Source organism: Patagioenas fasciata, chromosome 1 (assembly GCF_037038585.1).
Source record: "Patagioenas fasciata isolate bPatFas1 chromosome 1, bPatFas1.hap1, whole genome shotgun sequence".
NCBI classification, from domain to species: Eukaryota; Metazoa; Chordata; class Aves; order Columbiformes; family Columbidae; genus Patagioenas; species Patagioenas fasciata.
Window position 1 is genome coordinate 175,621,737 of NC_092520.1, and position 144,179 is coordinate 175,765,915.

General features: G+C 45.9%; 1 protein-coding gene across 2 annotated transcripts; it reads right to left on the minus strand.

Moving 5' to 3' along the window:
- Positions 1-16,631: 16,631 nt before the first annotated feature.
- CACNA1I (calcium voltage-gated channel subunit alpha1 I) lies at positions 16,632-105,075 on the minus strand. 2 transcript variants are annotated; one of them, XM_071801651.1, is made up of 35 exons: positions 104,980-105,075; positions 103,821-103,954; positions 87,602-87,699; positions 71,050-71,209; positions 68,490-68,805; positions 67,728-67,820; positions 61,580-61,886; positions 59,810-60,213; positions 51,331-51,482; positions 50,520-50,705; positions 49,719-49,836; positions 49,087-49,242; positions 48,552-48,642; positions 45,957-46,156; positions 44,375-44,797; positions 43,348-43,448; positions 42,153-42,276; positions 41,297-41,365; positions 40,182-40,366; positions 39,719-39,845; positions 38,493-38,618; positions 37,922-38,011; positions 36,755-36,947; positions 35,525-35,676; positions 33,766-33,875; positions 33,031-33,164; positions 32,207-32,277; positions 28,428-28,506; positions 27,728-27,849; positions 26,443-26,781; positions 25,665-25,811; positions 21,322-21,438; positions 20,764-20,929; positions 19,706-19,902; positions 16,632-17,936 (listed from the first exon to the last, which is right to left on the minus strand). In XM_071801651.1, exons 1-35 carry the CDS (start codon positions 105,070-105,072, stop codon positions 17,235-17,237), a joined length of 6,282 nt encoding a protein of 2,093 aa, XP_071657752.1. In that variant the 5' UTR covers positions 105,073-105,075; the 3' UTR covers positions 16,632-17,234. The 2 variants fall into 2 exon arrangements, with proteins under 2 accessions (XP_071657752.1, XP_065693537.2); XM_065837465.2 differs by having other exon boundaries at positions 20,764-20,932.
- Between the last annotated feature and the right edge of the window lie 39,104 nt (positions 105,076-144,179).

A 144,179-nucleotide genomic window follows, 5' to 3' on the forward strand; every position in this document is an offset into this window, starting at 1 on the left:
GGCAGCAAGCTTGGAGAAGTCATGATTTCTTAGACAAAGATTTAGGCAGGCAAGCTATGCCCTCGGTATTAAAACTGCCAGGCCATTCAGCGTTTGATTTCAGCTGCCAAGAGAGAAGCTGCAGAAGACAATGGAGCTGCCGGCCAGAGTATGGGAGCTGGACACTGCTCCCTTCAGAGAGCCACGTCCCTGCTGGGCCCATCCACTCACCCTCCATCCCTCCCCTACAAGACGGAGCGTTCCCACCACAGCCTGTGTGTGGCACCAGCAGAGAGTAACTGTGCTGTGACACTGCAACACAACCCAGCGGTGTCTGCCCATCCTCACTAAGGACCCACTGCAGCTCTCAACCAAAGCCTGTCCCCCTGCCACCCCAGTAGGATAAGGACACAACACATCCCTGCTGGCCCAGGGCTGAGTCTGGGAGGAAACCTGGTGACCTGGCTCAACCTGGGAGCACAGGTATCTGATGGAAAGAAACATCACCACAACTCATGGCTTTTGAGAAAAACAAAAATGGCAATTTCCCCCCATCCCCCTATTCACTCTGCTCTGTGTCTGGTAACCTGCCTACAAACACTGCAGTTACATAGGATCCCAAAGCAGGTGGGCAATTCATCAGCCAGCTGCATCCCTCCCACACACCACCATTTCCTTCTGTCCTGCAATGAGGAGACTTTACCACCTCTCTCATTTCCTTGCCAAACACACAGGATCCTTGCAAGTCCATCCACAGGGCTCTTGGCTACCTGTTGTCTCTCAAGATGACATGCCTGTATTTGATGACAGTCTTGTGGACAGGACACAAGGTCTGCGATGGAGCTGCACTGCTCCATCAATGTATGAAGATGCAAAAGTCAGACTGTGGTGCCTTTTGACCCCATTGCCCACTCCTCCCTCTGAGAGACCAAAGCTGGGATGGCAGCCCCTCCACATGCCCACCTTGCATCCATCCAGCTACTCCTAGTCTGGTAGTAGTTCTGTCTTTAAGAACCTGATTAACTCAGTTGAGATTACAGTCACAGGCACAGCATAGTTTTGCTGCATCCCTGTCTATATGCTCTTTATGAAGCCTCGGCAACAGGATGAGGATGCAGCGCACGGAGGTGGCAGGGAGCTGGAGAGAGGGGAAGGATATTTGAGTGCTGACTGGGCTGTCCTCCTGATGAAGGGCAATGACAAGCCAGGATTCATCGTCCACAGCTGCTCCCTTTTAACTGCTTATGATTAATATTTACAGAAGAGAAGGGTGGAGAAATCATGAAATTATCTGTTATTTTTTGCAGCAGGTTTTCTTCCAGAGAAGAGGCCAGTCTGATGGCCACCCAGGCTTCCTCCAGCCTTCTCCTTATACCCAGCTGGCAGAGGCACTGTGAATTTGTATATACAGACACATCTCACCTGCCTCATTACTGACCTGCAGAAGGGTAAGGGAGGGGATCAGAGAAGTCAAAGGTTGATGAGTACACTGCTCAGTGCTGTATTGATTTTTCTGACTTGACACTAGCAGATCCAAACTGAAGCCCAAAGCTGTTAAACAGACCACTGCCGAATCTCAGCCTGGTGTTTATAGCTTGGTGTGCTGCTGACCTGGGATGGACCCACAGCATAACTGATGCTTAATGCCTTCCCTCTAAGGATTGCTACCATCCCACACTTCACTACTACCAGGCAACCTGCTGCATTAACCAGACTCCATGGGGGTTGTGCAATAAATCTGCCTTTACTTTGCATTTAACTTAATCCCAGGCACTGGCTGCAAGAGGGACCATAGCTGGCAAACCTCAGATCATAGATGAGATATGTCACAGCTGAAGCAGGACTCAGCTAGAAGAGATTCTCAGGAGAAAAACCCATTTCTTTTTCTACCTTGCTTCTTTACCCAACTCAGGAAAAGGAGGCAAAAATGTGAGAGAGCTTTTTCTGCTCCTTCTCTTCTGTCTGAGCAGCACATCTCTTTGTACATATCTTTATTCTTTCTTGCTTTTTCAGGTTTTGCACACAGAAGCATGTTCTTGATCTCCAGGCTGCATTTTGCCAACATTTTGAAACATTCCTCAAGGGGAAAGCTGGGCAGCCTCCTCTGCTGAGCCCTCTGCTTTAACAGCTGAGTTTACTCTGTTGAGCAGTCCCATGTAGGCAGCGGGGAGCAGGCTGCAGCTTTGCTCTGCCCTCAGCACCTGCCAGGATATTTGGGGTTTGGAAGTAAAACAGACTCCTGCTGGAGGAGCAGGTGAAGAAGCTGCTCTGTTATTTCAGTGCTCCCCAGCTTTTGAGATAGAAAAACCTTAGCCCCAAGGATATCTTCTTTCCCATGAGAGGATGGCAACAATTCTCCAACAGGCTGAAATACAGCTCCTTCAAGATCCCACCCTTACTTTACAACTGACAAGCAACTACCCCTGCTCTCTAATCACCACTGGGCATCACCCATCAGGTTTTTCCACCTTCTCCCCCAGCTGTGAAACCCTCTGTGAGCACAGGCATTTTGTGCAGCTACAGATGGATGCTGATGTTTTGTGGCGGATACACTCGACCAGCCCCCATGGTTGTGGGTAGGAGGGTGGTGGAGCATAAAGATGACCCTTTCTCAGAGGCTCAGTGGTTTGGAAGAGTTTTCCTCGAGGGGGGAGAGAGCGATACAAGCACAGGCTTGTCCCTGTCAGCCAGCTCATTCATCTTACCCCTGTCCAAGTGGGTGGGAAAGTGCTGTCTGCTTGCATTAAAGTGGTTGCACTGTTGATAAGCTGCAAGCAGGCGAAGAGTTCACTTGGGGGAAAACACAAAGCACGGCAGGGCAGGAGAGACTCTTTTAAAGCACTTTCGTCTTTTGATAATCACAGTAATAAGACCTCTAGTGGAAAATCTATACCTAATGAAAAGTTTAACAAGTCCAAGGAGATATTCAAGGCTACTGAGACCAATTGGTAAGAGCCTGAGACTTACTTACCAGCCTTCAATATGTTAATTCACGATGCACCTGAGAGAAGAACATGGCCCAAAGCTCCACAGAGTTACAAAAGCATTACTACTGACAAGATCAGGTGAAAATTTTTGAAGCTGGTGGTGGTAGCAGCCACTGTTTTTTTCAGGAGGAAAAGGAGAAAGAAACAGTTCAGCTATTTTGGAATAGGCAACTGCCAAAAAAAAAAAATCTGCCCAAATCAGCCTTGCAATCACCAAGACTGGTTAGCCTGAGTTTCCATGGAAAGCATTTCTACCAGTGGCTTAAAGCAAATGGTGAAGGCAGTTTTGATGGAAGGGTACAGAGAAAGGCAGGGGTAGCAGGACAGAATCCAGGGAAGCAACTCCTGCAAAACATAGAGCAAGCTAAAGGAGAGCTTCAGTGCAGAACACAGGCTAGGAGAGACACTTGGACTTTTGGGCAGCTGTGTTCATGGAAACAGGACCTTGTGTATGTTCCTTTACAATAAAAAGTGTTGCACCAAGGACGGGCTTTGTTCCATTATCACTTATCAATTTGTGCACTCCTGAGCTAGCCACTAAGGTCCAGAGGTGGCACCAGCTGCTGGAAGGATTTTGGGAGATGCTGCCTCTCCTCCTGCAGCAAGCATCATGAAACAAACCCCAGCAAGGGAGAAGGCTGGCAACATAATTCGGGGTACAAGGGAGATAGAGCTGCCCCTCATGCTCAGCACCTCCAGCTCTAGGTCTTGCTGAGGCCATTGGCACAGGGGTGCACACACGTTCCTCTCCCACCCTACTACAAAACATTCTCAGCACAGCAACCCCTTGGTCTGGTCACACACATGTACTGCTGTGGAAAACACCTCACTACCACTGCTTGAACACCCATGCCTGAGCTACTCAGAAAATACCATAGCCAGTGCAAGAGTGGTTTTCAGTCCCAATAACAGCAGGAGCCAGACGTAGCACCAGGAAAGGAGTCTGACAGACCCCCCCAGCCCCCACCACACAGGCAGATACATAAACTTACCTTTCACTCCTTCACTAACTGTTTTATCACCATAGCAACTATAATCCTAGGTCATGCAGCTAGAAAAAAAATAAAATACAGTGTAAATGAAGATACACACTATCGCCAAACACAGCCTCAGTGGCAGAATCTAATTTTCATTAGAGACATAACAGTGGTTTTGCATAATTATACATATATTAATGCCCAACATGTCCATCTTCAGCTAAAATTCATGAATTCAGTTCTAAATAAAAAGCATTGCTCATTACAGGTTATTTTTTTTTAAAGGAGAAAATATTTCTAAAAGCTCAAGACACACTTGCACAGCTTTTTGTTAATCCGAAGATTAACAGGGAAAGAAAAACATAAAGAGTAAGTCAGCTCTAAAGTAGAAACATGGTATAAAACATAACAAGAAACTTTGCTACTTCTACAGTATGAGGAGTGAGAGTGAGCAATAAAAAAATCAGCCAGATTCTGGAGCATACCTGGAATTGAGACCTAAAGGGAAGCATTTCACGGCTTTTCCCCTTGGCATTTGTGGTGAAAGCAACTCAGCAGCATTATACTGAGAAGCAACAAACTGCTGCAAGTGACTGAGCACAGGTTTGGCGGTACCAGAATTTACTACATAACTTGAAGTCAGTGCTTACATGAAGAGGTTTATTTACTCTGATGGCACAGATATGAGACTGCAGCACCAAAGGACAGCCCCAGCCAAAAAAGCCTTATAAAACAAAAAAAAACCATCTTCTCTGTCCTTCCTTTTTTATTTGCTCCTACCATCTTCATGTTCCTTCTTTACCCACTAAATGCAAATGACCTGAGCCTGGTACCCTATTCCCCTCTTCATTACCAAGTTTCCAGGTGGGCCTTGTCTGAGTGATGAGGAGCCTTTCCTGCTGGCCACACCTCACCTCCTCTGGCCTTACATATGGGACAATGCCTGGAGGGTGGTTATTGTCGCTTCAGGCAGCAGGGACCTGGATATGTAGTGGCTTTGGGATCTCACAGTGAGCTCTTGGGTTGCAAACAGCTTTAAGGATGTTTGCAAACCCCTGACCTGGTGCATGCTGGACTTGATATTAAAATAAATGTGGCTTCCTTAGGATGTGCCGCCTCTTTAATTGTATCAATATCTTAGCCAGGGAGTAAAGGGAAAAGCTACTACCTAGGTTTGTCTCCATGGAGTCTTATTTAATTCCTCATCTATGGACAAGGCAAGGTGGATTGTGACAAAAGGGAGAGGAGGATTGGTCCTGAGGGAAGGATTTGGAACTGGAGAAGGAGTGGAGGATGGAAAAAGAGAGAGATGGCAAAATGAATAGAAAGGAAGAAGAAGAGATGAAGAGAGGTCTGTTCTAACAACAATGGCAATCCCTACTGGCTGTCAATCTCCAGTTCCTCTCCTATCTGGTGCTGTCATTAGTACACAGCAGGATGAAAAGAGGCTGAGCACAAAGCTCAACCAGTAGGGGGTAGAAAACCTCCCGTTGCATCGTGTCTCTGGAGGAGGGAGAGGTAATTCACCACCTCTGTGCCTGAGCCCCTGGCCAGGGTGTTGCTCATCCTCTCCTCTGCAGCGGGGAGCCCTGGCTGACATAGACCTTCAGCAGGTGCACAGAGTCCAAATGTGTCGCCTTCACACCACTCCTTGAGTACCTCCTGCCCACATGCCTCAGCCCTGAAAGTCCACTTGTTCATGAGGAAAAGAGAAATAGCAGCTCACTTCTGGTGCTGATGGCTACAAACATATATATATATATATATATATATACACACATATGTATATATATATATACACATATGTGTATATATATATTTTTTTTTTTACCTCTGGCTCACTTTGTTCTCCCTTGTCAAGTGGTGGCCCAGACAAAAAAGTTGTTTTTTAGAAATGCCAGATAGGGCCTGATAGAGGGTCCTACTGTGCAGGAGCTGGGAGGAATATGGACAAAAAGCAAGCCAGCTCTTCCAGAACTGTGCTGTATAGCTGATCTGTGTACAGAAAGCAAAGCAGACCTGCCCAGACCATGCACACCAGCAAGGCGCAGGGTGTTGCATGGGTTGTTTGCCCAGGATTGCCCACTGCCTGAGAATGCGACCCAGTCTTCTGCCTGAACAGAGAGCAGTGGCGTTGCTAAAACCTCCAGAAAAACAGGGAGAGTCTTCATATGCCTCTGGGATAATATTTACTGGTGGTAACAGGACAGGTATTGAGATGTGGTGGCTCCACATGGAAGGAAAACCATTAGTCCTAGTGTTAGCTTTCCTAATCTGTAAAGAAGGTTCAAATCTTCTCTGAACTCGTAGAGGGAACAAAACCAGTTGCTCCTCTGATTTTTGTGTTCTCTGCAGTCACCGTTTCTGACTGCCACAAAAAGTGAGTGGAACACAAAAAAGGGGAAATTAGACATACTTCAGATGGAGGAATGGAGAGGCCCCAAGTAAGACAGATATGAAACGTGGCCATCAGCAGTAGAATTGCAGCAGGTGAGGTGAAACTACCCTGGCACAGACCTGTGTGGATCCCATGTCCCACATGCACTTGGGCACCTCATGCTGAAGTCTTCTTCTTCTGTCCCTTCACAAATGAGTGCCCAGAGCACCTATGTTGAAACAAGCTTGAGTTTGGGTCCACAGCCCCCTGTGGTCCACAGCCCTAGTGAGAGTAGTCAGAAAAGGAGTGTGAGTTTTTCTCCTGCCTTCCAGCACCTGTGATGTGGGATGGGGCTGTGAGGAGGCATGGGGCTCTTCCTGGGGGTGAGATGGGGGTGGGACCCTGAAGTGACTGCCGAGGTCCCGGAAGGGAGCATCCATCCGTACACCTGGAAGAGCATGTAGCCGAAGTGATGCTGAAAGCTGGGGGTGGGACTGGGGAAACTGGCTCAGCATAGACACTTGTCTCAGGCAAGGGGCATTAACATGGTGATGGTTTAAAAAAAGTGAGTCCTCACTCTGAGGGAGCCAAATGGCTCAGGGTGTGTAAGGACCTGCACTAACAGCCCCCATGTCAGACAGAAGGGACTTGTGACTGACCTCCCTTCACCATGTCACCCATGGAGGCAAATAAATGTGCTCAGTAGAGAAAGGGACAAAAGGAGGAGAGAGGTGTGTAGGAAGGAATTACGATGAACTCAAAGAGGAGCTGAAATTATGACTGACGAAGCTTGTCTCTGCCCCAGAAACGTCATCACCCCTCCCTCCCCCCACTTCCCTCCCACTGCCTCCTGCCGTTTTGGTATGGGCTGTCTCCCCCTTGGTGTTCCTTGTCCTGCAGACCCATCTACACCCAGACATCACTCGACAGGAGGCACAAGGCAGGGGAGCCCTTGTCCCCCTTTCTGCACTCCATCTCTTGTTGGGGGAGTCGCCCAAGTCACTTACTGGGTTCCTACGGTGGTGGGGCAGTGGCAGGGAGAGTTGTGGCTCTGCTGGGGACCCCAGCGGGATGGTCCCTTCCCTGCAAACATGGGCATTGAGCTGCACCGAGGGAAAGCAAAGCAGCAAGAATTGAAGTGACACAGCCCCTGTTCCCCTTTGGAGGGACATTTAAGCCTGCTGGAGAGGCAGAGGGGATCTGTGAGCATATCCAGAAGCACAAGCTTTATGATTTAGGCAAACAGTGTAAATGCTTAAGTACTTACACGCTAATGTCTTTCCTAGCGCTTTCACAAATGGACTCTCCTGCCCACCTGTGCAGAGCAGCCTCAGCTGCAGTCTCATAGCAGGGACCCATGTAATTACTTCCTTCTGCCTACAGGCACGCCTGGAAATTCTATCTGTGTGGTATGGCACCAGGTCCTCTCCCTCTGCCCTGCCTCCCCATCAGAGGGGACAGGCCAGTGATGCTCAGCCTGCTCTTAATCTGCTGGGGAACTCTGTGGTGCATGGCACCTTGGAGGGTGGTATGGAGGGGTAGGAACATGAAGCAGGGAGCAGGTGTTTTGTTTCAATATTTTGCTGAAGTTGTACAGCAATTTCTGATCCAGACAGAGAAGCAGAAGATGCAGCAAACCTGCAGTCCCCAGTCCAGTGCTGGGCTGGAGCCAATACAGTAGCATAGCGGAGTATGGGCTCTTCTGCCCCTCACAGGCCCAGATTTGCTCTCACGTGTTCCCACAGCAACAACGAAGCAATCGCATTCCTCCTTCTCTGCTGCGCACGCCGATTAAAATCACACTCGTCACAAGCGCCTTAACTTCAGCACCCAGCCCTTTAATTGCTGCAATGAAGGATATGAATGCAGGCGATTCTGAGGCCAGCAAAGCAGAAAATTAGCACTTAGCGTGAAAATGATACCACTGCATCATCACCCGGGCAGAGCAAAATACACAACCTGCCCGGCTGCCTCTTTCTCTCCCTACCTGCACTCTCAGACCCATAGGGTGCTGCAACAGCTTTCTGCATCCATGGGCCCTGCCCCGATGGGGCTGCCATCAGGGACCCCTGGCAGGCAGGACGGCTGTGAGCTGACATCTGCTTTCTGCCTCTGGACTTCTGATTAAGCAGATTTATACGCTCGCTTCTGAGATAATCCTCCTTCAAATGTCAAAAGTGCCACATTAGCCGCTGCATTGATTCCTGCAGTATTTACAGAGCAGAAAAATGCAGCAGCAGCGAGCATGAGACTGGAGGGAAGAAACACACGACCTTGGGGTGTCCCCCTGGGTGCATCATCCATGTCTCAAGTCGGGAGTCAGATCTTCATCTCCTCCAGACCCTAAACTAGCTTTCTCCATTATTAATGCACATTCCCTCAGGCCTTTTCACCTCTTTGTTACCTAGGCTGTATTTTTGCCTGGTTGGACACAAATAAACATTAAAATGCTGTGTCCACCCAACTGCAAAAGGAAAGGCTGTTTACCAGTCAGGATGGAGACAGCACTCCAAGCCCTAGTGGATCCCACCAAATCAGGGCACTGGAGTTAGCTGGGATGGAGGCGATGGCTCTGCTCCTGTGTTGGTCACCAAGCAGGAGTATGGACGAGCCATAGAGGGATCACTCTGGAACAGGATCCAGAGCCCCAGACTTGACTCCAGTCACAGAACCAGCAGCTGCACAGGCACTCCTGCTTTGTTGTGAGATTTTGGGCCATTCAACTGTGCCCACACCAGAGGTGACCAGGACTGAGAGCAAAATCCAAGTTACAGGTCAGACTTCAAACAGGCTCCAGGATTTTGGGGCATGGGGAGGGGCTCCCAGTTCCTGCTGGCTGTCAGAACTGCCTCAGTTTCATGTCCAAACCCAGGTAGGAGCAACGTTCAGGTGGATGATAAATAACCCTCCAAAATCCCGAGAAGCACAGGGGTGCGTCTGCCACACTTACCCACTCCAGTCAGGTCTCCGCATGCTGGTGGATTCTGCCACACAGAGAGCTGATGTTTCCCTGGCCTCCCTTGTGTGGGGTCCGTGCCCAAAAGGCAGAGTATTTTTTGGCACGAACTTGTGACCTCCCCGAGTTCCTGATGGAATCACTGATGCTGAGGGGGCCACCCAGCCTGTGCCACAGCTCAAGTCCAAGCCTGCAGATGGACTAGCGATTCACCAGTGCAAGGAGGGTCCTAGTGGTCCCCCACAGTGCAAGTACGTGCACATACACAAGCAGCGGCTCCAATGGCCCCAGGTCCCTGCAACCCTGACCATGCAGTCTGCTACAGCTCCCCACCAGCCCTGCTGCTCCTGTTTTCCTGCCCCACAGATGCCATCCCCACAAGCAGCAGCCATGGGCATGCCGTGATGTCTGACACAGGTTGCAGCTGTGAGCAGAGACCTCTGCAATTCATTGCAGACAGTGATGGAAGCACTGCCCGGGCACTGCCTGATCAGTGCTACAGGGACTACTGGTGAGCATCGTCCTGCGTCAGCAGTTTGGGCTGTTTATTGCTTTAATATACACTTGAAAAACAAAGACCAGTGGGAGATCTGGTTATAAAACAGAGCCACCCTGAAACAACTACATGCCTACGCCCACAGACACACACACGCACACAAAGCAGCAGTGACTACAGAAGCATAAGAATAAATATTGAGCAGACACCAAGGGATTTTCAGAGTAGTCTCTCTGTTTTTAGGGTTTTTTTATTCAATGCCATGTTGTTTGTTGTTGCTTTTTTTTTTTTTTTGTCTTTCTGATTTATTTCCTGGGCCTGGGCTTACTATAACAGCAGAAAGTAATCAGTAGCCAATGATGATTAACAGCCTCTCACATGTTATTAACTCTACATTCAATGAAAGGTCATTTTTAAAGACTGTGGCAAGAAATACAAATGTATGGGGAAGTTGCGGTTGTATGTATGTAGAGGGAATATACACACAAAAGCAGATCTTCTATCCACGCCACCCCATTCACATTGCACTCAACTCTTTCCTAGAAATATCTATTATTATCTAGAATGTGTGTAGTATTTCTGTGTGTAGATCGTATCTTGAAAAAACCCTTCATCTGGCTCAGATAAGGAGGTGGGAGAAGTGCGTAAATGGGAACATAAATTAACTGTGTGAAGTTGCAACTGAAAGGAAAAATGGGGTCATCTGCGTCTGTTGTTATCATTCCAGCGATTATTAGATGCAGCTAAAGGTGACAGTGGTAGTTTTAGAGGAAAGCTCACCTGGTACTTCAGGTCCAAAGCTGTGATAGCATAAAAGCAAAGCTTATATGAAGGACTTGCAGGATAATAAAAATGCCTGCCTGTGTGTGGACCATGTAACTTGGGTTATTGCATGATGCTTCTCCTGTGTGTGGGTGGGTAGCTCTCTCCTAAGAAGGCACTTCACTTTGCAATTTAAGAGCAAAAGCTTGGATTAAAGATGTTTCACTGAAAAAATATTTTCTCTTTGGATTGTCATCCACATGGCCTGTGATATCGGTCATGGTTTGTTTTGAAGCAGCATCTTAGCCCATATGGGTGTTTCTGACCAAAGGCAGGGCAGCCACCCTGCCTGCTTGTGCTGGGTGGTTGCCAGCCCCCTTTTAGGAGATGCTCTGCCAGGCTCTGTGAAGGGATGGTGCTATTCCCTTAGCAGCAGTCCTAAGAAAGGTAAGAAAACAAAGACAGTGGTGGCAGCAGGGCAGTGACAGTCATCGAATCCCACTGCACCATGCTCAGCACAAACTGGTAACTTACAGTGCAGAAATTTCAGCCAGGATGAAAAAACTGGAGGAAAGGGAGGGGAAGAGCTGTGGGAGGAGCTGCCGTAGTTTTGCACAGCGCACCCACCCTGCCCTGGCAACGTGAAACAACAAAAAAACCCAAGCCACAGCTTCTTTCAAAGTTTTCGAAAATAATACAGACAACTAAAACAGCATTAACCAGAGAAGCTATAGTGCTCTCGTCTCCAAGAAAACGTCCTTGGAACAACAGTGCCTCTCCCACTCCATCATTCTGCTCCATGGACCATGAGACAAAGAGAGAGCTGTATCTGCCGACTTCGGTGACTACAGACAAAACGAAGGAAAAATATCTGTATTCCTCTGTGCCCAGCAGCACTGCGCAGCAAAGGAGGAGCATGAGCGGGCGCCTGCTGTGGCTTACATGGCAACAGCCCAACTGCTAATGGGAGGGATGTGGTGAGGTGCCGAGTCCTCCCTGCTCCTACTAATGTCACGAACGTGAAAGATGCTCAGCAGCTCTGCTGATATGCAAAGCGATGCTGAGGACATACCCAGCCACAAGGTCCATCTGTGCAATCCCATCGCCAGCATAAAGGGAAGGGAAGAGCCCTTATTACTGTGACGGCTGTTGGAGCAAAAGCAGAGGCACGCTGCAAATCAGAGGCTGGGATGCCAGTTTTGGTGGGGGTGAGACCTCTCTACTTGTAAATTGAGCACATCTGCTCTAGAAGTGGCCAGGAGGCATAAATATTGAATATCACATTGCCAGCTCCTGCTCAAGGTGTGACAGGATCTTAGCACAAATCAGCAGGGGGCTTGGAAATGTGCAGGAGAAGGAAAAAGTGCTAAAGAAGAAACATATATGTCTAAATGAAATGGAAGAAATGGATGATAATTCAAAGACACTGAAATGCTGCGTTCCTACGGGAAGCCAGTCTGTAGCAAGGAACAAAAAACGACATGGAAAAAAATGAGAAAGCAGATGTTATAAAATAAAGAATTTGTGACGACAAGGGAAGGGAATATTTGGGAAGCCAGATCACATGCAGATAAACTGAATTAGGTTACATACATCCAGGGGCCTGACTTTGCAAAGTACCAGGCACTTCCTACAAAGTACACTATATGTTTTGCACAGTTAGTCAGAAACTCAACAGAGTTTTATTTTCCTCCTCTCTGTGAAATTCTTGTGATGAGAAAAAGCAAACCAAAGCCACTTACCTCCAGGTCTTCCAGGACAAATTCTGAGTTTTTAGACACGTTGGCTAAAATCAAATCTCTGCTCCTGAGCTGCTGCTACAAAGCCTTTTGCTTTCGTTGCACAACAGCTGTGCAGGGCACATGTCCTGCAGTGCTTTGAGGCCACCTCGCTGCCTGGGGACCCATCTCCAGTGCTCTAGGGGTGGTCAAGGGGCCTGGTGTCTCGAGGAGACAGTCACCGGCTGCCACCCAGGGCACACCACCTCTCTGTTGCCTTGTGTGGGCATTTCAGTGACAAGGGAGACATTTGGGCAGGAATCGTTTTGTTCTCAGCCAAGAGGAAAAGTAGAAAATTCCTTGAAGACACCTAAGGCTTCTGCTCGAAGTTTATTTTGTCTGAAAAGTTATTTCCTGCTCAATGACACGTTCAGTTTCCACCCCCCATCCTCCAGGTCTGCTCAGCTTGCATTAATTTCACAGAAAGCTGGTGGTGGTCAGTCCTTCACAGGACCTAATCTCATAAAAACAAACAAACAGAAAACCCAGAATCCCAAATGAAAAACACTGACTTAACATGAAAGAAAACAGTGGTCAAGCTGGCAATTGCTTTCCATATATCTAATTTCATAAGGAAACTTTTGGTAGCAGTAAGGAAAACAGATGAAGAGAAGCCACAAGAAGTAGTAAATCTAGCCGTAGACTTTGTTCATTTGGCAGTGCCGAGACAGGGTCTCTGGGCTCAGGAGAAATATCAAATACGGGTATGTTTTTCATGAGTGAGGATTTTGTGTGCAAGAGAAGGTAGAAAGCACTCGGGACAGGCTCTGCTCTGCAGCTGCAGTAAACCACATCGGGTGGGCCTGGAGGCCAAGGTGAGAGGTGAAGATGTACGGGGAGGGCTTGAAAAGAAAAAAAGACACCAACTAAAAAAAGAAGTTGAAAAGAGTTGGAGGAACCAGCTGGCAAGCCAAGATCATCATATAATCACAGAGTAGGTTGGAAGGGACCTTCAAAGGTCATCCAGTCCAACCCCCTGCAATGAGCAGGGACATCTTCAACTAGATCAGGTTGCTCCGAGCCCCGTCCAGCCTGGCCTTGAATGTCTCCAGGGATGGGGCATCTACCACCTCTCTGGACAACCTGTGCCAGTGTTTTACCACCCTCATGGTAAAAAATTTATTTTTCATGTCTAACCTGATTTTCCCCTCCTTTAGTTTAAAACCATTACCCCTTGTCCTATTCTAACAGGGCCTGCTAAAAAGTCTGTCCCCATCTTTCTTATAGGCCCCTTTTAAGTACTGAAAGGCCACGATAGTGTCCCCGGGCCGCAATAATGTCTCCAAGATGAAAAGAGCTCAGTACACCTAGCTTGGTGGAGCAGCGGCTGGAGCAAGACACAGTAGCAGTGTGTGAGTACATGGAGGATCTCAGCATCGAGCAGGGAGAGGGACCGGTTTCGGTGGGAGACGCGGGGGAGAGCCGGGCACAAGGGTCATGTGGCAGTGCAACATAATAGAGCAATCTCGGGTTGATGATGGCAAAGAGCCTCCTGGCAGGAGCTGCCTGCGATATAGTACCCCGTGGGAAGTGGGGAGTATGGGAGGCTGAAAAGATGCCTGGGCAAATCCTGGCTGCCCTCAGGTGTTGTCTGGGAGGTGGGTGGGTGATGACAGAGGTTCTTCTGGGTGCCAACAGACCAGTGTAGCTGGGAAAGGCAGCTCTTGCCAGGAGAAACCACAGAGCCTGGCCCACCACAGAAATCCCCAGCAAAAACATGAGGTGTTTGCTGGGCTTTAGTATTCTGCTTCCTTTTTGGGAAGGATGGATGTTTCCTCCTTCTTCTTTAAACAGTTAGTAAATAATTAAAAGAGAGAGACAAAATATTCTCTAAAGATAACCCAGTCTTCTGTTACCATGGCAACCTCCTTCCTAAGCCAGAAGCCTTTTGCTCGAGTCACACAGCGGAGGGCGAAAGTCCTTTTGCAGTGAGGCAGGAGCGGTGGCATGACCCTGCTGGGAGGAGAAGGGGAGACCTTTTGCAGAGCAAAAGGACTAACACGAACCCCAAATCACAACAGAAACAAAGGTTTTCCTTGCAAGTCAGCTCCAGGGACAAAAAAAGAAGAAGCTGAGACAACATCCATCCCAGGGGTTCTAAGTCACCCCATGAGGTCACCACTGCCATCTTTCCCAGCATCTTTTGACAATTCTCCCCTCTCAACTGTCCTAAGTGTAGGCCATACTTCTATCATGACAGAATATTGGGCTAGTCTCTAGCACTTGCACTGGTATCTGACCTTTCGCCCTTCCCTCAGCCAAAAAGTTTCACAGCCCACATGACTGCCAGGATGAGGAGAGCTCGGAGTCCCACCTCCAAGTCCACTTATGGCCACCTTCCAGGAAACACCTTGTGCATCAAATTGTCTGGGATTTGGACAGGTTTTAATGGTTTGGGTTTTTTGGTAAGCCCTACCTCTGCCTTCAAAGTAGCTCTAGGTTTGAGTCTAAGCCTTGTACAGCCCAAATTTGTTGTTCAGCCTTTTGGGGACTGACTGCCCTCCTTCCCTGAGGATGTGAAACCATGTGTCACGTCTCTCCTCTCTGGCCACAGGAGTGCAGGCAGGGACAACTCACCCAAAGAACAAATAGTGCAAAAAAAAAAAATAAAACATTTGCAGACCCTTATTATTGCTTTAATAAATTTGGATTAACATCCTTTCTGCAAGGACAGGGACCTGGGCTCTTCTGCCCTCTTCCTGCAGGCCTTACCTCCCTGCAGTCAGCATGCATGCCTGCAACAGAGCAAACATTCCTTCCAGCAAATAAATCAAGTCCGTGCAGTAATTATCCTTTTCCTGGCTGTTGGTCCCTTTTGACGCGCTTGTTGTTTACAGCCCTGGCTCATAAGATGCAGCAGCTGCTTAAAAATCACACAGGTCAAAATAAAATTGGAACACATGTTTTGTAATGCCCACTTCACAAGACTTCAAATGCCAGCTGGATGAACACTGGGAGGGCTGCAGGGACCCTCTTATCTGATAGAAAAATGGAACAGGAATCCCCAAGGGAGCCCTGCTCCTTGTCTGAGCAGTGCATCAGCCTCCAGACTCCTCTGTCTCTGCTGGGCTTCTATCTTCTCTGCACTGCCCTGTGTTCTCTGACACACCTTGGTGGGGCTTTCCTGGGGCAGTAGGTGACATCCCAAATTCTTTGTGCCCCTGGCTGGCTGGCCGGTCTTCCTACCCAGCTGCAAACCTGGGAAGGGTATGAAACCTTGGCACTGCTGCAGGAGGAGGTCCAGGAAGCAGACACGTGCAGTCACACTGCTGGAAAGGTGACAGGCGATGCAGCCTCTTGACGCCTTGCTGCAACCATGCTGGAAGAGGATCACATCTGCCATGTCAAATCCTGTATCCTGAGGCAAGTCATGGTTTGAGGAGTCGGTCTGCCCTCACCCTCCCGGGGTGAACGCACAACCCCCTGCAAGGCAGGGGCAAGGAGAGCTGCAGTTTTTCTCCCTCTCCCCCATCCCTCCAGCTGGTAAGCCAGTTAGCCCAGACACAAAGCACATAAACACCCTTACATTTCTGTGCACACACACACGTGTATTCCCTGCTCTCCATGTTGCAACTGAGCAGGACTCTGGTCCCAGCTACACTGATACAAATCAGGAAAATGCCAGAGGATGAAGGTGATGCTGGAGGCAGAGGCACCACCGAGCCAAGGATGCTCTTGTAGAGTCTTCCCACCAGGATTTGGAGTAGGGTTAGCCCTCAGCCAGGGGGCCACTGTGTTTTGTGTTGTTGAAGCCCCCTTTGCTTTTATTTGACTCTTTAAAAATTCTAGGTTTTGTCTTCATTTAAGATATATAGCTATAGATACAAAAATAACAGATAGGTTTCTCTACAGATGATTTTTGCACCTTTGGGCTTCTAAAATAAAGTATCACATTTACTGCAAATGAAAGGGAGAAAAGTTCAATTTCCTCTCCTTTTTTTACCTCCCCCCTACCCTTTTCCACCTGCCTCTCCCACTGTAAATTTCCCTGTGTCTTGTAATTTTTTTTTTTCCCTTAGCAGTTTGCTCTCTTTGGAAAATGAACAATATAAAGACAACAAAACAACAAAAATACGCCATGTAGCCTCTATCCCCTCCTCCCATGAGCATGCCCACTGTGTTCACACATTCTTTTCAAAGCAAAGCTTTTCACCTCAAAACGTTTCCCATGCTCCATGGCTATTTGCTTTTCCCTGCTGCTGGGGCCAGATTTTCACCTGCTGTAAATCAGCATGAATCCACCTCAAGCCAGAGCTCCGCTGTTTTACACCAACAGAAGTGCACAATCGCATTTTGCCAATTTATGCTCGACCTGAAGGTCTGGTCCGCAATTTTTAATGTTTGAAATGGAAGCATAAACAATAAGGAAGTTCCCAGAAACAGGCAAGGCAAACCCCAGATGATTTTCCCTTGCTGCTCACCCTGCTTCCCTTCTCTTTGCCCCCACCCTCCTTGTTTGGCGTAGCACCTCCTTCAGCCCCCATTTGCTTGTTCCGCTTTAGCACTTTCTGAAATTCATAATCTCTTGGTAAAAAAAATAAATAAATCGATCTCTCTCTGTATGTATATGTATATAACTAAACAGCTGCCACGCAGCAGTCACCTGGCTGGAGGGTCCTGTCCCTGCCAGCCCCACGGCCTTTTCTTGTCACTATAGTCTCTGCGGTGATGGTCCAGGTCGTGCCCTCAGGCAGGACTGTTCCTGTATTGCTTGCACTCTCCCATGCCTCTGAGGTACGGTACCAGAGTATTTATTCTATATATATATATTTATGTATATATATATATATATATATTTATAAATTTTTGTTTGCCTCGTTCTTTTTCTTGCAAATCCTTTGGAATTGCTGCTGTGGAGAAGCTAGTGAAACACGCTCCCCGTGCCAGTGGCATTATGCTCCCTCCCTGCACCCTATGGACCCTCATCTGTTCCTCTTGGTGACTCCATCACCCAGCTCCAGCTTGGATGGGAGCGGGGAGCCGTGGTCCCCTGTCCCCAGTCTGCCAGGGCTGTCCGGTTCCTCTCCTTCCCTGGGTAAGCGGGTGTCCTTGCAGAAGTCCGTCACCCACGAAGGCATGGAGAGGAAGCCCCGGGGATCAACGGTGTAGAAGGGCTTGGTGTGGTGGGCGGTGGGGCGGCGCGGTGAGGGGCTGGCATGGAGGCTGCTGGTGCTGCTGCACTTCTTCACCAGCGTCAGCCCTGGTGGTGGGGGCGAGAAAAGGGAGGTCAGCGAGAGGCTGCTGAGGGTCTCCGAGGGCTCGCTGTTGTTGCCGCCCCCCCGCAGGCTGCTGCCCACCCCTTCCTCATCCGAGGGGTCCATGGAGTCGTGGTGGGTGCAGCCGGGGCTGGTGCTCCCGCCGCTGCTGTGGCTGCGCTGGTGCCGACGGATGCTCTGCAGGCTGAAGAGCCCCCGGCCCCGCAGGCTCCGGCAGCGGGAGGCAGGTGAGAGGGGGGCTGCCAGGGGTCTTTGGGTGCCAGCAGCTGGCACAGGGCACAGAGCCACCGGGAGGTCCAGGGTGCACTGGGGAGAGTCACTGAGGTTCAGGCTGTCCTCCAGCGTGGTCTGCAGGCTGCCTGCCGAGCTGCTGCTCCGGCTGTCCAGCGAGGTATCGCTCTCAGGGGCCTGGGAAGCAGGAATGTGAAAACACAGTTCTCAGGAAAGAGGTGGGCAGGGAGCAACAGACTTTGCCCTTTTATTTATTTATTTATTTATTAAATATTTTATTACTTTGGGGTGTGCAAATAAACCACAATTACAGAAAAAGGGGGAAAACTCAAATTTTTCCCTCGCTCTGCTGAGGGCGGTGCAGCTATAAACTGTCAAGCAATGCTACAAAGCACCAGCCATGAAGCTTGCTCCCTTCTGGGAGAGGTGGAAAGGTTTCAATATTTTGAGCTCTGATTTCATTCTGCTCCACAATGAGTCTTCCCCTCCCACATGAGATGCTCCACCAAAAGGAAGGGGAGCTGGTCTGTAAGCTCTGCAGCCCCTGCCGCCAGGCTGTTCCTGCCCACTGGGCTCCAGGAGGCAGCAGAGCTGAGATTGCCTGTGGGTCCCCACTCTTGGCTTCCCTGTGAACCTGGCACACAGGCTGCGGACACATCAAAACCATCAGCTGGCCAGAAATCAAGGGACTTCTGTACTTAGACCTCAGGCTCTGTACACAGACCTCCTCTAACTGAAAAAAAAGCAATGTTTCCAGAGAGAAAAGAGGCCTCATAGTCCTTCTGACCAGGACTCATTGCAATGACAGTATTTAGGGTAGAAAAGTGGAGTCCCCTTCCAGCAGGAATGGGAAACAGCTTTAATTTCCTTGTATCAAGGCTCATTAATTTAAGTTGCATTTCCTAGGAAACTGGTCTGCACTGAGATCATCACTGGGACACAGCCCTGGGAATGATGCATGTAGGACTGGAAGCAGTCTCCTGAACCTTAGCTATTCAGTACAAGCTCCATCACATAATCAGAAGTTTACCGATTTCTCCTCTACAACAGCTCCGTACTTTTACCCCAGTGGTATGCCAGCTCCAGAGCTCTTCCTCTTCATGTCTAAGCTTATACCAGAAGTTTCAACACCGTAACAACTCAGCGGCCTCAGCTAGAGGCTAAATTTCTCCCTGGTGAATTTATACACATTTGTATCTTGCCCAGAGTGTCTGTCACATAGAACTAGATAACATGATTTTATTTTTGTTTTTTAGTTTGTCTGGAATAGAGTGTTCCTGTACTCCTCAAACAGGAATTGTTTGTGGAGTATCTTCTAAGAACAACAACAAGGATCCCTATTGGACTTTCATCTCTGCCTCCTCTGCTCTTCAGAGACACTTGATCTCCCCTCAACACTTTTGTTCTACTCTTTCATTAGTGAGAAACAGCTGCCTTTTCAGAAAGAGACAGCACCTTCCTGGGATGTAAGAGCTAAGTGGGCAGGAGAAAATGGCGAACTCAGGGACGTGGTGTGTGGATGTGCCAGGAAGGGCTGTGGAGGAGGTGGGTGAGGAGAAGCCTGTTACAACCAAGCAGGTGCGTGATCCAGAGTCGTGGCACTAAGAAGAGCCGAGGCGGCTGTGCGGCTGCTGTCTCCCTGGCTCACACTGTGGCTGCTGTGCATGCACGTGTCTGCAGGGGCCCGGGCATGAGCTAAAAGGTGATGTGATTTTGTCTTCATGTGGGGCTAGCTGCAGCAGAATAATATTTGATTTCATGGAGTGAGAGTGATACAACACCCCTTTGCTCTCTCCTCCCCATCCCTCCTGCACTCTGCAGTCCACTGCGCTCCTCCCTGACCACAAGTGGATCTCTCCTTCCTCTGCCCTCCCACCTGCTCAGCTCCCTCTGGGTGTGACGTGCAGGATCAGGCTTTCCTCACAGAAGGAAGCGGAGGTCCTCACCTGATGAAGAAGTGAACAGTTCACACTCGGCGATCTCAGTGATGCCCATGAGCCTTGCAGAGAGATCTTAGGAAGGTTGCGTGGACATGAGACTTTCTCAGGCCCTGTCTGGGTGGCAGAGATGGCTGGGTGGAAAAATTCTGCTGGTACAGGTAACAGAGGGCAAGATGCACCTGGAGAGAAGGGGCTGGGAAGGACTGACAAAGCACCAAAAGAAATGGGGAGGAGAAGAGAAACAGAAAAAAAAAATTGAAGAGTCCTCCAATCTGATTTGGTGCCTTTGCTGCTGTTACACCAAGGGTCCTGCAAGTCCAGTGTATGGAGGATATTTAGTAACATGCACTCCTGATCAAGAAGCCTCAGCCTTGTGTTCACACCGTGGGTCTCACTCTCTACACAAGGACCGAAACCTGCAACAGACTTGGAAGATCTGACACAGCTCAGAGCCACAAAGCAACAGCCCAGCTTGCCTCTCCCGTTGCTGCTCTCACAGAGGAATGCTGAGCTGTTCAATTCATGTATCACCATCAGAGGACTTCCATCCCAGATCTTGCAATGCACAGGGTGAAGGGAGATTAAAAAAATTGCGGTGTGGGAAACCTGGGGACCACGGGAGGACAGGGTGTGCTCAAGAGTAGAACTGCAGCACTTCCACAAAGGGCAGACATGTATTACCTGTTCCTTGAACCTGCACCTGAGGAGCTTGGTCGGGGGCAGCAACGCTTAACCGTGCTGTGTGGGCACAGGTCATCCACCTGGCATGGCAGGGGAGTCTGTCCCCACACATGTCTGACTGTGGGTGGGTAAACTGCTGTAAATGGGAATCATCTCTTTCACAACACTTCACATAGGCAAGTCTGAAGGAAGATATAAGCAAAAGAAGGAACTGCTTCTCATCCCATTCTTGAAGACTGACAAACTGAAAGCGAATTCTTGGGGAGTGTAACCCCACATCACATTAACTCCATTCCTGGCAGGGGGCAGGCAGGAGAAAGGCAGATGAGCTGAACCAACCCACACTTTCAGCAGATCTAGATGATGATGAGAGCGACACTTACCTTTGGTACTTTCATGTTTTAGCCAAGATTGGACGGAGTTGAAAGGAGTTTTCTCCATTTCACACAGGTAACTGTCTGGGTTTCTTGAGTCATCCTCACTGGATACTGGGAGCAGGCATTCCCCTAGATCACCTACTGCATTGGAGTCAGGGCTGTCCTGATGATCCTGCTGGAAAAAAATAAGTGAGGACAAAACCTTGTGAGATTTAATGACAGATGACAGAGAAGACTTGTCAAAGCCTCAAGAAGGGCTCATTCTGAAGATACCTTCATGCTAGCTAAGAGATGCTCAGGTTTCCAGCCAAAATCCCCTAAATTTAGGTTCATTCAGAGGAAGTTACTGACAATAGTGAAGAGAACTTTCAAAAACATACATCCCTTTTTCCTCCTCAAATCCTTCTTCATGATATGTCTCTACAAAGCAGCTCTTGAAAAGTGACCAGAATTTATATTCCTCAGCAGGTCTGATGAATTCTGGATGAATACAGAGCACTTCAAACCAGTAGGGGCAGAAATACAGTGCACAGTCCAACATGCCCATGACCACCTGGGGCTAACCTTGATCTCCTTAGGACTCAGCTGAGAAGTGCTGCGATTGTCTAACTCATCTCCCAGAAGTATGGAAGAGGACTTGTCTGAGTTGAGGGATAATGCTTCCATTTCAGCCAGCTGGACCTGCAGGAAGGGAAATAAGCTGTCACAGGTCATACTTGGCATCTACGTTTCAAGCAATCACACAGTATATGATGGATAAAGTAAGAGCCTGTAGACCCAAGATCAATTTTAGGTTATATTCCTTGGATACATCAGGTACTGCCTAACCCAGACCTGGGCTGGACAGGAGAATCCACTTTTAATGAAGGTTGAACATATGATCTACAAGCAGCCCACCGTCAGTCCATGCTCCTCTAGTGCCAGAATTTGAGGAAGGAGTCCTGAATCTGTCCCAGCAATACAGCTAGCACAAGCCCCTGCAAGTAAAGCCAAGCAGGGAGAGGGCTCCCTCAGGCCAGTGACAAGGCACTCTGTCCTGCTGAGGGATGAGGAGTGGACCCCTTTTTCTGAAGGCTCCATGGGCAGCCCTGCTTAAACATCAAGATGCTTTCATTCCAGGGATAGTCATGCCTCTTGCAGTGCATGCCAGTATCATGCTTTTCATATTCTCTTACCTTCAATCACTGAAACCCTGTTTCCCTTCAGCTTTCCTGTGCCTTCCCTTTCCTCTCACCTCTAACCCACCCAAGATCCCAGCTAACACTATCTCTCACCCTGTTCTCCATCCCTAAACTTACCCCTCCCACCCACTCATACTTGTGCTCTCCTGCTTGCTGAAGTGATGCCTGTCCACTGCATCTTTCTCATCCTTGAGCCTCAGCTCCACTCCAGCCCCATGCCTGACCTTGCTTCATCTTTCAGTCTGTTTCATTTTTGGCCTCTCTCCCATCCTCTTTCCTCCAAGCTTTTGATTCCCCTCTGCATGACATCTCTTTCCCACAATGCCTGAAAAACATCTGCTTTTTCTAGTAGCCTAAACAGCTGCTCTGTCCCTCCTGTGCTTGGCTTTCCATCACCAGTCTCTAGAGTCCCACCAGTTCCTGACTCAAGAGCTATATTCTGGGTTGTCTCAGTCAGGACAGCTTGCTTCCTGGCCATTTATTTTGTCCTTCCCTGTGTTTGTGTTTGCAGGAGGCAGGTACAGCTTTTGAGCTATTAATATAAGAGCAGGTAGAACATTTTGAGAGATGACTCCTTCGAGCTGGGAGTTTGGTGGCTTGTGCCAGTGCCAGAGGCTGGAAGAGGTCTCCATCTGAGGGACAATGCACTTTGAACAAACAGGATGGAAAACCAGAGGGCACAAATGACATCCTTATTTGGGATATTATTCTGACACAGGGACACAGTGCTGTTCAACCATGAAAAAAGCCCAAAACCAACAACTGCTAGTCAGAGCACGGACGGCCCAGAGAGCCCACAATTAAGTTCTGTCAAGTACGCTACACAGCCACCAGTCAGCAACTACCTGTGTAGAGAAACAGTCTTCATTCGGTCCCACTTAACATGCATACTCATCTGTTACTCGCCTAAGTGCTTGTTACACCAGAACAGATTTACAGCTGTGCTTGCAGAGACGTGAGCGTGAAACGTGATAACATCTGCGACTACCTTCTCCGTCCATAAAAAAAGGGCTTCAACACAAGCCAGAATAGTCTGTTCTTCACTGAACTGCTCACTCACAAATTCTGACCACCCTGGGATCTACACAAAAAATACAGATCAACAAAGTCATGAACAGATCAACTTCACGAGTGGCAAGATGGTTCACTGCTGCTCACTGGCAAGCTCCTGCCACTGGCTAAACACACTATCAGCCACCAAAACGCAGATGTCTGTCAAGCACCCCAGGAGTGAAAGGAAAGAGATGACAAGAGAAGAGGTTAGAGTATGAAAAAAATATGGTTTGTTCTTATAGCTTCCCTTACTACAGAATATTTAAAAATCTTCCCACTAAAGTTGAGGAATAGAAAAAAAAAATGGCAGTGAAGGGAGAAGGGGCTGTCCACTAAGAGCACCATCCATGAAAACTGCATCAACCTGAGACACTGAACCACACGCACGTAGAATATATCTAGCTGCAGAAAAACGTATCTTCAAAAACAGACCTGTGATTACAAAAATCCTTAATTGTACAAATAATTTGTTTAAAAATAAGAGGCCAACAGCCTAACTAGGAAAGACGCTGAGCACTTCTACTCAATGCAACAAAAAGCTTAATTAATTAATTAGTTAATGACTTTGAGCATATGTTTAAGTGTTTTATCTGTCCACTGTACTCAGCACCTTGACAGATTAAACTACAAATGAAATGCGAATGAACGTTATTGGCTAATATGTGATTTTTTTGTCAGAAGGGCTGAGTTAAGGGTGATTCACCAGGCAGCAAGCACACTATTTTGTTCAAAAGCAGATGTATTGAATAGGACTAGATTAAAAAAAAAAAAAAACAAACAACAAACTGATTTGCCTATATAACTTGCTGTCATTTGGTTCTCAGATAGCACAATTCTGTCTGTGTGTACAATGCACATTCAGATATGTTGATATACAAGAGTACACTCTAATTTAATGACAATGTGCATTGCTGGTGCTACTGCTGGGACAAGCTGTGACTGCATGTAGTGATTTCCTGTTGGACTTTCCTCAGTGTTTTGTATACTATGAAATATGGATATGAATCAACCATGACTTAAAATCCTGACTGTAGTTTTGATTTATATGATCAGAAATAAAATACCAACATTTTACTGCTGAAGTTATTCTTGCAGATATAATTTCTTTTCAATTCCACATTTCAAATGTATTGAAATATCAATTTTGAAAAATAACGTATGGCTCTATAACAGCCATCAGGAAATATGATCTAAGAATAATTCTTCGGCTGTGATTATTCTGTTAAACTCTTTGCTGCGGGTTGCAATTGAAGATTTTGCTGCCTAGTTACCTTGCTGGGAAGGTAAGAAAATCTGTTGGTCTTGTCTTCATTCCTAGGCAGGATACTGAAGGCTACCTGGAAAGTTTTCAGATGCAGCAAACTAGCTGCAAATGACTTTATTTTGGGGTAATCATTCTGGAATGCCTTAGAAGATCTGATTTTCTGAGAAGGGTGAGCACCAACTGCTGAATATAAAGACTTAAGTAAAGCAGTGGAAACTGCGGTTAATTGAAAACTAGTTATTTTCTGCATTAATGCAACATCCATTTGTGAAGTGTTGCAACGCTGATAAACTACAGCAATGTTTGCATTGTGATACTTTCAAAGGGAAGCTATGCGGACAAGCAGATAACTAAAAGGCTTGAAAAAATTACAGCATCAGAACTAGGCATCCAAAGCCAAACAAAATATTGTTTTCTTCTAACATGGATAGAGTAACCTGCCAATGAGAGCTCTCTTTCCAAGCTTCCTGGTTTCTTCATAAGCAATAGCAACATTTCAAGAAAATGAAGATTGCCACTGCTGCACTGATTTACTGTCAGATGAGCCACGCTACTGTCACAAGTCTGACCATAATCATAGCACTTATATACAATAAAATTATTTCAGAAACAAAATTAATTCTCCTACTCACCTAACTTCTCCCAGACTACTTTGCTCCTGAAGTTTTGCAAGCTGAAAAGACTAATTGCTTAGGAAGTAGTTTTCCAAAGCATCTGCTAACTTCTGAAGCACAAATCTAAGCCATTTGGTGTCCCGCTCTTAGCAACAACCCATTTGTCAGCTAACAGGTTCTACAGCAGAAAAGAGACTCTCAAACTTTCTCAGTGGACCCATTTTTATTTAGTTTTTGCTCAAACTAATTAACTGTTTTCACCACAAACCAATCCTTGCTCACAGATGGTGACTCTATTCAACAAGGCATTTAAGCATGTGCTTAATTGACTGACCTCAACAGGGAATTAGCAAGCACATACTTAAAATGAAGACGAAACACATGCTTATATCTCCCACTGAATTGCCCCTGAATGCTGTCATTGGGGTGAGATACTTTCAGTCCTCTGTACAACATAAGCTTGAACCTCTGCTTTTCTTGCAGAATTGAACACAACAAGAGCTGCCAGGATGCCTTCACAGTCATTTCTATAAAGCTCATTCAGGCCGTCCTGATCTATGGGCTGGCACATCTCACCTTTCCACCACCTCAGACATTCCCCCGTGGCTAAGGAGGGCAGGCCTGTACTAGAGCCAGCATCAGCAATTCGTGACAGATGACAAACACAGGTCAACAAGCTCTCTGTCTACACAATCTACAGCCAGGAGCACACATCGGATGACCTGCGGGCATGTGGGTGTAGGTGTGTGGGTCTTGGGGGGAGAGTTCCCTCACGCATCCTCGTACGCAGGTTACCTCTTGCTTGTCATGGTTACACTTCTCGCACATGGCCGGCGAGGAGTAATGATGGAAGACGGAGCCCGATAGGTTATCGATGATCATTAACTCCCCGTCGAAGGAGTCCTTAATAATTAAAGAGACACTGTCCAGCCATAAGTTCTCCTAGGGGACAAGAAAGGGGGGAGGATGGGAGAGATCATTTTAAGAATGCTGAGTTTTTTGCTTCAAAGTTTCATGTGAATTTGGGGCTGGGTTCTCCACCCTGACTCATCTGGAGCAGCACCTTGTTCTGCGGGTACCTGCACAGGGTCACTGGGGGAGCATTTGCTCCTTAGGGTGTGTAAAGGTGCCAGATATCAATGCAAAAAAAAAAAAAAATAAAAAGGAAGGAGGAATTGTCTTTACTCACTATCAGTGTACCACAGCGCTACTCACACCTCCCTTACAGCTCTGCTGGAGCGCCTCACTCTTGATCTGCCATTTCCCCTGCTCTCTTCTCCTGAGCTTCCTATCAGATTTGCTCCTAACAAACCTTTAGCTGATCTGCTCCATTTCTCCTCTGCTGGCCCCCAGGTTCCTACACCATGATGACAATGAACAGAACCCACTGCTGCACAGCCTTGTCCCCAAAATGATGCTATCAACTGAAAAAGCCTCCTGCTGAACGCAAATCTCTCACCCTAAGGTGGAGGCATCTATCTGCTACTGCTGAACCCTCAGTCATCTAGGCTGCCCAGCTTCTCCCCACAGCTACTTGCTGCAGTCTGGTTGGTAAGCTCAAAGGTGTACTTACCTGTGCTGGAGAGTAACATCTCATGCATAGGCGTCCTTCAGGATCTGTTCTCCCACCTCCTCCTTCTGTTCCTGTTCCTTTTCCCTGTCTTGAATTTGCAGATCCTGACTTGCGGGAGCACAGCCCATGTGCAAATTCCAGCTCAATCTCAGCATCCATCTCTGCATCCTCCAGAGCCTCCTTGTTACTGTCATCGAGATGTTTCATGAGCACAGCTACCACCACATTGATGAGGACAAACTGGGCTGTGAGCACAAAGCTGACAAAGTACAGTGGGGAGATGAACTGCAGGTTGCTGAGGCAGCTTCGGTCATCGTGGCTGCAGTCACGCAAGGTATCCTTGAGGGGAAGTTGGGTTTGAGAGGGAACGATGGAAGGAAGGAAGGAAGGAAGGAAGGAAGGAAGGAAGGAAGGAAGGAAGGAAGGAAGGAAGGAAGGAAGGAAGGAAGGAAGGAAGGAAGGAAGGAAGGAAGGAAGGAAGGAAGGAAGGAAGGAAGGAAGGAAGGAAGGAAGGAAGGAAGGAAGGAAGGAAGGAAGGAAGGAAGGAAGGAAGGAAGGAAGGAAGGAAGGAAGGAAGGAAGGAAGGACTAAAGTAAGAATACAGGCTTGGCTGCTCTTGCTGTCAAAAAACACTGACACCAATGGAAAGAGCAAGGCAAATACTTCTATCACCCCACACCCTCTGTGATCATAAGGTCCTCAAAGAATCTGGGATGCTATCTGATCATATGCTCTCTGCTGCAGAGCAAATATGTCGAAAGGTGTACAGAGGAAACTACTTCCAGATCATCATATGTTGCTGCCACTGTAACCCCACACATGTGAGCAAGAACGAAATAAGCAGTCTGGTACTGCCTTCTCCCATCCAGACTCAAAAGCACCATATGTGTTCAAAGACCTTTCATCTCTCCACGTCCTTTGAAAGAAGAAAGTATTTAGTTTGGATTGCCCTGGTAGCTCTGCAGATGGGTGCCATATCCAATGCACCTACATTCAGGTTTGCTAAGAGGTCTTACAACAGTGGATGTTCCCTCTTAGACTGGACAGTCTTCTTGTCCCTCCCTAGGACAAATTGCATTTTTCTCAGATGTCTGTAGGACTAGATGAGCCCAGAATCTGAGTTACCATGGCAGGGAGGGAGATTCTGACCTGAGTAGGGACCTTATCTAGCAACCCAGCTTCTGTGCCCATTCCCTTTTCTAGCCCAAGCACCGCTGAGCAGATCACACATAGAAATTTCTCCTTCCCCACCATAAGGACATCCACACCCCTGAAGCCCAGTTACCTTCATGATCCCATTCCAGTTGTCGCCTGTGGACACCTGGAAGAGTGTGAGGAAGGCCATCCCGAAGTTCTCAAAGGTGGCATGGCGGCTCATGCCCTCACAGGGGTTCTCATCATTGCATACTGAAAGGAAGGGGATCGCAGCTATCAGCTGAGGACACATTAACGGCCCTGAGGTCAACAGCAGGTACTGGGGGAGGGGACTTCAGGCTTTTCACAGCCTGGAGACCTCAGGTAATGGCAGCAGCACCCTGCCCAACAGTTGGCTGTTGCCCAGCAATACAGAAAAAACACTGATGTCCCAGCCCTGGGATATAAGGCAGTGTAACTCAGTTGCTCAGGGGTATCCTCCCAATCTGTCATTGTGCTGCCTTTCTTCTTCATCAATATTCCATGACAAGAGATGTAAATAAACTTTCCCTGAATTTTTCTTGTAATCTTGAAGGCAATATCAACATAGGCAGTGCAGAAAAAGCAAGAATTTAATAATTAAAGAGAAACCAGATGCTGCTTTTATTTTGTTAGGCTGTTAGGACAATAACAACTTAGTAGGAAATTCCTCTTACATCAGTTATGCATAAGGGAGAATGAAGGCCATCAAGTACTTCAGTCCCTTTATTAAATTAGTACTGATTCTGAGAAACCTCAGCTTCCCAGCAGATCTGTAGCTCACACTGGAGCATGGTCTGCTTGAGACTTACCCAGTTTTCCAAAGAGCTCCACTCCTAGAGCAGCGTAGATGAAAAAGAGTAGCATGAAAAGGAGTCCAAGGTTTCCCACCTGAAACCAAAGGGCATGGTCAGCAGACCCTAAAGCCTATTTCATCTGTACAGGCAACTGTTTCTGTCTTTCAAAGCCTGAAGAGAACAGCAGCAAATTCCCAGTGCACAAACGCAACCAATCAACTGCTCAACACCAGGGATATCACCAGTGGTGGCATCAGTTCCAACTGGACTTGAAGGGTGCTCTTTTCCTAGTTGCCTCCACTCCAGCACAAGGTCTAGCCAGGGCTGACTAAATTGTGCAGTTTCTGGGCCAGGTGAAGACAAGCACATTGGAGCAGGGGCACACAAGGTGAAGTCATTTTGGCTGGGTGAAGGACAAGCTATGGATTACAGCATACAGACATGTCCTGCAGTGCTACGTGCGCCACCAAACTGCCTAAATCCCTTGAAATCATGCTCATGTGAAGACTGCAACAGCAGTGCTCCAAAGACAGGGACACAGGTACACCAGCTCCTGCCATGAGCCAGGCAGAGCATGGCGGGGCAAAGCACCAGCTTCACGTGAAGGTTACAACATGGCTTGATGAAGGAGTAGGCAGGCGGAAGGGAAGAAAGATGAGGAGGCACTTTTGAAATGTGTGGAGAGGAGTAGAAGAAGAGAGAAAAAGAGACTATGAAGGCGCCAAGAGAGGAAGCAGGGCTTCCTTTGCATCTCATGAATAACAGGTCAAAGCCTGATTTCTGGGCCTCCGGCAGCTGCTGTTTGGAAAACCCCCATTGCAAAGATTGCTACTTCACAAAGGCAGCAGTGCCACATACAGGTACTGCTCCCAAGTCACCTCTCTCCCAAATCACTGCTTGTCTCTGAATCTCCTGCCTCCCAGCATGTGAGGCAGTCGGGTTACATGTGAGGAGCAGGAGGAGGTTTTGGAAGAGGCAGGATGAACAGTAACAGAATCGCCAGTAACAGTGAGCTCACTGTTGGTGGAGCAAGAGAAGTGGTATATGGGCGTTTTTGAAAAACTGAAAAGTGTCTGGTCTAAATGCATGTGGTCACTGGGCCTTTGCTAGGATCATCCATTTCAGGAGTCTAATTTAGTTATTGCAACTGCTGTACCATCCAAATTCAGGAGAGAAATAATATGATTCAGTCCACCCACTCCCCTGAGCAGCCAGACCCTGGCTCCCTGCGTGCTCAGTGGAAGGAATTATTTCTGATGACTAAATTGGATACCATAGTAAATGCTGCAAACACACACTTCTGGGTCTGTGTCTACAGGGCATTAAGAAAAAGAAGTTAATAAAACCTAGCTAAGGGCAACATTTCCAAAGGGCTCTTCAAAATTGAAGCTCTATTCGCTCTTAAGAATTGTTGCAGTGTAACAAAGACAGGAAGGGAATTGAAACAGGACAAGTGGAGACGCCTTCTATGCCATTAGCAAGCCAAAATCCCTGATGTGAGTCTGTGCTCTAGGAACAAAAAGAGAAAGGTCGAAAGGAGGAAAAAGTGCAAGGGAAAGGACAGCTTATTTTAAACTGCTTCTTTTGGCAAAGCCAATAAATCTTGAAGAATAATATTAGAGATAATTCAATTGTCCCCCAAAGACCCAGAGTATAAAATATGGAGACTAAATTCAATCTTTTAACAGTGAAACTGGGGGATTTTAGCCCTGCTTTAAGTGCAGATTTTTACACAGCTTTAACTATGGAGTGATTTTTGATCCCTCTGTTATATAAGTTTATTAAATGAAGCCAACCTGTTACAAAAGGAAGCAAAAGATAGTCAATAGGAGGCGGATTGATCATAGGCTTTGATGCTGGAAAGATTAAGCACTGCTTGTTACCACTTCCCAGGGAATATTTAGAAGACAGACCTTTAGACATCTGCTCATGAGGGTTCTGTGGCAGATATTAATGACCCCCAGAAGACCCAACCTATCATCTTGGTTAGCAAAGGAGCTGTACAGGAGACAGAAAAGTCAGAATTTATAAAGTATGGAAGAATATATTAATACTTGTGGTTTGTGGCTAGGATCAGAGCAGGGTTCAGAGGCTTCAACTGAGATCCCAACTGTGCTTTTTGCCACCCTGAGCAAAACATTTCACTGCCTGATGACTCAGTTTCTCCATCTAGATGACAGGGATATGAACATTTCCTCCTCTCTTATTAAGCCTCTATATTTTGGGGATAGAAGTCGACTCGCACCATTTAAGTGCAAATACACTGCAGAGTCCCCTTCCAAGAGCTTCTGTACGCTATTTCAGCCAGCTCTTAAGATCTGTGTGCATTTATCTGGGTTACAGAATAAACATGCCACAGACATGCAGATGCTGGATCTGGAGACCTGCTTCATTCCAGATCCTTGCTTGAGAAAAATCAGCTGTTGTGGCTCCTGGAATAGAAAAGAGCAAGGTGCAAAGAAGCTGTACTGAGCCAGCCTGGGGCAGCAGAGACAGAGCTAATAAATGTTACTGGCCCAAAGCTGCCTGCTATAGGAATATGCTTCATCTCCTGCTCCTTCCGTTGTCCAGTGTATCTCAGCCCTCAGCTAACCTGGATAACAATATTATTATATACTCTACATATTAATTGTATAATGATTATTATTAGACAAAACCAAAAATTATTATTGTTTAATAAAAAACATGGGGCATCAGGCAGAGCTCAGGATCCATAAAAGATCAGTGTTTCCCCCTTGCTTCTGTGCCATGAGATTTCTCTAATTCAGATTGACATTTATTGTCACCAACATCAGAACTAAACTCCTTGGGTAACTACTCATGCTGTTTTCAGATTGATTCTCAGCTCTGCATCACTCACCAAGACTGGCACATTAGCTGATAAATCAACTGACAAATGCCCGTGCATTTTGATATCATGCAATAGAACTGCCTGCTTAGGGCCTGTCACAGCAGCGGTTTGATGTATGATCAGTAGAGCTACTTGGTGCCATTACTCCTTGCTTAACAATTCTCTCTCTCGAGGATCCAAAAGGAAGGGGACCAGTCTCCCTGGCTGCTCATCCATCACAGAGGATCCTCGCAGTGGGCTCGAAGCCTGTGTAAAGTACCGTGTCAGCATCTCATCCGGGAACAGCTGCCGCTCACAGCTCATGAAATCCTTCTGCCTAGCTGTCTTGCAGTAGACACTTCACTGCCGGCTGCGTGAGCCACAACAGAGCGCGTCACTGCTTCTCATACACGAGAGGCTCAGAGACACAAAGGGGTCCAGGAGGAGAAAGGAAGAAAAGAAAGTAGGAAGAGGGCGGCACTAGCTAAGAAAAAGAGTGACAGGAGTGCAAATGAAAGAGAGGGGGGCAAAAAGGGGCACATGCAGGGAAGGGTGAGAAGGGCAGAGATGCAAAGACTTCCTTTCCTCCTGAAATGGCTGCCAGTTACTCTTCTTGTCTTACGGAGAGGGGAGAGAGGAGCTGGGGACTGGGACTAGCTGCAAGCAGTCAGAGACTAGCTAGAGGTGATGGGAAGAAGTTTGTCCTCATCCAGAAATCAAGCCGTGTTTCGTTCACCCATGGGAGAACAGAGGTGAGCTGTACCCCTGTGATTGACAGAATAACCTGGACAACACCTGTCTGAGGAGACCTCTGCCCCCATGAATGACATGAAAACTCAGACTCCACCTTCAGGCAGTTGCCTGCACAACACAGTAGACACCACTTCCAAGACTCCACAGGAATTAGCCCTTTGGAAAAAGGGTGCAGAAAAGACAAGTCGTTGAGGAAGCTGGGTTGTTTTACCTGTGGCAGGGCTTGAACAACTGTATCCAGCAGTGCTCGCATTCCTGTGGCCATCTTCAGTAGCTTCAGGACTGCCACAACAAACACAAGAGAAGTATCACTCAGACTGAGCTCAGAAAGTCCACCCTTTGTGTGATTTATTAATGCCAGTAGTGCAAGATGTCCTGTCTCCCCTTGCCCTAGAAAAACTGGATTTTCCCCCTTGACCCCCTCCTCCCTTTTCCCACTTCTTTTGACTGTACAACCCCAGTGTTCCTTCTCCTCCAGCCCATCTCTTTCTTACTGAATATTCTGTTTCTGTCACCCATGACTTGAGCTTCTTCTGCTTCACCCAGACAGTCTGGCCAAGAGCCCCCCTTTCTCCCAACAATGTGTTTCACAATTCTCCCTCTGGTTTGATTTTTCATTCCATCACTTTCTCTTCCTCCAGCCACTATCTGTTAAGGCAGCTTAGAACATCTTGGACACCACCAGGAAGATTCAGTCCCCTCCCTCTGCCAACTTCAACCTGCTTGTGGGCCCCTTCTCTAAACACCACTGCCATACTTGTCCCATAAAAGAATATCAGGGAAAGTTCAGTACTCGCATGACCTGCTTACCCTCCTGGCCCTTCACCCCCTGCTAAAACCACTGCATCTAAGGGCTAAAGGAAGCCAGAAAGCCTTAGTCTCTAGGCTGTCTTTTGTCACATCACCTGCCTCCCTCCTAGGGCCAGAGACAGGGCAAGCCCGTGACCCTACGGCCTCTGCTCAATGAGTTATGGCACCAAGTCCCACTCTACGGCCACCTACAACAGCCCTGCCTCTGGTCAGTGCCTCTCTCACCCCGGGCGATACGCAGCACCCTCATGATCCGAATGATAGTGGGGTTAATTGGGAGAGCAGCATTGATTTCAATCTCTTCCAACGTGATGCCCATGACAGACAGCAGCACAATGGCCAGATCTAGCTGGTTCCACCTTAAGAAGAAAAATTGAAGAGAATAAAGGACGATGGACTTTTTCCATTTCCCTGAAAAAGAAAGTGAATTGTCTCTACTTCAACCTAAATATTGCTTTATGTATGAGTCCAAGACCCCATTCTGAGTCAGCCTATATGGCCTTTTGCAGACAAACAGAGATTCACTTTGCATACACCCTAAGCAGCCAGAGGCAAGCCAGCCTGATCTGAAAGCATGGAGCTGTGTTACTATGGTGCTATGCTTTGACTAATGGGCTCAGCTTTTTGCGGCCTGACTACCTAGAATCAGCTTCGTTATACACATTCCGCTTCAGCATGCTTCCAGTTTGCCTCAAGGCCAGGAAAAAATGGCTCTTTCTAACCTCACCTCCTCTGCTTTCTAGCCTAATCAGCAGATACGAAAGCAATTTTTAGACAACTCTTACTATTACCTATGCATTATGGCTCACACAGGCTGAGGTTAGATCCATGCTGTGCAGAACTGGGAGGCAGTCAGGGAACTCTGCTACCACCTCAGACTCCAGGTAGGGATCCATACTCAAAACCTCCACCCCAAACCCAGTTGTCCCACAGCCACAGTTGACATAACCCTCTGCTTACCTGTCTTTGAAGAATCGCCGCAGACCAAATGCCACCAGCTTGAGAACAGCCTCCAACACAAAGACAGTGGTGAACAGGTAGTTGCAATATTTGAGGGCGGTCTCCAGGGACTGCCAGCAGAAAGAGAGGGTAAAGAATTGAGATAAAAGCAACAACAAGCACATAACCTGTGGGGGAACTCTCCTGAGTACCAGGAATTCACTGGGAGGTGGGGAAGCTGTCCCATGCCTCCTACCTACTTGAAGGTGGAAGCTGCCTACTAAGGGCAACCACCAGCTGGCCCCTCTGCCCCATGTTGTTCTCAGGATTGGTTACTGCTCCTTTCTGCTGTACAATGTAATGGGGAGCAGGAGGCTATTGCAAGGAGAATCCATCCAGTACCATCAGCCTTCTCTTTTGTCAGTAGCCCATGCCACCTGGATACCACCATGTTAATGGCACTGGCATGGCTATCAATCAGGAGGGAGACACGAAGGTTACTCCAGTTACGGATACATGTCATCTCTGATGGGAGGAAACCCCTCTGTGCCTTGATCTGGGGCAGGCACATATCATATCTCTTAGCTGTTGGGTTTCTGGTTCTTTTATGTGCTGCCCCTTCTCCATCACTGAGGACAAGTGTGAGCAGTAGGCGGCATTTGGTGGCACTTCATACTGGAAGGGTTCAAAGTGCTTTAGCAAGATTCTTTAGCAGAGTCTGACAGCAGGCTAGCATGGCTGGACCTGCATTCCAGGGGAAGGAGCTGAGGTGTAAGGAAGAAGAGTACCTTATTCAGGAGCAAAGGCCCAATGTGGGGATGACAACAGATAAAGGTTAAGAGTTTCTGCAGAGTAAAACTGGGCACCATCAAGGGCAAGATAAAAACTGGGCAGTTCTGCAAGAAATGGAGGAACCTGGCAGTGGATTTGAATGAGGACAGACAGGTTCAGTTCCTGATCAAAGCCTGAGCTACCTTGCACAGCATCTGCTCAGACACCAGTGCTGTCACCTAAATCAAGGGTATCCTAAACAGAAAACTGAAATGCCACCAGGCAAATGTCGTGATGAATGCTTTGTCTACATATGGAGGCAGAAAGTTCCTTTGATACGTGCAACATACTTTTTTTTCTATCAAAGGCACCAAGGACATTGCCAGGAACACTAAGAGGTAGATGGTCTTCCCCAAAGTATAAATTCGTTTGGCCTTCAAGGCCCTTTACCGGGAATGACCTCCTGCAGCTGCGAGAGGCTCTGCTCAGTGCTTTGGCCCTGCAGTTTCTCTGTTGGACACACAACCAGCCACCCTAGTCCTTTCAGCTCAGGCCCTACAGCCGCAGAACTGGACTGACATTTGGAAATACAAAGCAAAGCCTGAAGCTCCCAGAACAGTGCTGCTTCTACCACTTCTCCTGTTAGGATCCAGAGGACCAGACAAAGCAGACCAGGCAGTTAAATTTGGGTGATGCACATATTCACTAACTAATATAAAGCACAGAGACTTAATTGCACCTTGCTTTCTGGAGGCCTGACTCCTGCTTAGGTGCCTTCTCTTTATTGATTTTAATTGATAACAACTGTCTGAGTAGGGTCTATATTTCTGGATACATAGGAAACTTTTAACATAATTTTGCCTACTACATTAACTATTGCAACAATTGAAAAGTATTTTTTAGAGACACTCAAGTGTCCTGCCTATGCTGGTGGCCAGTGGTCACCAGAGGGCTGTATCAAAATAACATAATGACTAGAGGCAGGGCTTATCTCCATGATCTCACTCACCACAGGTTGGTTGTAGTGCTCCAAGGACATAGTGACCACGTTGAGGCAGATGATGAAAGTGATGAAGATGTCCAGATAGTGGCTGGTGCAGACCGAATGAATAAGGAGGCGTATGGGGCAGTAGGTAGCATAGTACGGCAAACGCTGCGCCTCTTCAGTGGAAAGAGGGAGATGGGCAGAGTTTGGAAGAAATTGAAAGAAAGAGAGAAATGGGTAAGAAACGCTGGGGAGGGAGCAGGCACAAGAGTGGTGTGGTGATACATGTTGAAAAAAAAGGGAATGAAGGTTGGGGAAGAAAGAACAGAAAAGGATAGGTAAAAGACAGGGGACATAAGAAGGACAGCGAAAAGTAAAAAGCAGAAGTGAGGAAAAAAATAAATAGAAAAAAGACAAGGAAAGGAATGCTAGAAAGAAAATCTGTTAGTCCATGTTTGTGGGAATGGTGCTAAATCAGCATTTCATGCCTCAACAAATTAAGATCACAAATGATAAAAGGGAGCAGATGGTTCCGGGAGAGGCCCCAGGGTGTCACAGGAGAGAGGGGGAGAACTGGAGCAGAGGAAGGGAAAGCATGCCCACAGGCTGTGAATGGAAGAAAACCATCAGCCTGGGGTAGTTGGGATGATTTCCAGGGGCAAGTATGCTTTTCCAGTTTTTGTCTAGAGGTAATACAGAAGAGGACAGAAACACCAGGAAGAGGATCTGGGACCCCAAGAAGTGACACTGCAACACCGATGGAAGGAGTCAGAAACAAAACACAGGGGTCTTCCTCTTTTTTTTTTTCCCCTCCCTCTTCTTTATATTTGGGTTTAAACACAAAGGATGGTCTGTCCAGGTCTTCCCCCAAACACCAGCTGGGTTGTAGGAATCCCAGGTGGGATCATCCCAAGCCCAGGAGGTGTACCAAGTTGTACACGTCCTGTATCAACGGTGCACGCCAGCAGGTGCTATGGGGTGTTTTTGGTACATGTTATCTCCAGAGGGGCAGGGTGCTAAAACCCCAGCAGCTTCCCCACAGTCTCAGCAGACCTCATCAGCCACCCCTCTCCCCCAAACTGTCCCAGTGAGTTGCGTAGCGACACGGCAGTGGCGCAGGGAGGAAGGCTGAGAGCGCAGCCACAAGCAATGCATTTCAGAGACCAGTCCATTGGGAAAGAAAAAGAAGAGGAGAAGGTTTTTCTCAGAAAACCTTGGCCTACGAACCGACCAAACACTTAGGCTGTGCCTTACTCCTTCGCTTCTTCTCCAGGCGGCGCAGGCGCTTCTCCTCCCGCCGGCGCGCCTCCTCAGCCTCCTGGTGCTGCCGGCACTTGTGGAAGTTCTCCACCACCACCCCCACAAACATGTTGAGCACAAAGAAGCTGACGATGAGGAGGAAGGAGATGAAGTAGAGGAGCATCCAGGGGTTGTTGTTGGTCACCGGCTGGAGGTAGGGATAGAACAGAAGCAGTGGATCAGCTGGATGGGCAGCAGTATGGAAATGATGAGGGTGGGACCTGCCCTGGTGACTGGCTGCAGGGAAGGTAGAGAGGGGTTATGGAAATCAGGGGAGTGGGCTGGGAAGAGCTGGGGCTACAGACAAGACAGTTGGTGGTTGGTGGACCGGATTTCGGCGTCACCTGGTGATTGATGGAGCAGATGGGAGTCAAGGTCTAGCGCCTGCTTGCACGGAGTCACCCACAATTCAGGCAGAACCCCAGCATGTGGTAAAATGGGTGGTCCAGGCACCAGGAACACATTTGGCTCAAGGGCAAGTAGAGACCGTATCTACGTGCCACCAAAATGGCAATGAGACTGGAATAGAAATGTTATTCAGGCCTGGAGAGAGAGGAGACCTTAACTTTGACTGGGTCTCCTGACAAAAAGCCAACAAAACCAACAGCGGTGCATCTTGTGCAGAGGTTTAGATGTAAATGGAGCATTATCCCTGAGATTCAAGTCTGTGGTACAGCAGCCCCTGGCAGGCACTTCCACTGGACACTATCAAGGTCACTGTTCAGTGATAGAGGAATAGGGACACAGTGGGCAACAGCATGATAGTCCCTGCTTCACAGGGTATTAAAATAACCATTTGTGGGCCACGAGGGAGCCAGCCTGCCCCAAAGGGCACATGGTACTGTTGCTGCATCATTACAAATAGGTAACTGCTGTGAGATCCAAATTGAGCAGAGGGTGAGAATTATGACAGACACCCACTGCACAGCCACAGCTGCACCCCCCTGCATGGACCAGGCACAACTCTCGACTTCTTGAAACTAGGTGAGCAAAGGATTCAGAAGAGCCCTGGAAGGGACTCTTGGTTTGAGGGAGGTGTGTGAAGCAGGACATTTAAACATGCTTCTGCCTTATTAGCCCGAGGAAAGTGATAAAGGTCCTTTTACAAGAAAATCTTCATACCTGCTGGTCAACAGCCACAGCATCCAGTCCATTATACATAATATTGACCCAGCCATCCTTGGAAGCCAGAACAAAGAGGGACATCAGAGCCTGCAACATATAAAGCAAAGCAGATGTGGAGCAGGTGCATCTGGCAGGCTGGGAAAAAAAAACAATAATGGGTTTATGCTCTAAAACATACAACATCGAAATACTCTTCCTGCCTGTGTCTCTACACGCATCAAAACCTGCTCCTTCCCCCGTGGGGGAGTGGGAGGGAGGGCAGGAAGCCATGTGCAGCCAGATCCACCAGAGGAAAGAGGTTGTGAAGAACATCTGCTTCACAGCAGGAGAAAAAAGAAAATCAAGCTCTCTGCTGCCACCACTTTTCTTTCCCCATCAACCTGTAAGCATCATCCTGATACCAACCCACTAGTGACACATCTTCTGCATGGATACCCATGCCAAACAACCACCCCTCCTAGCCCAAGGACCAGGCTTTCCAGGCATTGCATCTGTGCCCTGGGAGGGGTACATATAGGAGGACACAAACCCCATGCTGGGTTCCCATCAGAGACAGGGGCACACTCACTTGTCCCAGGTTATCGAAGTTATACTTGTGGTGCACCCACTTGTAGTTGGCAGCCATGCAGTCAGACCGGTTGGTGATGTTCCTGATGTCAACTCCCAGGCAGTGGTAGAACTTGCCCTTGAAGAGCTGCAGGAGGGGAATGAACCCATCAGCCCTTTTCCCTGCGGGGTTCCTCACGGTCCCTGGGATGTGCAGAAGCTCCCAAGACGGGGTGGGCTTCAGGGCTGCAAGCCAGGTGGAGCATGACAGGTAGGGAGGACCACCAATGCAATGTAGAGCACAGGCTCAAACATTGCTAAAGAGCCAGGGCTACCCTCTTAAACCCACATCTGGCTTTGCAGCCTGCTCCACTGTCCCAGGCCAGCAGTGACTGTAAGCCCTTACCATCTGACAGCCTATAGGGCTGCCGTTTTGGGTGCGATTAGAGCCACTGACCCAAAAGGTAAAAAAAAAAGATCTATTCAGACCCCAAGAGTAATCTCCCCTCCCTGCTTCCCAGTTACTGAGAGAGCTGATAGGAAAATATCTCATCTGAGGGTAAAGAGCCAGAAAAAACATCCCCTGCTTCTCAGATGCTTTTTTTCACAAAGCTGCACTGCACGGCTTTGGCTCTTCTGCCCAGGGCTCCTCTCCCCATATGGAAGGTACTGGTTTGTGCATTTGTACAGATGCATCAGAGCAGACTAAGTATAGCACATTCCCTGAGATGGAAGTAACGCCCACGTCCTTGCTCCTCTGCAATGCAACAGCCGAAAATAAAGAGGATTAAATAAAAAAATAAAAGAAGGTTGTGGGTGGATTTAGGACTCAGAGCGAGGAGGAGAAACAGAGCTGACTGGAGGCAGGGTTCATGCAAGCAGGCACTGAGCTGCTTGCTCTTGTGGTGTGGCATGGATGTGTCCAGCAAGCCCTGTGCTATGCCAGCCCTTGATTCTCCCTGTAACACTGACCCAAACCCTGATCAAGCTCCTGTCAGGTGCAAGCGTTAACTCCTGTCTTGCACATCCATTGGCATCTGCATTCACTGAGCACCTTGCTGTCTTTGCCAAAGGTTGCAGGGATATTATGGTGAGAAACAGCTCAGGGAAGAGGGCAGCTGCAGAAGGTTTCCTGACTTGCCTGTCCCTCCCGCTCTGCTCAGTTCCCTGTGCCTGTACCTGGGAATACAGATGCCCACAGTAGGGCTTGAGGCATGGGGGCTGTTTGATGGGCAGTAACAACTCTACCTGCACACCCAGGATGCCGAAGATGATGAAGAAAGCACAACAGATGAGGACAATGTTTCCTATGGGCTTGAGGGAAGAAATTAGTGTCTCCACCACCAGCTTCAGGCCAGGAGCTCGGCTGATGACTCTGGAAGGGAAGGAAGGGGAGGGGTGACAGAGGAACAGGGCAGGGATGTTTGCCCTAAGCTAAGCATTTTCAGCAGCAATGGACCTCCACTCTCCCTGTGCAGTGACCCATCAGTGGGGATCACTTCCCTGCAACCAAAACACCTCTTCTCTCCCATGGGTTGGTTGTCTGATGAGGTACCTCCAGGGCCAGAGCCGTATGGCTAAAGGGAACCTCCCTGTGGCTCATGGCTTGTCAGACCACACTTTGCCGGGCACAGCATGATCTGACTCTGGGACCCTTCCACAGGGAGGTGGTGGGAAGAGGGAGACCAGCAGGGTTCAGTGGGGTTCTGACCGGAGGGGACGTAAGGTGCGCAGCAGCCGGAGGACCCGCAGCACCCCCAGGATTTTGGCACCACCAGCAGAGGCCACCGAGACCACAATGTCAATAAGAGACACGAAGACCAAGAAGCCATCCAAGATGTTCCAGCTGCTGCGGAGATAAGCCTGATCCCCAAAATACAGGCCTAGAGAGACCACCTGCAAAAGAGGGGAGAAGAGAAGGGGTCAAATGGCTCCTCTCCATATTGCCTGGTAGAGGGCAGCTATGGAGAGAGGACAAGGATGGGGGACAATTATCAACTCCATGTGACACTGGCATGTCATCTCATCATCTTTTCCTTTTACGTGGAAGTCTATGATGGAAAATGTCTTTGGGGAAAGTGGTGGCACGTAACTCCAGAAATAACATGGCCATTGTGTCTTCTCACCATTCCTCTGCCTCCCTGAGCAACAGCACTGTAGGGACCACACAGAAAGCCTTTCCCTGCCATACTACTAGGGCAAGTCTCCCAGTCCAGAGGTCACCTGGGAAGTAAATCAGGCACTAAATCCCATACTTTGGCGCCTAAGAGGGTGGTTCTGTTCTCAGCAATTCTCAACACCAGCAGGTGCTACAGACATCAGTGGCCTTAGGGAGAGCAAATCATGGCCATAATTTGGGTATGAATTTTAGGGGGTTGAAACGCAGGCAGCCATCTCTGAGACTGTCTTCACCCAGTTTTGGAACTCTTTCCCAATCACAAGATTTTCCGATTGTCATAAAGTACTTAGCTATTAAATAACTATCTCAACTAAGAGCACATTATTGATGTTGCTGTTGTTTCCCCCATTCTTCCTCTAGGAGGAACAAAATGGACATTTGACATTACTACAAAATCCATACTTGGAGGCCAGCTGTTCCTGCCAGATGTTAAGATCCCTTCGGATTTAAAGCCTTGGATAAACACCCCCCCCAAGCATGACAAGAGGGGACTCAATCCCAGGCAGTATCTGCCTTTACCAAGGTAAGGGGAAGGAGTGGCACAATGAAAAGAGGGAGAGATTTTAGAAGGGTGATAAGCAAACATGAAGCATGTTGTTCCTGACAATGGAAAAGGCTCTGAGCTTTTCATCTCCACAGTAACTTACCTTCAGTGTCATCTCAGCTACAAAAATTGCTGTGAAAATGTAGTTGGACACAGTGAGAAAGATTCTCTCCTAGGAAAAAAAAAAAAAAAAAGAGTAGAAAAAGGCCTTAAATGTATATTGACTTCTTGACCTGAAAGCTGGGGAAATAAGAGAAGTGCCTTTGGCAAAGGTCAGTGCTGGGCAGCTTTTATCTCACACACCTTGGCTCAGCTCTGGGCCACAGCTGGGCCAGGATCCTCTGCAACTCTGCAAGAGCACAGTGGATGGGATTTGCCTTGCATTCTGCAAACCTGCTTTCAGGGTGCTTTCTACCCTGTTTTGCCCATGCTGGTCAGTCCTGACCTGCTGTGCTGACCTGGGACTCCTTTCCAAAGTGTTGCTGAGCACCAGGCACTAGATTGTGTGTAAGTGCAGTAGAGCCTGGAAGTTAGCTAAGGCAGACATGCAGATAAAGCCATTTCACTTGCCAGCTTGAGCCATCTCCAAGATAACTCAAAAGCAACATGCATGAGTGATGATATGCCATTTCTACAGAATGGAAGTTACTTCTATCTTTTAGTTCCCAGTCACTGTCCTTTTTGCCCATCATTTCTTAACTGCAGGTGCCTGGGGGACTCTCTTGCTCTTCAAGAGGGAAGGAATTAGGATCACTATTATAAAGTAGGTTGCCCCATTATGAGACTCTGCAGGGGAAGCACGCTCTGTGTGACTTACTAATACTTAGGCATTTGAATGGATGAGTGGAAGTTTGTGTTTGGTGCTCAAGTTCTTCCAGAGGACATACCCGTGCCAGGAACACTTACAAACCTCTGTCAGAGCTTGTGCCAAAAAGCAAACGGGAGGAAATGGTGCTCACCGTGCTTCTGTGTTCAATCTGTGGTCTCTCCAGAGCAATGGTGATGCAGTTCAGGAAGATGAAGGCCAGCACAACATAATCAAAGAGTTTGTGAGCAATGATGGTTTGGCAGAGGAGGCGAAACCTGCAAGAGAGTTCAATAGGTATCCATGCCTTGGGCAGAGCAAGGTTAAGAAGTATGAGGACAGAGAATTAAGAGGTCTGGCCAAAACTGAGCCCTGATGCAGCAGCTTTCCTATCACTGATACTGGCACCCCTTGCCATGGCGATATCCCAGGGTGGCCCATGGTCATGCAGGGAGCCTGGAACAGAGCAATGTCAGAACAACGAGCTGAAACTTCATCCATTGCCCCAGTGCCAGAGTGGTTTTCTAACCACTACAGCTCTGTGGTCCTCTCTTGCCCTATAGAGGAGACTGAATTTCAGTTTTCCTCTTAAACTCACACTTTGTGCTACCCCAACACAAAGAGGCCACATGCTAAAAGCTGACAGAGGCAGGTAGGTTGGCTGTCATGGTGACCACACTTCTATCAGCTCTGAAAGACACTGGGCCCACTAGCACAGGCGTCACACAGAGCAAAGAGTCCTCCCTCGTGACCTCTAACAAAACTCCCTTCTTTTCAAGCAGTAATGCACACAGGTGAGAATACTGTTGGCTGGGGTATATGAACATTTTCTCCTGATGGGAAGACCCCTCCAGCAAGAAGTATTTATCCTAAATTCATTTTTTTTTTCAGGCAAGAAGAATTCTAGCTATACCCTAAAAGGTGTGATATGACTGCTGATAAGTTGGTACTGGGACTGAAAATGAAATCGAGAGACTGTTCTGGTACCAGGGGAGGAAATATCAGTATTGTGGAGTCATTAATAATACAGTCCTCCTCCTTTTTGGGTTACTGTTAGTATTCCCTGCCTTGCTTTGCTATAAATATTTATGATTATACAAAAGAAAAACGGGATGCTCCAAAGGGAGGGAAAATCACAATAACTATTTACGATTCTCATCCTTCCTTTCACCTCCAGAATCAAGGAAGAGAAGTGTTGTTTGGCTGTAGAAGGGGAGAAGAAGACAAAACACATTCCCAGCTGGTAAGTTTAAAGTTGCAACCTAACATGCAGATCAGAGTATGTGGCTAGCACTGCAACAGAACCTGTCCCATTTTCTCAACCCTCTCCTGGCAAAAAACACACAAACCTGTTTTGTGGAGAGAAGAGATATATGGACCAGTCTTCCCGTAACTCACACCAGTCTGGTTTATAAACTTCCATCATCTTCCGGATGCGAAAGCACAGGCTCTGGAGGGATGGAGTAGAAGCAAATGCCACTGGTTACCTTCCCTGAGAGAGACACTCTTCCTGTCACATCTGACCCCAAAACGCCGCTACCTGAAGTTCCTCAGGTGCACTTACTTCTTTAAGCCTCTGAAAGAGGAAATGGACTCAAAAAGCAACAAGCCACTGTAAAGGAGGTAGGAGTTGCTTTGCTACAGCCTGTTTGACTCTTGGCTTCTTGTTTCCTCCCCAGATCATTACAAATAAAACTACTGGTCACCTTTCTAGGGTAAGATGTTGTCCATGATGCCTTCTCAGAGCTGTTGGAGTGGTTTTGTTACATAAGGACAGAATTTTCTCACTACCTCAGCTAAACAAGAGGCCAGGACAGAAAGACCTTCTGTTGGCACTTGGGCTCAGAGGTGATTTAATTTCATACAGCATGTATATCAGTTCACATTTCTATGGACCCTCTATCCACTTTTTCCACCCTTTGATCTGCTTATGGATTGTGCATTGCAGTCTCCCAGCCTGGCACTGCAAAACTCACTTGCCTTGTCTCTCGTGCCTGTGCCTCCTGCTCTCATCTGCTGATGTTCCTCATGCAAAGCTCTCAATGCTCACACAAGCTGACCTTACCTGGCCTGGAGAAATCGCAGGTTGTATTGCTCCAAAATAACAGCCCCTGAATGACTGTGCATGTGCCTCACATCTGCTTTCCACCCACCATCCACCTGTACAACTGCCTTGCAGGCAGCCTGACAATGTGGCTGGAGGCTTGTCTGGGCCTAGAAGGTCCCATCTGTGTTCAATGTTGTCCTTCAGCTGTACTTAAAGCACCTTTACAAGCTCTCCCAACCATGTGGCAGGGAGACTGAAACTTCAGGATGGATTTGGGGTTTCTCACAGCACTGCAGTATAGCCCCACATTCCTTCCCACAAGTACTCACATAATCTATCTCTTCATCATCCTCTCCCCGTTCCTTGCGGTTGTCCATCTTTGGGAAGATCTCCTTGGCAATACTGGGCATTTTGCCATTGCAGTCTTGATGCTCACTGGCCCCAGACGCTGCTCCCAGTTTATGGGCCACTCTGTGGCCAGATGGGACCGAGCCCAACTCCAGCAGGTCACAGGAGCCTTTGTTGTCCAGGGAGAGCGTCCGGCGGTGATGCAACACCCTTCCTGTCCCATCCGGCTCCCCATCTGCTGTCCCAGTCCCGTGCCTTTCTCCAGACAGGAGGGATTCATGCTCGGCGGAGGGAGGTTTGTGCTTGAGGCTGTGTCCCCGGGCCAGGCTGTTCCAGCTGGAGCGGCGGCTGCCCCAGGGCCCACTGCGGCCCCAGGCACCATAGTGGGAACTGCGGGAACTGGACTGTAAGAGAGCAGGACAGGGACTCAGGGCACAAGGAGGGAGGATGCGATCCAATTTCAGATCACAGGTTTCTCCCTTAGCCAGGAAGTTGTCATTTTTTTCAGCCATTGAGGAAGTTGCACGGTGGGAATTTAGCAGCAATCTCTGTAAATCTGACAATAAACTGATAATGAGTTAGCAATGGTGTTGGCTGCCATTACTTTATAGCACCATCTGTGTGCAAGGTACTTACAGAGAAGGTAAATAATAAAGCCAAAGGCCAGGTGCCTGATGTTACTTACACCATCACAGAGCAAGAATAAAGCTCTCCAAAAATCTGATTGGCAGCTTTTTATGCTACCCTGGGGTAAAGGATAACACAAGGTACAGGGTGATGGATAACCTGACACACAATCTTTGAGTACAGTCTTAGTAAAAGGAAGAAATGAGAGAAACAGGCTTGCTGGTTACAGTCTAGTCCAACCACATCAGCAACTTATCATGTAGTATGTGGCTGCCAGCTCTCCCTGTTCAGAAATTTCAGGGGCATGAACCCTTTGAGCACCAATTCACCCCCACCAAGCTGTGTGTGTCAGTGGATAGAAACCCCAGCAGCTGATGTTACAAGGTGGACAGGTCTGACATGAGTTGGCTGGAGAGCCAGCAGTGCTTGAAGAAGTGCTAAGGGGCAGGAGAACCTGCTATGGGGAGCTCCAAGTCAAGATTTCTCCATCATTACAAAAGCTTCCAGAAAACTCATCTGTTACGGAACTTGGCAGCTCTGGCATCAAGCAGATATTCCTATGCTCTTAACTCACTCCGGGCATTATTTTGGGTCCTGTGCTCTAGGAAAACAAGGAAAGAGCAAGGGGACAAAACATGGTTCACTCTAAGAGGGAGACTCTGTCTCCTTGGTGTCCCTACTCTCTCACGAGAAGCACACAGAAGAGCTGAATCCCACACTCAATTAACCCAGAAATAGACGTGAATAATCTGAAAATTTAGATAAATAGTGTGAATTGACCTGGCTTCCTAAAGACAGGCAATGCACTTGTCTTAGAAGCCTACAGCAGCAGTTCAATCCTCCACAGCAATCCCAAGATGATGGTAGAAAGACAACAGAGTGCTTGGACTTCAAAAGAAGGGGACAACACACAAGTCTGCTCACTGACTCACTCACCAACGACCGCTGGTCACAGGTCATTCTCCCCAGGGACATCACGCTGCTCTTCCGGGAACCAACAGCAACACGGATCTGGTCAGGCTGCAGGGAGTTGCGCGAAGAGTTTGTGACCCCCCCAGCAGCCACTGGTGGGGTGGAGGGCAAGGATGGGTCCAAGTGTCCATTAGGTGTCACAGGAATTGTGCAGAGCTTGGGATCTGATACAGGAAGCAGGAGAAAAGAGGAAGGTGGGTTCCTCACTATCCAGTGACTGTTGCAATGTCTAAGTTATTTAAGCATGTCAGCAGCAGCTAACAGAATATTAGCTGTTTAGAATCATAGATTGATTTAAGTTGGAAGAGACCCTTACTATCATCGAGTTCAACCATAACCTAAATCTACCACTAAGCCATGTCCCTAAGAACCTCATCTATGCACCTTTTAAACACCTCCAGGGATGGAGACTCCATCACTTCCCTGGGCAGCCTGTTACACTGCTTGACAACCCTCTCCATGAAGAACTTGTTCCTAATATCCAATCTGGACCTTCCCTGGTGCAACTTGAGACCATTTCCTCTCGTCCTATCACTTGCTACTTGGGAGAAGAGACCAACCCCCTCCATGCTACAACCTCCTTTCAGGTAGCTGTAGACAGCGACAAGGTCTCCCCTCAGCCTCCTTTTCTCCAGGCTGAACAGCCCCAGTTCCCTCATCAGACTTGTGATCCAGACCCCTCATCAGCTTCATTGCCCTTCTCTGCACTCCCTCTAGTACCTCGATGTCTTTCCTATAGTGAGGGGCCCAGAACTGAACACAGTATTCAAGGTGCAAATCAACATCTATTCGTCCTGGTTTAGGGTGTTGTGACAAAAGCAGTGCAAGCTGGGGAGACTTTGAAGTGTCCTCCTCAGTGCACAAAAGTGAGGGCAGCTCTCCTTGGGGCCAGACAGGTGAGCAGAGCAAGGAGACAAACCCTGGCAACAAGGGGAGGAGAGTGTGCTTCTGTATGCCAGGAACAAACACCTGTATTTTCAAGTCCAACCAAATACCATCAGCTGTGGTATTTAAAGCAGTTAGCCTGAGACACTGAAGAAGAGACTAAGATGTGGGGAAATCTGCAGCCACCCATGTATTGAAGTCACCTTTTAATTCCTGCAATCATACTCTTCATCCCAGCCTATCCTACTACACTGGGTCTCTTCAAATAACTGATCATTGACCTTGAAGATCCAGGGCACCTTTGAGGGCTATATTAGATGCTGTGGACGACCATCAGCATTTGTCAAGATGGATGGAGAGGATGGAGTACTGGATTTTGATGCCTGAAATGAATGGAACAATCAGGGTTTTTTGACCTATTGCATAATGAAGGTCACATATCTTCTCTTGCACGCAGCCTCACAGCCATGAGCACACCAACAGGCTCCATAACCTCTTCCCCATCTGCCTTCCAAGGGGTCTGGCTGCCTGCATTCAAGGTCAGCTCTGATATGGTGCAGTCCTGTAACCCAGGATCAGATTGCTTTGAAAACAGCTGAGTTGCAGGAAAGAGCTGTGGTAAGCCAACACTGGAGCCACTGCTCCTTGCTGTGAGAGCTGCATTTAAACTCAGACCTGTAGCCTGTGTCTGGATTACACTGTGAGTATCCTTGTGCCTGTCCATGCACCTTGCTGATCCTTATCTTGTGCTGACTGGACTTCTGGGCTTGACCTCAGACTTGTCTCACCACCGTGGACTTGCCTGGCCATCACTGAACCATTGGCTGACCCTGGCTCATGAGAGCAGACCTGTTCTGCTCGGCTTGTGCAAGTGCTGTGCTTTTGTTGATGTTGTCCCTGCCCTCCTGCCTGGCTGTCCCTTTCTCTCAGTTTTTCAGTTCACCATTCATTGTGGAGCAAGCTACTCCTGCTGCTCCCTGCCACCAAGTCCTGTCTGAAGTATAATACCTCTTGTAGAAAGACCTGAAGTCTTCAAGGAAAGACTTCGAGGGGTGAGGAGCTTACCTGGCAGTTTGTAGGCAGACTGTTGCAAGAGTTAATTATCTTTCCTTAAAAATATGTGGCTTTTTTCAGTCTGAATTTGTTTAGCTTTGGCTTCCAACCTGTATAATCTCATTATGCTTTTTTTCTGCTCAATTAAAGAGCCATCCACCATCAGAAATCTCTCCTTATGGTCAGCACTTACAGAGTGTGTGTTCAAGTCACTTCTCTGGTTTCTCTAAGCTTCATTAGCCTCTCACTATGAGGCAAGACTTCCAGATTTGTCCAAACACATTTTAATGTGTCGGTATCCTCTATCCAAATGCAGATCCCAGATTGGGACAAGGTGTTCCTGAAATGGAGCATCTGAAACTGAGCAGAGACAGTCTCACTTCTCACTCCTAGTTGCCATTCTGTAGGTCATTCAATAACTGCTCCCCATAGCTATCACATTCTTCAGGATGCTGACACAACTCTGTTTTTCCACAGATAACACCACAAATTAGCATGAAGTTTAAATGAAAACCACTAAGTTCTTGGAGATGGGAGTACATTTTCTGCAGAATTTGCTTTTAGATTTCTCACTAAACAGCAATGAGAGATAAGCAAATGAGGTTGTTTGAGTTATTGTACCTGAGCCTTCTTGGACATCTTGGAACTGATCCAACTCCTCCATGTTTGATGAACTCTGATCTTCATCTGAGTATGATCGATTGGCATCACCCTGGAACACACAAATTTAGAAGTTGGGAACCCATAAAAAGACCATTTGTTCTTGTCTTACATTGCTGGAACAACTCTAAAATCCTCCTTGGCGGCCAGGCATCACTGTGATCACTCAAGTCAGCCTTGTGTCACCTGGGATGGCTGTCATACTGAGTTCTTGCTTTCGGAGGGGCAAAGGACTCACCCTATTAGGGTAGGGTTTGTTGCACAGAATGGAAATCAGGAACTCCCTTCCAGAGGGTTTGTCTCTTTCCTTGCAAGGATTATCACTGCTGGTTTTTGGTTTGGGTTTGTTTGTTTATTTTAATGAAGCCCACCCTGAACTTGACAAGGAAAATGACAGATGTGTGATACTTTGGGAGCGCTCCATTCCAGTAACCTCAAAAGTCCACTTTTTAGCACTTCTATTCCTCCTCCTGATGAGGCCTCAGTGGTAACTCACCTCAGCCTGGAACCCCTCCACAAGAATGGCCACCAGCAGATTGAAGAGCACATAATTGCCGAATGTCATGAGAGCCACAAAGTAGAGGGATGCCCAAGGCGAAGTGGAAGCCATGCCATTATAGAGCACAACATTCCAGTCCTCCTGGGTTAGGATCTGCAACCAGAAGAAGAGGTCACATAAACATGAAGGAAGAAAATAAAGGTGATTCTCAGAAAAGAACAGCGAAAAGATACACATCAGGACCACATCAGGCCTCTTAACTTCCCCATAACCCACTGTCACTGTCCAGTTGTGGGAATGCCCCAGTAATGTTAGCTGGGCAAGACGAAACAAGAGCAACCATGAGGGCAGTCATGTGCTGAGGTGATGGCACTAAAGATGGGAGTTACCACGACAGGAGTGACTTTGGCAAACTGTCTCTTGGGAAGGAAGGAGTGCCCCTGTCTGAGATACACCAGTTGTTCAGTTACAACACACAATTGTTCTTCCTCCAAACATCACCTGCCAGAGCCTTTTGTGTGGCCTTTCGTGCTCTCAGGAGTGTATGCAATGCTCTGCCATGAGAAAAAGCATCTCCTGATCCTCTTCACATTGTCCTGGCCCACCCACAAAGAGCAAAGTCAGCTCACCTGGAAGACGGTGACAATGGCCCACAGCAGGGAGTCAAAATTCTTCCGGTCAGGAACTGTATCTCCTGTGTCTGTCCTGAGGCTGAACTTGCAACCAAAGATGTGCATTCCCAAGATGCTGTTGGGACAAGAAGTGCAGATGGTGTCAAGTATAAATATCTCTGCCACTACAATGAGCTCATCAGAGTCATTCTCTTTTCCTCCCAACAATCCAATGTAACACCATAGGACTGAGGGGTAGAACAACACAGCCAGACCACTAGGACCTATCTGTGAAGAAGGAGTTGTGTTTTGCACCTCTATAGCTTACAAAAAAAACCCTTGCTTTCCATCTGTACTGCCTCAGTGCTCACTTATTCCCTCCAACCTGTCCTTCAGATCTACTCTCTCCATCATTCTTGTTTGCTCTCATTTTTCATCGCCCTACCACTGCATCTGCAGGATGCACTTACAAACTTTCTTGGTTGCTTCCTGTAACCCTTCTGCCAGAGTCTGCCCTCAGAATGAACTGTTCCTGCAGCCAGTCTTGACTATCAAGAGTCTTCACCTATTCTCCAATGGGACATTATGCTCAACATTCACATTTGGTGGCAGTATTTCTCCACCCTGTCCAGGCCAAATGTTTGACTGCTTAACCCAGTTTAGGGCAGCAGTAACCCCAGTCCTTACGAACAAATAAACACTTGTCAGTGCTGCTTGAGCCTAGAGCAATTGGCAAGACAAGTCATGCAATCATGCTCTGAAGTTGCTGTCCATGTCAGCCATGCAGTGCCCCTATCAGACAACTGACAGCCTCCTCACCTGAATATAAAGATGAAAAGCATGAGAAGCATGCAGAAGGTGGCTACGTTGTCCATCGTCTTCATCAGCACCACAAGCTGGCGGCGCAGTGCGGGCATGAAACGCACCAGCTTCAGGACCCGCAGGAGACGGAAAGTCCTCAGCACGGAGAGGCCCCCATCCGACTGGCCGATGATCTCCCAGATGCTAAAGCCCAGAGACGCACAGGGAGTACAAGGGTCAAAATGAAATACAAGTGAACAAATTGAAGAGAAAGAGGAATAGCAATGCTAATCCAAGTTTTCACCTCTGCATCGGCAGCAAGTATAAAGGGGTCAGAGAGAAAATCTGTTTCAGCAAGATATAATTAGAACTATATATTATAGGCTTATACTTATGTGTAGAAAGCTGCATTTCTACCTCAAGAATGCTAACATGGCACTGCATGTTGCAGGAATGAGGAAAGAACTGCAGCATTAAATTCCAGCAGGACAAGTTTTTCTATCACCCAGTTAACTTTTGTAGCATCTTTAATTTGTGCAGTTTTAAAATATTTCACAGCTAATATTTGTTGTAGGCTTACAAGGCAACTGCAATTGCCTCCATTCTGCAGAAGAGAGAACTGAGGGTCAGAAATTCTGTGCAGCTTGCCTAGGGTCACCAAGTGTTGGGAAAAGACATTTTGGTCTCCCAGTCTTTGGCCTTATGCATCAGCTCAGCTCCTCCCAGTATGGCTGCTAAATCCTTTTTTAAAAGGCACATGAAAATGTGCAGGCTCTGTGGTACTGTTGTCTATGTGTATATTTCAGTTGCTCCCCACGGCCCTTGTCACCTGATGATGACGATGATACTGTCAAAGATGTTGTAGGGGTTGCGGAGGTAATCAAAGAGGCCAAAAGCAGCAAGTTTCAGGATCATCTCCAGGGCAAACATGCTTGTAAAGACAACATTGCTGATCTCCAAGATATTGGTCAATTCCTCTGGCTGGAGAGAAGGCAAATTCAGAGAGTCAGAACTGAAAGATCCCTGAAATTATGGGAAATAAAGTGCCATCATTCATAGAGGACAGGCTTTGCAGGGAGCTGCAAAGCTCCCATGGGTGAGATTAGAGTGGAACTGGATAGATTCACTGACATTCCAGTTCCTTTGCACATTTATTGACTTCATCATTGATTACGTCCCAAACAAATTATTTTACTAGAGGTGGTCAGGAGTCCCACAGCCATTCATGCAGCCAAGGCTGACTAAGTGTCTTCTACAACCCTCTCCATGCCCTGGTCCCCTGGTTAAAGGCTGTTTTACTTTGTGCAAAGAATTTGAGTATTTTTTGAAGTAGGGCAAAAGTGTGTGATCTGTAGTCAATCTCTTTCTTCAAGGATTTTTTCCTCTGAGGTTTCCACAGGTAGCTGGCACAATTTTTGCTTTAATTCTGAAACCATTTGAATCATGGGAAAACAGTTCCCCATCATGCTCTAAAGCTCACTGCACTTCTCTGCCCCATTCCCCTCTATTTTTTCCCTTCCTCATTTTTCTCTCCCCTGCTCCCCACCAAATCCTTGGTATGCATTAGTTTTCTGGTCTTGCTCCAGCAGTCTTTTGTCATGCCTCTGTCCTCAGAGTGGTCTCAATAATTACCCAAGAGAATATCAGACTGGATGAACAAGACAACAGTGAGGAGGGGGCACAGTGCTAACGGCTATCTGTATAGAAGAGAAAGAGCAGGACAAGGTGAGGAAAAGAGAAGAATGGACAGCAAGAGGACAAAGGCAAATGCACAAGGTGAAAACCTCCAGGGATGACACAAAATTACTGTGTTGAAAGGAAGGAAAAATAAAAAACGGCAACCTGACCCTGCTTCAGGCATTTATTTTCAGTTAAAGCTCTGACACATCTTTCAGCCCCTGTGATACAGCCTTCTCCAGCAGAGACCAATGTGTTTGTGCATATGACGAAACCTGTTTTAATGATTTCATCAGTGGAACAAGTCTGAGCAAATTAAATTACTCCTTGTTTTGTTTTCGGAATTAATGACTTTTTCTTCAGTGTGTGCAGCCTTGGAGACTTCTCTGACAAGGTCAGGAAAGGGTCTAGACCATTGCCTCAGGAAAGATGAAACGTTGCTTCACAGGGAGACAGAGGCTGCGTTGATGTCACTGATGAGGGATGCCAGGATCTTGCCATCCCCTGTGAAATAGAGGCATTCCCTGCACTGGATTTGGGATGGACTCGTCTGCTCAAAGGACCTCTCGCCCAGGGACTTGGACTGCACCAGGACAAACAGCAAGGCCTGAGGTCTTGAACAAGTCAGACGCCTGAGGGACAACACATGCACAAGCCTGCTCATGTTTGCACATACTCAGACACACACATACATAGCCCTAGGAGACTACCACGGCAACGGCAAAGCAAAAAATGTTCCCAAAGTGAGAGAAAAACTTCCTCCCAGTTTGGCCATCACCCTCAAGCAGTAACAGGTGGGAACCTGCTCCAGACGAAGGTGTGCCACCTTCCCAAGTGGAAGGATAAGGTATGGCAGCTCCAAAGGACTTGTTCAGGGCTCCTCTGGCCCAAAGTGCCATGTTTACCTCGGGACAGGTATGTCACACCTCAGACAAGGTTACATATTTGATGCTTAACCTTTTGCAGCACCACTGAGCCCCAGCTCCAAGCCTTCAAGGTGAGTGTGACCCAGGCTCTGTGGTAGCAGGCTGTACTGTTCTCATTATTTGGATAACCATGGCAAAAAGGTGGCTGAAGACTCCTCTCTTTCATCACACTAGTCTGAGCTATGCCTGGCCACCAGGCCACTCTCTTAAGCATCACATAAAATGGGTGGGAACAAGAAAACTGCAAAAGCTTGTTGTCTGGAGCAAGAGAGGACAAGCACTCCTGGCACTGCAGAAGCAAAAGTGAGTCCTTGCAGGTCAGAGTCAATATTTTTACCATGAACTCAGTATTAATGCCCACTAGGAAGGGGAGGCATGGTCTCTCCTTGAGGACTGCAAAATTGCTGTTTTTCTGAAGGGCAGACTTTGTGCTGGCTGAGCCTGTTACTTTTTCAGCTGGTGAAAGTAGAAGTGAGGGAGGAATGCACTTCTGGGTCCGATTCTCCCCCTGAAGCTGGGGACTGCTTTAACCCCTGCTCTGGGACCCCCAGGTGCCCAGATCCTCCCAGGTGAGCAAATGGGCTGGAAACTGCTCCTCACATCTGTGGTTTTCCACACAGTCTTTGCTAATTTCTTGCACTCCTCATTGCAGCTTTTTACTGAAATACTCCATGTCTTTAAAATCAAAAAAGAGGAGATGGCTCGATTTCCATCCATAATTACACTTGAATAACAAAACCACCCTGAAAATGAGGGTGAAAGGAGGGGAGATGAGAGCAAAGAGAGAGAAAGAACAAGCAAGTGTACATGGGAAGGGAGAGCTGAAGATCACAGAGAGCTGGGCAGTAATGACACTTGCCAGGAACATGAGGCCCATATGCTAAACAGAGATGCCACTTTCAGCCTGAAATAAATGATTATGTCAGCGAGAACAAGCAATGTAAAAAAAGCGACAGGCTATGATGGTGGATTATCCTCCTCTCTGCTGTCCACACGTTCTCTCTTCTGCTGTCGTAGAGAGCAATTGATGTTTGAAAAGCCATGCTAGCATCTCGCTTGTGGAAAAGGTCACCTGTTCCCTGTCTCTCCTTCCCTCCCTGACATCTGTTTCCCTACTCAAGCCTCCACCTGTTAATCTTTTTCTAATGGGCCATCAATCAGTCCCAGCAAAGCATGGTTCCTAGAGAGAAGGGCAAGAAAGGCTGAACAGAGAAAGGAAGGAGGGATAAGCAGAGAGAAAGGCAGAGAAAGAGGAATCAAAAAGCAAAGCTGAAAAAAACACCGTAAAATCAATTCACCAGCACCCACAAGAAGTAAAGAAGGAGAGATTTTAAAAAATGCAGTAGGAAAGAAGTAAAGGCTGGGGAAGGAAGAGCAACACAAAAGGACATTACTCGGGGGGGCGGAAAAAAGAAGAGGAGAAAAAGAGGAGTCAGCTGGAGAGGCAGACTCACTGGCTAAAGGCAGATCCTGCATTGCAGACACTTCTGGAGATACAGATAACTCAGAGTGCAAAGAGCCATCAGCTGGAAGCTGAGGCTGCAAGGTGGGGATGCCCATGCATCCCGGGCAGCGTGGCCATGAGTGATAGTGGACAAGGCCAGTGGCTGGGACATGGCTGGTGTGGGGGACTCTCTCTGGCCAGAGAAGTGTGAACTTGATGAAGGGGGTAAGTGAACAGGGAAAAACTGGTTCTCTCCTTTTTTCCCTACTGACACACAGGGTCCCCAACACAACAGATGTGTCACCTCACAGTTGTGAGAGCTCCCCAGGCTCCCACAGAGCACTCAGGCATTTATCACCAAAACCATTAGCAAGAATTCCTACTCCCAGGCCACCCAGGTTTAGCTAAAAACTGTAAATTGAAGTGTACACAAAGAAAGGCCTGAACTCAAGGCTATTTTAGTTCAAGCAAAACCAGAGAACACCAGAAATCTCCCCACAAGAAAAGTCTGTTCAGATTGCCAAGCCAGGACAGATCCACTACCACCAGACTTCAACAAAACTGTGGGAGCTGAGTATTGGGGTGAGGAGGGTGGCTTGAAGGGGAGAGAGATCCCAAAGGGCAGACTGAGCCCAGAGTCTCTGTTTTAATCAGACTGGTTCACCTGCTCTGGGTATGGATCTCTTTCCAAATCCACGAAACTACCTAATTCAGATCTTCATAGCAGTAAGTCCTTCATCTCTACCAGTGTAGATCAGATACTGAGAGTGAAGCGTATGATCCAGGTCTACTTCAGGGCTTATGCACAGTGATCAGAAACTAGACCCAGGGCAACAGAGGGCAGCTGCTCAGCTTTTTTTTTCCTTTTCAGTGCCTTACTAGCTAACATTGGAATTCTTATCTCACGTTAGACTGAAAACATAATTAGTCCAATATCTGACAGCAGCTAGAAACCCCTGCATTATAAGAAAGGTTAAGAATATGCAGATCACCATGAAGCCCCTGCAGGAGCAGTTACTCCTACCCAGAAGTAAATTGGCAACTGTCTAGAAATTAATTAATGAGATCTATGCAGATCAGGCCTACCAAACCATATCTGCACATCACTGCCTCTGAGAACATGAAAGAGAAATATTCCACACAGAGGTCTCTTCAAGCCTGCCCACTTTTACTCACCATTTCAAAGTCCCTTGACAATAATCAGAAGACTAACAGAAATCGGCCATACCAACTTAGCTTCTGCTTACTCTAATCACCACCCCATAACAAATGCAGGATTTTGTGATGTTTTGTTATACCCTAGTTTTGCAAGACTGAAGTAATGTGGTTTCATCTACCACCCCAGGGAGACTGTTCCATCATTTACTAAATGTCAGTCTGATGAGCTGGCTTGGACGTTTGCTGAATATTTCTGACAAGCAGCAAATACTAAAAAGAGAGGCAATAAATGTAAAATATGAACTTGTGGATGCAATAAATGCTGGTATAAAGGGAAATCACGCAGGCTAAAATATATGAAAGTACTGATCCACAGGGTGGGTCTAGCTAGGAAACAACGGATTGTCTCCTGATCCACACAAGACAAACCTCATAAAGGACTGATCCGATATACAAAGGAATATCATAAGTAGATACCGAAGATGATGAACCAATTTACTCAGCAATTGTTTCATTGGCTACTAATGGCAAACAAGCTTGAGTCCAACAGGCCATTCAAGAAGCATGAGAAAGGCAGCCTGGAACATTCAGCTGGGACCAGCCTTTCATCCTCATGCTGAATAAGGGAGAAAAGCAGGCAGCACCAGATCCTCTGTGAATATTAAAGAAAAAGTAAGCCTCTTTAAAAGATCCTCCTGGGCAGCTACGAGCATCTGATATCTTGATTTTCTAGACTGGATTTTAAAAATAGGCACTTCCAAGCAGATGCAATTCTGAAGGACTGCAAAAACTATTTCAAGCACGACAAAGCTTAAAATGATGGATTTTGGCTTGTGCAACGTCCCAGCAATATCTGAAGGCCTAATACTGAGGATATTACATGGTATAATGCACACTGATGGATTTGAATAAACTTATCTATTTACAAGTGATAACTTGTGATAAGCTTAAGGATTAAAAATGACGCATAGAAGTGCAGTTTGTCCCAAAACGAGTTGATTTCCCTCATAAAAAATGTATAAGGAGATGGGAAGCTGCATTGGTGACACAAACAGGACAGGACAAGGGACTGGATGGATAAGATAAACAAAGCCAAATTCCAAGGTGAGTTGGGTCTGAGTAAAGTGGTTTGAGTTGCTAAGGTTAAGTCTCCTGACAGAAAAATACTGTGAATATTAAACCCCTGAATTGCAGCAAACAGATAATTTTAATTCTTTTTTTTTCTGTGTGTTGGTCAAGGTTCAGGAATTGAAGATTTGCACATGGATTCTGTCCCCCAGGTTGCCGTGCTCCTGAACCTGAACCTTGTGCCTGGCTCTTGCAGTCTCTCTCAACCCTTAACCTGATGGTTGGTGGGTGCTTTGGTCAGTGAGGCAGTTCACCTGCAAACAAGTGGAGCAGCAAGGAGCTGACAGACATGCCATGAGCTGCTCCCAGGACTGCTCAAACCTGTGACACCTTCACACGTCCTCTTGTCCAGACAGATATGTCTTCAGAGCGTGGCTGGGGTTGTTATCTCCCATGCACCAGAAAAATAAAAGGTTGATAGGTCTCTATATGCATTAGCTCTCGGCCAGGAGACATTCAAATGATGAAGTAGCTGAAGCAACAGAAGCTACTTCAGTCATAGGATGGCATCACCCTGCAAATCACAGATCTCTATGGGCAGAGGGGTTTTGCTGGGTATCGTTCTGTGAAAATTTGTGTTTCTGGGATGATGAAGCACCAGTCTGAGATGTACTGATAGCATGGCTTGAGGAAAACTGAAAGAGAGCAAATGCCTGCGTGCTTTTGAGTTAACTACTGACTACAAAGGATCTGGAATTCATGGTATGGTCTGAATATTTTAATCCTCTTGTGCCAGAAAAACAGGATTCAGTATACCCATTTTAAATAAACAGGCTGCACCACATTTTTCAGTTATGATGAATTTGGCTGACATCTCTTTCTAGTAGAAACAGCAGGCAGGGTCATAAGCTTTTCCTAGCTACTTACAGATAAAACGTGATAGCATAACTTTAAGAATGTGTCATTAATAACCTGCTACTAGAAACCCCAAGGCTGTAGGCAGATCCCACTCTGCTGTGGGCTGTGCAAACACAGCAGAGGCAGCCTAGAAGGCCTTAAATCTGCACACACAATAGCCAGGACATGAGACTGAATTCTCTACCCCCAGCTCAAATGTTCTGTTAAACTCTTAATTCATGCTGTCTCCAATAAACCAAAATGAACAATGGCTCTCCCTGCTTGCTGCTCACATCTTTAAAACATCAGTGGGCAGTTTTCATATTGTCCTGGGTTTCAACCCTTAGTCATCTCTCTGCTACGTGATAAATACATCGTTCTCTTTTATCTATTTTCATGAGTCAACCCCTTCAGCCTCTTCTTCATTCTCCTCTCCACTGAGCTCCTGCATGTATTTTTCTGGTATGAAAGCATCCAGTGCAGTTTTGCATTCTGGGATCAAATAAAGGTTTCCCATCCTTGTATCAGAAACTAGCTGGGCTTTGAAAAATGGCCTGGTGCTTGGTACATGGGTGGGATCCAGATATCTGGGGTTTCAAATACTGGCTCTGACACTCTGTTGTCTCAAACAGGGAACTTAAGATACTCTGGGTCTCAAGGTACCTCCGTCCTGACACAGCACAGGACAAATCTGAGTGCCTTGCTTGAACCAGACTCACTGTCTGTCTCTGCTGCCTTAGACTGTGTTCAGGACTAGACTTCACCCCGGCTCCAAAGCTTCCATGCAGTCAGCATCTCAGTAGTGGAGCAATATCTCATTTTTTGATCTGGGCAGACACCTGCAGCAGAATCATGGTCACATTCAGACTGGGGGCATAGATCTGAGACGCCTGTGTGTGAAGGGGTTTCTTTAGAAGGAGATATGTTGTTGAATTTGTCAGGCCCAAAGGAATTTCAAGGCGACTTCGAGAAGCTGAGAACAGAATCTGCTGTGAGAAAGAGGGGCGTTTCTTCATTAACAGGGCCTCAGCATGGCATGAGTCATCGGACCTATCATCGGTGGGGCTCCAGCGTGTGGACTGCCCATGATACGCATTTAGCGAATCCATGCTTGGAGCGTGGATTCGTGATTAGAGAATAGTTGCGTATATAAGGAGACATGTTTCTGTAATAAATGGCTTTTGCGTGATTCACATTGAATCGGAGTGCTGAGTCCTTTATCGTTCCAACACCGGTGTACAGCACGGACTCCTTTAACGCAAAATGCAGCAGAGCTACCAGCCAGCAGTGCAGATGCAAGGCCATGGGTGTGCTTAACACCCTCTGAAGCTGGCTCTGCACATTACAAAGTAGACACAGCCTCTGTTTCCCAGCTATAAAATGAGAGCACAAAATCCTTCTCCATCTCACAAGCCTGTCATTAGGATGAAGTACACTGCTGACTCAGAGCTGCCTGCAAACTACTGGTGTGAAAGTGAAACCTGTGCCCACACCTGCTGTCTATGTCTGACCTATCACTTCTTGCTGTCAGGGCAAAGGAAAGGCTCAAGCCATCTGAGCCCCCAAAGTGACTGAGGGTGGGAGGTGATGCCTTTCCCAGCCTTCATATATAGACAGACTGTGCTCAGGCATCTCTTAATTAAGCTGGAAAGGCTACCAAGCTGATGGATTTGAATTGAGGTGCTGGTGAAGTGCCTGTGACATCCCCGGAGGGCACATTAAATTAACCAAATAGACTAAGGATTCGGTAAGCTAATGAAGAGAGAAACGAGAGATGAAGAAGATGGAAGAAATGAGGGTGAAGGAGAGAGAAGCAGATGGAAAGAGAAGACAGAGTAAAGAAGAAAAGCAGAGGCATAAAAGTGAAAAGGGAGGAGGAAAAGAGAAGGATTGAAAGGAGGTGAGAGTAAAATACATGGAGACAGTGAAAGTGATAAAGTGCAGGGATAGGAAGAAAAGACCCTGCAAGATCCTGAGGCTTTCTCCAAATCTGTGCTACGACCATCTGTGCTGTGGCCTGGGGTCCAGATTGCTCAGTCTCTGTCTCCACCAAATTGTGTCAGCTGCTTAGCAAGGCCATAACCCTGAGCAAGACTCACCAGTTCCCACTGTCTACCCTGTGCCCTGAGATGCCTTACCTGCTCATGGTGCTCGATCCCCATGCTGATAGTGTTCACCAGGATTGCGATCATGATCCCACGGTTGAAATACTTGCTGTCCACAATCCCTCGAAGCTTGACCCTCACTTCTCTCCACATGTCACTGCAGAGTTTCAGCCATCCATCTTCTTCCACCTCCTCCTCCTCCTTCTCCAGCGCTGAGACACCCTGGTCCTCTCTGCTGCCCTCTCCCTCCTCTTCACTGGCTCCTCCATCCTCCTGGTCTGAGTCAGCGCTATCCAGGACAGAGAGCCTTCGGGATGCTTCATGCTCGCCCCTATGGCATCGGGGGCAGTTGGTGGGATCAGAGGTTGCTGTCATAGCAATGGGCTGGACCAAGCCCTGAGAAGGGCAGTCAACAGAGTTGTGCTGCTGGCAAAGCCCTGGGGAGATAAATAATCACATTTAAAGGAGAAGGCTTTGAAAAAGACATCAAAACTGGACACCTGTTTGGCTTTTGGTCATTTAGAGAGGGTAACTGGGCTTTCTAGCTGTAAAGATGATTAAACACTGACACATCATCTCAAGGGCAGCAATAAAAGCCATTGCCATTGGGGGCTTTACACTGACTGTGTCACCAAAAGGCACAGTACTGTTCAGCTGCCAGTGATTACGCTCCATGGGGGTTCATGTCCATCAGAGGAAGAACTGTTTTGTATGATGAAGGAATCACAGTTTGAGACTCAGTAGCTTGTGTTAAGTAGGAACTGAGGGAAAAACGATCACAAGGGCTGCTTTTGGTCTGAACTGCTACAAGTGGGGTCCAAGAACCCACATGCTGAGCTGAACTCTCTAAATTAGGGAAGCTACATTAGCAAAGCATCTCAGGAAGCCAGAAAAGATAGTGCAAGAATACTTCTTCCCGATAGTCCGTGCGCTCTGAATTAGAACAGACCCCCTGACTTCAGCGAGAAAACTAAGTTCATGTTCCTCAATCCTCCAGCTGGGCCTGGAAGATCAAATGGGCACCGGGGGAATTAAGCAATTAATTCATTAACACAGTGCATGAAGCCTGCTTTTTTCCCAGCAAGTAAAGAAAATGAAAGACTGCATATGTAAGACCAGCTGAAGAAAAATCTGCCTTTTTACTTGTTAATGGGAACATAACTCAGGAAAGGCATGGTCAGACAGTTAACGCTAACTCTGTAAAGCCATTTTTACAGTACTTCCCAGGCCAGGAATCCAATTTAAATGGTATCTCATGTCTAATTTTACACAACAGCATGTGGCCTCATCAAGAGAAATTGTCTCCATTGCCCTTACATATCAAACTTCAGTATTGTTTCCTTGGTTCAGGAGACATCCTACTGCAATTCTACTCCCTTTGCCTCTCTTGAGGTCCCACAGCAACTCAGTTTTGGAGGAGAGCTCTGAGGCACCTGCTGTGTCACCAAGTCAAATCCTTAGCCCCACTCCATCATATCCCCCTGGTACTTCTCTCTCCCAAACTCCTGTACCAGAGCCTCTGAACAAACCTCAGCCAGTGCTTTTAATGTTATCCCATTATGGTCTCTGGGTTTCAGACCTGGGTTTCCCGTGTTTCCTTCTGTTCACCCCTGTTTCATTCCCATTCTTGCTGGTCATCCCCACCTGGCTGGCAGCCATGGGCCTATGCTCACTGGCCAATGTTAATTCTAATGGTGTGTTTTGCAGGCACAGGCCCTTCGGCAAGCTGGCACATGGAGATGCTCCCAGTTAGTCTCACATTTCCACTATCAGCCTTTCCAGCTTCACCCACACAATCCTTACTGTAGTGCCTCTGTTTTTTCCTGTTCGTGCCTAGCTTGGCATCACTTGGCTCCACGTGGCCCTGGCGCCGGCTCTGTATGCTGTTGTACAGCCCAAGGGTGCGGCGTTTGGCTTTGCGCACGATGTGGCAGATGTATTGGAAGATCTCCTCGTAGCAGTCTCCTGGCTCCATGTAGCTGGCGACAGTGCTGGAGGAGAGGTACCGGGCCCTCTGCTCCTGCATCAGCTGGTGCTCTCGCTGCTTGGTCTCAGAGAACTGCGTGGCGATGACCACCAGGCACAGGTTAATCATGAAGAAGGAGCCCACCTAGTAGCAAAGAAGAAGCAGGAACAACCAGTGTCAGCATGAGGAAGAACATGTGGGAGGGGGAATGAAAGAGAAGAATCAAAGAATCAAAGAATAGTTTGGGTTGGAAGGAGACCTTCAAAGCTCATCTAGTCCAACCAACCTGCAATGAGCAGGGGCATCTTCAACTAGATCAGGTTGCTCTGAGCCCTGTCCAGCCTGGCCTTGAATGTCTCCAGGGATGGGGCATCTACCACCTCTCTGGGCAACCTGTTCCAATATTTTACCAGGGAAAGTGACAGGAGGCAGACAGAGGAATGGGAACCAATCTGTGTATGGAGGTGGGACTTCAGAGCAAGCCAGGCCTGGCTCAGCTTTGTTTTGAGAACTTGTTCAATGTCATTTCCATGTAGAATTTAGAGCTCTGAACTGAAATTCAGGAAACACAAGCCCTACTTTTAGCTCTTTTGGCAGGCTTTGGGACCTTTAGCACGTCATTTAGAAATTGCTTGCAATGGTTTTGATGAAAAACGGACTTTTTCTTTCCATCTCCCTTGTGTTAAGCAGAAGGTGGGAGACAGACGACTTGTTTGGTAGTTTGGTTGCTTCCTCCTCTGCTTGCTTTTTTGCACTGTCATTTATGGTCTTCAGCTCTTGGAGGACGTGTCTGTATTTTCAGAGCATTTTATTTATTTCTACCATTTACACCTAAATTCACCATAGAGGGAGACGGCACTTTGCTGAAATGAATGGGCTCTTGAAATCAAAGCGGAGTTTACAAAAACTGATTACTTTGAGCAGGACACTAAATAGTCTGGCAAAACAGTGCTTTCCTGCTCATTTCTGTTCTTCTGATTCTTCTGATACTAGACATATTATCTTAGCTCTTATTTTACTTGTCCTCTAGTCTAGGTAGGATTTCCACTTTGAATACAAAAATAACCACAACTCACTCCCCCAAATTCTTAGAAACAAAATAAAACAAAACAAAACAAAGCGCTTCTCCATACAGAAGCCAAAAAGTCTACCAGCTTATTTCACACCTTTGTATGTTCCCTTTAAGCCTCCTTTGCCTCAGTTTTCCTATCTGTAAAACAGAGCAAATATTTCTTGGTGCTGAGAGATCTGGAGGTAAAAATCTCACTCTCAGTGTCAAATATTATGGAATTACAGATGAATCTCCACTAGGAGATCTATTCATTACACTTAGAATAAAAGCTGGGTTTCAACGTGATGAGCATTTCTTACGTTAAAGTGCTGGTAACTATATTCAAAATCCTTCTCAAAAGCTATGATGCCTTGATTGGCGCCTACTCCCCGTAGAACTGTAAGTGGTGATCCAGGCTTGATAAAATGCAGAGTCTGATCTCTGAAGAAGCACCACACATCTGCTCTGCTCTGAAACGGATCTTGCAGGGCAGCCCCAGGGAGCAGAGGAAGCACCAGCTCAAGATTTCTGCCTTCCCTGCACCAGGGAGCACCCCTGCTAAGGGATGTCCTTGCACCATCTTCCTCCTGTACAAAACCACACAGGACCCAGTCTCACTTCCCTGTCTCTTCTTTCCAAGCAAACAGCTCTGACACAGAGCTGGATCCAGTCCTGCCTTTATCTTCGTGCATGTGTCCTCCGCATACCCCTTCCAGCAAGCAAAGGTGGCAATAACCTGAGCCTAACCCTCATGTGTGGAAAAGGCGGAGGTTCTTTCAGCAAGTACCCCAGCTTGTTCTACTTATCCAAGCAGCCTTCCCCTCCGTGCACACCCCTTGCCACTCCTCCACCAGCTTGTCCCCTTGGTTGTCCCTTTCTCTTGCACACAGGTGCCCAACAGCTCTGTTTGGAGGCTCATTACAGTCCCTCTCAGTACTTCAAAGGAGAGATGTCTCTACTAGCACCTGAATAAGCCTTTGAAACATGACGCCCTTCCCAAACAGATTCTACATAAGGACAATAAACCATTGAAAAATAAAGGTGTTTTTTTTTTTTTTTTTTTTACTCCTCCTCTCAGCACCCTTCAAAGCTGCTCTAATTCTGTTTCCATTCATCACTGAACCCTTCTCTTCCTGCTCATATTTCATTCTATTTTCCATTTAGCTTCTGCATGTGGCCTTGAAAATTAAAACGATGCCCTGTATGGATTCCTTTGCCTTCCCCTAAGATTTTCACTAGTCCACGATGTCTTGCATGTTTTCACTGATGAAAGTATGACTGGGAATCCAAACTCTTCTCCGATGCACTCTCCTGCCCTCCTCCCCCTCAGCACCCCACACGACACTCACACAATCTTGCCCATTCTGTTATCTCTCTCAGTTTGCCCTGAGTGAGGCAGGGTTGGGAGCTGGACACCAGCTGTGCACTCATTTTTGGAATGCTAATTGTGACACTGCCCAGTACACTTTGCAACTTTCAACAACTCCACAAACAACAAGTGATTAAGACTTGCAACACCTTCTCTCTAGGCTACATACAAAGGAGCTGGGGGCAACACGCTGCCCTCAGCAGGGTGACACTGTAAGCCTGGGGTTGGATCTGGAGTGAGGTTGAGGTTCCACGTCACCAAGCCCTGTCCTCACAGGCATCGTTGTCTGTGATCTCCCACCAAATGACCAAAAAGGGGAGGAGTGAGAGGAGTGGATATGACAACTAATCCCCAATCCTTAAACCTCTTAGCTAGGAACATCAAACACAAAACAAATGAGCTTGTTTAATCCTTAAGACGACAGGCAAGTGCATAAACTCAAAGGCTCTGCCACGCTTGACAGTGCCTCCCAGCTAGCAGGACAGGAAGGGTCCCAGATGGCTTGTAATTGAGCGATCCATCTCAGCTAGCTGAGCAGGGAGACCAAAAGTGTCTGTCGTGGAGTCAAAGCAAGCATCCGGCAGAGGCAGAAGGAGACTATTGATTCAGAGCCCCAACACAGAAGTCCCATTCAGCCCTGAGGCTAAGCTGTAATTTAGTTAAGCAGATACTGGCCTCGTCCAGCCCAAGGTTCGATTCCTGTCTCTGCGACATCTAATAAAATCTGACTGGTGCTGGAGATGCTGACTTACTTGCCCATTATTTTTATTGCTTATGCCTGGATATCCAGCTTGTCTTCTGCAGCCCACAGGTGTAAGCACAGAGCACTTCGAGGAAGCCACTGAGTGCTGCAAGGTGGATACCAGCCTAGGAGTTCAGAAGGGCTTTCTCTAGTCCAGAAGCCACACCAGTGGCCAAGTAGCTAGAGAGGTGACAAAGAAATTACTGGACTTCAAGCAGGAAGACCTAAATGAAACACTGACCCAAGAGGTGAAAGCAGTCCTTCCTTGACATCACCTCCCTGATCTCTGGCAGAGGGGGCAGCTATTTACAATTTGCTGAATACATAAAATGCTTTTACCAGGTCATTCTGCAAGGCCACCCTGAGTGTGAGTCCCAGCCATGCTGGGAATATATCCAGGTGGTGGAGCATTCTTCCTGCCAGACGAGCAGTAGCAGGTAATGCCCTTATGTAGGTGTTTGAAGATATCTCTGTGAGAGAAGGAGTCATGCATGAAAGCACAGCTCTAAAGAAGAGGCTGCAAAGATCCAGCCCCAGAAAAGTAAGTTTGAGCCTAGGCAAGGACTTATGTGGAAAAGTAAAAAGTCAGGGCTTGAACTCGACTTTCAGAGCAACCCTGCTTAGAAACCTAGGCATTTCAAGCATGGAGAAGGAGGGAAGAATAAAGGCTTCAAGGATTTGCTTCATGAGACTTGAAGACAGATCATTATTTCCATAAGAAGACTCAGAGGGAAAATGAAAACAAGTGAAAGCAAGTTCACACTGTGGTGTTGCTATGTGCTGCAAAAGATGCATTAGACATGCAAAGAAGGTAACAGAAAGACTAAATGCTTTCTTGGTGTAACTCCACCAAAGGTAAAGGAAATACCCCATCTAGCATATGGCTCCTCTGTTCTGAGCAGTCCCTAGAAGTAAGCTGATGTTCATGTGTTCCCGTGTTTCATGGAAATCAACCTACAGGGCACCTGCAAATGAGGAGGGAGTGTCTAGTAATGTCAATGACACTCCACAGTAAAATCTCACATAGAGTGTTTAATTGAGGGTTTTCAGTGCCTGCAAATTCAGAGACAAAGTTTGAATCACCGGGAATCCACATGAGCTAAGCTAGGACTAGAAGGATGCTCCTGCTTAGAAATGAAAAATAAGCTGATAGAACTTAGGTAGTTTGGAGCAGGGGGTAAGGGGCAATTTTTGGAACTGGCCTGCAGGAGACGGGCATGATCACCCCAGTGGTAAAACATTGTCTCTGCACAGTCCTTCCCAGCTCTGGGAGAGATTATGTTTAAGAAAAGCAGTAAATTCTGTGCTGAACTGCACATTGCACAAATCTAGGGATCCTGGCCATGCTGCTCAAAGTGAAAATGCGTGGTGGGAGATCCAAACAAACTTTACGGGAAACAATTGTTTCCTGAACTTAAAAAGAAAACAAAAAAAGAGCAGTGGATGTTCAGTTTGCCTTTGGGAACAGAGCAGGGGGGAATTCCACACCCATCCTGTGCAACCACACCTCTGCACTGTCTCCCCTTGGGGGTCTCCAGCCTCAAAGTAAAAGCATCATTCTTTAAGGTGTATTTCACCTCTGCTGTCCTGGCTCATGCTTCAGCCCACAGGGAGTAGGTCATCTTTCTGGTTTTTCTCCTTGTTTTTCCATTGTGATGGTAGAAGGCCAGAAGGCAGGGAGAAATGAAGGATACCATGAAGCTTTTTCATAAATTCTCTGACCTGAATGGACTGGTAGAATTTTTTTTTTGTGCCATTCCCCATACATAGAGGCTGCAGAATTTCTCCCAGAAACTGGATTAAGGTTTGTTTGCTCTCAAGTCACTGCATGTCAATTTGAATTTAAACTAGATCCTGTGCCGGGTGAGTTTATTAATGTTATTGGGCGACTGTTTCTAGAGATCTTATTTCTAGGAGGGCATGGCCACATAGGACAAGTCGTAGGTGAAGAGCAGAATCTAAGTCACGTCCATTCAAAACCCCATCCAAATGCATGGAGGCCTTGAAAATACACACTGAGGTCCTTACTTGCAATGTGACTTAGAACTAAATTGCACCCATCATGTACAGATTTTATACTTCCCATAATCCATCTTGTGCCTTTCCCTTTCACTCTCGACTTTGGTCCCCATGTAGGAAAACTGCAAGAATCTTCATAAAAACAAAATCCTTCCTTGTTAGAAACAGAATTCCCTCCAAGAAAATGCATTTACGTGTGGCAGTAAGTTCGCAAGACAGACGCACTTCTCTCTTTCCATCCCCACTACCAGTGATCTCACACAGACAGTTTATGTTGGACCACTGACACTTTCAGAGCAGCAGCTCCTTTTTGTTCATGTTGAAGAAGCAATTCAGCATGACAGACTTTAATCCAACAAAATCTGAATCACCAAGACCCTGATTCTGAAAAATCCAGGTGCTTCCAAAAGCTGTTAAACATGGCTCAAGAATGACTCTAGAGCTTAAAATGTACAGAGACCAAGTAGGAGGGCAGATGCAGAAATGGTTTTCTGTAGTTGTGGGCCTACTGCTTTGGGAAATTTACTTTGAGAGAAGATCTGTGGATAAGAACATTATCCTACACTAGGTATATATATCTCTAGGAATCAATCCTGAGCGTATTTTTTGAGTGAAAGAAAATAACTTTGCTGACAACTATGTGATCCTGCCACTCTCAGTGCAAATCAACTTCCTGGGTTCCTGAGATTCCCAGAAGAAATCCAGGTAAAGTAGTTTGCTTCCCTGATATCTGTGTTGAACTAACACCTGTTTTTTGTAGGCTTTTAGCTTGCAATGCTGACAGTCACCAAGCCTTTTACTTACGATTATCAGCAAGATAAAGTAGATAAAATTGTAGAAGGAATGGGCGTCCATCACATAGTACATGATCTCTACCCACCCTTCCAGTGTGATCACCTGCAAAGACAAACAACAACAAGAGAAACAAGAGGGCAGTAAGCTTCTAGAGTTCACTCCTCGGTGTATATAGGCAGATACTGGCAGGGCTGTTGAAACCCAAGGAAGGTGAGAAACAACAGTTTATTTCAAGGAGGCCAAATTTCCACTCCAGGAAATCAGCATGGTACTGCTTGGTGACACTGGCATACTGTCAAAGCCTGTGAGATCATACTAGCCCACAGCAGGAATATTTCATTAAAATAGTTCATTTCCCTGGATCACAGCAGGGGAAAACCCGCAGCAGGTTTCTGTGCTGCTTGGACTGGACACTGTGCATGGCCGGCAGAAAAGAGAAAAGGTATGGGTTTAGCTCCCATCTGCAATGCATGCTGGGAATAAAAAAAATTAAAAATAATAATAATAAAAAAAGAAAGGCTCTTTTGCTATCGTGAAGAGCATAGCTCATTTCAGCAAGGACCTGGAACAGCTCTATGCCCCTCCCCACCTTCAGGAACACCCTTCACGGTGGGAACTCTTTCTCTCTTGCCAGAGTAGTTACAAGGCCTTTTTCTCTCTGCAGCTGCATCGCACCCTGCAGAAACCAGTATGGGAGCACAGAAAGATTCAATTGGAAAAAAAGGAAAACAGCTTCAGCTTAGCCTTGTTAGGAGGCTAACTCGGCCTTACCTGAAATATCACGATCCAGGCATACCCAATATTGTCAAAGTTGATGGCACCCTTGTGTGGGTTGGCGTTGCCTGTACGGCACACGTTGTAGTACTGGTTCCAGTTGACACACATGCCACTGATGTTGAACTCTTGACGGACCGAATTGTAGTAATAATAATCATCCTTGTCCAAACAACATTCATGGCCCCGCTCCTTCAGTGGGGGTATCTCATGGCAGCCCATAATTCCATTGTCTCCTGACAGCGAGCAGATAAAGGGCATCTCATCATCTTCCTCAGGCTGGTAATAAGGGGGCAAGACGATGTCACCTTGTCTGTAAGGATAGAAAACCATAGTCATAAAGTTCCTGTAACAGACAGTTTCCCATCAGCAGCACTGGTGGAGCTGGGAGCTCCCATCCTGACATCGGGACTGCACTGGGTAAGGGATTTCCAAGTTTATTGTCTCAGGAGAAGGGAAAACACGGCTCCTGGAAAACAGGAAATTTCCAGGGTGAATCTCCAGTTTTCAGAGCTTTGCTTGTCATCATATAGCCCCAAGCCAAATTACACAATCTGCTTGCAAGGAGACAAAGAAAAGATGGAATGCAGAGATTTCCATTCTGATCACTCTCTCCATTAGCATCAGAGCTAAATCAGATGCAGTGATATTAAGGAAGTTCATCAGGCTTTACTGTGATGTGCTCATGTATGTAACCGTTGATGGACATGTTTTATAACATTTGGCAGTGAACCTTCTGTACTTCTAAGAAAAAAAAAAAAAAACAGTTCATATATAATTAAGGTTGCACAGTTAAGCCTTAAAATCAGGAAATGCAAAGCTGAAATTGACTTAACCTTCAACTTGACTCCTCCGTGACAGCTGGCATTACGGGTGCAATGTTTCATGACAAGTTCATGTGCTTTTTTCCAAATAATGCAAGCACCTTCCAAATTCATAAATAATTAAATTCATCTATGCTCGCCTCACTGGAGATGAGCTAATGATTAGGAAAATGAAAGGTGGAGAATTTAAAATTTTCAATCAGACTGTATCTGGTGCATTCACCGCAGTGCTACAACACACAACTTTCACTTTGCATGAACACAGACTTTTTCACAAAGTGTTATTGGAAGAGAACAGGTGTTGATAAAAAAGAAAATATAGAAAGTGTCTGATTCTAAACTAAGTGGGACTAAACCACAAAGATCTGTTGTAACACATTCACATCACTGGTGAACTGGGTGTCTGCAGAATTCATTTCTCTAGTTATGGTCAGCCAAAGGTTTTCTACTATCTGCCCCTTTGTAGGCTGTGGCCTCAATTCACTTCTCAGTTACGTCAACTCTGCGTGGATGTAATTACACTCATTAAAGTAGCACTACTCCTGATTTACATAAAGGACAATCATCCTAAACATCTGTTTTTCCCCAAGGAATATATAAACACAGTAAATGGCTGCTTTAAGCAGCTCCTACTCTCCAGTCCCACTGCCATTCCGCAGACTGTATTTTCACACTTCTTTTTTTTCCAATTTGAGATAACCTAAAGCTTCAGAAATGTTTAATCAGTCTAAATTGATCTACAGCTTTAGATTTTTTAAGCAGTCTAAACTGATAGGATGCCTAGGATCAGTATACAATTTTAAGAAGATGTTTTAAAGCCTGAGATCTGCTAAAGCCAGAAAGTCAACAGGAGGAGCTGCGCCCTGGAACTGGTGCTCTGCTCCACAGGAGGATAATCGGAGAATTCATGACAGGCAGGAGCTTTTCCACCCCGCTGCCTCCAGGGAGGAGAGAGCCATGGTCTGCAGGCTCCCCCCACTTCCCTATAATAAACCTCAGATACCTGTAATAAACTCCTGCCGTGGCTCCAGGCTGTCTTTGCCAGAACTGTGCCCACATTTCCCTAATAGGTTTTTTTGTCCCATGCAAGCAGCCATTTTTTGCTTTCAGGTGCTTTCACTTCTACTAACCCATCTGTGGGATGCCTCTCCCAACAGCCCTCCATCCCCACCCCACGGCAGCTCCCACATGTAATTCTATTCCTGAAGTTTCCTGATAATTTCCCAATATGCCTCGAAAGCCTCTGGAGGTGATGCACTACTGTCCAGACAGTGACCTCAGCTCCACCTCGGAAGTGCTGAAGATGTCCTGGAATGATCAGGCAGCGCTATGGCTTTCTGTAAGACTCCTCTGTTTGTTGTTTTTTGAACAGAGACCAAGTTCAGGAGAAAGTCAGCATGGATAGTGTTTTCAAAGTTTCAACTCTTTCTGAGAGCTGGAGCAGCATTTTGAATCCCTGGGCACAGCTGGAGGAGGCAGCTAGGTTAACCTGTGCCTTGGCCAAATCCAAACAAGCCCAGGCATCTGTGGAGCAGATGGACACACTAAAATCAAGTTGCCTTTGCCATCCCCTCCCTTTCCACTGCAAGCCATGGCCAGCACTCTGCATGCTATCACCCTACAGCCGTTTGAAGTAAGTGATACACAGAAAACCAGGCAGCAGAAGACAAGAGAGCAGGGAAAGATAAATGTCCCTGGAAGAAAGGAGGAGACATCGTCTCACAGGCACTCACATTGTGAAGTTCTCCTCCATGAAGCAGCGGTTGCGGAGCAGCCCAGCCCACAGCTGCACCCCGATGATGCCGAAGATGAAGAAGACAAAGAAGCAGAGAAGAAGAACATTCCCCAGCATGGGCAAGGTGTCCAGGAGCAAGTTCACAAGGATACGCATGCCTGCAGGAGGAGAAGAGAACCAGAAGGAACAAGTGTGGGATGGAGGAACAGAGAAAGGGAAAAAAAAGAAGGGAAGGAGAAGGAAAGGAAAATTTAGGAGACACACACACATGCACACACACAAAAAGTGCCACATAAAGATAAAAGTAGAGTGTCAGAAATGAATTACTGCCTGAAGCAAGCTAGATTTATGATTGTTGCTCTTTCTTGTCCTGACCTCTACTGAAAGGCAGCCAGCAGAGCTGCTGTGATGCCGTGATCTCTTAATCCTAGGTCTTCATCTGCAGGAGTGAGAAGAAAAGGGAAGGAGACTGTTGATACCATCAGCTATCTGACTGACATCCCTCCTTCCTCCTTCCCTGCAGAAGAGCAACGGAGTGAGAACTCCATCCCAAAGGCGCATGGCAGATCAACAGCCCCATCCTCAGACAGCTCAGACTGAAGGTCATCCCAGTTCAACAGCTGCATGCTGCAACCTGTAAGAATTGCACCAACAGACCAAGGCCAGCCTGCCTAGTGGGATGAACCTCTCCAGCACACATAAACTGGCATACATTAGTTTTCTCAGTATCAGTATGATGACATCAGTATCATCAGGGGACAATCACGGAGACCACACTCTCCGCTCTTGACTAGTCCTCCCTCCCCAACAGGGCTGGACCACACAAATAGCAGGCACAGCCCAAAATGCTGTTGGTACAGTACCTCTGGACAGTGCAAAAATGTTTTCAAACACCTTTTAGAAAAAATGTTAATTACCTAATGAAATACTTCTGTGGTTTTATTTCTCTGCCAGCTCTTCAGCTCACACAGCCACAAGTGGGGCTAAAGACAGGCTTGTTTCTCTATGGAGCTAATGAATTTCTGTGCTCTCTAGGGATGGCAAAAATCTAGAAACCCTTCTGAGCATCACTGTAGCACTTTTACCCCTGTGCACACCTCTTGCAGTTGTCTCTCCTTGCCTCCACAAAGGTCCTTCTCCTTGGGGGGCCCAGGGAGTTCCTTCACTGAAGATGTTCCATGTAGGCCAGCAAATAATTAGCTAATTAGGTATTTATAACCAGTTCATTACTTCAGATGGCAGCAGAAGGGGGAAGAGGAGGGGAAGATAAGATTAGGATTCTCTGACAGCCCTTTGAGGCACAAGTTAATCCCTCTTGTGTGCCCAGCGTCAAGTAATTAGCCACACAATGCTGCGCTTTACGCTCTATCTCTATTCCCTGAGCTGCTCACACCGTGGAGAGGGGAGGGAAGTGGTGTCTGGGGGGCATGCAGGCGTGGGGAGAGGGAGAAGAGTGCCTGGTCTGGGACATCGGACTGGTTTAGCTCAGCAGGGAATGTTTTGGGGAGAGACAGGAATGGGAGAGAGAGAACTGGTATTTGCAGATAGGTGACGTGTAGGAAGAAGGTGCTTCATGATGGCTACACGGGATAATGAAGAACAAAGAATGACGGCATTAGCTCTAAGGCCAGGCTGTTGAGCAGCAGCTACGCCCTGCTTGCCTGACTCCCCAGCTGTATCACTAGTCACCAGTTTTCAGACAGAACATCAGTAACTCAGCAGTGCAGGGGCGCAGATCCAGCCCCTCGCTGGGGATCACGGACATGCCATGAGTCACCGATAGCTTCCTGCTTTGTCACGGCATCAATCCCAACAGCAGAGCCACAGTGCCCTGCTCCTGTCGCTGTGACCTGCCAGGTCCCAGAGCAACACTCTGCACAACATTCCGGCTTTAAGGCCATGCAGCGCAGCGTGTTCCTGGCATTAATGCTGCTTCACAGCACCAGCTCGGCACTTCCCATAAACTGCCCTGGTCAGTACAGCAGGGAGAACCCAGGGACACGGGAAGCTGTGCCAGCAATGCTGCAAGAGGGGGTGATGTTTTTCAGATCAATTGAACTGCCAAAACATTACCTCCATCTCAGAGCAGAGGTAACGGGAAGAACGAGACTGCCCTTACGCTGAAATGCAGAACAGACAGAACACACATTCCCAACAGAATTGTTACAGACAACACACTCGTTGGGTCAGAATTTGCAAAAATTGATTTTGTCCATGTTCCAAGAGAAGACAAGTGATTTGCAAAACTTGCCTGCCTTTTCCTTGGAAACATGCTGCCTGCCTATACATTCTCCATCCTCGCTCTCAGAGAGGCTATGATGGTACAGTACTGTGCTACCCACAGCTTCAGGATCACAGCAATTGCGCTCATGCTAGGCCCTCTGGGGTATCAGGACCCATAACCCAAGAACCGTCAGGTGGCCTCATGGCGGGCAGGCAGCCACAGCACTTGGTGTCTTTTCCACATCACAAAGAATTTCAGCATTGGTGGGTTCCATTTCTAAGTCCAAATGAATCCCAATTTTTATTTTTTAAAAATCTCTCTGTTGAACAGAGTCATCCTTCTTTACCCATTGATGTTGATTGTGGATATGAGATCGGCTCTTCCAAAAGCAACAATGCTGAAGGAATACCCATCCAAACATCAACTGCAACTCTCCTATGGGCCAACCATCGCTAAAAGAAAACCATCACTTCACTTTGTGGAAAGCCTCTTCTGCTTCCTGCCCTAAACTGCAAAGCAATTGCTCATTTCTCAACAGTTTTCCACCAAATGGACATCCTCTGCTGAGTCCACCCAGTTCGTGGAGATACTTCAACCACTACTTCCACGTGAATGAAAGACACAGTGTAAGTGCAAGCTCAGTACCTTTGTTCTCTCCATTATCAGCCTCCCCTCCTGTCAGTGCCGTGCTGCCTACAATAGTAATGCCAGAGTTCTGAGGCCTGTCCTCCGTTATGGCGTTTAGGCAGTGACTCTCCTGCACCTCTGCCAGCCCCCAGTGGCACTTCGTGGGGGAAGCCCCTGCAGCCTCCCCATCTCCTCCTGAGCTGGCAGTCATGTGGGTCTGCTCGTGGCTGGGGCTTTGCTCCTAGACCGAGGAAGGGACAGGCTGGTCCAGCAGTCACACTAGGGCACCTGCTACAGGTCTCCAAAGAAGGACCGTCACTGCCAAGTGTCTGAACACTTTCATGGGCAGGAGGGGATGAACCCTGTTCAAGCACTGTAACTCACAGAGCAGTGTGTTACAGAGTCCACACTGGGATCAGGTTCCTCAAGCACTCACGAGGTTTTGGGGAAGAGCGAGAAAGGCTGAAAAGCCTAAGGATGAAGGGTGATTATTTACTGCAGGGCAATGGAAATGCGCAGAAGGCATATATATCAGTGTGGCTTTGGGAGCATCCTGCCCTGGAGAACTGGGATGCCTCTCTTTTCCAAGGGGCTTTTACCAGACAAGTCCCCATCCACAGCAGCACTGACGCATCTTACATTATAACTTTTCTAAGGTGCTGGAAAGCCTGTTCTTTGGCAAAACCCTGCTGCTGCCTCCTTCCTACCTTCCACTGCCTTTTTCTGCTCCTCTGCCCCTTTATTTTTCTTGCTGTGCCTACCTCTCCTCTCTGCCTCTTCACTGCTCTGTAGTGTACCTGCACACGTCTCCTGGTCACCCTCCCCACCGCTGCCTTTCCCCACATCCCTCTTTGTCCTTTACCACTAGCAGAGTGCAAGCCATGCTGGCTCACAGCAAGGAGGGAATATGAAAAGGACAATGACCTTTTCTGAAGCAGCCTTTGAAAAAAAAGGAGACATTTCCTGAGAAGAGAAAGGAAGAGGGGCCGGGCAGACTGGAGGAAAAGCAGGGAGAGGGAGCATTGATGAAGCAACCAAACAGGCTCCCAGGGCATCAAATATGAAAAGGTTTCGCTCTTCAAGAGAAAGAAAAGCTAGAAACATGAAATATTCATGAGCGCCAGGTGTGGGCTCTCTAACACCTTTTCTCCTTCGCACTCACCCTCAACAAGACCAGAAGAAAGGAGGAAATGAAATGGCACCAACTGTGGGCATCCAAGGAAGGATCCTCACAAAATGATGTTCAGGTAATGCTTCCCTGCTGCTCACCCACACCCGCAGGCAAGGGGTGGGGACAGGTGCTGGATTAGGCCTTGCTGGCAGGGCTGCTCCTGGTGAGAGACCCTGCAGGAGCAAAGCCATGTGCACAACAGAGCTGCATTCACTGCTCCAACACAGCAGCGGACATCGGAGGTATAATATGTCACAGGGATGAGAAGCGGTGGGAGGGGGAGAGGAGCACGGGGGAGTGAGCTGTCAGGGGGCAGCAGAGGGCTGAGCAAAGCCAAAAGACAAAGCAGAGTCACTGAACTCCCTCCTGGGTTCAGGCAGAGCAAATCCTCTGCCTCCCCTGGCAGCATCCAGAGGCCCTTCCTAACAAACTGCAGATGTGACAATGACCTTGGTTCCCTCCCAGACACTCGCCATCCTCCCTGATCAGCCTGGCCGTCACAGCTAAGGAGACTTGCCCAGCACAGCGCGGTGGCGGCGGTGAGCAGCCAGGGCAGGGCTGGGGAGGAGGCGAGCTCCAGCGAACAAGAAACATCCCGTGGTTCAGGTGTGCCCAGCAGCTTACTACCACCCCCCCCCGCTCGGCATCACTCTGTCGCTTCGCCTTCTCTCCGCCTGCCTTTTTCCGAGAGCAAGGACCAACAGCTGAGCTGATTCACTTCCTAGCACTAATCACCCTGTGACCTCAACAGGAGACCGGCTCAGGAGAGGGCAAGAAACCCTGTTCTTTCTGGTTTCTTCTATCTCACCCACCTCTAGGGCTTTCAAATCATCCCCAGCTCTACAGCGAGGGACAGAGCTAATGTGTGCGGAGTCACAAAGAGATAACGCTTTGAGGCAATTTTTCCCTTGCTTAGAGTAAACCAGATGAAAGAGAACATAATTCTCAGCACCCATCTTATCTGCATCATGGGCCAAGCCACCAACTGTCATTTTAAATGGAGCAAAAGCAAATCTCTTCCCCATCCGCATTAGTGACTGTGGCTGGCAGGACATTTTGCAGAGTACAGAGACTCAAGCATCGTTCTGTCCCTCAGCCAGGCCGCTTGTCCAAGCGTGCCTTCTTTCCTTCCTCCCCTGCCCCAGGACACATGGCAGTTCACCCAGCTAACGCAGGGTTGGCAGGATTCTTCTGTGCACGTTTCTTCACAGGAATTTTCAGAACTGAGGAACCATTCCAGCAGATAGATGGTATTTGTGCAGAGAGCACATAGGGAGAGCTGCACCTTTTTTTTAATGGCCAAGCCCTGTAGTTAAAATAATCTCAGTTTGCATGCGCAGTGCAAGCTGGTGCTCCAACTTGTGGCCCTTCTTGCTGATCTGAGGCTTAGCTGTCATTTCACACATTGCATTCATTTGCATTAGCTAAAATGTGGGGCCAAACTAAGGCAAAGATAAACCAATCAGCTGTGTTTGCAACAGTAAGTGCACTGCCAAGTTCATAGTTATTATAACCTACAGCTTCCCTCACCACCCAGATCGTTTTTGCTTTGCTGTATTCCTCCCAACTGAGGCCTCTCCTGCAAACACACATGTAAGAGAGAGGAGCCTGGCTGGAACAGCCACAAAGCCACCTTCACGCTGCAGATCGTCACCCACTGCTTTGCACCAGTGCAAGAGAGAACACGTCCAGATGGCTGTCCTGACCCAGAAAAAAATGAACCCTACGTAAAAACAGGTCCAGTTGACAGTATGGGGTAGTGAGAGATCTTAATCCAGCTCCGCTGCTACGGAAAAGGTGCCCTAGACATAAATGAGAAACACTGAGCTCATTCAGAGGCAAACAAAGTCTTCCCATTGATCCCTCTGTCAGGTTTACAGTGTGTTTGTAGGGTATGTTTAGGGGCCGGAGGTGTTGCACTTACGGGTTGTCAGCATGATCTATAGTTTAGGAGCACCATCAAGTTCCTCACAAACACCCGACTCTTGTCTTGCCAACAAGCAAAGCTTTCAAGCATCTTTGACTGGCTCAGACACCTCATCCCGCTCAGCCTGATGATGACCTAATCTCCAATTATCCAAATCTTTGTCACTCCTCAGCCTGACCACTGAAAATATCAAAGCATGACATTTCCAGCACTTACAAAACTTCAGCCAGTACAAAAAGCTGTTGTTCGTTTTCTCAGTAACATAGGTACATCAAGCCTTGCCTTGGTGCAGTAACTCCCATTAGGTTACTCGGTCAAATTCAAACATTGAGTGTCCTCAGTCCTTATACTCAAAGTACTCCTCAGCATAAGCCTAAAGTAGCCAAAAGAGAGACTAAAGCTGCAGGAAAAAAAAAAAAAACCCGTTGGTCAGAGCTTCACCCTGCTGGGACAACAGAGCTCTCCAGAGTCGTTTTTAAGAGAACGAGCTCTCTCAAGCTTGTTCCAAGGCTGTAGGAACAATTTCTTCAGGAGCCAGGGACTAGCACAGACCTCACTGCTTTCCACTTCAAGAACAAGATGTTCACCTTACATGGATCAGGTCAGGGCAACACGGGCCTTAAAAAGGAAGAACAGGAAAAAAAATGCACCACTTACAACACCCCCCAACGCACACTGAGTGAAAACAACCAACAAAAACAGAGTGCCAGTGAAACCCGAGACATGCTGTTTTCCTTCAAGGGGAAGACGAGAAAACAAACACATGGGCATTGCACAGCCACGATGCTCAGCACGCCACTGAGGCATGCTCAGGTGGCAGGGCCAGGGCTGATTCTTGATATTCTGAATCCCTCAGAGCTTTTCTTCCTACCTGCTCCACAAATATCACATGCACATCAAGGAAATAGGCCCCATCTAGTGAGACTTAGCAAACAAAAGTGTCAGCAGCCTTAAAAATTATAATTCCCTTTAGTGCGGTATACAGCAACAAGTCCCATGGAGCCCTGGCCTGGCTCACACCACAATAGTTATTGTCACATTTCTTTGCTGAAGACCTGCAGTAAACCCTACGGATAAACAGGCCCAGCTTCCAGCACAGGGTAGTACAGATCTCTTCATAAAATAATTTTTAAAGATAATATCAAGATGTCAAAACAAAACTAAACAAACACACACAAAAAATACAAAAACCAACCAAACAAAACAAATTAAAAACCCCACACCTTTGGAGAACACTATGGCAAATATACACCAAGGTGATGGAAAATTATCTTCTCAGCAGATCACAATGCCATAAAATGAAAAATGTACTGTGGCTTGAAGGGTCAGACTATAGTTGCATCTTCCAAGTCTTTTACAGAAGACAGGTGGTCTAAACTGCAGTTCCAAGCTCTATTCTCATATTTCACAACTTTCTCCAAGATGCACAAGACCTAGTACACAAAATAGTTCCTCTCTGCTGAGCTGGAGCCTCACCAGCCCTACAGAGAAACCAGAGCCATGCCAGGTGGAGCTGCCAGGTGCTTTGAAGAAGCAAGCCCAGAGGTGCAGACTTCTAGGTACAGACCTGACCCCAGAGTTACAGTGGCCTCAACGAGAAGGACAAAATCCTGAGCGTTTCTCTTGACACGTAAATGCTGACCCCTCTGGAATAAAAGAGGCCTCAGCCCAAGCTTTGCTGTGGTCCAGATAGAAGGAGCCACCTCAGCTTTGCAGTGTGCTGCACCCTATGGGCCCACCTATGGCCCACAGGTGATATCAACAAAAAGCTCATCTTCCAGATGCGCTCACATTCAGTGTGTGCCGCTGTAGCACAGTTGGTAGCCACCTAATCTGTGACATGAGCAGAAACAGACACAGGCAAAGGTCTCAGACAGGAGCCCCTTCTTCACTCTCTCACCCCATTAACCCCTTGCGAGCTTTGGGGTCTGAAGTAACCTTGTCTTGGAGAGTGATGGCAGGTGTCTGATTATTTCTTAGAGAGGCGTCTCTCTGGGGGATTGCTGCTGTTCTGTTCTTTTTTTCTAATACTGAACATCTAATAAGCAACACCTACTACCACCTGCTACTGTTGTTCATTCACTGATCACCTCATTTTTTCCCCATTTATCACTGTAACGATGACTGCACTCACTTGCAGTGAAAACTCTATTAAAAACACACAGTACCAGTTTTTCTTTCAAAATCGCAGGAGTCGCCCAACATCAGGGACAAAAGGTAACTCCAGTGCCATGGCTGTAAGCCACTTGCCTCCATTCTATAAATATCCTTAAGTTCTTTACACATCTCTAGTGCTGTGTAAGTAGGACAGAATAATGCAAAATATTATGTAAAACAGTAATGCAACTTCTGGTTCAGATTTAAGGGAGCTAATTTCCTCTCGCTGTCACTAGCATGAATCATGTTGGTCTCTACTGCAGGCAGTGACATGACATTAGGTGAAATGTGTGTGAATAGGAGAATCAGGTCCAAAATACAGGATCAAGAACTTTAAGGTTATGGTTGTAAATTGCCCTGCCCACACACATGAAGTGTAATTTGCATTAGTGTAATATGACATTATCTTTCACCCCATAATACACTGTCATTATTGCTCACATTTCCATGGTATCCATTGCTTGATAGGTCCCACGGGACAGATTTTGCAAAACAGCTCAGCTCCCATTTAGGCTGCAAAATACATGGCTGAGATTTCAAGAGCGCTGTGTACACTGGAGGCTCAGCTTGTTTGAACAGGCAGCAGAATTGTCACTATGGGAGCTGTGTGGCACTGAGCATTTTTTAAATTCTGGCTGTGCAGGTTCCCCTAGAGAAGAAGGGAGAAATAAAGATCCCAGGGAAGGTCTCTTTATGACTGTTCGTTGGTTTGGGGTGTGTGTTTGTTTGTTGGTTTTGTTGTTTGTTTGTGGGGTGGGGTTTTTTTCCAGACTTGCTTTACTTCCAGCAACACAAACTCTGCAGTGCCATTGCTAACTCTTGTGATTTTTATTGGGAGTCTTGGGATACACGGCATAAACCTTCAGGTGTTGAATCTTGCTATAAGCTGACAATCTCAGATCACAGGAAAAAAGAAAAAAAAGTTGTTGTTTCTGTTCCTCACCACTACAGGCAAAAGCCAAGGTCTACAAGATCTGAGTCACAGGTCTAAATGTCTGAAAGCCACAGGAAAAATAAAAATAATTTGTGTGTTCTTTTTCCTTTTCCAAATCTCATGGTTTTAAACCCATCTGACAACCTACATGCACACAATTTGTGACTTTCGAATACTTGTTTATAATAACAGTGAAATCAAGCAGACTGCTTCAGAGAGGGAAGAATTACTTTCTCTCATGATCTGTGACAGAAAAAAATAAGACTGAACAATGTATGGTACAAAACAAGCACTACCAGGTCTACATTTCCTGCACTTCAGTGTTCCCCAGGTCCCTGCCACAACGCTACACTAACACAGGGTTATAATTTTGGTTAGGTTTTGTTTTGATTTCTTTTCTCCCAAATTTACTTTGATTACCCATTTAAATATGTGGCAACATACTGCACACTGTGGAATGCACATGAAAAAACAGCACAGAGATCAGACAACAAGCAAATAAAATTGGAGCCTGTCTTCAGGGACTGATGACTTCCTCCAGCACTACAAGATGGGGGTCTGTTACAGTTTGCTCAGTTTGTTAAAAAGCCCCAGAGAAGCATTAATTTTCAAACCCATTCAGTATATTTGAGAGTCAGTAGACTCCCTTTACACTAGTCTTTGCTCTTGTTTTAGTTTGGTTTTCCTTCCCATCTCTCCCCGCCCTCCACCTCCGCTTTCTCCGCATTATCCTACACACAGAGGTGCATCACGCCTTCGCATGCCTTACCCTGCAAACCCTGCCGCCTGCCTGACGTGCTTTTCTCCCTCAAACCCTGCTCCTTCTCTGCCCTCATGTCTATTGATCCTCACGTTGCTCTGCTCCCCCTCACCCTGTTTCACAGAATCATAGATTTTGGTTGGAAGAGACTCTCAAGGTCCAACCATTAACCTAACTCTGGCACTAAGCCACGTCCCTAAGAACCTCATCTACATGTCTTTTAAACACCTCCAGGGTTGGTGACGCCACCACTTCCCTGGGCAGCTTGTCCCAATGCCTGACAATCCTTCCGTGAAGAAATTTTTTCCCTAATATCCAATCTAAACCTCTCCTGGTGCAACTTGAGGCCATTTCCTCTCATCTTATTTCATCCTATTATTTCCCTGCAACCTGAACACACCTGTCTGATTTAGGGCTCAACTGCCTTAATAACGAGCTGCACATAAGGAAAGTGCAGCTCCAAGTTATATTTCCATCTCTGATCTGCTCCTCTGTGCAAGGAAAAGAATCCTTTAATGGCCTGCTCAGGCATGAAGTACACTGCTCTCTTCAGTGCTTTGCTCCACTTGGGTAGGAGATGGGGCTGGGAAGGGAGGACAGACACTGAACTTGACCCCTTCAGTCAAGTCCATCCTCTGTCAGCTTTTCTCTGTCCTTTCACTGCCCACCTGCCTGCGAGCAGAGCCTACAGAAAGCTGGCAGCTTCATCTCTGTATGTGTTTGAGTCACACATAGCCTGACCAGGGAATGAAAATGGCTATTTAAACCTCTTAAATTTTGTGTATGGAACATCACTCTTGTCCTTCTACTAACCTGCTCAGGGCTGTGGCTGTGTGTGGATAAATCTGTGTGTGTACACATTTGCACGTGGTTGTAAGTATGGTTTGTGTGCCACTGAGGTGTGATGATAAATATTTACAGAGCAGCTTATAAAAAGAACTGCAGATGGGGCAAGTTTAAATATTTGGGAAACACAACTATATCTGCATTTCAGTTATTGCTTCACAAATAAAGCCATGAGAGGAAAAAATGTACTTCCAAAAGAGTCCAATGGAAGAGTACATTTTTGAAAGGGAATCCATGCTGGAAGAGAACAAGCACGTGACAGTCCTGTTTCAGTAAGATTCAGGCATTCAAGGCAAAGACCCCATGTGGGGGTCTTAGAGGAGGAATCTCATAATCCCTTTGCACTTCCAACTGCTAGGGCAGGACTGTGTCTGTCAAATGCACTTGCTTTTTGTCTGATCTAGCTGTAAATGAGACTGTTTCACAGACTAATATATCTCAGTCAGAAGCTAATTTCACACACGCTCATCAGTGAAATTAGTTCTTCAAAAGCACATTTAGAGAAGTACATGTCCATCACTTTTCCCTAGTATCAAGTGTGGTGTTCATAGCCAGACCACTCTGTCTTAGGCACTGTTACAGCACCAAACACAGGTAGCCTGGTGTGGAATACAGGTTTAAAGCAGATAAATACAAAATATCCGCTTTTCCCATTCCAGGGTTCAGACTGTTTTATTATTGATGGTTGTGTCCAGTGAGCTGAATGCAGGGCTAAGAGTTAGGAGATATCAGTTGTATCCTCAGGTCTGCTGGTGACACTCATTGGATCTCACTCACCTGGTCTGAAACATGAGTGTTGTGACAGTTATTAAAACACCATTTAGCAAAAAGAAAAGGAGGACAAGAGAAGAGGAAAGCTTTGTTATACTAGATTGGTATGGTTGAGGGTTTTTTTTCTTTTTAAACTTCTTTGTCATGACAAAGAATAGGAAAAAAAAAAATCAAAAAGCCAAACAAACTACCTAAAATTAGGCAGAATAAAACCACATTAAAATGCATGGGAAATATTTATTCTTGTTCTGACTGAGAAAAAAACACATCTAGAAAAAGCAGAACTTCCCACAAATCTAAAATTCTACACCCTGCACAGCTAGTAATAAGAATATAACATCATGTTTCCAGTGCCTATACCTCTACACAAGCATTACTGCATTTACACACCACGTATTAACACATGTATACCCTTTCTATTCAATAAAGTTGCTATGCAACCCTCTGCAACAGAGTCCTTCACTTCCGTACAGCGTGCTCAGCTGAAGTAATCTGTTTCCAAATGACAAATCAGTTACTAAATTGTAAGTGGAAACTGGAAGACATCAAACACAACACAAGGAGTCTACTTTGCATAAGACCAATGCAACAAGAAAGAGTAAACTGAAGAAACATTTTTTTCTCCAATGTCAAAAACCCCATATTAACAGAAGCAAAAGAAATTCAAATTATCAGACGTTACTACAGACTCCCTGCTCAAAATAAAGCAGAAATAAAACAGAACCATCCTCCCCCCCAAACCTTGTGGCTTGCTGTAAGAAGAAGGGATGAAAGAGCAAGCAGAAACAGCAACGTTTCACCTAGCAACCTGCCACACAATCACAAAAGGATATTAACAACAAATGGATGTGGAATTTCACTCCAGGCTCAGGACACAGACATGCCCAGAGCAGAAAGTAGCTACCTCTGACAGAGGCCTGGAGGGTCTTTTTTTTTCCTCTTTAGACTTGTTTGGGGCTTATCACATCAGCTCACCACCACAGAATTTAATCACATGGTAATAGGACCAGAAGAATCTCTAATTTTTTTGTTTCATGCGTTTTCAAACTAAACCCTGGGGCTGCTGTTAGGAATGCAAGAGATAGGTGGGAATACTGTGAAGGTGTGATATTTATTACCAAACTAGGGTGCCTCATGTTTTCTCTAGTACACTTCAAAGATGACACGTGAATAGAGGAATGATCAGACAGGGCAGAGCCACAGACTTCTTGATCCAGAAGTGAAAACCAAAAATACTCAGTAGCACATCCCGCTGAGAATTGCAAGAAATGCAATCAATTGTAGATAACAAGTAGCTAAGGATCAGCTCTAACCTTGAAGCAAGGAGGTTTGAAATCCAGAAGTGTCTCCATGTGAGCTCTCATCCCTTGGGTAATCCCATTTTATTTACTCTACTTACACAGTGCCTCTTATTTGATTTGGGGCTCTAAGGACTTCCCACAGCAGTGAGTTTTACAGCCTAATTACCAGCTGGGTGAAGAACTTACACCTTAATGGACATTTGCCACCTTTTGGTTACAATGGATATCCTTTTCTTCTTCTGTCACGATTCAGGTCAGAGAATCTATGCATCCTTTAGACTATACACACTTCACACTATACACACTATATACACGAATAGCATTTCTTAGTTCCTTGTGGAATATTGTTTCAAAGCCTCACAAAATCTCACTCTAAGGAAGGGCTTTCAGTAACACATTAACAATGAGTACAAGCAAGCAGAATTTAGATGTATGCAATTTGGATATTTAAACTCCAGCCTTGCCCACCTGCCAAGAATACAAAATAATTTTATTTCACTTATTTAACTGGTGATACTTCTTCCTTTACCATGTTGCTACTGTTTCCTTAGAGTCAATTCTGAATTTCCCCCCTCCTAATCTTCTAGCATAGCTTCTATTTTTTTTTGCTTCATGTAGTACGAAATTTCTCTCAAATGTCTTCAGACATTTCTCACTTTAGTATGTAGACTTTTCAAGCAGTGGCTGATTGTTAGAGCATTACTGTTCTTTGGTCATTAAATAATCTAACCACACAGACCACTTCAGCACTCTTCTCCTCATGCAGTAATCACTCAGGTTCCTAATCACTTTGTCCATTCTCCTGATAATAAACTGCCATTATTCAGTCCCCAAGGCCAGACTTCTCTGTGAAAATCAGTCCCTACCTGGGTGCCCACGTGGAAGCCTTTGAAATGGCCACCACTGGATGCTGGGCCACATTGTCCCATCGCAGCCTTTTGAATATTATCAAATACCTGCCTTTGGGATTAACCCCCCTGCTCCTTCCCAAATATCTCACAATCCCACCAAGACTTCAGTCTTCCTCTGCCTCCCACTGTCTTATTTCCTCTTTCTTTGGTAGCACCTGCAACACCTCCAGTTTTGTACCATCAGTACTTGTCACTAATGGGCTTTCCTCTTGCTTCAGCTCAGTAATGAAGAACTTTAAAAAGACATTAAAAAAAGATTTGTGGCCAAAGGTCCCATTAATTATGTTTGCTGTGCCCCACTAAGCACCTTCTTCCAACACAGCTCATTCCCATTTATCACAATCCTTTGTTTACAGCCTTTTTGCCAGTTTTCAACTCTCAAGTCAGTGATTCCTCTCCCGTGGAATCCGATTTCTTTTTATTATTTTTTCTGATTAATGGCAGGATGTCTTTCTTCCAAAGTGTTCTCTGCGCATAACCACAGATTTATGTGATAAAGATACATAAAGGTTTAACCACAGAGTGGAAATTAAAACAGCATCAATTTCACACAGGTGGAGTTTTATACCGATAAAAGGAGCAGACAGACAGCATCACAACTGGCACAGTCATGGGAAATTCAAGGGCCTGTGCTCTGTGAAGGTCAGGCGAGATGATCAGAAGTGTCCCTGGTGCCTCTGCATAGATGGAGCAGGTCCCTGATAGGCCAGTTCTGATGCCACTCACACTGCTCCTCCCGGGACAGCTCTTACTGAGGCGGGGGGGGGGGAAACTCCAGCTATTCCAGCCAGTAAATAGGAATAAAACAAGGTCTTGAGGTTTCGTCAGTCAGGCTTTGATCCTGACTGCCAGTGTACAGTAATTAACGTGGCAGACATCTGCAGGGGACAATTGAATGTTGTTCAAGATGTTCCCACCTGCTACCAAGGTTAAGTCTATCCTGACGACAAGGATCAGCCCTAGAAGGGTCTTCAAGTACAGACTCATGGGACTCTTAATGAAGCAGGGAGAAAAGGGGGCTGCATAACATGAGGATGGTGCTGCCCTCGCACAGCTGATTATTCACCTCCCAGGAGAGGTCAGGCCGTCATGTACGACTTCCAGGCCACCCCCTCGCAGAAGAGGTGCCCCCCTCACTGCTGTGTGTGCCCACAGACAGGACTGTGGGGGGCTCCTAGCCCTCCCCACCCCGGAAAAGGAGCAGAGAGGAGGGAGGCTGGGGGAATTGTTCTGCTGGTAGTTGGTAGCCAAAAGGTGGTGCTCAGCTCCCATCTTTATCACCCCATGACAGACCTGTTATACGCCTGGGCGTATGCTCAGTGCCCAAACCAGCTGCTCCTCTCCCTGGTGCCCTCCTGCCATGTTGGGCACACAGAACTGTGCCTTAGTTCCTCCATCACACCTTTCAGCACCCTCTGCTGCTGGCTATTGACCAGATACAAAAATGCACCCAGAAAGAGGGACAAGAGCCCTTTCTAGAAGGGCTTTGCATGGAGCCAGCAACCCTGAAATCCACCTCCACAGCATGTTCAATAAATAGGTGGCATCACAAAAGTGACTTTGGCACAAAGCAAAACATGTGATGCAGACTGGGAGGTCAACTGCACAAACTTCCTCAGATCTGGAAAATAAAAAGGAGCATCTGAGCTCAAGAGAAGGATTAGGAGAGCTCTGGCAAGGTCTTAGCCACTGCAGACAGCCTGCTTAGGGAGATTATGGGGAAGAGCAAAGAGACTTCCTGCCAGTCTGAAAGACAGAAAAACTTGCGGAAGAAACGTCTGAAGTCTCGCAGGGCTGCATGTGGCAGCTGCTGCCTTTGCACAGGGGGAGCCAGAAACATCAGAGTGACACAGCAGACCAAGTTCAACGCTTTTGCAACACCCTGACCCCAACAGCATCCAACCAGTTCACTTCCATGCGCCCAGATAAAACCACTGGGAATCCCAAGCCACTTTCATCAATGTTTCCTGCAGGTAAATGATGTCAACACCTGCTTACACACTCCAAGGCTGCAGAGAGAACAACACTGACTTGAGAAACAGTCTTTTAAAAAGAGGCAGAGGAAGAGGGAAGAAACAATTCAGCACCAATAAGAGCTGTAAAGCACAGCAAAGAGGCTGGTCTTGTCCCCATCCTTTAGGAAGGAAGGAAACGAGGGTTGTGGAAGAGCCACCAGAACAGAGCATGTGGCGGCAGCGTGTGTGCGTGGCACATGTCCCAAGGCTGCAGCCCCTCTCTGGTTTGCAGGCAGACCGGAGCTGGGGACGGTGACTCAGACATGAGCGGCGCCTGCGAGCAGCAGTTCGGCTGCTGACACCTCCAGGCTCGCGTGCAGCCCTGGGCCCAGTAGCGTGCAGCCCAGCTCATACAGACACGCCAGCTCACAGCGGGGATAGTCAGCACAAAAGAGGGAGTACAAAGCACAGGGTGAGACGGAGAGAAAAAACTAGCTGGTGCCACACACCCCTGAGCAGTAATGGGCTGAAAAATTTTCAGATGACAGGCTCTGGAAGAGCATGTGAAAGCCTAAGCAAACATATTCTCCCTGCTTCCCCCAGCTTGCACCTCTCCAGACCACACACACATCCCTTTTTGAGGCTGCAGATGTTACCAAATCTGTGATGTCCTTCAGTAAGAGCATGAAAAAAAGCATTTACTGCACATTGTTCAGCTTCAGAGCCATCAGCATGGCCCTGCAAGAAGGATGACCAGGGCAGATATGCTGAGAGACTGTAGTTTTCCTGCCTATCCAACAACACATTTTGGGCGCACGATGAGGAAAAGCCTGTACACACCATGCAGTAACTTGCACTCAGTTCGCACTTGAACCCAGCCTGGAAAAACCCACCACACACAACATTACTGACCACATACTCCCCATGACCCAAGTAGAGGGGGCATGAGAGGGAATCATGACTTACTAGGCACACGGTTGATAGCTTTCAGGGGTCTGAGGACACGGACAGTACGGATTGCAGACAAGTTAATGTTTTGAAGATCCAGGGAGTATTCCACCATCCTGCAGAAAGGGAGGGGGAAAAAAAATGGGTTAAAACAATGCAAAATTTTGGCTTGAGTCACAGAGCTGTTGTTTCTCCATCGAAGTATTTCTGGAACTCAAGAGGACTGAGCCTTTGGGAGCCCTCAGAGCAAAGCTGAAGCCTCCTGAGCCCTGCAGGATCAGAGCCCACAGCTTCTTGTGGAAAATGTAGCCTGTTCATGGGACAGCAGCAAAGTAGTGAGTGGTGAGAGCACATGCCATGAGGATGCAGGTCAGGAGCTGCACCCCATCGGAGGGGAAGGGGCTGCAAGAAGATGCCCCAACAAGGAGTGTGTTCTCCTGGCTGAGGGCACACATGCAGGGTGGACATTTCTCATGAGGCCAGGAGGAGGGGTGCTGCGTAGCCGGTTTTGCCAAGCATTACCTGCAGTGCAGCGGGGTGCTCCCCATGCTCCCTTCATCTCACTGTGCAGAATGAGGTCCCTGGAGGCAGCTTCAGCTAGCTTGTTTTACCTCACGTCGAAGCAAACTCTCTACCCTAAGTGGTAACTGCTTCAGCTAGGTGGGAAGGCTTCTCCCATAGCTGTGAATCACTCCTTTCTGACAACAACCGAAAGGGGAAAAGCCTAATTTTAGGATATATGCTAGACCTTAGCTTTCCTAACCCAACAGCATGCTCCCTAAATAACCTCCAAGTGCAAATCACTATGACTAACACATTGGCTTTACTACAAGAGCAGCAGGTGTAGGTGAAAAAAAGTGACCTGGCTCAGTATCCCTTCTCTTCTCCCAGTATGGCAAAATGTCCAGTAACCTGCCTGCCTCTTGGAAAGCATGACAAGAAACTATTAATAGATTGTACTAACCACCTACCACAGCCAGCAATTTCTACCTGAGGATCTCAAAGTGTTTTGCATGTTTTAGTGAACACAGGTGCATATGGCCTCCAGGAAGATATGGGCTGTTGTCACCAGCTTCCCTGGTGTGACCCTGATGTGCAGAGGAGACCAAGAGGGTGACAAAGCTGTCAGGTGAAACACTAGCACAGTCAGGGGAGCGACCAGGGGACACAGCTTTTTGTTACTGCACTCTTTCTCAAACCCAAACAATATAATTTATATAGAAAGACTCACAAACCAGTAGTCCAGTAACCTAAAGTCCACCCAAATCCCTCTGCTCAGGAACCACCAAGGAGGGAATCAGAGAGCGTAAGCGAGACGTCACGAGGGAAATGGGGTACAACCAGTCCGTAAGAAGTATCAGGGAGAAGACTTCAGTGAAACGTGAATGAAACAGACTGATCCTTCTATCGATTGCCCTCTTCACTCAAAAGGACCTTGAAGAGCAAATGTCTAGTTATATGTCTGTGCGTTTCACAAAGGAGACTTGTCAGAGTGATAGATTTTCAAACACAATGGGGTAAACCTGTCGAAGTGTTGTGATTATTCTCTTTCATGCTCTCTTTCTCTCCCTCATTCCTTTCACTCTGTTCTCTCATGTACTTTTAGGGTAATTGCATGAAATAATTCTTCCTCTGAAATGCAGTAGCATTCATTTACCTCCTGGAGCTGTCAGTTCCACATACGCTGAGTGCAGAAGGAGAGAAGGGGAATTTCATGCAGATAATCAAGTCACACCCACAAAAAACAAAACAACCCACCAAAAAACCACCAAAAAAACCAAACAAAAACAAAACAACCAACACACACACACAAAAAAAACCCAACACCACACACACACAAAAAAAAAACCCCTAACCCCAAACCAAGCAGCAATACTTAGATAGCCTATAGATACAGAAAGCATTAGTGACAGACACGGGCTTAGGATCCAGAGTCAGATGAAGCTGGGAAGTGGGTATGAAAGGAGGAAGAATGCACATGGATATAAACGCAGAGACATGACTACATGGCATCTCACAAAGGACCTGCATGGCGCAAATGAACACAGTGCCAAGGACTTTGAGTAAGCACTGATCAACCTTAGTACAAAAGCATAAAGTAAGATTGCGTCATCAGCGTGTTGTTGCTCCAGAATTAGACAGACCTGCTGAAACTTTGGAATTACGGTTACGGGTAAAGCACCATATGGACATGGCTGCATTGCTCCCAGGATGTGGGCTAACATCGCTTCACAGCTCAAACACTTGACACGTAGAGGCAGCTTCATAACCAAAGAAGTCCCTGTGCTGCAGCCTGCTATAGGGAGTAGGGAGATGCACAAATATGTAAAGGCCTCCAAGCTTGGTAAAGTCTCACAGAACTTACTTTCCTCTTCTAAAAAAACATGACTCCTTGAGCACTTGGTTGAGGTCAGACCTCCGAAGCCAAAAGTAGTACTTTTGAGCAGTAGCAGAACAACCTGAAGCACACTCTATTAGATGCCATATAAGTAAATAACCCAAAAATATGTTTCATTTCAAAAAGTGGTCTTTTCTGAACTGCAAGTGGCCAAATGAGAAGTCCCGAAGAACACTGTGACCCTCACAGAAACTAAGCACACAGGGGAACAGCACAGAGCTAGGGCCAAGAAGAAATCAGTGGGAAGAGGTGACATCTTTTCTTAGATTTAGGTACACAGAACTCATTTAAAAACACAACCTTCATTTACAAACCATCTGAGTCTTGTTCTCTTGCAGCTCCAAGCACATTGCTGGTATTACAGTGGGAGTCACCTTAGCCAGGTGCACGCTGCTGCCCTCTCCTAAGTGGAATGAGCTTTCCACCTATATGGCACAGACAACACGTCACTAGTAAAGTAACAATCAAGCAGAGAGCATGGGTCATTTTGGAACAAGATGAATGTTACCTTAGCTGGAACTGTGCAGTTCCTAAAGCCGGCAAACCAGCCTTCTGCTCAGTTGCTGCAGATTCGTTGTGTTCACGTTCCAGTTTAGCTAGGAAAAAACTGCCAACCAGTCAATCGCTCTGACACTGAGAACAGCAGGCTGTTCTCAAGGAGGGGTCAGAGAAGGGCAACTGTTAAATTTTTCAGAGAGCAACTTCTAACAAAAACAAGCTCTGCCCTAGCAGGCCCCAGGGCTTCTGCTCGCTTAGCAGATCCCTTCTGCCGATGGTTCTTCCTGAGGCCTCCTGGTCTTGGCTGTAATAACAGAGACACATCCAGGATGCTTAAATCCCTGTGGATGAGTTATGCCTATTGTAGTCACATAAATCATACCCAAAACACCTTCAACACAATTCCAATGCAATTTTGCATTAGAGATGTTTGTTCTCTTTCATTCCTAGAGATGGCTTCAGCATCGGGTTACATTCACCCTTTGCACAAGGGTAGCATGTCCATACAGTCATGGACAGCAGGTGACTAGGGTGAAACAAAACTCCACTGATTAACAGTAAAAAAACCCATTTTCTTTGTACGTATAACCAATGAATCCAAAAGTTGCCTCCTTTCCCTAAAGAAATGAGTTCTCTAAGCAACTCTACTGGAGTCTCTGGAGATCTGTAGCATTTCAGGAATTGCCAGTTCAGCTGGTTTTGCTCTTATCTTTCTCCAGCCAGCCCTGCTCCCCACTGCCTGGAAACACTATACATATAACCCTCTAAGTTTGGGCCGTACCTCAGGTGGAGCTGGTGACACGTTGACAGAGGCAAAGAGGCAAGTCACAAAAAGCAATCAGACTGAAACTGGCAGCAGATTTATGTCAGGAGGTTCGCATTTCTGCCATCCTTGTCTCAAGATCTTGTGATGGTGGATTAGGTGCACGGTGCTTATTTGGACACCCAGACAGGCACCTGATCTTCAGTGCTCGGATTGTTATTGCACCAGCAACCTGAGGAACAAGGTGTTTGCTCAGTGCTCATAAACCAAGAGCATGGCAATGCTAAAGCTCGTACAAAACAGTTGCCTTCTCAAACTCCAGGAGCTTTCCAGGTTCCTTGTCCTTGCTTTGTAGCAGCTCAGTGCCATGAGCAAGGGTAGCTCCCACCACCTGATCACCTATCATTTAGTTCTCTTTCTTGGCTGCTTGAAGCGGGTTTTGTTTGTAAAAGCCTTAGTTTCTTTAAGGTGCAAAGATAGGCAGACAAAGCCCAGAATGTGAGGAAAAAAGCTTCTGCTGGTTGTGCACTGCCCTTTCCCCTTATCGTGATGGGACGTGGGGGAACACATCTCTCCCAAGAGAAATGTCACCTCATTTCTGGCACCACTAAAGTATTTTGCGGCCTCTGGCGTGGGTAGATGAGTGCAGGGGCAGGTTAGGATGCTGGAACTATGCTAAATCGGAGAGAAACTCCTGATCTGTGATGAAATTTGAGCACTGAGCTGTCAAGATAATTGAATTTATACAGTAATTCTTCTTCCCTCGCTAGAGATTTTCTTCTTCAAAACTTTCCACATGAAATTCTTCTGGAAAGAGAAGGGATTGACACATGCACTGTCCCTGCACCATACAGCTCAAGGCTGACGCATGGTAAGAATGCTGACGTGGTGGAAAATGGGACAGGGGAACCTGAGTTCATCACCATGGGGTTCATCCTGAAGAAACAGGGGGGATGCAGACTGACCAGCAGGATGGAGGAATAAAAACTATTTAAAATAGACATAGCAAGAATATGAAAACCATTAAGAAGTTCAGAAAATTCAGACTTTACCTTGTTGTACCTGTGACCCAAGATAACGTACTTGTGCAGTGCCTGGCTGGCAGCTTCCTTCCAGTTAGATTAGATAAAATCCATTATTAAAACAGTTCAAACATTACCATTTACCTCTTCATATTTACAGGTCCTTAGACCTTTATTAAATACCTCTTAACTTTCCTAATCTTAGCTCTTGAACTTCTATTTGCTGAAAATTAGCAGGCAAAAATAATATTTAAAGTGTATTCTGAAAGCATTCATGAAAAATACCGACACAGTACTTTTCTTATGACACAAAGCCAATATGATTTTGTCAAATTCAAAAGCTGTCTAATTCACCTTCTCTGATAGGGGTTTCCAACTGAAATCTAGTTAACTGCAGTCTAATCAATTAATATTTCTTTGTCAAATAAATTTGGGGTTTGCACTGAAGCCAGAAACTTCATGGCTGTGACTTCCTAGCTGTAATTTCAGGCTTGTTAGTGTGAAAAATGAAGATTTTCCTGCCTGTGGATTTTTATTTGGTCCTTGCATCTATGAGCACCTGGGGTGACTGAGGCAGAAGAGGTTTCTTTCTGCCCCAAATTTCTTCAGCTTCCCAGCTATACCAGAGGTCTAAGCCTGAATGTGTACCTATACCATGACTAGATGTGATTTAACCAATGCCTTCTGTGTACAATAATATGTCCTTCTGTCCTCAGCTCCCTGATATGGCCATCAAATTCCACAAAGTGGCATTTCTATCACTTCAAAGATCCAGAATACAGGAATCATTAGGAAAATATGTTCTTCCCATTTGAGTTTTTAACTCAGATATTGGCAACACAAGTTGAAGCTAATGTCTCTCCATTTGCCAAGGTGCCCCCTAATATGTGAGCTGTGTGGAAGGGAAGGATCCTGCAGCTCAAATCTCCCACCTGCAGTTTTGTGCGGTGGTGATGGGACACCAGTTTACCCTTAAATTTTCCCACCTCTGTAGTACACACCAGGATGAAAGGAAAGTCTCACTGCTTCTTCTCTGGCTTCAAAGACTGCAGCTGCAATGAAAAGAAGGAGTAAAGCTGGTCTTCTCACTAGGCAACATGCTCCAATGGTCCCATATCTCCTCTCTTATATTCATGAGCTGTTCTGATGAAAGGAAGTTAAAAAGCCTTTGTATTGCTAGGTCCACCCAGTCTCACCCTCTGTGGCCAGAGGGCAGGGGACATGGAGAACAGGGCTGGCCAGGCTCCCTCCAGAGGCTCTCTTAGTTGAATCTGTGGTGTGCAAAAAAGAGAAGGTAACCAGCAAAATCCATTTATTGGTACCCATAACTGCCTGGAGAGTGGAGATCATCAGTGTTGGAGTAATGGCAAAGAGGCAAGAAGAAGAGCACACAGCTGAACATTAGAGCATGGGGCATGTATAGCATTCAAGATACCTCCTGTCAGCCCTGGTGAGGCTGGACGTGCCCTAACTTGTACACAAAGCAAGCTGTAAGCAGGCAGGCACCAGTATAGGGAGAATCCATCTCTTACAAACCCATCTGGAGATGTCAGAATCAGAGCCAGGAGATTCTGACAAGGCCTGCCCAGACGCCGGGCGAGAGAGCAGGGCTACCGCTTCCACCCCCAGTCTGCAGCTACAGGACACGCACCAGGGGAGAGAAAAAACACGCAGCATATGCAAACAAGCTATTGCCAGCCCCAGAACTGCAGGGCACTCAGGCAGGACCTATTTTTTAAGATTTCTGCACCACACCAGCCCTTTTACTCTATGGCTGAAGCCCTTGCCCATCCCCATTTCACTGATAAAGGTTGTTCCTTCTTGCAGCTGTGAGCAAGCCACATAGTCATATACCAACAAAGGTCCCCAGGGTTATAGCAGAAGTTAACAACTCTTTCTAGATGTCCCCTTTTCCCTGCTCAGAGAGTTGTGTTGAGGTTTATGCTCTCATTTGCTCACAGCTGCAAGAAGGAACCACCTTTACCAGTGCAATGGGGATGGGCAGGGGCTCCACGCAGCACAGGGTATTGGTCCCCATGGGGTGTGCTGAGCACATGCAGCCCCCAGGATGCATCAGGGCTGTGGTCACCTACAGACTCTCCTTAAAAGTGGTGTCTTCATGGATGCTCCAGCTCTCAACTGACGGGTTACTTGGACCTGATCTTGTGCTATACGGACATGGGTTGCCCCACGGTGCAGGAGGTACAGGGTTGCCACGCAGCCCCCAGCGCTGAACCTGCTATCAACTTGCTCGATAGACGTTTGAAGAGCAAGCCATGCAGGCACTTGCACATATTCTGCAGAGTTCCGTGCCTCTGGGGCCAGGCTTCAAAATGAGCTGAACTCCTTTCAACACCTACCATAGAAAAGATGGAATAACATCATAGGGGATGTGGCCAGACGTTACACAGTCGGCCTTTAAATTGCTCTGCAAACCACAGTGTACTCAGCTAAGTAGTCCTGCTTATCTCTTTTAGAGCTCATCACACTGCAAAAAGACAACTCCGCTGACATAAAAGCTGAAAGACAGAAATAAAGAAAAAAAAGAACCCTTGCTAGTAAAACAAGGACCACAAAAATTACATCCTTTTTTCCCTTTTATTAAAAAAAAAAAAAATTAAAGAGGCTATAATTCTGTTAGTAAAAATACATTTCTTCAGGGAGTGACAGATCAATTACTAATTACACAGTCAGATCCACAGCTATGATGCTTAATATTCTTAAAAAATTACCTGCAACTATCGCATCCCGCTTGCAACCAACACAATTTCTTTTTTTTAATTGCTCTGCAAGCAAAAGCTGCTGAAAGCTTCCAGAGCCTGTGAGACTGGTCCCTTGCTGCCTGCCATGTCATTATTTCACACCCCTGAACGCTCAGATTTCTCTCCATACTGTGTACTAAGAGAAAACGCCAGACTTTCTTAATAGTTTCGGAGACATGATACGAAAAGACATAAGCAGGTTTTCACACTGTGATAAGAAAGCCAGAGGGACTCGCCAGGCTCAGATGAGTGAAGACGAGCGACGGGGCCTCACTTTTGAATCAGGAGTCTGAACGCAGGCTCTGAACTCTGTATTTCAACCCTTAAGGGAAAGTTGGCAGGGGGGTGGGCAAGGTGTCTGCATTCTGCATTTTGGTCCTGCAAGTCTGTTGATGTCACCCTTTTTTTTTTTTTTTAATAAAGCTAAAGTTTCACATGTTAGGAAATGAGCTTTTAGGGAGACAAAAAAATCAGAGGCAATAATTGAGAACTACACATGACACATGCAGGGTACCACTGCCTCCTTGTTTTGATTCTCCTCTGGTGTGATTCACTTCGTTTTGATGACTCCTTTCATTTCAATATGTTCCACATCTATGGATAGTTTTACTAGGAGAAAGCAAATTAAATAATTAGTATCATTAAGGAGGAAAGAGTGAATGTGTGTTCAGAGGGGAGGGCTGTGATTCTGATATTTCTGCCTTTCCTTAAGACGCTATTTAGCCTCCTGCTTGTTGGTTTCCATCTTTATCTGATCACTGCTTGAAACACCTAATTGCGGTATTTATTACAATTTTCTTCAACTTGCCATAATTTTATAGAAACTTTCTTTCAGCATCAAAGATTAGCTAACTAGGATTTTCTGAGCATTCTGCTGTTTACACTGCAGCTAATAAGTATTTAATGGTCTGAGATTTTTAAGTCATAACTATGCAAATTCTGGCCAGGTCCCCGAAGGACCATAGTTAATTAAAAGCAAAGAGAAAGTGGAAGACTGGAAACACACTTCCCTGTCGAGAGATAAAGGCCAACTGGAGTGTTTTAGGCTAGAAGGCACCTTCCCAGCGCAGAAGAGCACCACACGGTGCCAATTTTGCTTCCTGGGAGCAGGCGGCATTTGAGGCAGGGGGCTGGTACCTCTCATCCTTCAGAGAGCTGCCAGCCCCCTTCCCTGAGCTGAAAGTTCCTGGAGGACAAATTTGGAGCTGTAAGCGTAAACTGGTGGCTTTCCAGTAAGGAGAGAGTCAGCATTCAGAGGTACATGCACCGACACACAGACAAGAACAGAGTAAAAAAAGCATGGATGGATGGATGGATTCAGGCAGCAGCACCACCATAGGTTTATGGAAGAAAGGAAGCAATAGCTCAGGAATTAGGGGAAACAGAAATCAAGGGCAGTTGATAACTACTAGTGAGACAAGGCACAAATACTACTATTAATAATAATCTCAGTTTGCAGAGAGTAATATTTTCCAGGTTTCCAGTGTGGAAGCTTCATAAATCACTCCTGAAAAAGCAGTTAGCCAAAAGGCACAAGGAGCAAGAAGAAATGTTCTGCTCAAGCTAAGGGGCTACCAGGTGTGCTCAAAAAGGGGCCTCCAGCTGCACGAAGATGCCAGAAAACCCTCTCCAAAGGCTGCATAACTACTCCAAAATGAAAGGATGCTTTGGAAAATAAATTAAGATATCAGCACAGCAATTGGGTTCTAGGCAATTTCTGAAGAAGATGGACAAGAAATATTCAGCTGAGCTCCTTGGTGGCCCATCCTGGCCAACAAGCAAAGGAGATGATGGAGGAATCTGGTAAGAAAGTGCTGGCTTGGCCAGCCACATAGGGCAGGAGACTTGCAGATCACTGGGCTACCCCTGGAGAAGGAGAAACTTTAACCAGTATTTCATTAGATGAAGAATTAGCTTTTAGGGAGCTGATAGACCAGTCAGGAGGTTGTTAAACGAAAGACCAAAGGGAAAAAGTGATGAAATTAGGAAAAAAGTTAATTCTTACAGAGCCCCCATATCAAGAACAAAACTAATCAAGGCACTAAAAGACGTAAAGAGGAGAAAAATGGTATCGTCTATTCACCAGTGCCAGGGGCCTGAGTAATAAAAATAATAGAAATTGTTCATTTTACAAGCATGAACAGCCTAAATGGCATTAAGAAAGCCTGGTGGGAAGATCTGCATGAAAGGAATATTAAAATCAATGATTATAACCTTGCTAGGGAGACTCAAGTGGACAGAAAGGGAGGGGGAGCAGCACATTGGCAAAAATGGCATTTTCTAGTATGGAATCAGTGACAATTTGGAAATGAACACTTACAGATTAATTTTCTGCCATACAGAGAATTCCTCCTGGCTAGAAGAATAGGCTGACAGCAGTCTCCTGAAATTCATCAGACAAATAGCAGGTCCTGCACCTGGGCTGGACAGACCCACTGCCTAAGTACTGGTTGGGTAATGGCTCTGCTGAAAAGGACCTGTGGACCCTGCGGGACAGCAAAGGACACATGGTCCATGCCAGAAAGGCTAATGGCACACCAAGCTGCACCAACAGGAGTGCAGCCCTTAGATGAAGGAAGGCATTAATCCCCTTCAGTTTGCATGGTTAGGCCACTATAACAAATTCAGGTTTGGACCCCCCAATACAAGAAACACATTGATAAATTGGAGTAAGTTCAGTGGAGAGCCACCAAGATGCTCAGTGGGCTGAGGCACTTGCCCTGTGAGGAGAGGCTGAGGGATGGGGGCTTGTTCAACCTGGAGAGGAGGTGATTTTGGTAAGACCTTGGTACCTACAAAGAGGTCACTAAGGAGCTAGAGACAGGTTCTTTACAGTGGTGCAAAGCAGAACAAGACTCAACAGGCATAAATTCAAGCAGGAAAGGAGGTTCAGACTTGCTGGGGTGCAGAGAGGTGGTGCAGTCTCCATCTAAGGAGGTTTTCAAGACCTGACTGGATAACTCTGAGGAGCCTGAGTTTGAGTGAAAGAATTAGACTGGAAACCTCACAAGGTCACTTCCAATCCGAAATATCCTAGGATCCTATGAATGAAATTAGGTATGTCCACATGATATTGGAAAACAGGCCAGCTAGCTCCCTTGGTATTGGTCTGTAATTCACAGCAGAAAAACCTTCCCCTTAATCATCTGAAAGAGTTGAATATGGGCCACATGTGTTGAGGACACCTAAATCTTCTTACAGTTTCCCAGTATTTACAACTTAACGCTAGGACTACTTGTTTACATGTGTTATGTACAAATCTACTAAGGTCTTCAACAGTACTAGATGTACCTGGTGGATTAGAGAGGCCACATTCATGAAGCTGAAAACACAGAGAAACAGCCATGCATCGAACCGGTCAGGATAAAGCCTTTAATTAATGAACTGGGGATTACAATCAAGCGGTGTTTAGGAATATTTATCAGGTATTCAAGAAGCTTCAATAGAAACAAGAAAGCTGAACGGGCTAAAAAGACAGTACAACATAAATGAAAGCAAAAGCAGCAATGTAATAACAAGAGAGGGGTAGTTGATACCAATGAATATAAATGAGGAGATGGAAATTCTAGAAAATCTGTAAGAGAATTGAACGAGCACATAAAATGGTACAAGTTAATCACTGGAACAGAAAACAGAATTGTCACAAACAGTGTAAAAAGGCAGAAAACTTCAATTAAAAAAAGTTCTTTGGGGAAGGTCAGATGATGTATGTCTACCATAGATGTTAATGAGCTAGTTTCAGCTTCAGCTGTGGTCAAGTATTTTAGCCTGTGCCTACCAAAACAGGGATATTCTAAGACAAGCAGCCCTGGACAATTTATGTCCAAGAGTTTTAAAAGAGATGGCCAGAAAAGATCTGGACCAGTACTGATGACTTTTCATTAGTCTCAGAAAACTGGGAAAGCATCCAAGGGTCAGAGAAATTCTGATGTTGTGCCAGTGCTTTAGAAACTCTGATCTGAGGAGGCTGACTGGACTGATGCTGATCACAGTACAGTAATGAAATAGCCAATATGCGGCTTTGATAGATTACAGATTAAAGGTGGATAATAAAATTAACCATAATCAACACAGGTTTAAGGAAAAATACACATCATCAAACTAATGTGCTATAATTTCTTATGAGATTACAAGTCTGGCTCACACAAGTAATTATGCTGATATGGCTGGAATGATGTGAAAACATCATGACATACATTAGCTAGATAAAAACTGGCTAGGTAATAAAGCTCACGTGCAATAGTATGGGGGCTCATTCGTGAGCAGATGTACTTCTGTCATGCACAATTCCTGCCATTCTGTTCTTTATTTATTTATCACAACCTGGGAGAAAAATTTAAAAAAAAAAAAAAAAAGCAAAAAACACTGATAGATTTTGCAGTTGAAGCATATTTTGGGGAGAACAGAAATTAAAATGAAGAGGACAAGTCAGCAATATAGAACAGTATGAATTGCTTCAGAAATGCAAATAATATGTATTCCAGTATGAGCAAATGTAACAGCATATATCCGGAAACAAAGTTTGTTGTTCCTACCAATAGGAAGAGATTTTGTGTTTTCAGAAGAGGAGACAGAGGAGAGGGAGAGAAAAAAAATAATAAAACCACCACGTTCGGAGCCAATGGAGAAAGCAGCTGAAAGAATTGATAGGGAGATACAGTGATTGATTAGCTGGGTTACTGCAACCCTTGGCTGGAGGAACAGGGAAATTTCGGGCTGGAATAGAGAATGTGTTACCACGGAAGGCACTAAAGCAACTATGCATGGTAGTGTTTTGTTCTGATGTCCACCATTTTTAAAAGCTGTCAAAAAAAACACTGCAAGTGCATCCTAAAATGCCAAAATATAAAAAGTCATGCCATTCCTCTCATCAAAGGCAAGGTTAGGATGGGATTTATCACAGTTTATGATATTTACACGGCAAGGGCCAGCGTGATGATCAATGAAGGCAAAGACAGGGCATTCTCTGAAAGACACCAGCCTCTCCTCAGCCACAAGACTCCAAGCTGCCAGTAATTAAGGAAAAGTTTTGGACATCTTCTCAGCACACACTTGTCATCACAATCATCCCCTTGGCCTTGTAGTGAAGCCCTCTCCCCCTTAACCTACCCACCTATCTACACAAGCCAATTGCACACCAGAACATGTAGTGGGGATGCCACAGAAGAGGGCAGAGACAGACACAACTCCCACCACAGATTGTTAATTGCAAGACCTCGCTCAAGAGAGGCAGAACAAACACACCCTCAGTGGAATTAACATCCCCAAGGCCAGGCAAGTTGCATTAATTCAGTCCTTGCAGGGGGACCCTCAGGACAGAGTAATCGAAAGGGACACCTCCCTTCCCAGATGGACAGTGGCATCATCTCCAGCCACACATGAACACAACTGCTTCATGGAGTAGAATGAACAGGAGAAATTGCTCACTCTTCTTTTGATAGAAAACTGCCTGACTTTAAAAGCTGTTGAGCACTAGCCCAGAAATGTGATTTTTCTCCTAAATTCATGCATATAGAGACACTGGCCTGAGTTTCCAATGTAATTAATGTTCACATTATCTCAGCTTTCAAAACTTAGTAGGCTCTCAACTTCAGGAAGCTGCCCTTTGAAGTTCTATCAGATCGAGCTCTCCAAAGACGCCCATTGCCATGGAAAACAAATGACAACCGACAAAACCTAATCACAAATGCAGGGGAAGAGGGAGACCCACCAGGACAGCTGGTGATGGGCATAGTCTGCTTGAAATGTCTGGGAACCTGCAACCTCCTGTTGCCATCGAGTAGTTGGGCACTGGAGCACTGGCAAACTGAATCTGCAACACTGGTTGCTTGTGCACACAAGGGCATAGGCACTTTTCAACCCAAATTACCTTCTTCAGTTTTAGGAGCTCTAAGGGGAACAAAGGAGAGCATTGACTTAGGACTGTTGTTTTGGGTTTTTTTTTCTAATCCTTTCTGAATAAAACATGTTGAAGATGGTTGGGGAGGGAGTGTGCAAGAGGGGAGAAAGTTCTGGTGATGTCAGCTCCTATCGCCATGGAAACTGAACATTTTTAGTGACAATGGAGTCTTCCTCCTTGAGCTGCTGGGTTGCGTGGGGAGCAGGGGCAAGCAGGGCAGGGGCACACAAGGGAATTCAGCTAACTAAAACTAGAGCTTCTGGCTTTCCAAGGAAGCAAAGAGAAAACTACAAATGAATGCCTGAATACATAGTTCATGTAACCAAAACACCATCTGGGGCAATATCATAGTCATTACCCTCTTTGAGAAAACATGCTGTCATGTAGCTAGCTAGCCAGATGGAGATATCTCAGTGACCCAGGAATGCCTGACAGAATGGTCCTTCACCTGTACTTTGTTTTTCCATGCTATAGTTTATTCCAGCCTTCACTGCCTCATTGGTGTTTATTTGGGAAGGGAGAAGTGAAGAGAAGGGGCTGGGAAGTACAGTCCATATTCTTGAAGCTGAGAGAAGCGACATGTCCTTCTAGGCAGTGCATCATTTCCCAACACCATGGACTTGTTCTTGAGAACCAAATTTATGGCCTTCCTTTCAGGCAATTAGAGTCCAGGACCATGAAAAGAAGAAGGCCCTTAGAGAAAACTGGTTAGCCTCTGATCAATAGCTAACTCACTGGCATGGAAAAAAACATGCAACACCTAATGCAGGTTGTCTTCCCTTAGTCAGAAGGGTAAGGCAGCATCTGGACCCATAGTAAGCTGAAGCCAGATGCGGGACTAGTCAGGGTAAAATTGGGGCTTAAATCTGAGATTAAATAAAAGTCTACAGTCTGTATGTAAGGGTAAGTTTGAGCTTTAGATTTAATTTAAAACAGTGCAGACAATTTTAATGAATTTCAAAGAATAATGAATTAATAACCACAAGCTTTTATAACTCAAAATACATCATATAGTCATTAGTTCTATATAACTAAATGGAAAAACCTTTATTTAGCAGAAGTCTTTTGAGAGAAGATATTCTAATGAGATTGCTATCACTTCAGCCTGACACCTCATGAGGACAGTTGTATAGAAATCAGGAAACAAATTTCTTTCAGTTTTGGACCTGAAATGAAAAATCCTTCACACTGATTATTTTATATCTAAGGAGTTGATTCTAAGACTCCTTGGCATTGAAAGGAGTTCAGACATGAGCTTTTTTCCTAGTACTGCTATCAATACACAAAAGACTCTCCTTGAATTTCTGCCAGCAATGGCAACAGAGGGAAACACATAAACGGGGGTTACTCATTTCTCACCTAGGTAGCATGGATTTCACTTGTTTCCTGCAGGGAATAGGCACTTGAGCTTACCCTCTTTTATTTAGCTTTGCCCCTCTGATTTCTTTACTTCTTCAGATAGCACCACTCACGTATCATGCTTGCAGGGACACCCGGCAGAGCAACATTCCCCAGTTCCCATACCTTTTATCCCATACTCCACCAATCATGTGCCCACCTGGAGCAGAGCCTTCCTCCCAGCCTATTGCAGCACATCACCTACACAGAGGGGCACCACGAGCCCCAAGGTCCCTCTTCCAAACACACCTGTTCTTCCCTTTCCTCCTCAAAGGCTTCTGTGGTCTCTTCTTGCTTCACACGCATCCAGTCACCAGCAATTTTGCCAGTAGGAGTGCAGGTAAGAACATGCTATGATCTGGCTTTTCTCACCACCAGGTGCTTTAACTTAGTGTTTCCAGATGAATCTGCAGTCCCTGTGCTGGGCCATTTTAAATCAGATGCTCATCAGAGCAGGCTCAGTCACAAGAAAGGTCTTCCCATCTCACACATGGTGTATTAATTCAGAAAAAGGTACAGCTTTCATCTATCTGCCTGTCCTCCTTTCACGCACAAGCTGGCTGAGAATGAGCCTTCAAACTTCTACACCTGAACTGAGTCTGAAAATTCTCTGCTCCCCGCAAAAGCAAACAATTATATGCCTACCCAGAGGGAATAACTTTCAAGTCTTGCTGTAGAAGAACTGTATCAAAAGCAAATATAAAGACGGTGCCGCTCCGTACCACAAGAGAAAACCCTACAAAGTGAGCTCAAACTCACTGCTGGCTCAGTCCGTAATAACCTGCACTGCCAGGTGACGGCAAATGCAGGTAATTCCTTGCTGGGAGGAAGAAGAAATAAAGGGGGTTTCTCTCAAAAAAAACGTTTACTTGTTTGCTGTGAGAACAGCAATATTACATCTAATTGAAAATGGACAAATTCCAAAAAAGCATATGCTCACTGGTATCAGAGATGGACATTTTGCTGTGATTCAATAGGCAAATCCTGGTAGGCTTTCCACTTCATACACGCAGAGGAGAAATCAGAGCTTCACCATAGCAACTTTGTTGTAAAAAACAGCCAAATGTCAACTTGTCCCAATAGTACCATGGGTAAGGCCAGTGCCATACAAAGACAAAAAGCCCAGAGAAACAAAAATGACATTCTTATCTTCGAAATGCTGCTGCTGGAAGCAGAGAAGCTGGCTTGGTTCTGGTAAAGGTTACACCTCTTCCACTTAGACATTTTAAAAACAAAAAAAGTTTCTGGTCTAGCTGTTCAGCTGGTACAAATCAATACCCTCTACTGAAGTCGAGTGAGATAGATGGCTGCACATCAGCTGGGGAGCTAAGAGACTGTGTCTACTGTGGCTGCTAATCCCAGTGTGTCTGATTCCAGTTCAGCAGATGTACTGGAGTAGCACTAGACTGATAACTTTCACCTCAGTTACACCATCTCTGTTCTGTGCAAGACTCTAGCAAACACAGAACAAATAAACTCAGAAAACTATTGACCTACCCAGCCATGACAATGAAGAAATCCAGGCGGTTCCAGGTATCTCCGAGGTAACACTTCTTGCCAAAGATCCCCAGGGCCACCATCTTTAAGACCATTTCCATGGCAAAGAAGATGAAGATGAAATCATCAAATACCTGCCAAACAGAAACCCAAGAGCACGTTTGATAAGCATTCTCAGCCTTGGACTTTAAAATGCAGAACATGAGATAAATACAAACCTCCATACTTCTGAAAAATAGTTAGACGTGGGACTAGAAAAGCTTCTTGCATACAGCCCTGGCATCAGAGCTTCCTGATGCTCGAATAAGCAAGGGGCTTTCATAGTTTGTGGTGGGTTTTTTGTTGTTGTTTGTTTGTTTTTCCCCATGGGAGAAGTAATTGATGTAGACTCAGAGGCTGCTTACATGGACTTGAAAGGAGATGTTGGCTCAGCACCAGCAGGTCCACACCTATCCAGCGAAACACCCCCCTTCCAAGTTCTCCCAGGAAGGATTTCTCATCACCTCACTGCAAATGGCTAAGCTGAGGACATAGTGCAGCTTCGCACACAGCTTGGACAGCACATACCAATCACAGATGGAGGCTTCAGATATCTGAAAGCTGCAGCCTCAGCAGCACTACAGATGACAACCTTTGCTGGTGCTTTCTCTTTGGCGCAGCAACAAGCACGGCTTGCACAATCATAGGCTGGATGCACCCATGGCCTTTCTCGGCATGCCTTTTGTTTCTTCTCCCTTTGAGCAGCCTGAATGCCACAGTAGTACCCTTGCTCCTCAGCAGAGTAGTAAATGTATTGGGAGTCACTATTCTTTCCTACCTGGATGCTCTAATCTTAGTTATTTCTCCCTAGCTTACCTCTGAGCTGTGTACTTTGTAGCTGTCTATATCAGGAACCCCCTGCTGCTTTTGCATAGGATCAGGAAGGTTAGTAATTGTTCTGTATCACATAGTCACAAGTGGACTTCATTTATTATCTCTCTTTTGCCCCATTCCCCTCCTCGAAGCAAGCTCTTGCCATTTTACAACAGGGTCTCTTACTGCCAGGGACATTCTTGCCAACCCACCTGGGAAGGTGTTGCCCACAGGCTGAAGGAAAGCATGCGTGAAAATTTGTGACTTGGACTGAGGCACCATCACAACAGAAAGGAAGTCGTCTTACCTGCAAGATTTTACACCTGTCGGAAAGGCAGTCCATATCCTCACATGGCTGGTACATCCCCAGGGTAACACAGTTTAACAAAATCACCATCATGCTGACACACTCAAACCAGGTGGAAAAGAGTCAAGGAAAACTTCTGTGAAAGCATCATGGCTGAGATAAGCTTGCTCTAGGCTTAGGGTGACAAAACAGGAAGATTAAGGGAAATAACAACTGCTGGTAGGCTGATTTATTACACTCTTAAGTTTTTCCCTTTCACTTCCTCACTACTCCACTCCTTGATTAAGCCAAAACTCTTTTGAAAGTAGAGGTAGCACAAAGACCTAACCATACACAAGTCAAACCATTGTTAAACATATGCTTACTCCTCTCCTTTTGGTTTGCTGAGTCCCATCCCTTGTTAGTTTATTGAACTTTCCAAATAAATGGAAGAGACTTTCCATGGTGGCCTATACTCAGACATAACAGAAATCTCCATGATCTAGGGATCTAAATCAAAATGGACAGCCAGATCTCTGTGGAAGCCTAATGATTATCACCCTTCTGGGAAGGGGGTACAACACAAGGCTAGAAGTCTCCCTCTTCTCTTCTGAGAGGAACTTGGAGATAAAGAGTTGCCATATTGGAACAGGTCAATGGTCCATCTAATCTGTTATTCTGCTTCCAGCTTTTACCCATGCTGGATAAAACTCTACCATGTGCCTAATTAAGTTATTCAGTAACCATGGGGGGAAAATCGTGTTTCTGACCCCAGCTGGTGATCTGTTTATGCCCTAAAGCATGAGGATTGATAGCCCTTATAATTGTTTTCCCAGCTACATTGGTGTCCCTGCAGATGCTTTGCTTATTCATTTAAATCCTATTGTTGATAATTTTACTAAAATATCTGCTTCGATAATAGATGTCAGCCGTGAGCTACACTGGCTAATTATACTTTATATTAAAAATTGTTTCCTCCTATTTATTTTTAATTTGTTGCCTTTTAATTTCATCAAGCACCACTTCATTTACATATTACAGAAAAGGATAAAAACGGTGTATTTGCGTGACCTTCTCTGTGCTCTCCACACCCTGTACCTGCCTCCTCTTCATCATCCCTCTCCTCCTGAAGGAGTCTTAAGACCTGATACACACTTACCCAAGAACTCATTTACAGTATTTTAGTTCTAAAAGTGGACATGTTTCCAGGATATCTTTCCAGTGGTCATTCACATTGCAAAGCAGAAAATGCAGATCTAATGAGAGTGGACCTCCAGCCTCTGGGAGAACCATCATCCCTGGGTATTTTAACATACTTCACAAACATATCTGCTCAGTTCTCATCTTCAGATATTTAAAAAAATATTTTCAAATAACAGAGCCCAGGAATTATCCATTTAAAATGCAACCCACTGAGTGCAGCCATTTTCAGTCCCTGCAGAAGTGAATCCAAAAGAGCGGCCTGTATCTCTGGTCACTTCTGAAAGACACTCAACATCTACGGCTCATTCTGAGCAACTCTTCCATTCTCCTTCTCTGACAGTGATTCATGACTAACCCTCACAATCTTATCTAGAAGAATATTAATTCTTTCTCTTCTCCCCCACATGGTTTTCAGTAAGCTACCTTCAGTTGCAAAAAATCAGACAAGAGCAGGGCACCGGCTCTGCTGTGCCAACCATACTATGAGGTGATTTTAAGAATGCGTTACCACTACCCCTCACTAAATTAATCTCAAGTGCTGTGCCAAGTAACATACATGGAGTCCACCCTCAACACAGGCTTCAAAACCAAAGGCCTTTTCTAAAAGAAATACACCAAAAGGGCACAAATAAAACATTTGCCCTCAGAGGTCTCCACAATACAACTTCAAAATTCTGCCTTTCACTCTCTTAGACATTTCCTTAGTTATCTGATCCAAAGCCTGGGAAAACAATTGGAGAGGTTCTCACTAGCTCACATAGGCTTTTGGGGTAAGACTGCTGTTCGCTTCTGGACTTTTCAAGATCTGTTTGGTTAATCTTTTGCAGAGTTACAGAAATGCAGAATGGTTGAGGTTGGAGGAGGCCTCTGGAGGTCATCTTGTCCAAGCTCTCTGCTCGAAGTAGCATCAACTACAGCTGATTGCTCAGGGTCGCATCCAGTTGGGTTTTGAATATCTCCAAGGATGGAGGTATCAGACCCTGTATGGGCAACCTGTTCCAGCATTTGACTATCTACACAGTGAAAAAGTGTTTTCTTATGTTTAAATGGGATATCTCGTGTTTCAGGCTGTGCCCGTTGCCTCTCACCCTGTCACTGGGCATCACTGAGCAGTCTGATCTCCTTTGCCTCTCCCATCAGGTATTTACACACATGGATGAGATCCCCCTGAGCCTTCTCTTCTCCAGGTAGAGCACTCCCAGCCCTCTCAGCCTCTCCATTTTGCAGCAAGTGCTTTGACAGCTACTGGAAAGGCAGCAGCAGTGAAGCCCTGACAGAGGGATCAGTGCTGAATTATGCTCTTTGAGAGGCCAAAAGAGTTTCAGTGTGGCCTGAGCCGAACGGCTACAAAAGTCACTGCATAAGGGAGTCAGGAAAGGTATGGACAAAGCCAGTGCTTAGAATAGCCCTGGATGAAATTAATATGCAAAAAATGAAAAATGGAAATTGTTTTAAAAGCTAGGGTCTTTACTTCATCATTCAGAAAAACATGACACGAGAGACCCAGAGGCAGGAAGCACTACTCTCCAACTGCAGCCAAGCTCAGGGCCTTGAAGCCAGGGGGTTATTGTACACAGATCTACGCTTCTGTGCACATGCTTCAGCAGCAGCAATGTGCAGGTGGTCAGGATGTTCCCGTGGCTCCCTGCACTCCTCTCACTCTCCTTGCAGTGGCCTCTCAGCCCACACAGACCATTGCAGGGTGCCTTTGGGTAGCTAGTGAGACCCCAAAGCACAAGACTGGGCCAACTGTGGCAAGCACTCCCAAAAAAACATTGCAATTTGTGCCAGATGTGCAAGGCCATGATCTCCTTGCTCAAAAAGCTGTGGTCAGCTGCACTTCGTTTCTCCTCCTGTTTTGTGGTTTGTTTGTTGGGTTTTTTTTTTGGATGTGAGCTCTCTGAAAGTTTGCCAGCTTTGTCCAGGCTTCCCAAGGACGCTGTTGAATCGTTGGCTGCTCCCATGCTATTAAAGTGACATTAGGAAAAGCCGCCCCACAGTTTTCCTTTCAGAGCAGGTGGCGACCCTGAAAAGGCACATTCAACCCATGGCGGAGAGGAAGAAAGTGCGAGGAGAAAACTGGAGCATCTCCTACCTCGAGACAGGAGGGGTTGCTGCCTGCTTGGGTCGGTGGAGGGGGTAATTAGAAGTACCTGTTGCCTTCAATGTGTCACCACTGTCAACCACAGCAACTGCCTCTCATCACCACGGCAACAGCCTGCAGCCAGGTTTATCATCTTTCTTTCGGTGATGCCTCCCCGCATCCTTCACCCCCTCCTTTTCCCCGTGCCTGAGCTTGTAATTAATTTCAGCTGCTAACAAAGCCAGTCTTCACAATCTGCATCCTTCAGTCTGAAGTTTCATTACTAATTAACTTATTTTGAAGTTCTAATCTCCTAATTACAAGCGAGCCCACACACATGCTCTCCTCCCCTGTCCAGGCCGTTCCTCACTGCTGCTGTCCCTTCCCACAGCCCCACTGCCAACACCTTTCCCAGCAAGGTCTGGGGCCTCTGACAGGTTTGGAATCTAAAAGGAAAGCCAGACATTTTTGACCAGGCTCAGCTCCTCTCTTTTGGCCATTCACAAGATGCTTCAGAGAAAGGAACCGGAAAACCCACAGCAATCCACTGTGTAATAACTTGCCTCCAAAGGGAGGTTTTTCACTAACAGTGACAGTTCACAGTTGATTCAAGCCCTTAGGGATAAAGGGGTCACAGCACTCTTTTGATAAAGGAAAAACGGCAAAGGAGAAATGTTTCCTGACTCCTTTAACTATGGGCCATTCTCATTATCCATGCAACTGTTTCGTCCTTGTAAAAGTCCTGTGAAGCTCTTGGCTTCAGCACTATCTTGTGGCATCAAGATCCCTATCTAGGTTAATTATATTTTTCCTGAATCATGTTTCCTTATACTGGTTCTATAGCCGGTGCTTGCCTCTGACAGCAACACTTTGTTTTGCTTATGAGTCACCCCCTTGCCCCTCCACATCCCAAGCATGGCCCATCCATCTGTTGCCTGAAGGCAGCCACCACATATCAACTGACCCCTCATCATGTCTTTGAATGGACAGGGCAATTCTGGGATGGAGAGAGACTCAGGGAGGACATGTGTCACCAGAACACACCAGGAGAAAACCACCATCCACCCCAAACCATCTGGGATGGAGCCAGCACTGAAAGCCACAAGTTACAGGACAGTTAAGGAAACGTGCAGGTGATCCTGGGAGCTGCACGTGGTGCGGTAGCGCTTGATAACATCACTATGGATAATGCCAGATAATGTTAGAAAAGAGTGATGGGACACAGGCAACACTTTTGAGCTCAATGCCTTACTGAGAAATTGCAGATGCAAGGTATACTGTATTGGAGCTGTAAATAGCTTGCACCTGAAAAACTGGGTACCACTTAATGTTCTTGGCATAAGTCTCAATCTCTGCTTTTTATCACTGACAAAAATACATGAGAGCAACACAAAACAATACTTTGGGGTTCCCTCTCCTTTTCCTCCTTCATCATCAACTGAAGCGTAAGAGAACACCAGGCACAAAGAGCTTCCCAGCAGCTGGTGCTCCTAACAGCACAGAAAATAGATAAGCTTTACAAGCATGACAATCCCTCAATCTTCTCTGTTGCTATCTTCAATCTACTTCTAGGGTATATATTGTGCCTATTCAGGTCTTGAATATCTCATAGAATCGTTTTGGTTGCAAACAATCTTTAAAATCATCGACTCCAACTGTTAACCTAGTACTGTCAAGTCCACCTCTAAACCATGTCCCTAAATACCTCATTTACACATCTTTTAAACACCTCCAGGTGTGACTCAACCTCTTGCCTGGGCAGCCTGTTCCAGTGCTAGACAACCCTTTCCGTGAAGAATTTTTTCCTAACATCCAATCTAAACCTCCCCTGACACAACTTGAGGCCATTTCCTCTTGTCCTATTGCTTGTTACATAGGAGAAGAGACCAACACCCTCCGTGCTACAACCTCCTCTCAGGTAGCTGTAGACAGCAGTCAGCTCTCCCCTCAGCCTCCTTTTCTCCAGGCTAAACAGCCCCAGGTCTCTCAGCCATTCCTCATAAGATTTTTTTTCTCTAGACTCTTCATCACCTTCTCTGAACTCTCTCCAGCATCTCAATGTCTTTCTTGTAGTGAGGGGCCCAAAACTGAACATGGTATTTGAGGTAGGGGCCTCACCAGTGCTGAGTACAAAGAGACAATCACTTCCCTAGTCCTGCTGACCACAGTATTTCTGATACATGCTGGGATGCTGTTGGCATTTTTGGCCACCTGGGCACACTAGTAGCTCATATGTTCAGCCAGCTGTTGATCAATAACCTCCAGGTCCATTCCTGCCGAGCAGCTTTCCAGCCACTCTTTTCCGAGACTGTAACACTGCATGTGGTTGTTGTGTTGCAAGTATAGGAACCCACCCTTGGCCTTGTTCAACCTCATACAATTGGCCTCAGACCTGTTTAACCTGCAGTAGAAACGCTTTGGCTACAAAGCACATAGAGCAAGGGGAAAAAGCCAACCCTGTGGTGTGGCTGGTCATGGCAGCATCTGTCCCTGTCCCAAAACAGAGAGAAGAACCTCCTGCAGTATAGAAGTTCAGTGAGTGAACTGGAAACATGGAGCCCCATGCAACACAGCCCAAACACTGGCCACCCATGCACTGAACTCCTTGTGGCCTCCCACCTCCGAGCCAGCGCCAGGCAGGCAAAGCTGTGCCTGCCCTGTAAGCGAGACGTCACGTTCGCACCATCACTCCTCTCCACCTCCCTCGCATCCCACCAGCTAAACAGCTGTACCCTGTGATTCCAGTTTGCGGTGATGGCATTTTCTTTCCTTTCAAAATAAGCTAAGGACAGTGCTGTGTTCCTCCCCCACTTTGTGACCCTTCTGCAAGAAGCTGGTAAGATGCTGTAACTGCAATAGGACAGATAATATTTCATTTATAATGAAAGGAGTGATTTGTGTTGCAAAGGTTAGAGAAACAAGTCGCTCCAGGGAAAAAAGTGCTTACTTTCTCTCCCTCATTGCTGCTGGCTTTTGCAGAAGCCCTCACAGGTGAGTCTCATTGTTTTCCCCCCCTCCCAATTTTTTCTAATCACTCACTTTTTTTCCCCTCTTTTTCCTATACTGATACATAGGAGTTTAATGGTCTTTTTCTACAAGAGGAGCTGACAGAAGCAACTGGGTTCTACCTCTTCATCCTCAATCTGCTAAGCTAACCCACTAGAAGTTGAAAGTAATACCTGACATTCACTCAAAGGAAACACATCTCAAAATGTGTTTGTGTTCAAATAGAGCAAAACAATCAAAACACATCTCAGAACAAAAAGCTTTAAAAATCCCATTTTGGAAAGGCTGAAACATTTCTTCATCTTTTTTAGTGCAAAGAAAGGTTTCAACACTACAGAAAAAAAGGTTGTGCTTTTTGACCTGATTTAGAACTCTTCCCCTGCCCCCTCCCCCGCAAAGCTCTGAGTCAATTTTAAATTAAATACCAATAACCAGCATTGCAATTCTGATATTTCATGGTGGCCAAGCCATAGAGGACAAGTTATGAAGCCCTTTTACAAGCCCTCAAGGTCAACATGTTCTAGGTCTTCCCATGTCATGTAATCTCTTGTATGTGTTTGCTTTCATCACATCATCATTTATACATTCTTCTCACAGAAGTGAAGCACCTGAACTTTAGACAGCTGACATTTGCATCGCTAAGGTCTTCAAGTCTTCCACAATATTGATGCCAAGGAAAGGGCTGCAATACTGCCAAACACAGCAAGACAGTTACCTTGATTTGAGAGGCACTAGGGAAGACTTACACAACTTGTGATGGTGTTATTGGGAGGCAGGACAACAAACTACAGAAAAGAGAGGCAGGAGAGATTTTTAAATGCTTGGCAATACTTCCATGTTTCTTCCCTTTGGAAGGGACTCTCCATCAAAAATAGATCAGAAAAAGACTCAGTCATGTCCATTTTAAATCAGGTAAACACCAAAAAAAGCACTGTAAGGTCAGCCTTTCTGATCAGGACTTCCTGATCCAACTTCCCAGGACTGCTCAAAAAGTGGGTTCTGTACCAGGCCCCACAGGCTCTTGGCTGCATGGCTCAAATTCAGATTTAGCTTAGAGACTAATGAGAACTAAGTTACACCTCATACACCATATCATATCTCCCAGCAGAAATAAGTGAGAATTAAAGACTGCTTTTGGAAAGCTGGATTTTGGCTTGTTTGTGTTTTTGTTGTTGTTTTTTGGTTGTGGGGTTGTTTTGGTTTTGTTGTGTTGGGGTTTTTTGTTTGTTTTTATTACAGAAACAAAATGAAGCAAATATCTCATTTCTTAAAACTCCTTCCATAATGATTTCTTCAGACCTGTTAATTGCATCCATTAAACTCACAAGTCCAACAAAACCAAAACTAATAGAAAGAAATTTAACCTCTGTCAGGAGAAACGTACAGTGGAGATTAAAAGTCTGAGAAAGAATCTAAAGAGCAAATAGATCGATGTACTAATGCAATGAGACAAGTCTTCAGATATTCCAGTAACACAAGGCCAACAAGAGTGCTCTGACCTAACGCAGGGCCTCCACAGGCCACAGAAAGTCCCTAATCAAATGGGAGGTTGCAGAGAGAAAGCAAGGCTTCTTTACCATGCTCTTGACAACAGTGACCGTGGGAGAGAGCCCGTCAGTCCTAAAGCCAGCATGAGTTATGCCAAGAACTGTGACTGGCTGTCACACCACCTGGATAGATACACATTGGTCTTCTCAAGCAACCTGGTCTTTTCTTAAAAAAAAAAAAAAAAAAAAAAAAAGTGTAGATTCCACTGCTAATTATTTAAATATCTCACAAATAACATGCATCTTCATCAATGCTGCTAGACAGCCCTACTGCTAATGATTACCTCCTGCCTGTAGCAGCTGGGCCCCAGAGCTTCTCTATTGATAATGACCCACCTCCAAATTGCATCTAGCTTTCAGGGTGCAACACAGCATCTGTTTAACAGCGTGTAACATTCCTACAAAGCTGTTTACTATAGGAAGCATTACAAAAAATATATAGCATCTAGAAAAAAATTAAACAACCAAGAATCTTTTTTTAGGTCAGAAGAAAGTAATTACCCGAATTTAAAGTTAAGCAGAGTATTAGAGGTAACGACTGTTCCTGGAGAAAGAGCTTTTTAATAGCCTCAGATGGCTGGGACTGTGGCTGAATGCCTTACTTGCCAGCAAAGCAATACTCCACCATGCTGTGGGATCGGTTCAGGGCTGACTTGACGAATCACACCTCCTGCTGACTCCCAAATGGTGCCTCCCGCAGCATTCTGGCTCTGCCTTGGAGATCACCATCCAAAACCTGACCTTGCTTCACATTAGGAGCTTCAACAAGGTCACAGCATGAGGTGATGGGATTGCAGCTTGGAACACTATCATGCTATAAGACAGTTGAAAATTTTGCCCCAAAAGCTCCTAGTTGAAGTGGCAGGTTCAGCAGCTGCTTCTTGCTGCAGCTGTAGGGGTAAAAGACATCAGGGAAACACCACCAGAGGAAACCCCCTGAAAGGCAAAACTGGGATCCAAACCGTAAAGCTCCTGCTGCTTATTGAGTTTTCACTTTGCAGAGGCAATTTCCTACTGACATCAGTGGCAAAATAGGGATCTTAGAAGAGTTAGTCTTTGGTTTTGCATTCAGTTGGACCTCTGCTCTAGAGAAGATATGAACTTGGCAATCCAAGGCAGGAAGGTATTTGCAGCCCAGGAGTGATTTCAATTAGCAATGTGCTCCAGAGTAACAAAATCTGAGTTTGAACTAGGCAGCTGAATGCTCTGAAACAGGGCCTCCATCATGCATGACTCTAGGAAATGAGAAGACCAGAGAGGCTGGTGGAATCACCATTCTCAAATCAGAGCATGACCCGCACTGGGGTTCTTTGTTGGCATTTTATCTGATTTCATCTGGATGTGGTCAAGTTTACTTGGTGGAGATGCCATTCCAAAGTGTAAAAATACGAAGTGCTTTGTAAGATAAAACAAAATGTCTCCAACTGGTCCCTCTGCTTCTGTGCTTCACTGCCCTGCTTTCCAGAAACACCATCCCAAGTTGTCTAAGTTTTCCCCAGCACCTTTCAAACTGCTGTACTATACTTGCCATCTTTGGCAGTATGCGGTCCCTTCTTTGGCCTTCGTGTCACGATAGGTTTGAATGGGGTCCTTATCTTGGGTGGGTGCACCAGACAATACCCACCAGATAAATGTAGCACTATAATAGCAATGTCTGTGTGATTAAAATTCAAGGAAGGGAGAAAAGAACAAGTGACAATGGATTTGGCAGAACAGGGAAAGCGAAGTGAAAAAAGGCAAGGCACTGCTTTTTCCCCTCCCTGCTGCTACTAGTGTTTTCTGTTTTGCTTTTTTCTTTTGCCTTGATTTCTCTATCTCTTTTGCTTTCCAGAGTCCTTCTTCCCCCCACCATAACTGAAGGATTGCTTAAATGTTTGGAATGAAACAGCATAAAGAGGGGAATAAATGTTTCTTCAGGAATCAGGAACAAAGGGCCAGGTTTAGGAACTCATGCAGTCTCCTAAGGATGCACAAGAACATTTTTTGGGACCTTTTACAGTATATAGATCCCTGCCTTCCATAAATTTTGGCAAGACCGCATTCTGCCCCTTAAGCCTATCACATAAGCTCTCTGGTAGCTCACAAAAGCAAGCAGGCAAAAGGCAGGCACATGTGAAATGGGGGAAGAGTTGGCTGCAAAGTGCTGTGCAGAGTCTAAAGCAAAGTGTGGTTGACTCCTCCATTTCCAGCATCAGCTTCCACCTTCCCAATAAAGGGATGTCTTCTCATCTTCCTTCCTGATGCTGTGTGGGTTTTGCCCCCTTATTGTGGGCTTTAGGTTCAGTGGGCCTTGGGAAATGGTCTGTGGGGCACAAGTATCTCAATGAACATCCTGAAATGGGCACTGTTCCCCAGCTGCCTGTCACTGCTCAGGCTTGGAGGGCTGGCAGACATCTCCACAGGACTACAGCACAGACATATGGAAGACAGACAGACGTGGGTCTTGGGTATTGTTTTTGAGGGTTGTTTTACTCCTGTAATACTTTACAGCAAATACAAAGGGATGGTGGAAACATCTACTTTTAAATAAAGCTGTTTCCCTGGAGAGGAAAACAGGGAGAAGAAAACCCACCAGCACTGAAGATCTAAAACACACTCACTGTCTTCCTCTTCCTACTCCCTTTTCTTGCACTTGTGTCTTGTTCATCACTGTCTTTTTAGTCCGTCCTAGATTTCAGATGTTACAGATCTCTTTTCCCACTCTTTGCAACTTCCCACCCATCACTAGCGAAGGTCACACGAGTCCAAGCTGAGCTCACAGGGACACATGACTCAAATGTGTCTGAAGGGAGTTCAGAGCACCTTTGATAAAAGGCCATCTCACCTTGCAGGAACGCGGAGACGATGATTAAAGGATAAAGGACGGATTTATGGACCTTCTCACAATTTAAAAGGAGTATGTGTCCTGTGCGGGGGCGCTGCTCTCTGCAGATGCCAGGGCAGTATCCTGTACTCCAGCACATCCTTTGATGAAGGATGTGGAATTGAGCACCTTGCTCCTCCAGACAGCCCATTTCCAAGGCTAACTGATCTTAGAGGGTACTCTGACTCCAGTAGCAGTCCTGAATTAGAGAGGCAGAAAGATGGGATAAAGCTTTGCCATTCTCCCTTCTCCCAGCTAGGTGACGCTTTCAGTAGATACAACATCACTAAATCTTGTGCTTGGTGCTTAGCTTAGTAGGCTTTTCTGTTGAGTGCTTCAGTACAGAAAAGAAAGTCATGCAGTGACAAAGCTTTGCAGCAAAGTAAAGAAAGATTAATTCAGAAGTGTAGAGAGTGCTCGCTAAGGTCACTCAGAAAAAAATGCATACAATCTAAGCAAAATGCAGGGCAATAACAAAAAGAGCTCCTGTTGTTTGTCTCTTTATCGTCTGTAGTTAAATAAAACTCATTATTTTCAGAGTTTCAAGATACCACCAGCCCCTACTTCGAATGCACATTTTTCCCCTCACTGTTTTTTTTTCTATTTTTTTGAAGGCTTGTAGCTGGATGCATCCCAAGCCCCTTTGCCCAGGTTCCCAGAGGATGTGCTGGAAGAACCTGCACGACACATGCCTGGAGGAAGGACTGATTAGAAATGACTGAGCCAGTCTGTCTCAGCAGATAACTGGAGGCCAGGAGCTCTAGCCAGAGCAGGCTCGCAGCACCTGCTGGAACTTCCTGGAGGACAGAAATTGGCTATGGGTGGCCTCCTGAAAAAGAGAGTCCTGACGCGTACACGTGACACAGGTATCTGCGAGGGGCAGGAGAGATGCTCATTATTTAAGCTTCTCACCTGAGAAGGAGAAGGGACCCTGTGGTGGATAAGCAGATGTGCCAGTGCTCTCCTTGTACATCTGTTCTCCTTCTCTTCCCTCCTCTTACATCTTGCAAAGAGCACTCAGTAAAAATGAGATTGTTTAAACCATCTAGTGCTTCCCTCAAAATACTGCATAAACTGATTTCCACAACTACCTTTAAGAAGTATATAAACACTTTGCCTCTGTTACTGATAAGAAACCAAGCAGGAGAGGAGCAGCTTTTTCCAAAGTGGCTCCTGTTTTGGGTTCTCCAATGCACGACATTGTTCAAGCCTAGTTTTCAATAGCATATAATACTTGTCATTTCTAATGCGATAACAAGAATTCTGAAGCTCCAAGCCTCCAAGCAGCTGGCTCCCACCACCTCAAGTCAGATGGCAAAAGACCAGAGTCCCCTTTGAAGAAATGTTACCTGGAGATCACACAGTAAGTCACTGCCTGGGACTGCATTAAAATTCAGGTGTTCCTGACACCCAGTACGTATTCAGTAAACCCCTCAGCTCTCTGGCTCGGTGACAGGTTGCACCACGCCAGGGAAAGGAGCCAACATGACTCATGCTCAATCTCCACGATGCTGACAGTATTGAATGCTGTTTTAAGGGGGTTAAATGTTGTGAATGTGCTAAGCATTATCAATATTAAAATATTATTAGTATTATTTATGAGGTGGCTCCACGTGTCCTAGATGACACTAGCCGAGATCAAATTTAAATTACGCAAAACGTTACATAAACATGCGGTAAAACATGCTGCCTGCTCCAAAGAGTTTTTAATCTAACTGAACAGGACAGGCTAACGATGCATTACAATCTCTGCTTTGCACACAAGAAGCCAGAGCAGAAAAACGAGTGGATTTACCCAAGGGCAGATAGGAGACATGGGGCACAGCTGTGAATGAAGCAAGAATCTCCCAGTTTGTTCTCTAGTATCTCTGACCCAAGATCATTCTCCATCTGAGCAACAACTGCATTTGATGACAGTGCCCATAGGGAGAATAGCTCTCCCATAAATCTTTCCTGAGAACAACAGAAAAAGAGTCTCCAAGTTCCACTTTAAAGAGACAAGTAACATACTGCATATAAATTACTGTAAATGTAGGGGTCCCTACAGCGATTCAGAGAGGTGTTTGGTTGTCCACACACACAAGCTGGAGCCAGAAGACCTATGCTCCCTACCTGCATCTTCCACTGATACCTTCATTGGGATCTCAAGATACAATTCAGCCCATACCTATGACAGAGTAACATTAAGTCCAGTCTAATACCCACACATCTATCTTTTTTTTTTCCCATCTGCCAAAGAATTTGCCATCTTCCAAGAGTGTTACAGGTTCCTTCTATAAAAGCGTGCTGTGTAATCACAAGTTATTGACACATTTGACTGCAGAACGACCAGCTCCAAAAAAAGGTTGTTCCTACACAGCAAGTTGCTAATAACACAGTCTAAAGTCTCCATCATCATTATGGCATAGTTCAGCTGCCTCTTTGATGTCTGTCTTCCCGCTGTATTCATCACCTCTCTTCAGATTTAGGACTAGTAGTACATTGCTATTACCACATTTGTATTCCTGTGACCTATTTGCTTTCATATAGATTCAACTTCACACTCTATTTATTCTGGAGTTTTTGACAGCCTCTGGAAATATATGCCTCTTCCTCTTATTTACAGCCTAACTTATTTTTCCCTGTACAGTTTCCAGTCAGAATCTATGGATGTGCATTAATCTTATTTCATTTTGGACATACCAGTTACCTCCTAGCTCATTGCCCCATCCTTTCCAGCCATGCCAGGTATTTCCCTTTCTCTTTTCAGAGTCTTTCTTATGAGCCTATTAGTTTTAATTTTAATAGCTATCCCCAATTCCGTGTGACTCCACAGGAGATGCTCCTTTATTAGATTACTCTTCACTATCTCACAGCCATCCATCTTCCATCATGTTAATTGCGGAGCACCAAAGGATAATTTGCATTTCTGTTGTCCCATGCAGGTTTCATTGCCTTCTCCACTAGTTAGCTATCCTCAGATTCCTACCTCCTCTCCACAATACATACACTGCCCATTTAGCTACCTAATTTCCAGCAGGCTACTTCCCTTTTGCTTATAGCAATAAAGTGACTTTACCATAAAGATGAAATGAAGATGATAATTTAGCTGTGTCATAGCTAGTACAAAGTATTGGTGAGCAGAGTACAACACCCAGACATCTGCCCCTGCCCCAGAGGACGGGGCTTCAATGGGGTCATGGCAGCCTGCAAAGGTCCAATGCAGTGAAGGCTGCATCATGTGGTAGACATTTGACCTCTGAAACGCCCTGTAAAAATAGATAGCCAAGCCAAAAAGAGATACCAAGTTATTGATAACCTGCCCAGCTTAGCAAAATGAAACATCAGCAATGGTGGGCACCAGTGACCAGATCTACGTGATAAATTCATTCTCCGTGGATAGGACAGCTGTTTCATGCCCAGTGCAGCCCTGCTAAGGGTCCATCAGGAGCAGTAGCTTCATGTGCTGCTCTCCAAGATAACATTGCAGCTACTGCTAGACCTGCAGCTGGCAGACCCAACACCTTCTACAAATTCTCCTACCCCTTAAATGCAGTGTATCCTTTCCCAAATATATTTAGCAGTGACTTAAAGCTCACATCTTCTCTGCACAATCTTTTCTTTCGTCTGAGAATGATTCTTCCTGTCCAGATACAATCAGACATGGAGTCAGTGCTGTACTAGAAAAGACTAGTATAGAAGCTTTGCTTTAGGCTTTCTTGCTAATAATCTACCCTTATACTTCAAGGCTTCTTTCCTATAGATACTTATATGACTGATAATAAGATATACCATGACCACAAGCCCTTTCACAGCTGTCTTTAATGTGCTCACATACCTTGTGGGATTCGACACCCTTGTACCCGGTAGGAAAATTATCTTACAGGTCTCATGGCCACCACACATCCAGTTGTCTGCATGGCAGACAATAGAATTATATCTCTTTCCCATAACCTTGTTTATACATCACATCCACTCAGTTTACGCAGCCAGCATAGCGACTATCAAACCCAAACCAGAAGCTGTCTGTGCTTCTACACAAGATTACATCTCTCAAACACAGAATGCGACCTGGCTGGGAAAGCAACACAGAAGCAAACAGATTGCCAAGTGCATCCTTATCATCACCATCAGCAAGGTGCTACTGAGCTTGATAGGAGCGCTGGAGAAGAAAATTGGGAGGTGGAGGGAAAGAGTCCCTTCCTCTAGTCACATGTCCAATACTCTACTGCCAAGATACATGTGCTTCTCCAAGGTGAAGTAGACAACAGCTCTTGGCCTGTCCCACTTCAGCTTACCTGTGGCAACTCAGTGATGACAAGACTCAACAAGGAATGTGAGAAAAATACAGAAAATAATAGTTTTCATGGAGAATCACAAGGCAGAGAGAGGCCTGAGAAGCCATTTCTGTGACCTATGACTCAAGCACCTACTCATTTACTGCCAGGATGGGTGTTCCTTCACATACCCATTCTCATGGGACATCATGCTATGCAGGAAGGATGTCTATTTTGGCCTGAGTTGGGTAGGGGACCAATATATTTCCCTCAGGTAGCTGCACTCACCACTTATCAGGAAGGAAAAAAAGGGATGGTCTTACCATAGCACCTCTTTGGAAGATGAGAAAACCCCTCTGCACCACCAATTTTCTGTAAAAGAAGTTGCCACGCATGTTCCTACTGCAGGAGACTGAAGTAGGAGGTTTCTGCACCTCCACAGTGTGTATGTGAAGCACAGCCTCCTCTTCGGCATGCTTTCAGCACCCACTTAGCTTCACTACATTTAAAGAGCTTTCACGTTATTTACGACAGCAAGTGGAAGGCAAAGAAAAACTAGAGCTCAGGTCAGGATAGTAAAGACAGACTTGGCACGCCTGGAGGAGCCAGCCGCTGAGGACCCAGAGTAAATCTCAAAAAATGAGTGCGAAATTGCTCCCATCACTTTCCCGGAAAGAACAGCCTGTCCCTAAAGCCAGCTCTGCTCCCAGCCCCTCCCACCATCAGGAAGGATGACAAATCACCAGCCAACAACCAGGTGGCTGAGGTCCTGTGGCCCCATGGGGCGAGGGACCCTTGCCAGGCAGCGGCTGGGGGCCAGGTCTGGTGTCAGCCACATGCTCAAACCCCTGCACGCTGCACCAGGCTGATAAGAACACTTTTTTCCGCTCCTCTCCTTCAGTCTGCACCATTCCCACCCACCTGCCACTAAGACTCGGGAGGAGGGCGTAGAGGAAAATCACAAATTTGCACCAATATTTCGTGCACATTGACCCTTATTAGAATTTTTCTTGTTTAAATCCAGCTTCATTTCTCCAGCGTAATTAGTTCTAGTGACCCTTCAAATATACTTCTCAGCCTCACAGAGCCATAAATTTCCAAGTGACACCCATCATGCCAGGCTGCACTGTCATGTACAAAGCTCTTTGCTTGTCCTGTCTATCTCTCCATGCCTTCAGACCGTTTCTGTGAAGCCTACACAGACACATGCCTGATCCTTTCCTCCCCCATCAGCAGTCGCACTTCTCTCACACTCCTCCTTTCAGCTTCCTGGATGCTGCCTTACAGGGTTTTGTTTGAAGGTGTATAAAAAAGAAATGATAGACTTATGTTGGCCCTGTTATAGGTTGCTGCATGACAGCTTTTCAAAGGAAGTATGCCTATGCATGGGTAACATATACAAGTATATAGGTCACATACACAGGACAATCATCAGCAGATATAGGTCTTTCATTGGGAAGGCACATACATTGAGGTGTTTTGATGGTTTATCTAGTGTTCTATTTCTTTGCTTGGCATGCTCGAGAATTTTGATGATGCATTTGATGCACATGTTATTTTTATTAGAAATGGTCAAAGTCCTCTATTTTAAGCCAGTCATACCTATTTGGAAACGTAAGCTTTTTCTTGGAAAGGCCTTTTCTTCGCATGTTTGAGAATTCCCCTACTTTTTCCAATTAACTCTAAGTTAAAAGAAGCAGAGCAAGAAAAAGAGATCATTATTCCCTGTTCTCACTGAACTGAAGCCCTGTGCTCTGCAGAAGAAACTGCTGTGATCCTTTGGCACCTTCCCCTGTGACTACCACCATCAAGCCCCAAAGCAAACCTACTGAAGTCAACAGACACCCACAGGCTGCACAGACAAGGTCCTGAGTAAAGCAACCACCTTTCAGCCCATAATACAGAGAAACTGAACTTGTCCAGAGAAAAACCTTGACCATTTGAGGTGGGACTGGACAACAATTTCCCACTCCCCTTTCCAAAGCCCATCAGATCTTGGCCACCACACCTTTAATCTTAATACCGCATGAATTTGGGGATGTGTGTTTAATTTGTTGTATAATACATAAAGAGGGAACATTGTGGACATAGATATATATGCTTGTCTCAGGGAAGAGGGGAACTAAATTACTCCCTTTTCACCCAGTCACTGTGACCACTCTGGATCAGTTTCTTTGCTGCTTGTTTCTCATCCCAGAACACTTTCTGCACCGACAGTTCCAGCAGCTGGCTCCTGACACACAGCACGAGACCGGGATAAAGCAATCGGGGCAGAGGAGAGCAGGAACACACGAAACACGTGTCATCCCTGGGGAAGACAGCCAGTCTTGTATGCAATCTGAGGAGAGAACCATCCTTCCGTAGGAAGGAGCCTCCCACTTTCCAGCAGTACTTCCGCTTCCCTTCTAGTTGTGCAATGACTCAAAACAGTGAAGTAAAAAAAGCAGTTTAGCATTGGAGAAGCTATCATGGGTCATCTTTTAGAAACAGAAGCGGTTCTTTCTTTCCAGCCCCAGTAGAGTGAGACTGATGGCACACTATGCACCTGACCCTGGCAAGGACAGAGAAATAGCTGCAGGAAAACAAATCTGAATTCCCCAAGCCCTTCATAATGCAGCTGCTTTTAATGTGCTTTGGAGCATGTGGTGGTGTGATGGAAAGACTTTATTAGCACAGAACCTGCATAACTCAATTGTAAGTTTTAATCCATTCCAAATCATGTCAATAAAGCCTGTCTGCCTAATCCCCATTCTACAGCTGGAATAGCAGCGGATGGTGGCTCAGCCTGAGGAAACGTAAACTGGGACAACTCCAGTGCTTACCGCTCAATGGTTTTCCAGAAGGATCCTGTACTTGTACCTGGGCAGGAACATCCTGCAACTCCATCAGTGGAATTCTCCACCAATTTATGTATCTCCATGGACAGTCCTGTAAGCCACTACAGCACAGGGCAGACACACATCCTGCTCCCCTGCTTGGGGGGAACCTCCAGCAGATGCATAAACTGGAGAGCAAAAGATGGCAACTGCTTCAGACTGCATAGCAGGTCTGGGATAAAAATCTCACAGCCATGTAAACAGGGCACCTTAGGAATGTTTAAATAGAAGTAGAGAAACACCCACCACAGACTATCTAGTAGGGAAGCCAGTTGGCAAGCATGAAAGACTTTTCTGAACTAACATGGAAGATAGCAAGGCACAGGAATTTTATCAGTTAACACAGAAAAAAAACCTGGATGGATTTGGTCCTTGTGACAGCATGATGAAGTGAGAAGCTAAAAATCCAGGACGGGGCTTGCAAGACCAAATTCAATCACTCAGCTCTGTCACTTCTGATTTCAGATTAAAACTTCCACCTCTTCCTATAGCAGCACCTCCAGACTGCCCAGCCCTATGCACAGGCTGGTGTAACATTTAGTTGTGGTTATAGGTTTGAGCCTAGGAAAAAGCCCTCTGTGCTGTCAGGCTCTGTTTGCTGGTGTCCTGCGGGTGGGATCTCTGTTCAAACACTTCTGCTCTCCTTCTTCACCATGAGCTTACTCTGTTTCTAGACTACACAATTATATTATGAAGAGTCATTTATGAAGGTTCTCAGCAGCTGTATAATTTATTTGATGATCAAATCTAGATTTAAAAAAAATGCAGATCACTATCATGTTGCTGGATGTGTAGGGAAGGAAGATTTGTTTGTTTTTCACTGACCCTTCGAAACAAATGTTTTCCTGTCTGGATTAGAAAACATGCCACGTCTGAGTAAAATTTAACTCAAATCTCCTATCTGTTTTCTGTTGCTCTTCAAACAGGGAATTTCAGAGATTGCTTCACTGATGAGAAAAAAAATGGATTTGGTTTATTTCAGGAGCAGAGGCTGTGCCTTGATTTTCTCTGATATATGAAACATCCCTTGATTGTGCAAATGCATCCTGATGGTGTCTTTGTGTTCCTGTCACTCCTGATTTATGGGGGCCTCTTCTCCACTCAGAATAAGAATTTGCATTTCAATTTCCATTACTTGTACCTCCCCCCACAGTGCTCCAGCCCTGAAAGGGAGCTCGTGCTCTGCTCCCCCTCAGCTGCCCCACATCGCACCAGCATCGGGGTGGACATGGGAGCAGGGGCAGCTCAGGCATTGCTCTACAGGAACAAGCTCACAGTGCTGCGATCTCCAGTGAGATATGTTTGTTTATGCTCAGCAAGGACCCTTGACATGTTTGGTCACATTTCTCACCCCTTACTCCATGCTGTGATGGGGAAGGCAGCAGGCTTGTGTCCTGCCTGGTTCCAAACACCAGCTCTCACTTGGTCACCTGTTCTCCAAGAAACAGCAGCCAACAAAATAAGAACTTGGATATGCTCAGGCTTGTCTCTGCAGGTGATTCTTCCTCCTGCCTTCTCCATTCTTGCAGGGGTGGCAGGAGAACGAGCAGCAAGCCCTCTCTGGAGGACTCATCTCTGCCTTGTTCCGTGCAGGGTTGTCCCTGTTCAGACAACACAAGCTTGTAAGCAGACTGCTATCCAAAAATCACCTGCAACATAGCAAATGTCTTGGTGACAGAGGCTGAACAGGGGTCCAAAAGTTGCTCTCCCTCCTAGGTTTCATCCTTAGCTCTCCATCAAACCCCAGTGGCCACAATGAGTTCCCGTGTCAGCCCAGGCTCTGCGTTCCCAGCCACACGCTGCCTCTTCTCGTTTGTGCAGTCTGGATGGGCTGTCACAGACAGCATGAACCCTCTGAGCCTGCTCGAGGGGTGGGCCTGAAGCCAACAACGTGTGGGAAACCACAGGGGCTGAACTGGAGACCCCACTGTCCACCTCACAGCTAAACGTGTGCTTTGATGGATGTAGTTCGTGTTTACCTAGAAGACATTACAAGCTTTGAAAGAAAAAAAAAATAGAAAAAGATAGCTTCAGAAATGGAGGAGGAGTTGCCAGGACACATCAAGCTTTAAAGATGTGAGTCGCAGAAACGCATTAAGGCTCCTTCTTCAGAGCTGTCAGCCCTGCAGCCGTTATCAAAACTAAACTCTGGTTTAAAAAAAAAAGTGAAACGAACTGAACCTTATAGATTTTGTTTGGACATTAAGGCCACGGATTCCTAACAGGCTGCTGGAAGTCAAATATCGTGTCATGTGCCATGAGCCTGCATGCTCTTAATTTGCAATGGCCTGAAACAATATATTCAAAAATACATTTTGCTTTGACTTGTTTGAAGTACATTCTTTTGACCTAAGGGTTTTGACTATTACCCATTACCATGTTGACTTTCACGTTATCATACAAAACCAAAAGGAAACACTGAGCTGATTAAAACATGCACATCATTTCCAGGAGGCAGAGGGGTGACAATTAATTTATGCTGATTTCACTGAATCAGCAATTCCCAACTGAAACCAACTTCAAGGCAAAGTTCTCCAGAAGCACCAGCAGGAACTTGCATGCTGTCGCCAATGTGCACCTGAAACACTACACATGTAGTGGCACATTCAAACACCCAGCTTTGGCCCCTTTTTCTCCACTGAGTTTCATTTTTTTGGCTTTCAGATGTCCGTACAGAGTGTTGAAAGCCCTTGCGTTAGGCAGAATCTGCCCTATTTATCCACTTCCCAGCTGGCTGCAGAGGAGTCTTCATCAGTGGGTCTGAACTCAGAAATGCTGACACAGATTATCTGCCCCATGAAGAATGGTTTAACCAGATTAATCTGTGGGAGATCCCATCACCCTCTTCCCTGCAGAGCCCTGCAGCAAAGGACCAGCAAAAATCTCACAGTCCACAACATGTGCCACCCCCTCCTTACTGAAGGTCCTTTCTCACCTGTCTGACCCCAACTTGCTTGATTTCATTACAGCAGATAAAAACATAAACCAGTTAGCTGGCAAATCTAAGCCCAGAAATTGTATTCCCTCAGCAACTCTCAGTCTCAGAGAAGACCGGAGCAGGAAAGATCGATCAAGTCACATCTTACACAGACTCTTAAATAAGGGAGGAAGGTTCAACATTAGCATTTTTACTACTGGTTCTTTTTTTTTCTTTTACTCCCCCCTCCTCACCCCTTCAAGCTTGGCTTTAAACATCTCAAAATAGGCTGATTTTAGGGTGGACTACAAATCCTGGCGATGGATGATGACTAATACACTATGAATGACAGAAACTTGGTGGAGCACTAAAAAGCAAATGGGATATTATAATACCTTGTTGCAAGTTATATAGAAAAGTGAGTCCAAGCCAAGAGGCTGAAGGAATAATGCCGTCTTTTAAATACCTCTGTGGAGTTAACTCAGAAACCTTAAAACTCTTGAGTGGCAAAGCTCTAAGTGCAGAAGATCATACCATCAACTCTGCATGAATTCACAACCCCGGGAGTCGTAATACATTTATAAGATCATGCTGAACATTTATCCTTAGGGATCCAGATAAAGACAACTGGGTATGCAGTTTTGAAAGAAACTGTAGCACAATTTAAATAAAATGAACATGGGGAAATGCACCTGTAAGGTGGCACAAAGAACACAACACCTCCTGAGTGCTTGTAAGCAATTGCTTCTTGGAACAGCCAATTCAAACATCCAAAAGCAAAAGCAGCTATTCCCAGCTTCATTTTCAGTAACACACAGGAACTAATTCAAGAATTGACAACATCCGAGCCCTTAAGTAATAGGGTTCACAATGTAATTAAGTACAATGTCCTAGGAGAAGACAGTGAATGAAGAGATACACAAGTGACACTAGATTTTAGGGAAGTGTTTAGAGCACGAGTCATTCAGAAGGACATTAGTTCAGAGTAAAGGAAGCAAGTGCTATACAGATGGTTTGAATAATACATAAGCGATGTGGGAAGAGAGCTCTTGGCGGGGTCACAGAGGATACAGGTTATTTTGGGTAGGTTCAAAACAGCCTGTCAAGACCAGAGAGGACTCTGGTTCTAGAGTGAGACTTAACCAAGGAAGGCAGATGGCCAATACAATAATAAGTGTGTCAGTTAAAATAGAGTGATTATCTTAGAAAACCAGCATTAAAGATGCACCAGGTCATCTTGCAGGATTTAAAGCTGCAACAGCCAGTGACCGGGAGCTGGGGTCCCCACACCCAGCTCAGCACTCCTTGGCCAAGCACATCATCATCAGCCAAGGTGTCCAGCTGGAGAAGGACTGGAAGGAGGAAGGACACAGATACGAGGCATGCCTGGTCACCTCAGGTTGCAACGGATTTTGCAGAACCTGAGGAGGTTCAGAGAAAGGCAACAGAAGTGATGTACAGCCTGGAAACAGTGTCCTCTGCAAGGAGAAGGGAAACTTTGGGCCTATTTCTGGTCCTTTTTACCAAGGAAATCCTCTTCCCCACTACAAGTACCAATTACATTAACAATACCCTTGATTCCCCCCAGGACTGTCACCACAGTGTATTATTTTTTGAGATTTTTGATCTGCTATTGCATAAGGTCCTACATCAGCTGTAGAGTACACAGAAATATTTCACAACCTCTGACATGTGAGTACATTTTTGGCAGCTCATTCTGGACTTAACAGCACAGTAGCTCATGATTGCAGGGTGCTGGATAAGGCAACACCAGCCTTTTGGTCCCGAGCTCCTCTAAACAGGAAAAATGATGGAACAGTATAAAATAACAAAAACAGTAAGTGGGGAACTTCTGAGGCACCAGAAGATGGAAAATCCAAACCTTGCAGATGGGAGATACTGCTCCTTCCCCCCATTTAAATGTATGATTAAACAGCACTAACTCACTGCCATGGGAAGGTAGCAAGACCAGGATTCCCACATCATTCAATAGAGGACCAAGCAATTCATACCCAGAGTTACCATCACTAGAGAGACTCAAAGCACCAGCACTTACACCAGTCTCTAACCCATACACACAAGGTTTAATCTACACCTGCCTGCAACTAGGTCTGGACACCACCTTGTGAGATGCTCCCTGCTGTGGTTAATCACTGGCAATTATATACTGGACCAGCCCCAGCTCAGCCATTCCTATTTCATCTGAGCTGGGTGACATTTATAATCAAGGCAATCACATTTACTGCTTGATTTTTTGAAGTGCTTAAGCATACAGGGGTCATAGCCAGACAACTAACAGGTCTCCAGAGCAAATAAGGGCAGCTGTGAGTCACAGCAGATGAAGTGGGCATCAGCATTAACTTCTCTGATGCTCAGCTGGGTTTTTCCCCCCTTCCAAGATCAGTTTTCTCTCATTTTGAGTCAGACCTTCATAGATCAGGCCAAGCAAACACTACTTAAGGAAACTTCAGTTTATAAAAATAATTGTTTGTATTAGTGCAGCTGCTACGACGCTAGTTAATACCACAGAAGGTAGAGACACCTTTCAGACAGCTGTTACCTTCCACACCAGTCACTGTCACAGAGAGAAGCCAGACCAAAATTCAGACTCAGCCCAGCATTAGAAGTGCCAAACATCCTTATCCTCACATCAACTTCTGTGAGATAAACAGAGAGAGGAACATTTGCTTAACTCAGTGTCCATGGAAAATGCAGCTACAAGATTGTCTTGCAGCGGGATGCTGCAGTGACACAAGCCAGTTTCGAGATAAGTAGAATGCTTTGCCAGCTTGTTTTGTTTTGTTTTTTTTTTTTTGCAATGTTTTATCTAGCTCAGCCTGAGTGCCAAATGCCCAAACCTTCTCTGAGCTCCAAGCTCCTTTTCAGTCACAGCACTTGATCATCTTTTCTTTATGGATTGCCAGCCAATCTGAACACTGCTCCCAATTCCTAATTAATTTGCTACTCATTTTCTTATCATTGAAAAAGCGTATGTATGCAGGATCACAGCTTACACACATGTATTGTGAGTAGCTAGAGCACATGTCACTTCCTTTCAATGCAAGACTGGCCTAAATCTCAGTGATGTCACTCATTGCCTGCTGCTGCTTTTCACTGCTCCCAGGATACCATTTATGCCTTCTCACATCCCCCAGGGTATTCCTCATCTCTCATTCCTTTTGCACCACTTCCCACTCCTTCTACCCCCCTCCCAGCCCCCCTGTTCCACTGTTGCGATTCTGAATTTCTTTTCTGTTACTCTCCTGCCACCTTGCTAGATGTCACTACTTATACCCCCTGCACACTCCCACCTTTGCCCTGACATAATCTCACTTTGCAGCCCTCCCTCTCCTCAGGAGAGCAGGGAGGGGTGGAAACTGGCACCTCTCATTTTTATATACAGCATAAACCTAGCCTGTTTTTAGATCAGGCTGTGGCAGAGCCAAGCACTGGAGCTGCCTGGGATAGCTAATGATCTCATCTTCTGCAAACCATGAGCTTTCCTCTCGGCTCCTTCTCTTTGACCTTAGCACAGCCTTAAATATTGAGCTGCTGCATCCTCCAGGAATTCAGCATTGACATCTCTTGCTTCTGCCTGGCTTCTCCTCATTTGCAATACAGCTGCTCTCTCTCCTTCCACAGGTAACTCGTTTTCTGTAGTGCTCTTACCTGCTGTGGCCTCCTTTTTAAAACAAAACCATAAGTGGTCCCTCCTGGACTGCAGCAATACCTGGAAACAGCTGCCACCATGGACAGGTGTGCCCCCAGCCTTTATCTCTCCTGACAACGGTACCCAGTAAAGTCTAAGACGCTTCTAAGACTTGTGGGTTTTGGCTGCCCTATCCAAAGTAGTGACAGGGCTTCCATTCTGGCTGACTGGTAATTATCATATTCCTTCTTAATTTTGTGCTTGAGCTGATGCTTCTCTTCCCAGAAATACGCGAGTCGGCAGCGAGAGAGGCACACGCAGCGGCCAGGTCTCTTCTCTGGGCTCTGACTAGAAGGATCCTAGCAACACAGTTTCTAGTGCGTTTGAGCAGAGTTGCAAGAGTCACAAGCCACGGGGCATTCTTCAGCTTAGCAACTTCACAGGCACAAAGCTCTTCTGAATAGTCAAATATTTTGTCCATATCTTCCTCCATAAGCCTCTAGCATTTGTACAGTCTTAAAGCAAATCCTCTCCATCTCTAGGACAGAAGTTTTTCCTACCGTTGTAAATTCCTTCCAGGCTCCCCCTTGACTTGTTGCTAAGTCAAAGAACCCATAATTGGCACTTTTAATTTTCCCTGTTGAAAAAAACTCAATCCTTCCAGATCCTTCAGCATTTCTCTTGTTTTCACTTTCACTGCTTTTCTTGTTTTGCTCTTCCCAGAAACCCCTCGAAGCTCAGAGTACTCAACGCGTAACAACCCCAATCCCATAGGAAAACAGAGTACTACAGGTCAGGTCTACAGTGTGATGTCTTGTTGTACACCTTAACAAGATACTCTTTAAAGCAGGGACCATCTTCTCCTTTATTTATGGAGGGTCTATCACAACCAGTTCCTTATCCTCTTACATAATAGCAAGAGATAGCTGCCCTGAATTGTGGAATTTCTGAAGCTTTTATTATTTGTGTGTTATCCCTCCAGAAGTCACCTTTTCAGGAACAGGTCTCTGCCCCAGTGCACCTGAGGGTTCCCCATCCCGCTTCAGCAAGAAAGGGTTGCAGAGGCTGTCACACAAACACGAGACATCATTAATTCTGCTGCTCACAAAACTACTCTCTTCAACCTTTCTGGGTTTTCCCATCTTCCTTACACCTTGCAGCACATCTCAGGTCAACTTCTGCAACTCTATGAACTCTGCATTACACCACAACATTTTACTTCCTCCCTATGTTCCCAAAATCTTCAGCAGTTTACCACCTTCCCAGCATGGGTCCATTCCTTGTTCTCACCAGTGCATGCTACTCAGTGCAGCATGTCCCACCAACACCGCAAGCGTCAGCAGCGTTGGCCATCTGGTCACTGAAAGGCCACAGCCTTTCAGTGGCTGGTGGACAAAGCAGAATACTCGAGGACTCTGCTCTGCCCATCCTCCCTTTAGTAAGGGCACAAGTAGGACCCACTCTCCTCCACCTTCCCACCTCAGGTTATGATACTGAAATGGGCCAACAGGTTCTTATAGGGGGACAATCACCTTCACTTCATTTCCTTAAGAAACAGAGCTAAAAATAACAGCACAGTAACAGCATTAACAGCACAGCTCAACACTGCACTGAACTTTTCTTCTGATACATTGATTTGTAACTTCATATCTAATTTACTTACCTTTATTGCCTGTAGGACTCTCTAAATGTGTGCTGCACATCTGAACAGCTTTCAGAGATGCACAGATGGGAAATGTTATTTAGTAGATGAGCCTTATTAATCATACTTAGAGTTTCCCTCAGTCTCCCTTCCACCAAAACCTTCATCCACACTTTCAGTTCCTCTTATCCTGACCCATTTCCCTGTTTTGCCTCAAGTCCCACTTCACTCAAATATCACTCCCTTACTGTTCACATTGCATGAGAAAAAGCTATCATCTTTCTTGGGCTTGAATAGCCTCATTAATCTCCAATTCATTTAAAATAAACTAGTTCAACATTTTCCCTTTTAAAAATTCCTGCTCTGCTCTCTTTTCCATCCATTCTGCACTACAGCTGAAGATTGAGGGGCCAGGAGTAGAAGCAGGTCAGGAAGAAACGAATATGTTAAGAAACAAGAAGCTGCTACTCCCAAATGTTACACCAATGACTCTAATGACTTGCAATATGAGGCAGCTCCATCACCTAAAAATTCAGGAACATGAACCAAATTGGGGAGTTAACAGGCCATACATTGTATTTGGAAAGCATCTCAGGAGCCAACTGAGAGACTTCTAGACAAGAGTTTAAGTTAAGCCCAAGCAAATGGGCTGAAATAATGTTTAAAAGCAGAATATCTAAACATCTGGAGGAACCTGCTGTGACGAACTCCATGGTGTCACTTTGGTTTGGTTGGGGTTTTGTTCTGTTTGCTTGTTTGTTTCTTGGTTTGTGGGTTTCAGGTTTTTGTTGGGGTTTTATGTTTGGCTTTGGGGTGGCTTTTGTTGTTTTGTTGGGGTTTTTTGGTTGGGTTTTGTTTGTTTGTACATTTTTGGTTTATATACACTGAAGAAAACCATGTCTTATCACCCCCAAAATATTTTAAACATGACAAGCTAGTGAATGAAGTTGGTCAATTTTTATACCTCAGCAGGATCAAAATTCTTACTATTTTGTGTGGATAGAGATTCATTTCTGGCCTGTGTCACATGTTGCTTAAACACACTCATTATCTGTAAATGAGAACACCCAGTGAGTGACAAAATTGCAGATAACACCAAGTTATTTGAGCCAAGTCCAGAAAAAAAACAGAGAACCACCTATGTGAGACCTAAGCAAACAGATGATGTGATAATAAGTTATATTCAATGTCAGTAAATGCAAATATCACCTCTAAAGAGGGAAAACCCATACATTATTCACAGATCTTTCAGTTTTATGAAATAACTGTCTTATCAAAGAAAAGAACCGAGATGGCAATAGGAACAGATGAATGCTGAGCTTGGCTTACTGTGCAGCTGTTGCAAAAAACCAAACACTATGTCAGAATGCAGGAGGAGCAGGATGAAGCGACACAAAGACTGTGCTGAGCCCTCTATAAATCAGGGAGGGGATCACACACAGATTATTATACGCAGTGCTGGTCACCATCTCAAAGGAAAAGAAAACAAAGATGGGAATGGTGGGTAAAACAGCCATGAACACACTACGGATTTTAGGAGGAGATATACTTAGAGCCCTTGTAGATGGAATGCCATTCTGGCCCAAGGCCATTCCCCATGTCCCTACCTTCTCCATTGTATTTCAGGCAAAACAGCCACCTGGATTTCTGCACATATCACTCCCTACCAAGGTGTTTCAGTAGTTTCAGGATTGGCCCACAAGAATCAGTCTTGCATTGAATTTAACTCCTATGAATATTAAAGCTCATAGCTGGAAACATTTCTCATTTTTTCAGTGGTTGATTTCCCCCTTCACTCCACTGTTGCTATTATTGAATTCCCTACTTCTGTTATGTAAAGTAATTTATGCTATTGTGTTCAGAGAATACAGCTAGCACAGTAGATAGCACACAAAATAAGATGATATTGTATCACTTATCTGAAAATCTGTGCCTACAGCAGAGGAGAAAGAAGGAGAGAGGGCACCTGCAGACACAGCAGGTGTGGAGTCTGCAAAGGTACCTGGACCAGAGTAGCAAGGTGAGCACTGCCTTCTGGTATGGCACATGCCACTCAACATCAAGAAGCCCAGGGGAGATGCCACATGTGTATCATAGATCCTTGATCCCCACCATCCCAGGAGATGCTCGCCAAGGAACAGAGCAGACACCTGCAGCAAAAGGTGTCCTCCATCCCTCTCTTCCTACGTGGGAGAAACAGCTTGCAGCAGCGCAGGCTTCTGGCAGCTTTTGGGGTTGCCAGCTACTGGATCCTGCTTTGTGTTTCTGAAAGAGAAGCTGCAGCAGAAATGATAAAACTCTCCTCCATTTGGACGAAGAAAAGAATTTTGTAGCACATGGGTTTGCTTTGCCTAATTAAAAGCGTGAGGCCATGCAAGGAAAGCAGTGCTTTAATCACTGAAAATAACTGGAATTAAAATTAATCACAAGCATTTAGCATGCCACAGATAAAGATGTTTGAAAGGGTTTCTGCCAGGGGCCTGTGGGCTGCCTTTACACAGCTACAGGAGAAAAGGTACAGAGTCTCTTGCTGATGCAGCATCACGTAAATCTGTTTGCCCATACACTCTTCCACCCTCCTCGGGGGCTTAAGAGCCCTACCAGGAGGGGACAGAGAGTACTAGGCTCCACTCCTCAAGCAGCAAAGCCCAGCTCCCACCACACAAAGTCAATAGAGTCTCTCCAGACCATGCATCAACAGACCAAAGAGCAGGAAATCCCCAAAGGCAGAACAAACCACAGCACCCATCCCCTTCTCTCAAGTCTCCTGCTGCAGCTCATTACTCCCTGCAGTCATGGCTCTGCCTCCAAGATCATCATCTCTTTACATTCAGTTATGGTGCACTGGGGTTGTCTGGTCTGGAAGGTACTGCCAAAATAGCTCCAATAACAGTAACCCTTAAGACTGTAGAGCAAAGTCCATTCACATTTGTTGGGTTTTTGCTTTGCAGCATGGGGATGGACAAACTCCAAGCTCCTAAGCCAACCTAAGCCAGCTTGTAATCAGGCAGCTGCCACAGCCAAGAGCCATCATGCTTCTCATGTTGCTGAAGGAGGGTGGCCAGTTCACCCTGATCTGCCTTCTTCCCCAGCCTGAAGCACCAACTTATCCAGCAGCTCTGGTATCTACCATGCCCTGCTCTGACAGACTCAAAATAGGAAATCACTTGAAGCTCATGAACACTCATACAGTTCATGGCCCACCAGTGGGCCAAGCTAATTCATTAGTAGGGCCTTTCCTTTTAATCCGTCACAACATTAAGTCTTTGGCTCCACTGGAGATTCCCCTCAAATGTGGACAGAGCACAGCTTCAGTAAGTCCCATCTCCAAGCTCTGGAGCAAGGTTTTTATTCATTTCAGGTTATATCAGGACAGTACACTCTTTCCAGCTTCCTAGGAATTTCCTACATTTCTATTTTCTAGTATCTTCTTACAGACCCTAATCATGAATGATTTATAACCAAATTCAAAAGAAAGGGGACACAGCTTGCAATTTTGAATGGCTTCTCTCTACAAATTGTATGTTACTGCTCTTGCTGACTTTCTACCATATTTCTGAATATTCAATCTGCCTAGTAAATGTCCTGTAATTCTTTAATATCGTATTTCAGGCACTTACATACAGCAAAGATGTACAAGTGAATAATTCTAGCCCATAATCACAGATCATACAAAGACAACACTGGAAGTAAAACAGCTTTTGAACATCTACCAAAGGTTATATTTTCATGAACCCACAGCTCGGCAGTCACGCCAGGCCATGCAAGTGAGGACACCTGCTTGGATGAGGAAAAGCTTCAATTGTGTGAATGGCAAAGGTCTGCCATGCTGCACTGGGATACAGAATTTAAAGTCCGCAGGATTGCTTCATCAGCACTTTTGCGGGCGCATTTTTTGCTCTTGAACACCCTCAGAGAGGCCTAAGACTGCTGGAGGTCTGCAACTATTTAAGCTGACCTCCTGCGTGACCAACAGACAACATGACAGTTACCTTGCAGACCTAAATGAGATTCCAGTATTTTAGTGGTACCTAGTGGCACATGTTCAGTTATATGAGTATCTGGCCGTAGAAACTGAAAGTACTTGTTTCCAATGGGTCTGATTTAATGCTACTAAATGACAGATGCCAAAACATCACTATTTCTAACTGAATCATTATGAGAAGTTATTCCTGTTGGCTTTTCCCTAAAAGAGGCAAGCTTGTCCTCACCCAAGCAGCAGATCCCTTTGCAATAGCTTCCATTCACTATCAAATCCTCTCCTTTGGCAGACGACAAGGTCAGCAGCTCCACCTTTCTTTCAGAGCCCTTATCACCCCAAAGGAGACTGCCTCTCCCACATCCCAAATTCACAGGAGAGACACTGATCCATGCCCCTTCCATTTAGGACCAAAGTGGGCAACAATCAACTGCCAATCAGGGTGATCCCCATCCAGATGCCACAACTGGCCAAATCAGACAGCATGTTTTAAATCAAAGAAAGGTCTGGGAATCCACACTCCACCCCCGCAGCATGGGCAGCTAAGAGCAAATAGGGCTGTATTCACAGGATTGTAACTAATAGGTTAAGGAAAGTGATTGTTTGCCTTCATACAGTATTTGCTAGACCACATATGGATACTTGCCTCAGCTTTAGATCTGTCACTACAAGAAAGATGTTGACAAACTGGATCAGGTTCAGTGAAGGGTCAACAAAGATGCTCAGGGGCTGAAACACCTGCCCTTCAAGGAGAGGCTGAAGAGCCAGGGCTTGTTTAGCCTGGAGAGAAGATTTGAGAAACCTAATAGCCCCCCATCACATACATGAAAGGAGATGGAACCAGGCTCTCTACTGCAGTACATGGCAGGAAAACAAGAAACAATAGTCTTTAAACAAAACAGGGGAGCAAAAGAGTTTTCCCTATGCAGATAGTGAAGCTACAGCAGACATTACCCAGAGGAGTGGTGCGGACTCCATCCTTTGAGGTTTTCAAAACCCAGCTAGACAAAGTCCCAAGCAGCCTGGCCCAAGTTCAATGCTAAGCTTGCTTTGAGCAGGAGGTTGGACTCCTGAGGGACCTTCCTGAGGTCCCTTCCAGTCTGAAGGATTGAATTTTTTATTTTTTTTTTTTTTCCCCTCAAAACTACAGAACCGCTTTCCTCAGCACCCAATCCCATCCAGGCGTTCAAGTACAGTGGACATGTCAGTAACTGAATAAAATGGGATGCCTTTGAAAAAAACTAAACCTGTTCCTTAATCACACACTCATAGAAAAATCAATACAGATATCTGAGGGAATCTTCCCTCCCTTCATCCTTCACACAGGCAATGTCCCTCTGCCCTCCACACAGAGCACCCCTTCCTAAGGAGAGATGCTCCATTTGCCCTTTCCCTCTCTGCTATTAGATTACAGCCCTACCACTACCCTTACTCTAGGTTTCGGCAGCCTTGTTCTCTTGCCAGAGAAGGAAGAAGTCTCTCTGCTGTGACATGAAGAGATATCACTTTTGTATTCCTTGTCGTTTTCCCCAGATGCACATCACTCTCCCAGTCTCCAAGGGAATGTGCATATTCACACAAAGTTGGAAGTGAATATGCCTGGATCAGCCCCCAGACCGGGCATGCATACACAGTCTTGTGCTAACACACCCACCCACTCAAAGATTAACTAAATTTTGACCTGATTGCATCCAATTAACCTGAATTTCTCACTTTCTTGCAAAGCAGTTTCATTTGCAAGCCCGTTGGCCTTTACCTTGTGGCTATATTATAAGTATGATGCCCCAGAAAAACAGAACAGGAGAGGAAAGCAATGGTATGGAAGAAGAAAAGCAGTATAAGACAACAACAACAAAAAAAGAAAACTACAAGGGAGCAGGAAATTATCAGGGGTACTATTTTCCTACCCAATATAATTTTGCTAAAACCACCATTTAGTTGTTTCATGCCTCCCCTCTATCTACCTGTAAATTCAGCAATGGGACACATCAGGAAAGCACCTCCTGGTCTGCAGACACCTGCTGGAACAAGGCACTTGTGCACAGGCTTCAGGCAATTCCACATGCCAGGGGAGACCCTGCAGTCCCAGAGATGAGAGCAATGCAATGAGAGGAATATAAAGCAACAGAGAGCATTAATGGGAGGAAAGAGATAGAAGCAGCAGGAATATGTGCAAACAGAACAAAAGAGAAAGGGAGGGGAGGAGGGGAGGAAAATGGAGAAGAGAAGTTAAAGCTCAGACATGGAAGCAAAAAAAGAGTGTAGGTAAGGCTGGTGAAAGGAGCGAGGGGTGCAGTAGATGGAAGAAAAGTTACACTGAAATCTGTTCGGACCAACAGAAAGAGACTTCATTCCAGAGGTTAAAAAAAACCCACAACACTAACTAGAAGTATACAGGTACAATGAACACAGACTGAGTTCCTGCAGCCCACCGCTCCCCAGACAGAGCCACCGGGCTCCTCCACTCCAGGGTCAACTCTGGCACAGCAGATCCAGCCTCAGCTGGGACATCATGGCCCAGTCTACTTCCATTACATAGTTATGTTGACATTGCAGAGAGAATGGGGGCAGATAGAGATGGAAACAGAGAAAACCAGATACAGAATTAAATGAGATCAGGTGCATTTGTCAAACAAAGCATGAGAAAGAAATAGGGACTTATTTTTGGATAGTGCTTCTGAAGTGAGTAACCCTGCCCCCTCCTGCCTGGTCCTGTAGCCCACCTCCCTCCCTCGGTTCACTGCTCTATTTTGGGTTTAATTATACACCGTGCACAGGGACTGCAACACACCAAGATCTTCTCTGGTGCAGAATCTAAACTCTTCTCTGTTTTGCTTTTTCCCCTTTTCATTTCACACATAGACTTATTAAAAAGAAAATCATTCCTTTGTTTAGCAGACGAACAGGAACACCATTTGTTTTTTCACCCCTTCAATCAGACTCATTCTCTGCACCCCGGTGCCGAGGCAGCTCTGTCAATTATGAACAAAGGTTTTACAGGGCCACTTTTTCCTCTTTTCAAAAGAAGGAGATAGCCTGAAAGGGGAAAAATGCAAACAGCCGCAAAGTAAAATAAGGGGTGCAGAAAGAGAGGAAGGGGGAGAAGATACACTTTTATCTTTTTCTCTGAAAAAGCAAAAGACCTCATCCAGATACAGGAAACTATTTCCACTCTTCTGTCCCCTTCGAGCAGGTCCCCCCTAAATAGCCCTGTATGCCACCTGGCAAGACCAGGTGGTCACAGTTGATGCAATGGCAAGGTGTGCCAGGTCTGGGGCACAACCTTGGCCACTGAGGTGGGAGGTGACAGCAGGGACAGACCTGCAACCAGTAACAGACCAGCTGTAAGGACTGCACAGAGGTGATGTGGGGCTGGAGGAGCCCCTGCCCCACAGGAAGGCATTTGGCTACCAATACCCTCCGTGTAGCCCTGGGCTGCCACCCTGCTCTCAAGGGAGCCCCTGCAACAGGTACAGTCCCTGTTTGAGGACCCTGACCCAAGGCAGGCAGACCACCAGTTTTGGGGACAACATGCAATAAAGACTATGTGCAGACTAAAACAAAACAGCTCCTCCTAGGCTACAGGTGATAAGTGCCAGGAGCCCACACATGGTTTAAAAGGAAGGTGCCACCATAAAAAGCTGTGCTGGTGGTACCCAGGATAGACTGGCTGTTTCTAGACATTTCACTTCACAAAGCAAAGCCTCCCTCTGCCCAGCCTGAAGTGCTCCGCTGCTGCCTGAGAGCATGCAATTAGCACTACTAATTGCTTGCACAATTGCAGTGCTTACATGCCCTGGCCTGGTCAGGACCCATATGCCAGGTGCTGCGCAGACAAAGCAAAGTGAGACAGCAAGACAATTTCTTCCCTCAACCACAGACCACCAAGGGAACCACAGCAGCCATCTGAAATTAGGGTAGAGGGGGGTGTCTCTTCTGGAGCCTCTGAGTGCAGTCAAAGCGATTCCTCCTTGTAGCAGTGTCCCAGCACAGCAGGCATGCAGGGCTTATAGATGAAGGGGAGGATGACAGAAGACAAGCAACGAGCCTCTTCCGTGCAGATTTACTGGTGTGGGACCTTCCTTCTTTATTCTTCATCAATGGAAAGATGAATCAGTAGATGCATATGACAGACTTAGAGCTCGATATATGTCAGACTGAGGAAGTATGGTTCTTTAGTGAAAAGATTAGGCTCATACATGGAATACAAAAGAACCAAGCAAGTCACAGACTCATGTGGGAAGCTGATTTAACCTTAACCCAAGCCAGAGAGATTTTTCTGAATTCTGTGAAATGCAAATTTAGGCTTGAGACAGCAGAAGCAGCTATTCCTGGTGAAATCATTAAAAAAGTAAAAATAAATAAATAAAATCCCAGAGCTGAAAGATGCAGAAAACTAAAGCAACACACACACACAGAGATCTTCAGACCAGAAGTACAAAGGGTCGACTCCCCACCGTGTCTCAGCCAAGAAAGATCCTCTGGTGTCTCCACTACAGCTGTACCAAGCCTTACACAAACAGGAAAATAACAACCAGAAAACACTCATCATTTGGTCAATTATGCCATCAGCACTTACACACAATAAGTGCTTTTTCAAAGTTATATTGCAGATATAGCCAAAGCCTCTTGCATGACTGGGCAGCACTGGGGCAATGATCCATGTCTTCTAGTAACTGCAGTGACCACAGAACAAACTGCTTCAGGTTTGCAGCTACAGCTGAATAGAGATAGAGCTCTATCTTTTTATACCAGGCGCTGGTGCTCTAGACACTGTTAATCCCTAGAAAAATAAATAGCATAGCTAAGGAAAATGCACAGAAATCTAAGGCAAGGCATGTTGCTTATTTGGGACTTGAAGTACAAGGGCAAATAACTATTATGAGCTTGTTCAGCCCCCCAAAAAAACAACACACACACCCCCCAGCAGCCTAGTGACAACTTCCCATACTGTACATGCAAATTAATATACTGTAGCTAAAAACCTGCCTTACTGCAATGCCAAGCACGAGATCGGCTGCGTCTTCTAGTACAGCATGGCTGTCTCCAAGGCCCTGCAGAGGAACACAGGACTCCTCTGTTGAGTCTCCCTCCCATCATGAGCTGCATTAAGATGGAGAGTAATCACTGTTGAGTCCTTGGGATGGGACAGGAAAACAACCCCCAAGCAGGAGGAAGAGGAGGCAGAAGCAACCTTCAGGCTGGAGGTCAGCTACCAGATGCATTTCAGAAGGTAGAGCACCAGGGAAAAACAGTTTTTCAAAATATATTTTTTAAAAATTTCATCTCCATTGTGGTCAAAGATTCCTCTTCCAAGCTGCATGGGCTGCCAAGGGGTGAGAATTTCCCTCCACTGGCAGGACTTAACGTCAGTGCAGACAAGTGGCAGACGGATGAGGCATAAGCAGGAGCTCTGTGAGGAGCAGGGTCTCCTCTACATGCATGTGTCCCAAGGCTGAACAGCCACGTGGAGTCCCTGATGTCTGATAAGGGGAAGTGCACACAGCAAGATCTCTGCTGCAGAGGCCTTTGTACATCATTTTTGGAGTCTGTGTGGCTGCCTCCTTGTAATAGCTTTGCTTTGAGACCTGTCAAAAGCAAGTGAAGTAGGGATCAAAGGATTCAAGTGATGAATGGTCCAGGCACCTACAGTCTTTCCTTAAGAAAACTGAGCTAAAAATTCATTTATCCTAATGCAGAAACCATAACGGTATAGAAAGTTTGGAGAGTTGTAGAAAAAGTAAAGCTTGCTATAAAGTCAATCTGACTGGACAGTCATTGAAAGGCCATGTTAAGTATGGCCATACAGTGATTCATGGAATTTATATAAAGCCATATAAACACTGTCTGAGAAAACACAGTGCTGAAGAGATATCCAAGTTTCCAAAGGACACAGAAGATTATACATGCACATACACACAAGCATTTTGGCAAAAGAAAAAAAAAAAAAAGATTAAGCTTAAATTGGTAACAACGTGCACATTGTTCAGATGTCATCTAAGAAATCTGTATCAGGTTTTACATCTTCTCTTCAGGTCTCATAAAGAGTAACCACTTAGATCATTACAGATTTACAAAATAGTGCATTTTAATTTTTAAATACTGCATGTCTAATTAAGGTAAGCCATTAAAGGAACAATTAGAGAACAGGCCCTAATTCTCCTGTGCCATTCTGCTTTCACAAAGTTCTGCCATGAATAACATGACATAAGTGGTGAAGAGCCCCCTACAGACAAGGTTTGCTGTGAATATACATGCATTAGCTAGTAAATGTATTAAAAGCATGATTATAGTAGGTAAAAGCATCTGTCTTCCACAGTTGAGATTCCTGAGATAAAGCAGCTTTCAGCAAACCAACAAGGCAACTTGGAACCATAACACAGGTTTCCCAAGACAAGTTTCCTGCTTATTTTTAAGATCACTCAACTCTACCATTTGAGATAAGAGTCACAGACTTTAAAATATTCTGCCATAGTAAGAACTCATTAGCTTTGGCTTATCATCCTTCACTTATCCATTTATCTTCAAGCTACATAACAGCAAAATTCTCTAGTACCAAGAGATGCTGGACCTCCAGTTGCAGGCAGGAGGATTTTGGGGAAAAACTGGATCAACATTCATGTGTCACTCTAAATGCAGAGATCTTTGGCATGCTTTGGTGTGTGCTTCTGTGCTGTAATATTCACATACTGACATTTAAGTCTTGCACTGTGTTCAACTCAAGTAACCCACTTATAAAATCCATAAGCTATGGGTTGATCACGACTGTGCTAATCCATGCAAAAACAAAGCGAAGAAATGCATCTTCCACATGATGAATTTGTGTACCGCATATGCACGTATACACGAAAGCAATCATATCTCATGGTTGCATGTGCACAGAAAACCGATATGAATGGACATAATTATATGCAAAGCTTCACAGCATACATCTCATATCTGCCAGACAGTAAAGATACGGCAGTACCTTGATCCAGAAAACAATATGGGCATTTGTCAGTATTCTGCTCTGTGGGGCAAACAGTTCACATCTGCAGAGAAATCACAACTTGCCTTCATTTCAGGAGCCCAGCTAAGGACGGCCTCACAGGCACATAAGTTCCTGACAAAATTCAGGCAGATACCACAGGGGTGGATTCCTCACCCGTGTCCACCCAGGCGCCAAGCAACAGCTGAGATCTGGGTCATCCCTCTTTTATGAGAAATTTGACTTGCAGTGAATGAAGGTGGCTTAAACAAAACTGAAAAAATAAAACCTATGGAGGAAATAGGCTAAGAACCTAAGTAGATTTACAAGGATTTTTGTGAAAAAGCTGGAACAAAAAACATTACAAATCTACTACTAAGTAGTAAAACTACATCAGGAAAATGCTGGAACATGGCTCACCTCCAGCAGCTGTTTTGAGAGATCTAGAAAGGTATTGAAACAGTTAAACACACTGATCAAAAAGCCAACTTTATACTGTTATTTAGTCAGCTGCCCCCCAAAAAACCAAATAAACAAAAACCAAACAGAATGCATTTTGCCTTTTGTCCCCTCAGGAGCAGCAGCCAGTTGCATTTGGATTACAAGCTCCACGCAGACCTTACAGAAACCACATCCAGGTGTTTTGCTCTCTTGGTTTCAAACAGTTATTATGTACAAGAGTGAGATATTTAACTGGCTGTAAACCTTTTAAAGGGTTATATGCCCTTTAGCTTGGTTTATTTTATGCCTACCTTTTAATACAGAATGATAAATACCCTGATATAAAATTAAAGTTTCATCAAACAGATGGCTGCAGGCTCCTCTTAAGAGTGTGCTTTGGAGCAGCACCTAGACTACAATATACAATGCTAAAGCTGAAAAGATAATGGAGCTTGTTTCACCTGCAGTTCAATAAACCCACTTTGCACTTCTAAAAATGACTATGTTGCAGTGCAAAGGGGGTAGCAAATATTGCCCTTTATTTCCAGGTGGAATACAAACTGAGAAAAGAACTGAGCACACCTAGAGCCACATCAGCATTGCTTCAGAGCAATGTCCCTGAACACACAGGTCACGCAGGACCAACTTCTCCCACAGGCAGAGGGAGAAGGCAGGGTTTACTCTGGGCAGGTTCTCCACACTTCCACAGCGATACTTGGGCTTGCAGGTGTTCCAACTGGTGATCTCAGCCTTCATCAGAAAACTTGCTACCTGAAAGCAAGATTCCTCTCCATGCAATTTCAGTGAAAGGTCTTGAAAACCAGCACCCTTGTAGCAAACGAACAAGAATTGCACTTGCATTCTCCCAAGTACAAGGTGGTTTTTAAGGCAGCCGTCCCCTGCATGCGGCAACACGAGTGCATTAAACTTTTTTTCAGAATGGGCAGCACTTGCTTTAGCATGTTTTCACTGCTCTGAGAACCTGCCCTGGCCTTGTTCTCACTCAGCTTTAAGAAGTTCCACACAAAAGCAATGTCTGCACAGCCTCTGGCAAACAACGCATGCACCACGTTTGTGCTCAGAACCAGCAGAAAGCTGTGACCACGTCAGCACAGCACCGAGCCCAGCACAACACACTGTGTCCTCAACACAATTTGCTGCTTTATTTCAGTGCCAGAAGTAACTGCATGGCTTTGATTTTGCTCGTACCAGGCCAGTTATGAGTACAGGTGTGCAGAGTTTGTGTCTACCTCCTAGTGATGGCTCAGACACAGACTTAGCAAAGCAGCTGTCTCCCCACACCCAAATGTGCAGCATTTCAAGTCGAATGACAAAGAGACACCTCATTTCGCATAAGCTGCAATTAGCAGTTTCACAAAGATGGCTTGCAGCAGACGCAAACTGGGATGGCATTGGCCATTGAGGGAATAAGTCGGTGAGGACAATGTTCTGTTAAATGGAGCAAGACAGATTGCTCTAGCAACACCTAGAAAGAAAATATCCTTGCTCAAATGCATGGCAGTCAGTCTTGTATTGGAAAAATGCAGGAAACAAAGTGATTTAATTCTGCAACGGGGAGAAGAGCCCAAACAGCAGACTGAATCATTTGCTGAAAATAGAAACACCGGAGTCCAACTCTCAACTAGGAAATTTCAGAACTTCACTAAAACACACTCATTTCATCCTTTTACCTCCTCATCAAGATGCACACAGAGAACCAGACGTCCCATTGGACAGCAAAGATGTTTGTCTAAAAAGAAACTAAAATTGACAACAAAGAGCTACATCTCTG

Coding starts and splice junctions, on each gene's coding strand:
- CACNA1I (XM_065837465.2), bottom strand. CDS start 105,072: ATGATGGTGATTTTGTTAAACTGTGTTACCCTGGGGATGTACCAGCCA. Junction 48,643..49,086: donor TGGAGGGGTTCCAGGCTGAG/GTGAGTTACCAC, acceptor TGTGTGTTCCAG/GGTGATGCCAATCGATCATA. Junction 38,619..39,718: donor TCGGCATCCTGGGTGTGCAG/GTAGAGTTGTTA, acceptor CCCCTCCTGCAG/CTCTTCAAGGGCAAGTTCTA.